The sequence below is a fragment of the Delphinapterus leucas genome, chromosome 2 (assembly GCF_059928025.1).
Source record: "Delphinapterus leucas isolate spDelLeu-1000000601 "Yukka" chromosome 2, BTC_Dleu_Yukka2, whole genome shotgun sequence".
Taxonomy (NCBI): domain Eukaryota; kingdom Metazoa; phylum Chordata; class Mammalia; order Artiodactyla; family Monodontidae; genus Delphinapterus; species Delphinapterus leucas.
The window spans coordinates 19,144,175-19,288,353 of record NC_143130.1 but is presented as its reverse complement, the minus strand read 5'-3'; the positions used below and the strand labels follow the sequence as shown (position 1 = coordinate 19,288,353).

At 43.3% G+C, this 144,179-nt stretch overlaps 1 protein-coding gene and 1 pseudogene across 1 annotated transcript; one reads left to right on the top strand and one right to left on the bottom strand.

Annotated features, from left to right (window-relative positions):
* Positions 1 to 31,426: 31,426 nt before the first annotated feature.
* Positions 31,427 to 134,944, bottom strand: CCDC3 (coiled-coil domain containing 3). The gene is made up of 3 exons (XM_022580325.2): positions 134,279 to 134,944; positions 129,875 to 130,049; positions 31,427 to 33,862 (listed from the first exon to the last, which is right to left on the bottom strand). The coding sequence occupies exons 1-3, from the start codon at positions 134,650 to 134,652 to the stop codon at positions 33,587 to 33,589; spliced, it is 825 nt and encodes a 274-aa protein (XP_022436033.1). The 5' UTR covers positions 134,653 to 134,944; the 3' UTR covers positions 31,427 to 33,586.
* On the top strand, positions 108,595 to 109,726 carry LOC111178010 (large ribosomal subunit protein uL24 pseudogene; annotated as a pseudogene).
* Positions 134,945 to 144,179: the final 9,235 nt, after the last annotated feature.

The following is a 144,179-nucleotide window of genomic DNA, read 5'->3' as shown; positions in this document are numbered from 1 at the left end:
CATGCGTTAATACACGATATTTGTTTTTCTCTTTCTGACTTACTTCACTCTGTATGACAGTCTCTAGGTCCATCCACATCTCAACAAATGACTCAATTTCTTTCCTTTTTATGGCTGAGTAATATTCCATTGTATATATGTACCACATCTTCTTTATCCATTCGTCTGTCAGTGGGCATTTAGGTTGCTTCCATGACCTGGCTATTGTAAATAGTGCTGCAATGAACATTGGGGTGCATGTGTCTTTTTGAATTGTGGTTTTCTCTGGGTATATGCCCAGTAGTGGAATTGCTGGATCATATGGAATACTATTTTTAGTTTTTTAAGGAACCTCCATCCTGTTCTCCATAGTGGCTGTATCGATTTATATTCCCACCAACAGTTCAAGAGCGTTCCCTTTTCTCCACACCCTCTCCAGCATTTGTTGTTTGTAGATTTTCTGATGATGCCCATTCTAACTGGTGTGAGGTGATACCTCATTGTAGTTTTGATTTGCATTTCTCTAATAATTAGTGATGTTGAGGAGCTTTTCATGTGCTTCTTGGCCATCTGTATGTCTTTGGAGAAATGTCTATTTAGGTCTTCTGCCCATTTTTGGATTGGGTTGTTTGTTTCGTTAATATTGAGCTGCATGAGCTGTTTATATATTTTGGAGATTAATCCTATGTCCGTTGATTCGTTTGCAAATATTTTTTCCCATTCTGAGGGTTGTCTTTTTGTCTTGTTTATGGTTTCCTTTGCTGTGCAATAGCTTTTAAGTTTCATTAGGTCCCATTTGTTTATTTTGTTTTTATTTCCATTACTCCAGGAGGTGGATCAAAAACGATCTTGCTGTGATTTATGACAAAGAGTGTTCTTCCTATGTTTTCCTCTAAGAGTTTTATAGTGTCCGGTCTTACATTTAGGTCTCTAATCCACTTTGAGATTATTTTTGTGTATGGTGTTAGGGAGTGTTCTAATTTCATTCTTTTACATGTAGGTGTCTAGTTTTCCCGGCACACTTATTGAAGAGACTGTCTTTTCTCCATTGTATATCTTTGCCTCCTTTGTCATAGATTAGTTGGCCATAGGTATGTGGGTTTATCTCTGGGCTTTCTATCTTGTTCCATTGATCTATGTTTCTGTTTTTTGTGCCAGTACCATATTGTTTTGATTACTGTAGCTTTGTAGTATAGTCTGAAGTCAGGGAGTCTGATTCTTCCAGCTCCGTTTTTTTCCCTCAAGACAGCTTTGGCTATTTGGGGTCCTTTGTGTCTCCATACAAATTTTAAGATGATTTGTTCTAGTTCTGTAAAAAATGCCATTGGTAATTTAATAGGGATTGCACTGAATCTGTAGATTGCTTTTGGTAGTACACTCATTTTCACAATATTGATTCTTCCAATCCAAAAACATGGTATATCTCTCCATCTGTTTGTATCATCTTTAATTTCTTTCATCAGTGTCTTACAGTTTTCTGCATACAGATCTTTTGTCTCCCTAGGTAGGTTTATTCCTAGGTATTTTATTCTTTTTGTTACAGTGGTAAATGGGAGTGTTGCCATAATTTCTCTTTCAGATTTTTCATCATTAGTGTATAGGAATGCAAGAGATTTCTGTGCATTAATTTTGTATCCTGCAACTTTACCAAATTCATTGTTGATTAGCTCTAGTAGTTGTCTGGTGGCATTTTTAGGATTCTCTATGTATAGTGTCATGTCATCTGCAAACAGTGACAGTTTTACTTCTTCTTTTCCAATTTGTATTTCTTTTATTTCCTTTTCTTCTCTGATGCCGTGGCTAGGACTTCCAAAACTATGTTGAATAATAGTGGTGAGAGTGGACATCCTTGTCTCGTTCCTGATCTTAGAGGAAATGCTTTCATTTTTTCACCATTGAGAATGATGTTTGCTGTGGGTTTGTCATCTATGGCCTTTATTATGTTGAGGTAGGTTCCCTCTATGCCTGTTTTCTGTAGAGTTTTTATCATAAATGGGTGTTGAATTTTGTCAAAAGCTTTTCCTGCATCTATTCAGATGATCATATGGTTTTCATTCTTCAATTTATTAATATGGTTTATCACATTGACTATAGCCTATAGTGAAGAATCCTTGCATCCCTGGGATAAATCCCACTTGGTCGTGGTGTATGATCCTTTTAATGTGTTGTTGGATTCTGTTTGCTAATATTTTGTTGAGGATTTTTGCATCTATATTCATCAGTGATATTGGTCTGTAATTTTCTTTTTTTGTAGTCTCTTTGTGTGGTTTTGGTTTCAGGGTGATGGTGGCCTCATAGAATGAGTTTGGGAGTGTTCCTTCCTCCACAATATTTTAGAAGAGTTTGAGAAGGATGGGTGCTAGCTCTTCTCTAAATGTTTGACAGAATTCACCTGTGAAGTCATCTGGTCCTGGACTTTTGTTTGTTGGAAGATTTTTAATCACAGTTTCAATTTCATTACTTGTGATTGTTCTGTTCATATTTTCTGTTTCTTTCTGGTTCTTGGAAGGTTATACCTTTCTAAGAATTTGTCCATTTCTTCCAGTTTGCCCATTTTATTGGCATAGAGTTGCTGGTAGTAGTCTCTTAGGATGCTTTGTATTTCTGCAGTGTCTGTTGTAACTTCTCCTTTTTCATTTCTAATTTTATTGATTTGAGTCCTCTCCCTCTTTTTCTTGATGAGTCTGGCTAATGATTTATCAATTTTGTTTATCTTCTCAAGGAACCAGCTTTTAGTTTTATTGATCTTTGCTATTGTTTTCTTTGTTTCTATTTCATTTATTTCTGCTCTGATCTTTATGATTTCTTTCCTTCTGCTAACTTTGGGTTTTGTTTGTTCTTCTTTCTCTAGTTCCTTTAGGTATAAGGTTAAATTATTTATTTGAGATTTCTCTTGTTTCTTGAGGTAGGCTTGTATAGCTATATACTTCCCTCTTAGAACTGCTTTTGCTGCATCCCATAGGTTTTGGATTGTCATGTTTTCATTGTCATTTGTTTCTAGGTATTTTTAAATTTCCTCTTTGATTTCTTCAGTGATCTCTTGGTTATTTAGTAACGTAGAGTTTAGCCTCCATGTGTTTGCGTTTTTTACGTTTTTTCCCCTGTAATTCATTTCTAATCTCATAGCGTTGTGGTCAGAAGAGATGCTTGATATGATTTCAATTTTCTTAAATTTACTGAGGCTTGATTTGTGATCCAAGATGTGATCTATCCTGGAGAATGTTCCATGCACACCTGAGAAGAAAGTGTAATCTGCTGTTTTTGGATGTAATGTCCTGTAAATATCAATTAAATCTATCTGGTCTATTGTGTCATTTAAAGTTTCTGTTTCCTTATTTATTTTCATTTTGGATGATCTGTCCATTGGTGTAAGTGAGGTGTTAAAAGTCCCCCACTATTATTGTGTTACGGTCGATTTCCTCTTTTATAGCTGTTAGCAGTTGCCTTATGTATTGAGGTGCTCCTATGTTGGGTGCATATATATTTATAATTGTTATATCTTCTTCTTGGATTGATCCCTTGATCATTATGTAGTATCCTTCCTTGTCTCTTGTAACATTCTTTATTTTAAAGTCTGTTTTATCTGAGTATTACTACTCCAGCTTTCTTTTGATTTCCATTTTCATGGAATATCTTTTTCCATCCCCTCACTTTCAGTCTGTATGTGTCCCTAGGTCTGAAGTGGGTCTCTTGTAGACAGCATATATATGGGTCTTGTTTTTGTATCCATTCAGCAAGCCTGTGTCTTTTGGTTGGAGCATTTAATCCATTCACGTTTAAGGTAATTATCGATATGGATGTTCCTATGACCATTTTCTTAATTATTTTGCGTTTGTTTTTATAGGTGCTTTTCTTCTCTTGTGTTTCCCACTTAGAGAAGTTCCTTTAGCATTGTTGTAGAGCTGCTTTGGTGGTGCTGAATTCTCTTAGCTTTTACTTGTCTGTAAAGCTTTTGATTTCTCCATCGAATCTGAATGAGATCCTTGCTGGGTAGAGTAATCTTGGTTGTAGTTTCTTCCCTTTCATTACTTTAAGTATAGCATGCTACTCCCTTCTGGCTTGTAGAGTTTCTGCTGAGAAATCAGCTGTTAACCTTATGGGATTTCCCTTGTATGTTATTTGTCGTTTCTCCCTTGCTACTTTCAATAATTTTTCTTTGTACTTAATTTTTGCCAATTTAATTACTGTGTGTCTCAGTGTGTTTCTCCTTGGGTTTATCCTTTATGGGACTCGCTGCGCTTCCTGGACTTGGGTGGCTATTTCCTTTCCCAAGTTGGGGAAGTTTTCTACTATAATCTCTGCAAATATTTTCTCTGGTCCTTTCCGTCTCTCTTCTCCTTCTGGAACCCCTATAATGCAAATGTTATTGCGGTTAATGTTGTCCCAGAGGTCTGTTAGGCTGTCTTCATTTCTTTTCATTCTTTTTTCTTTATACTGTTCCACAGCAGTTAATTCCACTATTCTGTCTTCTAGGTCACTTATCCATTCTTCTGCCTCAGTCATTCTGCTATTGATTCCTTCTAGTGTAGTTTTCATTTCAGGTATTGTATTGTTCATCTTCATTTGTTTGTTCTTTAATTCTTCTAGGCCTTTGTTAAACATTTCTTGCATCTTCTTGATCTTTGCTTCCATTCTTTTTCTGAGGTCCTGGATCATCTTCACTATCATTTTTCTGAATTCTTTTTCTGGATGGCTGCCTATCTCCACTTCATTTAGTTGTTTTTCTGGGGTTTTATCTTGTTCCTTCATCTGGTCCATAGCCCTCTGCATTTTCATCTTGTCTATCTTTCTGTGAATGTGGTTTTTGTTCCACAGGCTGCAGGATTGTAGTTCTTCTTGTTTCTGCTGTTTGCCCTCTTGTGGATGAGGCTATCTAAGAGGCTTGTGCAGGTTTCCTGATGGGAGGGACTTGTGGTGGGTAGAGCCGACTGTTGCTCTGGTGGGCAGAGCTCAGTAAAATGTTAATCTGCTTGACTGCTGATGGGTGGAACTGGGTTCCCTCCCTGCTGCTTGTTTGGTCTGAGGCAAGCCAACACTGGAGCCTACCTGGGCTCTTTGGTGGGGCTAATGGCAGACTCTGGGAGGGCTCACACCAAGGAGTACTTCCCAGAACTAGTGCTGCCAGTGTCCTTGTCCACATGGTGAGCCACAGCCACCCCCCGCCTCTGCAGGAGACCCTCTAACACTAGCAGGTAGGTCTGGTTCAGTCTCCCCTGGGGTCACTGCTGCTTCCCCTGGGTCCCGATGCACACACTACTTAGTGTGTGCCCTCCAACAGTGGAGTCTCTGTTTCCCCCAGTCCTGCCGAAGTCCTGCAATCAAATCCCACTAGGCTTCAAAGTCTGATTCTCTAGGAATTCCTCCTCCAGTTGCTAGACCCCCAGGTTGGGAAGCCTGACGTGGGGCTCCGAACCTTCACTCCAGTGGGTGGACTTCTGTGGTATGAGTGTTCTCCAGTCTGTGAGTCACCCACCCAGAAGTTATGGGATTAGATTTTGCTGTGATTGTGCCCCTCCTACCATCTCATTGTTGCTTCTCCTTTGTCTTTGGATGTGGGGTATCTTTTTTGGTGAGTTCCAGTGTCTTCCTGTCGATGACTGTCCAGCAGCTACTTGTGATTCTGGTGTTCTCACAAGAGGGAGTGAGAGCATGTCTTTCTACTCCGCCATCTTGGCTTAGGCCCTTTCATTTCGTTTTATTATTTGAGTTTTTTTGAATTGGAATATAGTTGCAGATAGCACTTTCTTGATTAGGTTATGCAAGACTGTAACTTACATCTTACTTGGGGACTTTCCCTATTGCCCTCTTGGCCTGTATGCTTTGATGAAGTAAACAGTCATTCTGGAGCAGCCCATGTGGCAAGACATTGAGGGCAGCCAACAGTCAACTGCCAGCTAGGAACTAAGGGCCTCAGGTCAACAGCCTGCAAGGAACCAGTCTTACCAGTAACCCATGTGAGCTTGGAAATAAGGTTGAGCCTTCAGATAAGACCCCAGCCCTGGCCAGCTGCTCACTTGCATCCTCGTGACAGTCCCTGAAGCAGAGAATCCAGCTAAGCCATGCCCAGACACACCTGACCCATGGAAACTGCGAGATAATAAACAAGTCTTGCTTTGAGGCAATGAAACGTGTATTATCTCACAGTTATTACTAAGTATGTGGTACTTTGTTACACAGCAGTAGATAGCTAACATAGTCTAAACTATTTGCATTTGGATCAGTTTACCAATATTCAGAGGTGCTCCAAGTACCTCAGTGTATATCTTCTTACCCAGGGGGGCTCCCCAAGATAAAGTGTTTATTCTGAAGGTAAACAGCCTATGTTACCCTCAGAGCAGTGACTTCTCAATTCTTCCTGCATATTATCATCATAGGGAAGGTGTTTTGTTTTGCTTTGGCTTGATTTGATGTTTTGCTTTGTTTTTAATGCCTTTGTTGCTGCCCCATTCAGGTAAGAAGGGGGCAGACTGGCAGGCATCCTTTTATTTATAGCTCCCCAGTTGTTCCTAATGGGCTGCCAGGCTTGAGAATCACTAGTTCAGACTCAGATTATATAATTGTCTGGCACTTCTAGAATGGTAGTTCTATCACTGTTTCCAGCACTCAGAAGTTCAGAAATATTGACGTTCACTCCCAGAGTGCCCAGCTACACACTTAAGCAATGTTTTTAATAAAAGAAAAAGGGCATTTCAGTGTCTGGTTTGAATTTTCTCATGTTACTGGACAGGAAGAAATGAAATGCCAGGCCATCCGGTTCATGCCCGGCCATCTGGCAAATGGATATTCATCACTTAGGGACAGAGTGATGCAGCCAACTCATGATCCCTTAGTGGGGAGCAAGATTAACTGGAAAAACACAGATGATCAAAAAGTTTCATTTTGGTTTCTTTGTTCAGCCTCCTCTCTTAGCCTTTAGCAAAAGCTGAAGAAAGCAGTAGAAAAACTCACAGGACCTTACTCCTATGTTAAACCTCTACTTCCAAAGACAACAAGTTCTGTAGACATCAAGGCGGGGGCAGCAGGGTTGAAGGGGCAGGAGAGAAGCAAGGGGCTTTTTAATCCCTTTTCTGGAGAAATAGTGTCTGGATAACCCCAAAATGATTTTGCCACATGGTTATTTTCTTGTGTGTTAGTTGTATGAGGTGGCGAGCAGGTGAAGATGGTGAGAGACATACTCAAGGATGTTTCCTATGGTCCTAGAGTCCAGGATAGTCGGATGCTAGAAAGAGACTGAATCTTCATGCACAGAACAGTTAGCTTTGGATAATGGCAGTTCAGCTGCTGTGGGACATTAACATGGAAGAAACTGTTCTGGAGGTAAAAAGTTTCCTTGAGGCCAGCAGCTGACAGGACCCTGGAACACATGGAGTGATTCCCGTGGTCCCTGTTGTTGGCCAAGGCTGAGCAAGATGTTAGGCCCGGATGTACAGGAAGAGGAGGAAGCCTGGGTGATGAACACAGTCATCCTTTGCTTCTCTTCCTTCATGTCTCCAGTCCTTACCATTCTGGGTACAGGATTCTGTCTTCTTCAACTCTTCATTTTCCCCTCGACAAGCATTCAGTTAGTGTCACTCAGAGATGAAGTTGCCATAAGCCCTGCCCTCAGGGAGCTCACAAATTAGTGAGGGGGACAGAAACAAGAACTAACCAGAAAGAAATGTGGTCAAACCCTAGAATGGGAGTATGCCCCAAATGCTATAGGATCACAGAGGGAGGAGTGATTGATTCCAAATAGGGGGTTGGGGAAGACTTCACAAATCAGGGTTTAGTGCTGCTTAGCTATTATGCAGTGTGCATATAACTAACACTACTGAAATGTATGCTTAAAAATGGCTGAGATGGTAAATGTTACGTGTGTTTTTTACCAACCTTTTAAAAATGATCCTTCCCAAAACTTTCCAGTTGAGATTAGACTGCTTAACCCAAGGTTTCTCAATAGCTACCCACTTCCACACTATAAAATTTTGAAGAATTGCAATAGTTGCTATGGGAATGAGAATCATGACAGGCTTTGAGCAGATTTTGAAACTTGAATAAGATTTTTTGAAATAGAGGAGACAAAGAGAGACCAAGGCAGAAGGCATGGGAGTAGTATAAGCAAAGAGATTGGGCGCTGAGTGAATTGGATCCAGTGTGGCTTAGGATGAGGGCATATAATGAGTGTGGGCAGACAGGAGGAACTGAGATGATGATTTCTTTTTATTGAAGTAAAGTTTATACAATGAAAAGTTCACTATTTTAACCATTGTAAGGTGTATAATTAAATGTTTCTTTAGTATATTCATAATGTGCCAACAACACCACGATCTAATTCCAGAACATTTTTACAACCCCAAAAGAAACTCATTGCCCATTCACCCCAGCCCCTGGCAACCACTGATTTAAGTTCTGCCCTTTTAATCCTCTCCTTCTGGAATTCTCATTATGTGTAAGCTTCGTGGTGCCTTGCAGGCCTCTTAGACTCTGTTCATTTTTCTTCGTTCCTTTTTATTTCTGTTTCTCAGACTGGATAATCTCAATTGAACCATTTTAAGTTCACTTATTATTTATTCCGTCTGTTCAAATCTGCTGTTGAGCCCCTCTAGTGAATTTTTTATTTCAGTTATTGTGCTTTTCAATTCCAGCATTTCCCTTTGGTTCCTTTTTATAATTTATTTATAATTTATTTTTTTGATATTCCCTATTTGGTAAGATATTGTTCTCATGGATTCTATTTTGTTTACTATTTATATCCTTTTGCATTACTTAAGAGGAGAAACTTCAAGGTTTCCTCTTGACCTTCCTTACCATACTAGCCTTAACTGCATGGTTCAGGGATCCAGTGTGGGCATCTGTCAGACACCAAGAATGCCTATTCCAACTACATACTCGGGAGCTGGGGAGAATAATTGCAGAATGGGTTCACAGACCCATGAGACTTACTGTGACATGGATTTGGGCCAGAACACCATTTTCTATGGGACCTCCCCCCACCATAAGCATCCCCTTCGACTGTTAGCTCAGGGATAGCTCAGTGCCACTATCCAGTCCTATAAAGGTTTCAGGATTTTCCTTTCTCTGGTGCACATTTACACTAGTGAGCACCTGTAGACAACTAGGAAGATATATAGCATCCTGTAATGTTACCACAGAGTTTTCTTCAGGGTTTCTGACCACCCTCCCTCCCCTTTAATCAAGGGGTCCTGTGAACTGTCTCAGGTCTTAGAATCAGTTGAAGGACCATGACTAACCCATAAGTAGAGACTCGAGGCAGACCTCCGTTTGATATATATATGTATATGTACACACACACACATACACACATACACAGCAGCGTGATGAGAATAAGGGTCGTAATAATGGGTATTTTATTTCATGTATGTGATAGTGATAGTGTGGTGGTGGCTGAGCTATAAATGAATAATATAAATATGGTAAGTGTTGTTATGATATAAATTAGGTTTGGGATTGTTATACTTGGATTATACCATATAATGACTGTTTTTCATCCTATATGGGCAATTGATGTGTAAGCTATGATTTTCCGTAATTGGGTTTTGTTTAGGCTGCCTCATCCCCCAATTATAAATGATAGTATGGATGTAGACAGTATTAAATTTAGGTTAATATTATAGTACAGATGTAGATAGTATTAAATTTAGGTGAAATTTGATATAATACTGATGGGGTGTAAGTTTTTGTCAAGTTAATAAAATTAAGCCTGCTATTAATGAGATGCCTTGTGTGACTTCAGGTACTCAGAAGTGGAATGGAGATAGTCCTAGTTTTATGATTAGGGCTACTGTTATAATTATTGATGCCATTGGGCTAAAGATTTCTGTAATAGTTCATTGGTTGGAATATAATAGATTAATGATAATAGCTATTATAAGTAATATTGATGTAGTGACTTGTGTCAGAAAGTATTTAGTGGATGCTTCTATGGCTTGTGGATTAAACTTTTTTATTATGATGGAATAATGGCAGGTATATTTCAAATCTGATTCAGATAAGCAATCAGTGGGAGCTGGTTATTACAATTATGGTTCCTGAGATGATGGTTGTTCAGATAATGATAAAGGTGATAGGATTTATTAGCACGGGAAGGATACAAACCAACATTTTCGGGGGATGGGCCAGGTAGCTTATTTAGCTGACCCTACTATAGAATGTAGTGTAATGCGGAAGCATGAAGAATTTTGAATTCTTAAGGGTAGGTTCAATTCCCATGATTCTAGAAATAGGAGGGTTGAAACCTCTATTATTTATTCTATCAAAGTAACTGTTTTATCAGACATATTTCTTATGTGTGGGGTTATGCTTGATGTTACGATATGTGGTGAGACGTGTCGTACGCATAGGGATAGTGTTATAGCCGTAGGAAAGTTTTTCAAAGCAGATGTACAGTATAAGTTGAGTGTATTCGAATCAAGGCTAGGATGTTCGGATTCATAGGAAAGAAATTGTTAATAATAGTGTTTTGATAATAAACTTGGTTGTATATCCTTCTGGTGTGGGGGGGGTTGTGGAATGGCTCCTAGAAAAAGGATTGTTTTGAAAATATTATGATGATGTTGGCATATTCTCCTAAGAAAAATATAGCGAATGGGCCTGCATATTCTACTTTGAAGCCCGAGTTCAGATTCTCCTTCTGTTAGGTCAAAGGGGGCTCGATTAGTTTCTGCTAGAGTAGAGATAAATCATATTATGGCTAGGGGTCCTGATGGGAAGATTCTTCATAAATGAGGGTTGAGAGAGTAAAGGATCCATTTATTATCAATAAAAGGACTGATAGAAGAGTAATCGCTAGTGTTAGTTCATATGAGATTGTGCTACCGCTCATAGAGCTCTGATTAGTGTATATTTTGAATTGGAAGCTCACCTGGATCATAGGATAGTATAGACAGCTAGGCTTGACACAGCTAGTATAAATAATACTCTTTAAGTTGATATTAATGAGGGGGTAAGGTAGAGGGATTCGTATGGTTAGGTCTAAAGTTAGGGCTAGAATGGGTGCTATGATAAATACGGAAATGGAAGATGTAGCTCGTTGTAATGGTTCTTTAATGAATAATTTGATTGCATGGCAATAGGTTGTAATAGGTCATATGGTCCAGTGATATTTGGTCCTTTTCAAAGTTGCATGTAGCCTAGAACTTTTCATTCAATTAATGTGAGGAATGCCACAGCTAGAAGAATAGGGATAATGAATATTAAGGTGTTAATTATAAACATTTTGTTAGGGAGAGGATTTGAACCTCTGGTTATAAAGGTTTAAGTTTTTTGCAGTTATCGGGCTCTGCCACTCTAACAAACCCTGTTCTTGTGTAAGATTTGTATATATTAATTAACTTAAGATTATATCATTAATTGGTTTTAAGATGCTTTTATAAAGTGAGCCTCATTTATCTTTTCATCCTGGGAGAAATATATAATAGAAACCAACCTGTATTACTCCAGTCCGAGATCAGATCACGTAGGACTTTGATCATTGAGCAAATGAACCTTTAATAGTGGTTACACCATTGGGGTGTCTTCATCCAACATCGAGATGGTAAACCTTTTACAACAAATACATCATCGATATGAACTCTAGAATAGGTTTGCACTGTTATACCTAGGGTAACTTGGTCTGTTGGTCAATTTTTGGAACAAAAAGTGATCATATATTTTGACTAGTATGTCTAGACTTTAATCACTCAGAGACTTTTTTGTTCTCCAAGGTCACCCCAACCAAAATTGTCAACCCAGTTAGATAGCCTCATCCACCACAGGGAAGACAGGAGAAACAAGAAGAACTATGATCCTGCAGCCTGTGGAACAAAAACCACATTCACAGAAAGACAAGATGAAAATGCAGAGGGCTATGTACCAGATGAAGGAACAAGATAAAACCCCAGAAAAACAACTAAATGAAGTGGAAATAGGCAGCCATCCAGAAAAAGAATTCAGAATAATGATAGTGAAGATGATCCAGGACCTCGGAAAAACAATGGAGGCAAAGATCAAGAAGATGCAAGAAATGTTTAACAAAGAGCTAGAAGAATTAAGGAACAAACAAATGGAGATGAACAATACAATACCTGAAATGAAAACTACGAGAAGGAATCAATAGCAGAATAACTGAGGCAGAAGAATGGATAAGTGACCTGGAAGATAGAATGGTGTAGTTCACTGCTGCGGACCAGAATAAAGAAAAAAGGATGAAAAGAAATGAAGACAGCCTGAGAGACCTCTGGGACAACATTAAATGGAATAACATTTGCATTATAGGGGTTCCAGAAGGAGAAGAGAGACAGAAAGGACCAGAGAAAATATTTGCAGAGATTATAGTAGAAAACTTCCCCAACTTGGGAAAGGAAATAGCCACCCAAGTCCAGGAAGCGCAGTGAATCCCATACAGGATAAACCCAAGGAGAGACACACTGAGACACATAGTAATCAAATTGGCAAAAATTAAAGATAAAGAAAAATTATTGAAAGCAGCAAGGGATAAACGACAAATAACATACAAGGGAACTCCCATAAGGTTAACACTGATTTCTCAGCAGAAACTCTACAAGCCAGAAGGGAGTAGCATGCTATACTTAAAGTGATGAAAGGGAAGAACCTACAACCAAGATTACTCTACCCAGCAAGGATCTCATTCAGATTTGAAGGTGAAGTCAAAAGCTTTACAGACAAGCAAAAGCTAAGAGAATTCAGCACCACCAAACCAGCTCTACAACAAATGCTAAAGGAACTTCTCTAAGTGGGAAACACAAGAGAAGAAAAGCACCTATAAAAACAAACGCAAAATAATTAAGAAAATGGTCATAGGAACATACATATCGATAATTACCTTAAACGTGAATGGATTAAATGCTCCAACCAAAAGACACAAACTTGCTGAATGGATACAAAAAACAAGACCCATATATATGCTGTCTATAAGAGACCCACTTCAGACCTAGGGACACATACAGACTGAAAGTGAGGGGATGGAAAAAGATATTCCATGAAAATGGAAATCAAAAGAAAGCTGGAGTAGCAATACTCAGATAAAATAGACTTTAAAATAAAGAATGTTACAAGAGACAAGGAAGGATACTACATAATGATCAAGGGATCAATCCAAGAAGAAGATATAACAATTATAAATATATATGCACCCAACATAGGAGCACCTCAATACATAAGGCAACTGCTGACAGCTATAAAAGAGGAAATCGACCATAACACAGTAATAGTGGGGGACGTTAACACCTCACTTACACCAATGGACAGATCATCCAAAATGAAAATAAATAAGGAAACAGAAACTTTAAATGACACAATAGACCAGATAGATTTAATTGATATTTACAGGACATTACATCCAAAAACAGCAGATTACACTTTCTTCTCAGGTGTGCATGGAACATTCTCCAGGATAGATCACATCTTGGATCACAAATCAAGCCTCAGTAAATTTAAGAAAATTGAAATCATATCAAGCATCTCTTCTGACCACAACGCTATGAGATTAGAAATGAATTACAGGGGAAAAAATGTAAAAAATGCAAACACATGTAGGCTTAATACTACATTACTAAATAACCAAGAGATCACTGAAGAAATCAAAGAGGAAATTTAAAAATACCTAGAGACAAATGACAATGAAAACACGACAATGCAAAACCTATGGGATGCAGCAAAAGCAGTTCTAAGAGGGAAGTTTATAGCTATACAACCCTACCTCAAGAAACAAGAAAAATCTCAAATAAATAATCTAACCTTACACCTAAAGGAACTAGAGAATGAAGAACAAACAAAACCCAAAGTTAGCAGAAGGAAAGAAATCATAAAGATCAGAGCAGAAATAAATGAAATAGAAACAAAGAAAATAATAGCAAAGATCAATAAAACTAAAAGCTGGTTCCTTGAGAAGATAAAACTGATAAACCGTTAGCCAGACTCATCAAGGAAAAGAGGGAGAGGACTCAAGTCAATAAAATTAGAAATGAAAAAGGAGAAGTTACAACAGACACCGCAGAAATACAAAGCATCCTAAGAGACTACTACCAGCAACTCTATGCCAATAAAATGGACAACCTGGAAGAAATGGACAAATTCTTAGAAAGGTATAACCTTCCAAGACTGAACCAGGAAGAAATAGAAAATATGAACAGACCAGTCACAAGTAATGAAATTAAAACTGTGATTAAAATTCTTCCAGCAAACAGAAGTCCAGGACCAGATGGCTTCACAGGTGAATTCTATCAAACATTTAGAGAAGAGCTAACACCCATCCTTCTCAAACTCTTCTAAAATATTGTGGAGGAAGGAACACTCCCAAACTCATTCTATGAGGCCACCATCACCCTGAAACCAAAACCAGACAACGATACTACAAAAAAAGAAAATTACAGACCAACATCACTGATGAATATAGATGCAAAAATCCTCAACAAAATACTAGCAAACAGAATCCAACAACACATTAAAAGGGTCATACACCATGGTCAAGTGGAATTTATCCCAGGGATGCAAGGATTCTTCAATATACACAATCAATGTGATACACCATATTAACAAATTGAAGAATAAAAAGCATATGATCATCTCAATAGATGCAGAAAAAGCTTTTGACAAAATTCAACACCCATTTATGATAAAAACTCTACAGAAAGTGGGCATAGAGGGAACCTACCTCAACATAATAAAGGCCATATATGACAAACCCACAGCAAACATCATTCTCAATGGTGAAAAACTGAAAGCATTTCCTCTAAGATCAGGAACGAGACAAGGATGTCCACTCTCACCGCTATTATTCAAGTTTTGGAAGTCCTAGCCTCAGCATTCAGAGAAGAAAAAGAAATAAAAGGAATACAGATTGGAAAAGAAGAAGTAAAACTGTCACTGTTTGCAGATGACATGATACTGTACATAGAGAATCCTAAAAATGCCACCAGAAAACTACTAGAGCTAATCAACAATGAATTTGGTAAAGTTGCAGGATACAAAATTAATGCACAGAAATCTCTTGCATTCCTATACGCTAATGATGAAAAATCTGAAAGGGATATTAAGGAAACACTCCCATTTACCACTGCAACAAAAAGAATAAAATACTTAGGAATAAACCTACCTAGGGAGACAAAAGACCTGTATACAGAAAACTATAAGACACTGATGAAAGAAATTAAACATGATACCAACAGATGGAGAGATATACCATGTTCTTGAATTTGAGGAATCAATATTGTGAAAATGACTATACTACCTAAAGCAATCTACAGATTCAATGCAATCCCTATCAAATTACCAATTGCCATTTTTATGGAACTAGAACAAAAAATCTTAAAATTTGTATGGAGACACAAAAGACCCCAAATAGCCAAAGCAGTCTTGAGGGGAAAAAATGGAGCTGGAGGAAATCAGACTCCCTGACTTCAGACTATACTACAAAGCTACAGTAATCAAGACAATATGGTACTGACACAAAAACAGAAACCTAGGGCTTCCCTGGTGGCGCAGTGGTTGAGAGTCTGCCTGCCGATGCAGGGGACACAGGGTCATGCCCCGGTTGGCGAAGATTCCACATGCCGTGGAGCAGCTGGGCCCGTGAGCCATGGCCGCTGAGCCTGCGCGTCCGGAGCCTGTGCTCCACAGCGGGAGAGGCCACAGCAGTGAGAGGCCCGCGTACCGCAAAAAAAACAGAAACATAGATCAGTGGAACAAGATAGAAAGCCCAGAGGTAAACCCACGCACCTCTGGTCAACTAATCTATGGTAAAGGAGGCAAGGATATACAATGGAGAAAAGACAGTCTCTTCAATAAGTGGTGCTGGGGAAACTGGACAGTTACATGTAAAGGAATGAAATTAGAACACTCCCTAACACCATACAAAAAAATAAACTCAAACTGGATTAGAGACCCAAATGTAAGACCGGACACTATAAAACTCTTAGAGGAACACAAAGGAAGAACACTCTTTGACATAAACCACAGCATGATCTTTTTTGATCCACCTCCTAGAGTAATGGAAATAAAAACAAAAATAAGCAAATGGGACCTAATGAAACTTAAAAGCTTTTGCACAGCAAAGGAAACTACAAACAAGACGAAAAGACAACCCTCAGAATGGGAGAAAATATTTGCAAACAAATCAATGGACAAAGGATTAATCTCCAAAATATATAAACAGCTCATGCAGCTCAATATTAAAAAAACAAACAACCCAATCCAAAGATGGGCAGAAGACCTAAATTGAGATTTCTCCAAAGAAGACATACAGATGGCCAAGAAGCACATGAAAAGCTGCTCAAGATCACTAATTATTAGAGAAATGCAGATCAAAACTACAATGAGGTATCACCTCACACCAGTTAGAATGGGCATCATCAGAAAATCTACAAACAACAAATGCTGGAGCGGGTGAGGAGAAAAGGGAGAAAAGTGCAACTCGCTTGCACTGTTGGTGGGAATGTAAACTGAGACAGCCACTATAGTGAACAGTATGGAGGTTCCTTAAAAAACTAAAAATAGAATTACCATATGATCCAGCAATCCCACTACTGGGCATATACCCAGAGAAAACCACAATTCAAAAAGACACATGCACCCCAATGTTCATTGCAGCACTATTTACAATAGCCAGATCATGGAAGCAATGTAAATGCCCATCGACAGACAAATGGATAAGGAAGATGTGGTACATATATACAATGGAATATTACTCAGCCATAAAAAGGAACGAAATTGGGTCATTTGTTGAGACATGAATGGATCTAGAGACTGTCATACAGAGTGATGTAAGTTAGAAAGAGAAAAAAGTATCAGATATTATCGCATATATGTGGAACCTAGAAAAATGGTACAGATGAACTGGTTTGCAGGGCAGAAATTGAGACACAGATGTAGAGAACAAACATATGGATACCAAGAGGGGAAAGCGGCGGGGGAGGGTGTGTGTGTGATGAATTGGGCAACTGGGATCGATATGCATACACTGATGTGTATAAAATTGATGACTAATAACCTGCTGTAAAAAAAAATGGAAAAAAACTATTTATTAAAAAAAAATTGTCAACCCATGTGAAAATTTTGTTATCTGTTGGGGGTTCGTTAGTTTTTTGGGGCTAATAAAGCTCCAGAAGGCCTTCCTATCGTATTTTGTTATTCCTGCCTCTTCGTGGGAAGGTCAGTTTCACTTATTGAAAGTAAGAGATAGTGAAACCCTTGTGTGGCCATTCATACAAGTCCTTATTTAGAGAACAGATGGTTATGCTACCCTTGCATGGTCAGGATACTGCGGTAGTTTAACAGTTGTCACTGAGCAGGCAGTACCTCTAATACTAGTTATGCTAGAGGTGATGTTTTTGGTAAACAGGCAAGGTTTGTGTTTGCTGAGTTCCTTTTGCTTTTTAAAATCTTTCCTTGAGTGCATGCCTGTGTTAGGTTAACAGTGTACTTAATAAATAATTCAATGTTGAATTGTGTTTATTTGCTGTTAGCTATCAGTAACTGATGTAACCTTATGCGAGGAGAAATGGTTCTTGTTATTTGTGTTAACATTATTGCTTCTATTGGTTATTAGATTATTCCAGTGTAAAACTAGGGGTTGATTTGTTTATTGTTGATATTAAGATAAAGTTATTGTTGAGTTTGAACACTTTTTAATTGGTGGATGATTTTAAGCCAACTATTGTGTTGTTTATTTTTACTCTCTAGATAAGGTTGTGCCCATTTCTATAAACCTGTACCTTTGTAAAAATACCTTAAAATTTATAATTTGGGGTAATTTTTTAAAGTTGAACTAAGATTCTTTTCTTGGACAACCAGCTATCACCAGGCTCATTAGGCTTGTCATCTCTATTTATAAATCTCACTATTTTGCTACATTGATGAGCTTGTTCTAATAAACTGTTCATAAGTAGCTCATTGGTTTCTGGGTATTTAACTTAATTTCTCTTTGTTAAATGTTTACTAGTTAAATCCTTGTGCAACAGGTAAAAGGGTAAACTTTGCTTTTCATTCCCTTATGGTACTTTCTCTGTAGCACCAAAGCTTGTTTTAAATTTCTGTCTTCTATACTTTGAATGTTGAGTGAATGATTTATTTAATTTGCTTGTGGTAGTGTGTGTGTGTGTGTGTACACAACTGATTTTTATATATTGATTTTTGTATCCTACAAATTTATTGTCTATTCTAACATTTTTGGTGTGGTCTTTAGGGTTTTCTATATATAATAGCATGTCATCTGCAAATAGAGACAGTTTTACTTCTTCATTGCTGATTTGGATGCCTTTTATTTCTTGTGTAATTGCCAGGTTAGGATTTCCAGTACTCAGTTGAATAAAAGTGATCAGAGTGGGTGTCCTCGTCTTGTTCTTGATCTTGGAAGATAAGCTTTCAGCTTTTTACTGCTGAGTGTGATCTTGGCTGTGGACTTGTCACACAAGGCTTTTATTATGTTGAGTTTCAGTCACTCTGTATCCACTTCATTGACAGTTTCTATCATGAATGGATGTTCAGTTTTGTCCAGCACTCTTTTTTTTTTTTTTTGCGGTACGCAGGCCTCTCACTGTTGTGGCCTCTCCCATTGCGGAGCACAGGCTCCAGACGCGCAGGCTCAGCGGCCATAGCTCGCGGGCCTAGCCACTCCACGGCATGTGGGATCTTCCCGGACTGGGGCACGAACCCGTGTCCCCTGCATTGGCAGGCGGACTCTCAACCACTGCGCCACCAGGGAAGCCCAGTCCAGTACTCTTTTATGTATTATTGTGATGGTCATATTTATCTTTGATTTTGTTAATGTGGTGTATTACATTGATTTGTGGGTGTTGAACCATGCTTGTATCCCTGAAATAAATCCCACGTGATCATGCTATATGATCCCATTAATGTATTGTTGTATTTGGTTGAATATTGAATATTGTTGATTTTTGAGGATTATTGCATGTATTTTCATCTGAGATATTGGCCTGTAATTTCCTTTTCTTGTAGTGTCCTTGTCTGGTTTTGGTATTAGGGTAATTCTGGCCTAGTAAAATGTGTTTACAAGTATTCTCTGCTTTTCTCTCTCTTTTTTTTTTTTTGGAAGAGTTTGAGAAGAATTTGTATTAGTTCTTCTTAAATGTTTGGAAGAATACACAAGCAAAGCCATCTGGTACTGGACTTTCACTTGTTGGGAGCTTTTTGATTACTTATGCAATCTCCTTGCTAGTAATTGCTTTGTCACATTTTCTATTTCTTCATGATTCAGTCTTGGTAGGTTTTATGTTTGTAAGAATATATGCATTTATTAAAAATTGTCCAATTTGTTGGCATATGATTGTACATAATAGTCTCTTATGATCCTTTGTATTTCTGTGATATCTGTTGTAAATTTCTGTTGTAAAATTTCATCTTTTATTTCTGATTTTATTTATTTGAGTCCTCTCTCTTTTTCTCCTGGTGGGTATAGTTAAAGATATGTTTAATTTTTTTTTACATCTTGAAAGACCAGCTCTTAGTTTCATTGACCTTTTGTCATTTTAGTCTCTGTTTCATTTATTTCTGCTCTGATATTTGATATTTCCTTCCTTCTACTAACTTTGGGCTTACTTTGTTCTTTTTATAATTCCTTCCAGTAGAGAGTTGTTTATTTGAGCTATTTCTTGTTTCTTAATGTAAGCATTTATCACTTGAACATCTCTCCCATAACTGCTTTTGCTGCGCTCCTTAAGTTTTAGTATGTTGTGTTTCCATTTTCATTTGTCTTGTGTTATTTTTTTATTTCTCTTAAAAATTTCTTCTTTGACCCATTGATTGTTCAGTAGTGTATTTTTTAACCAACACATATCTGTGACTTTTCCAGTTTTTTTCTTGTAATTGATTTCTAGTTTCATACCATTATGGTTGGAAAAGATGCCTGATATAATTTCAGTCCTCTTAAATTTGTTGACTTGTTTTGTGACCTAATGTATGGCCTATCCTGAATAATGTTCCATGTACACTTGAGAAGAATGTGTAGTCTGCTGCTATTGGATGGGATGTTCTTAAATGTCTGCCAAGTTTATCTGGTCTACCATGTCAGTTAAGTCCAGTGTTTTCTTTTCTTTTTTAAAGGTTTTTTTCTTTTTCTTTGGATATGGACCATTCTCCAAAGTCTTTATTGAATTTGTGACGACACCACCCCTGTCCCATGCTTTGGCTCTTTGGCTGTGAGTCATGTGGGATCCCAGCTCCCAAACCAGGGATCGAACCCGCACCCTCTACATTGGAAGGTGAAGTCCCAACCACTGGACCACCAGGGAAGTCCCAAGTCCAGTGTTTTCTTATTGATTTTCTCTCTAGATGATCGACCCATTGATGAAAGTAGAGTCAGTAGAAAAATAGTCCCTACTATTATTGTATAGCAGTCTGTTTCTTCCTCTAGGGCTGTAAATATTTGTTTTATATATTTAGGTTCTTCTATGCTGGGTGCATAAATATTTACAAATGTTATATCTTATTGTTGGATTGGCCCCTTTATTGTTACATAATTACCATCTTTGTCTCTTATTGCAACCTTTGTCTTAAGGTCTATTTTATCTAATATAAATATAGCTACCCAAGCCTTTTTTGGGTTTCTGTTTATATGAAAGATCTTTTTTCCATTCCTTCACTTTTACTTTGTGTGTGTTCTTAAAGACAAAGTGAATCTCTTATAAGCAGCATACAGATGGGTCTTGTTTTTTTTTTTTAACATCTTTATTGGCGTATAATTGCTTTACAATAGTGTGTTACTTTCTGCTGTAGAACAAGTGAATCAGCTATATGTATACATATATCCCCATATCCCCTCCCTCTTGCATCTCCCTCCCACCCTCCCTATCCCACCCCTCTAGGGGGTTACACCGCATGGAGTGGATCTCCCTATGCGATGCAGCTGCTTCCCACTAGCTATCTATTTTACATTTGGTAGAGTATATATCTCAATGCTACTCTCTCACTTCGTCCCAGCTTACCCTTCCCCCTCCCCATGTCCTCAAGTCCATTCTCTACGTCTGCATCTTTATTCCTGTCATGCCCCTAGGTTCTTCAGAACCATTTTTTTTAAGATTCCATATATATATGTTAGCATACAGTATTTGTTTTTCTCTTTCTGACTTACATCACTCTGTATGACAGACTCTAGGTCCATCCACCTCACTACAAATAACTCAATTTCCTTTCTTTTTATGGCTGAGTAATATTCCATTCTATATATGTGCCACATCTTCTTTATCCATTCATCTGTCGATGGACACTTAGGTTGCTTCCATGTCCTGGCTATTGTAAATAGTACTGCAATGAATATTGTGGTACATGACTCTCTTTGAATTATGGTTATCTCAAGGTATGCCCAGTAGTGGGATTGCTGGGTCATAAGGTAGTTCTATTTTTAGTTTTTTAAGGATGTATCAACTTACATCCTAACCAACAGAGCAAGAGTGTTCCCTTTTCTCCACACCCTCTCCAGCATTTATTGTTTGTAGGTTTTTTGATGATGGCCATTCTGACCGGTGTGAGATGATACCTCATTGTAGTTTTTGATTTGCATCTCTCTAATGATTAGCAATGTTGAGCATCCTTTCATGTGTTTGTTGGCAATCTGTATATATTCTTTGGAGAAATGTCTATTTAGGTCTTCTGCCCAATTTTGGATTGGATTGTTTGCTTTTTTGATATTGAGCTACATGAGCTACTTGTATATTTTGGAGATTAATACTTTGTCAGTTGCTTCATTTGCAAATATTTTCTGCGGTTCTAAGGGTTGTCTTTTCGTCTTGTTTTTTGGTTTCCTTTGCTGTGCAAAAGCTTTTAAGTTTCATTAGGTCCCGTTTCTCTAAGAGGTGGGTCAAAAAGGATCTTGCTGTGATTTATGTCATAGAGTGTTCTGCCTATATTTTCCTCTAAGAATTTTATAGTATCTGGCCTTACATTTAGGTCTTTAATCCATTTTGAGTTTATTTTTCTTTATAGTGTTAGGGAGTGTTCTAATTTCATTCGTTCACATGTAGCTGTCCAGTTTTCCCAGTACCACTTATTGAAGAGGCTGTCTTTTCTCCATTGTATGTTCTTGCCTCCTTTATCAAAGATACGGTGACCATATGTGCATGGGTTTATCTCTGGGCTTTCTATCCTGTTCCATTGATCTATATTTGTTTTTGTGCCAGTACCATGTTGTCTTGATTACTGTAGCTTTGTAGTATAGTCTGAAGTCAGGGAGCCTGATTCTTCCAGCTCCGTTTTTTGTTCTCAAGATTTCTTTGGCTATTCGGGGTCTTTTGTGTTTCCATACAAATTGTGAAATTTTTTGTTCTACTCCTGTGAAAAATGCCACTAGCAGTTTGATAGGGATTGCATGGAATCTGTAGATTGCTTTGGGTGGTGTAGTCATTTTCACAATGTTGATTCTTACAATCCAAGAACATGGTCTCCATCTGTTTGTATTGTCTTTAATTTCTTTCATCAGTGTCTTATAGTTTTCTGCATACAGGTCTTCTGTCTCCTTAGGTCGGTTTATCCCTAGGTATTTTATCTTTCTCTTGTAATGGTAAATGGAAGTGTTTCCTTAATTTCTCTTTCAGATTTTTCATCATTAGTTTATAGGAATGCAAGAGATTTCTGTGCATTAATTTTGTATCCTGCTACTTTACCAGATTCATTGATTAGCTCTTGTAGTTTTGTGGTAGCGTCTTTAGGATTCTCTATGTTTAGTATCATGTCATCTGCAAACAGTGACAGTTTTACTTCTTCCTTTCCAATTTGGATTCTTTTTATTTCTTTTTCTTCTCCGATTGCTGTGGCTAAAACTTCCAAAACTATGTTGAATAATAGTGGTGAGAGTGGGCAACCTTGTCTTGTTCCTCATCTTAGAGGAAGTGGTTTCCATTTTTCACCATTGAGAACAATGTTGGCTGTGGGTTTGTCATATATGGCCTTTATTATGTTGAGGTAGGTTCCCTCTATGCCTGTTTTCTGTAGAGTTTTTAATCACAAATGGGTGTTGAATTTTGTCGAAAGCGTTTTCTGCATCTATTGAGATTATCATATGGTTTCTATCCTTCAATTTGTTAATATGGTGTATCACATTGATTGATTTGTGTATATTGAAGAATCCTTGCATTACTGGGGCAAATCCCACTTGATCATGGTATATGATCCTTTTAATGTGCTGTTGGATTCTGTTTGCTAGTATTTTGTTGAGGATTTTTGCATCTGTGTTCATCAGTGATTGGCCTGTAGTTTTCTTTTTTTGTGACATCTTCATAGGGTTTTGGTATTAGGGTGATGGTGGCCTCATAGAATGAGTTTGAGAGTGTTCCTCCCTCTGCTATATTTAGGAAGATTTTAAGAAGGATAGGTGTTAGCTCTTCTCTAAATGTTTGATAGAATTGGCCTGTGAAGCCATCTGGTTCCAGGCTTTTGTTTGTTGGAAGACTTTTAATCACAGTCCATTTCAGTGCTTGTGATTGGTCTGTTCATATTTTGTATTTCTTCATGGTTCAGTCTTGGCAGGTTGTACTTTTTTAAGAATTTGTCCATTTCTTCCAGGTTGTCCATTTTATTGGCATATAGTTGCTTGTAGTAGTCTCTTATGGTCGTTTGTATTTCTGCAGTGTCAGTTGTTACTTCTCCTTTTTCGTTTCTAATTCTGTTGATTTGAGTCTTCTCCCTTTTTTTCTTGATGTGTCTGACTAATGGTTTATCAATTTTGTTTATCATCTCAAAGAACCAGCTTCTAGTTTTATTGATCTTTGCAGTTGTTTCCTTCATTTCTTTTTCATTTATTTCTGATCTGATCTTTATGATTTCATTCCTTCTGCTAACTTTGGGGGGGTTTTGTTCTTCTTTCTCTAATTGCTTTAGGTGTAAGGTTAGGTTGTTTAATTGAGATATTTCTTGTTTCTTGAGATAGGATTGTATTGCTATAACTTCCCTCTTAGAACTGCTTTTGCTGTATCCCATAGGTTTTGGGTCATCATGTTTTCATTGTCATTTGTTTCTAGGTATTTTTTGATTTCCTCTTTGATTTCTTCAGTGATCTCTTGGTTATTTAGTGCCATATTGTTTAGCCTCCATGTGTTTGTATTTTTTACAGTTTTTTCCTGTAATTGATATCTAGTCGTATAGCATTGTGGTTGGAAATGATACTTGATACGATTTCAGTTTTCTTAAATTTACCAAGGCTTGATATGTGACCCAAGATATGATCTATCCTGGGTAATGTCCCATGAGCACTTGAGAAGAAAGTGTATTCTGTTGTTTTGGATGGAATGTCCTATAAATATCAATTAAGTCCACCTGGTCTAATGTGTCATTTAAAGCTTGTGTTTCCTTATTTATTTTCTGTTTGGATAATCTGTCCATTGGTGAAAGTGGGGTGTTAAAGTCCCCAACTGTTATTGTGTTACTGTCGATTTCCCCTTTTATGGCTGTTAGCACTTGCCTTATGTATTGAGGTGCCCCTATGTTGGGTGCATAAATATTTACAAGTGTTATATCTTCTTGGATTGATCCCTTGATCATTATGTAGTGTCCTTCTTTGTCTCTTGTAGTAGTCTTTATTTTAAAGTCTATTTTGTCTGACATGAGAATTGCTACTCCACCTTTTGATTTCCATTTTCATGGAATATCTTTTTTCCATCCCCTCACTTTCAGTCTGTATGTGTCCCTAGATCTGAACTGGGTCTCTCGTAGACAGCATATATACAGGTCTTGTTTTTGTATCCATTCAGCCAATCTGTGTCTTTGGTTGGATCATTTATTCCATTTACATTTAAGGTAATTATCGATATGTAAGTTCCTATTACCATTTTCTTAATTGTTTTGGGTTTGTTTTTGTAGGTCTTTTCCTTCTCTTGTGTTTCCTGCCTAGAGAAGTTTCTTTAGCATTTGTTGTAAAGCTAGTTTGTGGTTGCTGAATTCTCTTAACTTTTGCTTGTCTGTAAACATTTTAATTTCTCTGTCAAATCTGAATGAGATCCTTGCTGGGTAGAGTAATCTTGGTTGTAGGTTTTTCCCTTTCATCACTTTAAATATATTGTGCCACTCGCTTCTGGCTTGCAGAGTTTCTGCTGAAAGATCAGCTGTTAATGTTATGGGGGTTCCCTTGTATGTTATTTGTTGCTTTTCCCTTGCTGCTTTTAATATTTTTTCTTTGTATTTAATATTTGATAGTTTGAATAATATGTCTTGGCATATTTCTCCTTAGATTTATCCTGTATGGGACTCTGTGCTTCCTGGACTTGACTATTTCCTTGCCCATGTTAGGGAAGTTTTTGACTATAATTTCCTCAAATATTTTCTCAGATGCTTTCTTTTTCTCTTCTTCTGGGACCCCTAAAATTCAAATGTTGGTGTGTTTAATGTTGTCCTAGAAGTCTCTGAGACTGTCCTCAATTCTTTTCATTCTTTTTTTCTTTATTCTGCTCTGTGATAGTTATTTCCACTATTTTATCTTCCAGGTCACTTCTCCGTTCTTCTGCCTCAGTTATTCTGCTGTTGATTCCTTCTAGAGAAGTTTTCATTTCATTTATTGTGCTGTTCATCATTGTTTGTTTGCTCTTTAGTTCTTCTAGGCCCTTGTTAAATGTTTCTTGTATTTTCTTCATTCTGTTTCCAAAATTTTAGATCATCTTTACTATCACTACTCTGAATTCTTTTTCAGGTAGACTGCCTATTTCCTCTTCATTTGTTTCGTCTGGTGGGTTTTTACCTTGCTCCTTCATCTGCTGCATACTTCTCTATCTTCTCATTTTGTTTAACTTACTGTGTTTGGGGTCTCCTTTGTGCAGGCTGCAGGTTCGTAGTTCCTTTTGTTTTAGGTATCTGTCCCCAGTGGATGAGGTTGGTTCAGTGGCTTGTGTAGGCTTAGTGGTTGAGGGCACTGGTGCCCATGTTCTGGTTGGTGGGGCTGGATCTTGTCTCTCTGGTGGGCAGGGCCACGTCTGATGGTGTGTTTTGAGGTGTTTGTGAACTTAATATGATTTTGGGCAGTCTCTCTGCTAATGAGTGGGGTTGTGTTCCTGTCTTATTCGTTGTTTGGCCTGTGATGTCCAGCACTGGAGCTTGCTGGCTGTTGGGTGGAGCTGGGTGTTAGCATTGAGACGGAGATCTCTGGGGGAGCTCTCGACGGTTTATATTACATGGGGCTGGGAGGTCTCTGGTGGTCCAGTGTCCTAACCTTGCCTCTCCCACCTCAGTGGCTCAGGCCTGACACCAGGCCAGAGCACCAATACCCTGTCAGCCACACAGGTGGAAATACATTTGCTCTTGATTCTTGCATGTTCCTGGCCTGTGAACATTAAGAGACTTGTCTCCTGCAGCTGTTAAGATGAGTAGTTCTCTGCACCTGCCCACCAGAATCTTAAAAGTTTATATAGAGTTTCAGTCGCATATTCAGTGCCGATGGTCTCAACCCTGCCTTACCTCTCAAAGGCTGCATCCTTGGAAAAGCTATGTTTGTTTGTTTTTTAATCCATTCATCCACTGTCAATCTTTTTGTTGGAGAATTTAGTTCACTTACATTTAATGTAGTTATTAATAGATATGGACTTATTGAAATTTTGTTAATTGTTTTCTGGATGTTTTGTAATTCCTCTGTTCCTTTCTTTTCTTGTTCTCTTCCCTTGTGATTTGATGGTTTTTCTGAGTGGTATGCTTAGATTTCTTTATCTTTTGTGTGTTTTCTGTATGGTTTTGCTTTGTGATTACCATGAAGCTTACATAAAACATCTAAGAGTTATAACAGTCTATTTTAAGCTGATGACAACTTAAGTTTGAATGATTCTAAAACTCTACATTTTTACTCTCCCCTCCCAGCACATTTTATGTTTTTGATGTCACATTTGCATCTTTTTATCTTTAGTATCCATTAACAAATTATTGAAGTTATAGTTATTTTTACTATTTTGCCTTTTAACCTTTATACTAGTTATATAAGTGATTAACCCACCACCATTGCAGCATTAGATTATTCTGAATTTGACTACATATTTATCTTTATCAGCAAGATTTATACTTTTATATATGTTTCCTGTTACTAATTAGTGCCCTTTTATTCCAGCTTAAAGAAATCTTTTTAATATTTCTTGTAGGGTTAGTCTATTGGTGCTGAACTCCTTCAGTTTTTGCCTGTCTGGAAAACTCTCTCTCCTTCAGTTCTGATTTGTGTATATAGATTTTGTATCCTGCAACTTTACTAAATTTGTTTATTAGTTCTAAGAGCTTTTTCTGGTGGAGTCTTTAGGGTTTTGTATATATAATATGTTCTCCTTCAATTCTGAAGGACAACTTTGCTGGGTAGGTTATTCTTGGTTGGTAGATTTTTTTCTTTCAGGAGTTTGAATACATATCCCAGTCCCTTCTGGCCTGCAAAGTTTCTGCTAAAATAATCTGATAATTTTGCGTGTGTTCTCTTGTATATAACAAGTTGTCTTTCTCTTGCTGCTTTTAAGATTTTCTCCTTGTCTTTATCTTTTGACAGTTTAATTATAATGTGTCTCAGCGTGAGTCTCTTTGTATTCATCCTTTTTGAAAATCTGGGCTTCCTGGATCTGGATGCCTGTTTCTTCCTCCAGGTTAGGGAAGTTTCAGCCATTATTTCTTTGAATTAGCTTTCTGCCCTTTCTCCTTCTCTTCTTCTGGCACCCCTATAAATGTGTATATTGGTCTGTTTGATAGTGTCCCATAAATCCCTTAAGTTCTCTTCAATCTTTTGTCTTTTGCTCTTGTGATTAGATGAATTCTACTGCCTTATCTCAAGTTTATGGATCTTTATGATTGATCTAGTCTGCTGTTGAAACCCCCTATTGAATTTTTCAGTTCACTTATTATACTCTTCAGCCTTGTGATCTGATTGGTACTTTTTAATATTTTCTATCTCTTTGTTGAAATTCTCACTTTGTTCATGCAAATGATGATGGAGCAAAGATGCTCCTGACCACACTGAGCATCTTTATGTCTGTTAGTTGAAGTCTGTTAGATAACTTACTAACCTCTGTTTTATTAAGATCTGTGTCTGGAGTTTTATCTTGGTCTCTAGTTTGGAATATATTCTTCTGTTTCTTCATTTTCCTTGACTCTTTGTTTGTTTTTGCACATTAGATAAAGCAGTCTCCTCTCCCAGTCTTGCTAGAGTGGTCTTGTGTAGGAGATGAACCTTATCTATCAGGCTGGCTCATGCTCCTGTAACCTTTGTGATTGTCCAAGCCACCTTTTTTGTTCCTAGTACCTCCCAGTAGTTGAAGGTGTGCCAACTTGACAGGGTTCCAAAGGAAATGATCACAGCACCTACGTGAAGGCTGGTTGGTAGCTGGGCCCTCAGGCAGCAGCTGGGAAAGTATGTAGATAGGCATCTTCCAGAAAAAAATGGGAGCTGGGTGTTTTTGCCTACTCCCTCTGCACTGGGCCCAGGTGTATAGCTTTGTGGCCAGGGTGTGCTCTTGAGCCTTTTAAGAACTTCTTTGTTTGCTACATGAATGTAAGTCCTGTTTGCTATCAGAACCAAGCAATTTGGGTGCCTGCCCCTGAGGTGGCAGCCACAAAAGCTGGGGCACAGATATGTATACAAGTTCCTTCCAGGGAGATAACTAGCAACCTGGAGCAGGCTAGAAAAAGAGGGAGGAAGAGGTGTCTTCGGGCTTCCCTGGTCTTCAGAGAGGATCAGGGAATCAGGCCCTAGGTGCATAGTACATTAGAAGGCTGACCCTCAGGCGGAAGCTTTTGAAGTATGCAAAGAGACCCCTTTCAGGGAAAGACTGGGAGACTGGGCATTTCTGTTTGTTCCTTCTATGCTGATCCCTGGGGGGATGGCCAGTTTAAAACTGCCTCTGTTTTCTGTAGTCCTATGGGACTTGTAAATGGAAGCACTGGTGACTGTCAGAGCCAGGTGATCTGGGGACCCATCAGCTACCAGCAGCCACAAAGGCTGGGGTGCAGACTTGTGTACAAGTTTCTTTCAGGGAGATTCTGGCAACTTGGAGCAGGTCAGAGAGAGAGGACAGGGGTGGTGTCCACTGGCTTCCCTGGTCTTTGGGGAGGATGGCAGTCAGACCCTAGATATGGGCTCAATTAGAAGCCTGACCCCCAGGCAGCAGCTTTTAAAGTATCCAAGTAGACCCCATTCAGGGAAAGACTGGGAGGTGAGCCTTTTTTCTCTGCTCCCTCTGCACTGACCCAGAGGTGATGGCTGAAGTGAGTGCTTGTGCCCTTTAACAACTGCTTCTTCTTTTGCTATAGTCTGTGGATCTCATGGACGCAAACCCCATTGGCTTTCAGAGCTAGGTGTATGGAGGCCCACCCCTCGGGTAGGAGTCTTAAAACCTGGGGGTTGTAGATGTGGGGTGCAAGCCCTTCACCCCTCAAGGAGAAGCTGGCATTCGGGGATTTCCTTCCACAAACTGTACAGTCTGTGCCAGGGCTGGGGTTTATGGCAACAGCATGTCTCAGCCTTTCCTACTCATACATAGGAAAGACATAGGTGTTTTCTTGGTCCCTCATTGTATAAGAGGTCCTTAGCCAGTTTGAGTTTCTTTCAGAGGGAGTTGCTCTGTGTGTAGCTGTTCACTAGGTGTGTCCGTTGGAGGAGGGGGCGTCCAGGAGCCTTCTGTGTCACCATCTTTAAACATAGCTTCAATACTTTCTAAACTGTTTTGTTTTTTCCTGGGATGGATAAATCTGAGCATGACTGGAGGATAAGGGCAGGATTCCCCAAAGAAGAAAAGATTTATAATAAAAGAGGGAACATTGGTGGAGCCAGGTTTTGAGAGGAGCGATATGAACTCAGGATAACAGGGCAGGGATTTGACCCTGGATGTGGCCCAGAGGGATGAGCCTTCCTTTGAGTTGGAAGGGAGGAGAGAAGGGGGGTAAACTAGACAGTGTGAGTGACAAGCTAGTATGGATGAAGAACGTCCCCTGCCATATCAGTAAACAAAGGATGTTGCGGCCATCAAGCTAGCAGCCACTGCAGCAGCCCTGACTGTGCACCCTGAGGGGATTCAGGATGGAGAAAAACAGGACACTGGCCCTAGCTAGTTAAGGTGCATATCAAAGGAATGACTTCAATAAGCCCAGACTCTCGCATCTTCCCATACGTAGAAAATTTGTTAACTTGCAATGTCTGTTTTTTTCTTTAACCACCATCTTTCAGTGTTTTATCTGGTTGTGTTTTGCTTTGTTTCTGCAAAAGCTCCCGCGTACCCTGGCTCCTCGCTCACCTCTTCAGAGCGACCTGAGAGGCACCTGCCGGGCTGAAGTCCTGAGTATGTCCACTGAGTAAAATGCAATTCTCAACCTTTAGGTTGTGTTTTTTTTTTTTTTTTTTTTTTTTTTGCGGTACACAGGCCTCTCACTGCTGTGGCCTCTCCCGTTGCAGAGCACAGGCTCTGGACGTGCAGGCTCAGCGGCCATGGCTCACGGGCCCAGCCGCTCCACGGCATGTGGGGTCTTCCCAGACCAGGGCATGAACCCATGTCCCCTGCATCGGCAGGCAGACTCTCAACCACTGCGCCACCGGGGAAGCCCTAGGTTGTGCATTTGTTAATTCGACCCTAGGAAGGTGAGCAAACACATTTCTGATGGACTATATTTTCTTGGTAAATTTGCAGGAACAACCAACTACTGAATGTGAAAGAAAAGGAGGTAGTTCAGAAATAAGGAAAATGGAAAGGAGCTGGAATATTGTATGGCAATTGGACGAGAAAATTACATGGAATCCCACCAGACACTCTTATTTCTGACGTGCATTGGGCCTTTCTGGTGAGTATTTATCACTATAATATAGATGATTATTGTGAGTAATATTATTGAGTACGTGTGGGGTGTCAGGTATCGTGCTATCAAAGCATCTGTATGAGTAATTTCAGGCCTCCTCACAGCCTTTACAGTAGGAGTGATTATCCCCATTCTACAGGTGAGCTCGTGCAAAGAGAAAAGAAGATAGGGTTGGAGGTTTGACTGGCCACCTGTCCTAGTTGTGTACACGGGGCAAGTTAATCTCTTGAAGCCCCAGATTCCTCTTGGAAAATGGCGATCAGAATCACTATTTATGAAATTATTAGGAATATTAAGTGAGATGTGTGTGTGAGGGCCTAAAGCATTCTGGGTACTTAGTTGTTTTTTTTTTAAACCATCATAGAATGTGGGCGTTGCTGAGCCAACAGCTGATCCATAGTTGTTGTGATTGGATTTTGCGTTCTCTCTCCCCAAAGGAAGGTGAGGATTTGCACCACAGAAGCAGGAATCCCTGTTAACTTCTGCTGTCAGGCAGGTACCACAAATGCGTGATGTGTGTTAAAAAAAAAAAAAAAAAAAAAAACCCAAATGGGGGTGGGTGCGATAGTAGCAGAGACAGCGGCCTGAACTGTAGCCCAGTGAAGGTTGACATTCAAACACAGAAACCTCATCCCCACGTGAGGTGTGGCCCACATGCCACCAGTTTGTAACTCCTGGGGACCCTAGTTTAAAGATACTAGATTCTGTCAGCCTCTTGCTTATTATGTGACTTTGGCAAAGTCATTTAGCCTCCTTGAACCGCTGAGTGGAACTAAACCATGGTACACAGCTCAGAGAGAGTGCTACGACAGGTCGGCCAATGTGTGTCAAGTTCTGAGCAATTCTTGGGTTTTTCTTGCATGAACAATTCCTACTAATACAATGAGTGGGTGGCGAGGGCTGCCGTAAGATGACAACGTAGCAGATAATGGGGACCTGGGAGTTCCTGTTGGCACAGATCCTAATGTACTTTTGAAGACATTGATTAATGAAGCTGCATGTCCCTTGTGAGGTGAGGTCAGGATAACACTGCTTGTCTGCAGGTGTGTTGAGAGATGGGAACCCGGGGAGAGACACGGTTAGCCTCATCCCAGCGGGGAAAGCAGAGGAGGCTTCAGCTCAGTCTCCTAAATGCCTCAGGTGTGACCCACAGATGCTTCCCCCCGAGGATCTAAATGGCCTTTTCAGGCCAAAGCTGGAAATCCTGCAGGACCCCTGCTCCAAAAGATACACGCATTGCTTTACTGCTGTGGCTGAACTACTGGCTCACGTTTATTGAAAAGGCAGAACATAATACATCCGAAGAGATCCAGCTTCCACAGTTCTACAAACGCTGGCTGTAAATCACCGTTAGGCTTGTCATTCCCTTGGGTGGCAGCAAAACTGCAGTAATGAAACGTCCCTGGGAAGAATAAACCACAAGACGCGCCTTCTATTGTACCAGACCATGAAGATTACAGCTGATAAAGTGCTGGCAGAAGCTTAGCGGTAAAGACCCCTTGAGCAAAAGTCCCCATGCTGTGCAGTCCAGGGTGTTGGCTTCTCCTCTGAGGCCATCGCCTACCATCAAGACCCAAGTGTCACAAGGCTCATGCCCCAGGCGCGCTGCCAGAGCAAAGAGCAAGAAGGACATGGTTTTTCTAAAGGCAGGGGATGGAAATCTGACCCTAACTGCCATTTCCAATGGAGAGGACGGCATTGTCGGGCCCTCCTGAATCTGGGGTGGTAAAGGGGCAGCTTCTACCTACAACAGCAGGGAAGGGACACGGGTTGGTTTGGAGAACCATCAGAAGATAACCAAGGGATGGGCACTTCTTAGTCACAGAGCTGGGACGCGATCACACGTGGCTAAGTGAAGGGCTCGAGTGTTAGGTATTGTGAATATCTTTTACTTGCAATACTCTCTCTAGAGGTTTCTTCCCAAAGAAGGTGAAGCGATTGTACAGAGGATCTAATGCAGTGAGAAGCGGGCTGATGTGCAAACACTACTCCCAGGGTCTGTCTGGACAGTCCAGGTGGGTGCAAAGCATTTGCATAAAGAAGCCGAGATCGGAATGCCCTCAACAAGCCCTTTTGGGAGCAGAGCAACGAGGCAAGGTCCCCAGACCCCAGTAGGTAAGGAGGTGTCTTTGCACAACAGAAATGCACAACATATTGGGTCAGCTCCCCTCGAATTCAGAGAAGTTGGAAGTAATCACTGAGCAAACAGTAAGTCAGAATTTAGTAGGGGCTGAGATACTGCTCGAGCTCCTCCAGCTTAGAAATGTGCTTTCATCAAACAGGACAGGACCATAAAGGCAATTCCCCTTTAGATTAAAGTGGCCCATGGGAAACCTCTGTAACTCTGGATAGCTGAGGTTGGAAATCAGGTATAATTCTGCTTACTTAATTACCTGCCACCTCTAGCTCCACTCCCTGACTTGTGATGAGCTCCGTAAGTCTTAACGACACCAGAAGACTCCACGACCTATCATTCCTTCAAACCAGTGGTTGTCCTGCTGCTGAGAGCTGGGACCACACTCCCTTTCTTCGGAAATGGAGGCTGAACCCCTTGAGTTCTGTACCTCTAGAGATTCTAAAATGTTCTTTCCCTAATAAGTGCACTTTTTCCAAGCTGCTCCTGGAAGCCAGGGACAGGCCCCAGGCAAGCATATGGCGCTGCCGGCATCAGAGCACTGGGTCTGGGACAAGGGAAGGGCAGGAGGCCGGCAGCCAAGGAGATAGGAGACTTGCCCTGTCAACCAACTAGACGCTACCAAATGCACCATCATCTACAAGAGTTCTTGAGCTATGTGCACGTCTAAACCCAGTGTCCTTTTCCACTCCCCGTGAGAGGCCTCAGCGGGTACCAGGTGAGGCCAAGGCTCCATCCCTGCTACCCCCGCAGGTAGGCGGCGCCCGCGGGCTCGCGGCCCAGCGCGTTGATGTGCGGGAGCGCGCCTGCCGCGGCCGCCAGCTTCTCGCTCAGCTTCTGGTTCAGCAGCTCCAGGTGGCGGCCATTCTTCCGCGCCTGCCGCAGGGACCTCTTGACCTTCTTCACCCGGTCCCGCAGCTGCTTGTTCCGCTTCTCTAGGGTGGCCACCTTCTGCTGCAGCTTCTTGACGTGGTCCTCCTCCTCAAACAGGGCCTTCTGCACCGAGGAACACATGAGCTGGGGAGAAAACACCAGGAGACGCAGGTGAGTTTCAGAAAACCTCCCCAGGTAAGCTTCCTGGTGCTGCCAGCCCGGCAACACAGACCCCGATGTCACCAATGGCCCCCAACCCGGGATAAGGACAGTCCTCATGCCCCCTTCTTGTTTTCACCCTGTGGACCTCAAATGCAGAGCCCCCCTCTCTTGCTTTCTGTGTTTGGGTACCCTAGATTATTTTGTTTTCAAAAGATACTCCATGGTTTTGTCTTCTTACGTGCCTACCGATTTGCATCCTATTGAGTCCCTGTTGGAGCAGGTCACTCTTCACTTTTTGCTCTCATTCAGCAGTTTCGCCTGTTCAATTCTAATCTGACTCTAGAACATTTTACAGTAAAGCCCAAGCTTGAGGATCACCCACTTGGAAGCGAAACTGGATCCACAGAGGGCCTTCAGCGTATTTCCACGAAAGGGCTTTGCCTGTGCTGAGGTGCAAATACCCTCATTCTGGAAACATTTCTAGTCATCGTGGGATGGGCTGGAAGTGAGTGTCTCTTTTGAAAAACTTAGTTTTTGTTTCTTACCTAAGCCCCCTTGGTTTCTTACAGAAAAAAAAGACATTCTAAATATGTCACTCTAGCAAGAAGGACAGAGCTCTGGTGACCCAAGAAGTAAGAGAACAAAACCCGAAACAGAAAGATGCACAGAGAATATGAATAGTCTACAGGAAAGGTAACATACAAATATCTCTTAATCTCTTATATGAAAAACTTAATAAATGCAAAATAGATCCACAATGGATTGCTTTTCTTTTAACAAAATGAAATTTTGATTTTACCCTTTGGTAAAATCAGAATCAGCATTTGGGGAAACAGGCATTCTCTTGTAGGCATTCTCATATACTGCGGGTAGAGTGTAAACTTCTATAAAGAACAATCTGTCAAAATGAAAATTGCATATACCCTTTGATCTAGTCATTCTGATAGAAACACTCCCATATGTGCAAATGTATATTTATATATTATATATAATAATATAATTGTATTTTATTTATACACACACACACATAAAACAACTATAAGAAGGTTGAGGAATGACATTAGCATCATGGCCATATGAGACATCCCTCTTCCCGCCCCCAACAAAAATGGCATCATGAACAAAAGTGACTTTAAGAGAACTGTGGGATCCACCAAGGGACCCAGGAGGAGTCTTGCCCACGCATTGCATCTACGCATGCCTGTCTTTCTGATTGCTTGCCTGTCTCTAGTATTCTGTTGTGTCCACAGAACATATTTTTCCCTGTATATGCAAATTGTATGTTTATAAGTAAAAATGTTAATACATTAAATGATTATTCATTTTAAAGCATAAGAAAAAAAGACGAACATCAGTCCTGGCTGTGGACCCTTCAGTGGTCCGTGAGCTTCCTCCAGCCCCTCTCAGGCAAAGAACCTCAACAGATATTTCTCAAAGGAGATATACAAATGGCCAACGAGTATATGAGAAGGTGCTAGACATCACCAGTCATCAGGAAAATACAAATCAAAACCACAGTGAGGAGCAGGCAAGCAAAGGAACCTGTTGTTTGTTCTCACTGCCCCCCACCCCTGCTCTGCTGCAGCAGGGGTCCCAATAAAGCCCTGACTGAACTTGGCCTCTGATCAATTAACCCTAGTTGGTAACATATTTTGTGGTGCCCAACGTGGGGCTTGTCCCTTCTAGGGGAGAGGATCTGGGCACCTCCGGGACCACCGAACGCAGCTTCCCCGTGGGTGACAAGCGGCCACCTGAACCTCTTGTTTCAGCATCACCTCGTTTGGTAAGTCTGCCTTTCTGGCCCCCGAGGGGCCTCAGTACCCTCATTCAGGCAACGCTTCTCCCCTCCCCTTTGTCCCTCACCATTTTCCCTTTCCCTCTCCTGAAATCTCTCTACTTCTCTCTCTGTCCTCTCCTCCTTCTGTCCTTCCAAGAGAGTGGATGTCAGGCAAGCTACAGCTCCCTCTGGCTGGCAATGGCTCACCGTGACGGGTGACAAGCAGAGGTGGGAGAGGCTCCCATCACACCTTGCAGACCTTGGTCCAGCGGGCTCTCCCTGACTGGAGATTTATGAGAGCGATAGACGTTCAAACCTCATATCGTGTAGTGGGCTGTAAGTCTGATCGTCCCCATATTCTCACCTTTATTTTCCTGCCGCCAAGAGAAGTCCCATTGGGAACGAGCTGAAGCGGCAGATTTCTATATACTGGTGCATGCGTGGGTGAGAGTCCCACCGGTGGGTCGGGGACCCACAGACGACATACAACTGGCTGGTTTCCGGGCTTGATCACCCCGGATGGGCAGTGGACAGGGTGCTCCCTCCTTCACTGGCCCTTTCTGGAAGCAGGCAGATTGGTACCTGAATAGACAGCCGCAGGGGGCGGGCTGAAAAGGCAATCTGTCTCTTTCTCATTTTCAGTCTTTTCTGTCCCTCCTCCCTTTACCTCTCCCTTGGTCCTTACCCCTACCCTCCCATCCCCTTAATCCTGAAAACTTCTTGTTTGTGTCTTTAAGTTTTGCGATTGGTATCTTTGTGATGTAGTTTTTGTCTGTCCAGCTGTTCCTGGAAGTCACTGCCGACATTGTGAGCACATACAAACACAGCCCGCATTGCCTGAGACTCCAGCCTTGGGTTACTTAGTGGGATTTCAAAGAACAAAAAGAAAAGACAGGAGCTTGCATCTCCCTCTCCTCTGCACTTGCAATGTCGCTATTCTGCCTGAGCTCAGGGGGCTTGCATCTCTCTCCTCTGCCTTTGCAATGTAAGTCTTCTGCCTGGGCTCTCAGGAACCACCTGATTCATCTGTAGTCCCCCAGACTGAGGGGGGAAAAAAAGGCCATTTTAAATTCAAGCGGGAAAACTATGAGATCTCTGCTTCTACAGAAATTAACTTGTCTAGCTTAAGCTATGGGTTTAATTAATACAGACCCATCTTTAGAGTCATCAACATAAAGTACAATACTTTCATTGTATCTAGGGTTACTGGAAGTCAATAAGTGTACATTGTTCCTGTTATAAAAATCTGTCAACAGGGACAATAACCTGATATGATTAAATTTTTAAGTAAATGTAACTGGGATAAGAACTTTTTGCTAAACTACATCGGAATAATTATGTTTTGGAAACATCCATCTAAAACAGTCTCTCCCATTTTTGGTGAATTTGAAGCTAAAGTAATTAAGATAGGAATTAATTGTATATGTAGGCCATTTCAAATAAGATAAACTATTGGAACATTAATTGCTAAACAGGTCTAAATTTACCTACTTTTGTCTTCTTGTGAGAGAGAAATTAAGCTGTTTGGTGCCACCTTGAGATGTTCGCTACCAATTTGTGGAATGCTAATGTGAAAGACAGTTCATGGTGGCTTAAGGGAAGTAGGATGCGTTAAGAAAAGAAGGTACGAGGAATGGGAATATATTTTGTTGAAAGGAAAAAGGATGACTTTGTCCTAGAGCTGGCTGTTTCTGAATGGGGAAAGAATAAGGGACAAAGTATGGCTACACAAAGTATGGCTACAGAAAGTTGCAGGTTTGCGGAAGAGGAACATTAGGAACTTTGGTCAGGATTTTCTAAGGTTGGATTAAATTTAATTAGGTAAATGGATTTTATTAAGAGTAGGTTGATGCAAGACTGGGCTTGGTTTCTCTCTCTCATAAAAAAAGTTTTCCCGGGATCAGGTTCAAAGTCAGCCCCCACCTTTCCCCCCTTTGGGAAGTAGCGATGGCAACAGAGGGATTATTAGAGTGCACAGCCCCTTCTCAATGGGAGACTTAGGAAACCCATAAGGCAGGTTCTCAGAGAACCCTGACAAGTTTAGGGATGAATTTATCAGGCTGGGATTGACATTCTCTCTCACCTGGCAGGACAGCATGGATTGTTCTGGCCCACTGTTGCACCCCAGATGAAAAGGAGCACATACTGAGAAAGCCCAGGGAACACGCAGATGGCCTACTGGCCACCAGTCCACATGGCCAAGTTTATCAGGTAGGTGGGACGCAATCCCAGAACATGACCCATGCTGGGACTGTGAAGATTGTGTAGGCCAAGCTAGGATGAGACATTAGGGATGAGACATTAGATTACATGTCTGTCAGAAAGAATGAAAAGGTGTATGGTGAAGCCAGTAAATTACAATAAGGTCTGAGAGGTTACACAGGAAAAAGGTGAGAGCCCAGCAGGCTTCCTGAGCCGGGTGACAGAGGCATTCAGGAAGGACACCTATACAGACCCTGAGTCCGCAGAAGGGAGTATGCATTTTATCACCAAGGCTATTCCTGATATCTGGAGACAGTTCCAGAAGCTTGCGGCTGGGCCCCAAGCCCTGCTGTCAACCCTGAGGAGGCCTTCAAGGTCTGTAACAACCGAGACTTAACAGAAGAGGCCAATGAGGATAAGAGGCTAATAAAGAAAACGCAGCCTCTGGCCGCTCTGATCCACCCACCACCTCCAGGGGACCCTGGAGGGCCGAGAAGGCTGGACAGACCACCAAGAAGCCCCTTGGACCCAAACCAGTGTGCCTTTTGTCAGAAAGGGGGCACTGGGAGGCGGAATGTCCTGGGCACCCTCCTGTGGGATGCCCGAGCGCCTCCCCGGCTCCAGATCCATCCTCGTGACTGCAGCAGAGCCTCGGGTCACCCTCGATGTGGCAGGTAGGAGAACTGAATTTCTTGTAGACGCTGGAGCCGCCTGCTCTGACTTGGCCAGCTGGCCCCCTCTCCAGCCATGACTGTGCTGTGATGGGAGTCGATGGACAGCCAAAGGAAAGGCGATTTACCATCCCCTCTTGCCTGTGGAATCGGGTCCATTATTATTATTCACTCCTTTTTGTACATGACAGAATGCCCTGTCCCTTTCCTCGGGAGAGATATGCTAAATAAGTTAGGAGCTAGTATATTCTTAGGTCAGGGTGAATCCAAGAAGGTAATCCGAACGGAGAATGCATCTGTTAAAATCCCAGATGACCCACCTGTTGGGCATCAAAATATGCCCCAAGACATCCCCCAAGAAATTACAGAACAGGTAGATCCTGCAGTTTGGGATACCTCGGTGCCAGGAAGGGCAAAACGTGTTCCCCCAATAAAAATAAAGTTAAGGCCTGGGGAAAAATACCCCTGGAAGACACAATATCTTTTAAAGCCTGAGGCCCTGAGGGGAATCCAACCGCTGCTCAGCAGATTCCTGAAACACGGACTCATTAGGCCCTGCCAATCCCCTTGCAGCACCCCGAACCTCCCCGTACAGAAGCCTAACGGGGAGTGTCGGTTTGTGCAAAACTTACGAGCATTAATGAGAGCTTTGCAATTAGGGAAGGATAAGAAATTAAATATTTTCACTGACTCTAAATATGGGTTCCACGTGCTACATGCTCATGTTGCCAGATGGAAAGAAAGAGGAATGTTAACCACTAGAAGTGTTCCCCCATAAAACATAAAGATTTGATTCTGGTCTGTTAGAAGGAGTGTAGCTTCCTACCCAGGTAGCAGTAATGCACTGCAGGGGCCATCAGAGGGATGGATCTTTTGTGATCTTTTGCGAGCCAAGGGAACAGCAAAGCTGATCAAATTGCAAAACAGGCAGCTCAGTTGCAGGAGCCTGAACAAGTTAAGGCTCTAGTGATTGGCCCCCCCTGAAACTCCCTAGCCTTCACCAGTTCTCCCCCCCAGGAATAAGAAAATGCTGAGAAATGGAGCTCTGAGAAGGGAAGCACAGGCTGGCATCAAAAGGAGGATGTTTCTAATCCCTGAAGCCCAACAATGGAGACTCACCAAGAGCTTACAGGACGCCACCCACTACGGGAGGGATGCACTATGGGACTTGAGGCAAAAGGCTTTTTCAGGAAAGGGGCTTGAAAGAACAATAAAACAAGGAACGCTTGCCACGCCTGTAATAACCCACAGGCCCATCCAATCCCCCCTTCGTCACTCAGGCCAATTCAATGCCGAGGGACATACCCGCGGGAAGCCTGGCAGTTAGATTTCACCCAAATGCCCCCACGATCAGGATATAAATATCTTATGGTGTTTGTTGATACTTTCACAGGATGGGTTAAAGCCTTCCCCACCCGACCTGAGAACGCCCCGCAAGTCTGTAAGTCCCTTTTAAAAGAAAGAATTCCTCGGTTTGGACTTCCAAAGTCCCTGCAGAGCGATAACGGGCCCTCTTTTTATAGCCAAAATCACACAGCAGCTCACAACAGCCCTAGGGCTAGACTACAAGCTACACACCTCTTGGCACCCCCAGTCTTCAGGGAAGGTAGAGAAAATGAACCATCCTTTAAAGAAAACCTTAGCAAAGCTCTGCCCAGAGACTCGTGCACCCTGGACCAACCTGCCTCTTATTGCACTCCTCAGGGTCCCTGTAGCCCTCAGGAGTGGTCTGAAACTTAGTCCCCTTGAAATGACCTACGGGAGGCCTTTTCTTACTACTGACATTCTACTGGATGAGGAAGTGAACCAGACCCTGAGATATATTATTCTAGGACAAGTTCAGAAAGCAATCCAGGATTATGCCTACAAGGCACTGCCAGCTCCCACTAAAAATACAGAGGAAGGAGCAGTTCCTTCACAAATAAACCCCGGGGACCCAAGTTCTTCTCAACATCTGGAAAGAGAGCTCCCCCAAAGACCAACTACTGCCAACTATTACTCTAAAGTAATTTAAACCACCCCCACTGCTGTCAAACTGCAAGGGGTATCTGTTGGGTACATCTGTCCAGACTAAAGCTTTTACTTCCAGAAACCCCACGGGTCACAACAGAAGAACAATGCACCTGTGAGCTAGCGGAAGATCTGAGATGCCTATTCCAAAGACAGGTACCATCAACGGGTAAGTAAAATGATGTAGTGAGTTGGCTCCTATTTGAAGCCTTAATGGGACTTGGGACCTCTCTTGTTTCCTTGGCTGATGTGGTTCTTGACAATCGTCTGGCCCTTGAGTACCTTCTGACAGAGCAAGGCAGACTTTGTGCGGTAACTAATACTTCCCGCTGCACTTGGATCAATGCAACAGGACAGGTAAAAGTTAATATTAAGGAAATATAAGCTCAGGCAGAGTGGCTTCATAATTTTGGCAGGGGTGATATCGCCTTCCTTGTCTGGTGGTCAACAGTCAAGGAAGCCCAAAGTTAACCTGGTTCCTTCCCTTTCTAGGCCCTTTAATGGCAATTGTTGTTCTTCTCCTTTTTAGCCTTTGTTTTGTTTAACCTTTTGGTTAACTTTGTGTCTTTTAGGCTCCAACAGTTTGAAGTAAGGCTCATGATGGCTCAAGAAATTCAGCCCATTCCAGCGGAAAGTGGCCCAGGTCCCTACAGGTCCTTGGAACAGTCAGGTCCTTCTCCTCTAGGGGAGGCTAGGGTCTTTCAGAAGAAGAGACCTTCAGCCTCTTACCCCTTAATAAATGTGTAGAGTCTCTTAGGGGGGAATGAGACAGGCTGGGACCTGGGACCCTATACTGCAGTGCTGCAATGCTTGCACCTGGACATACCTCTCCTCAAGCAACAAATTAAAAGAAACTGTATGGGACTAAAAATTACTGCGTGCATGCTCAGTTGGGGCAAATTCTAGACAAAAGATACAAAGAGACCAAAAACACCCAACTGCCATTTTGAGGAGCCTGGAGCAAAAGCAGGGCACTGCGCATGCCCCCGGCACACAACACCACCTAAGGGGTGGGCAAGACACCTAAGCCACCCCTTCGGCCCAGCCCTCACCCCATATAAGGAACAAGCTCGCCCCCTCTCAGGGCGTGGGCAAGCAAGGGAACCTGTTGTTTGTTCTCACTCCCGCCTGCTGCCTCAGCAGGGGCCCCAATAAAGCCTTGCCTGAAAAAACAAACAAAACCCACAATGAGGTGTCACTCACACCTGTCATCAAAAAGACAAGAAATACGGTTCCAGTTCAAGATGGCGACATAAGAGGATTCTGAGCTCACCTCCCACCACGGACACACCAAATCTATAGCTACATACCAGGCAACCGAGAAAAAAAACGCACACTGAAGCAGGTAGGAGAGGCTGAGACAATCTCATCATAAACCCGGTGCAGCGACCTGCAATCAAGAGGGAACTGACGACTGAGCTTATCCCTGAGGAGCAAAGGGGTTGAACCCCACATCTGGCACCCCAACTTTTAAGACCTGCACCTGAGAGACAAGCCCCCAAAACTTCCAGGTTTGAAAGCCACCAGGGCTTGCCTCCCTGAGACCCACAGGCTATGAGTGATCTGAGAACAGTTCTTAAAGGGCTCACACAGACTCACCTGGCTACCCAGCACCAAGGCCCAGTGCAGAGGCAGCCGACTGAAAAGCACCCGATTCGCTTATCTGAAAGCTTTGGCCTGAGGGGCAGGCTTCTCACTGAACACACAACCACAGGCCAACTGAAATACTCGACAGAGACTATGGCCTCTTTTTGAATTATGGTTTTCTCAGGGTATATGCCCAGTAGTGGGATTGCTGGAAGTCATGTACCAAAATGTTCATTGCAGCTCTATTTACAATAGCCCGGAGATGGAAACAACCTAAGTGCCCATCATCGGATGAATGGATAAAGATGATGTGGCACATATATACAATGGAATATTACTCAACCATAAAAAGAAACGAAACTGAGCTATTTGTAATGAGGTGGATAGACCTAGAGTCTGTCATACAGAGTGAAGTAAGTCAGAAAGAGAAAGACAAATACCATATGCTAACACATATATGGAATTTAAGAAAAAGTCATGAAGAACCTAGGGGTAAGACAGAAATAAAGACACAGACCTACTAGAGAACGGACTTGAGGATATGGGGAGGGGGAAGGGTAAGCTGTGACAAAGCGAGAGAGTGACACGGACATATATACACTACCAAACATAAGGTAGATAGCAAGTGGGAAGCGGCCACATAGCACAGGGAGATCAGCTCGGTGCTTTGTGACTGCCTGGAGGGGTGGGATAGGGAGGGTGGGAGACGCAAGAGGGAAGAGATATGGTAACATATGTATATGTATAGCTGATTCACTTTGTTATAAAGCAGAAACTAACACCATTGTAAAGCAATTATACTCCAATAAAGATGTTAAAAAAAAAAGACTATGGCCTTCGGGAGCCATTGTCATGCTTTCCCTCTGCTCCATCTTAGGTTGTGGTGCCTCCAAGAAAGGGGCTTATGTGCACATCTGACACCCTAGCTTTTGTGTCTGTCACCCAGAGAACACATCCCTTGATACCGTGGCTCTGGTGGCCAGCGGGGCTTGTGTTCATGGGTTCATCAGGATGGTAGCAAACAAAGAAATAGTTCTTAACTGGCTATTACCACAGGGTTCAAGGCAGAGGGAGCAGACAGAAATACCCATCTCCCAGTCTTCTCCTAAAAGAGATATTTGCAAACTGTAAAAGCTTCTACATGAGGGCTTGGCTTCCAATCAGCCTGAATCTAGGTGCTGACTGAAATCCTCCCCTGACAGGTCTTGGCACACCCTCAACTACTGCAAGCCACTAAGAATAAAGTAGGCTTCTTGGACAATCAATCACAAAGGTTTGAGAGATATCCAAGAGCTAGGGCAGAGTTGAACGATAAGGTTCATCTCCTACACAAAGCCACTCCTTCAAGACTGGGAGAGGTAGTTGTTTCATCTAACGCATATAAGCCATAGATTGTCAAGGAAAAATGAAGAAACAGAGGAATATTTCCAAAGGAAAGAATAAGATAAAACCTCAGAAAAAGACCTTAATGAAATGGAGATGAGTAATTTACCTGATAAAGAGCTCAAAAGAATGGTGATAAAGATGCTCACAGAGCTTAGGAGAAAAATGCATGCATAAAATGAGAATTTCAACAGAGATCAAAAATATAAGAAAGTACCAAATAGAAGTGACAGAGCTGAAGAATACAATAACTGAAAAATACAGTAGAGGTGTTCAACAGCAGACCAGATGAAACAGAAAAAAAGGATCACTGAACTCAAAGACAGGGCAGTGGAACTCATCCAATCAGAACAGCAAAAAGAAAAGAGAATGAAGAAGAGTGAAGACAGCCTAACGAGACAACATCAAGCAAAAGGGGTCCCTAAAGAGGAAGAGAGAAAGGGGCAGAAAACTTAATTGAAGACATAATGGCTGAAACCTTCCCTAACCTAGATCCAGATCCAGGAAACCCAGAGAGTATTAAATAAGATGAACCCAAAGAGACCCACACCAAGATACACTGTAATTCAAGTATCAACAGTTAAAGACAAGGAGAGAATCTTAAAAGCAACAAGAGAAAAAGAACCTATGTACGAGGGGAACCTACAAGACTATCAGCAGGTTTTTCAGCAGAAACTTTGCAGGTCAGAGGGAGTGGCGTGATATACAGATATAAAGAGCTGAAAGAAAAAAAAACTGCCAACTAAGAATACTCTACCCTGGAAAACTGTCCTTCAGAACTGAAGGAGAGAGAAAGAATTTTCTAGACAACGAAAAGCAAAAGAATTTCATCACCACTAGACCAGCCTTACAAGAAATGTTAAAGGGAGTTATTCAAGCTGAATAGAGAAGGTGCTAATTAGTAACAAGAAAACGTTACAAAGTAGGCATCTCACTGGTAAAGGTAAATATATAGTAAAATTCAGAATAATCTAATGTCATAAAGGCAGTGGGTTAATCACTTGTAAAGCCAGTATGAAGGTTAAAAGATAAAAGTAGAAAAATAACTATATAATTTGTTAGTGGATACACAAGATAAAAAGATGTATTTGTGACATCAAAAGCATTGGAAAATAAGTTATTAAAATGGACTGTTACAAGTTGTTTTACATAAACCTCATGGTAACTACAAAGCAAAAACCTATAGTAGATAAACAAAATATAAAGAGAAAGGACTCTACCACTACAGAAAATCATCAAACAAACAACAAAGAGCAAGAGAAGAGAAAGGAACAGAGGAACTACATAACAACCAGAAAGAAATTAACAAAATGGTAATAAGTACATACCTATAAGTAATTACATTAAATGTAAATGGACTATCTCCAATCAAAAGACAGAGTGGCAGGACTTCCCTGGTGGTACAGTGATTAAGAATCTGCCTGCCAATGCAGGGGACATGGGTTCGAGCCCTGGTCCAGGAAGATCCCACATGCCGCGGAGCAACTAAGACCATGTGCCGCAACTACTGAAGCCTGCGTGCCACAACTACTGAAGCCCGCACGCCTAGAGCCCGTGCTCCACAACAAGAGAAGCCACCACAATGAGAAGCCCATGCACCACAAGGAAGAGTAGCCCCTGCTCGCTGCAGCTAGGAAAAGCCCGCGTGCAGCAACGAAGACCCAATGCAGCCAAAAATAAATAAATAAGTAAATAAATAAAGACAGAGTGGCTGAATGGATATAAAATATGACCCATCTACATGCTGCCTAAAAGAGACTCACTTCAGCTTTAAGGACACACAGAGACTGAGAGTAAAGGAATGGAAACGATATTCCATGCAGATGGAAACCAAAAGCAACCTGGGGTAGCTGTACTTATACTGTAAGACAAACTATAATAAGAAACAAAGGTCATTAATATAATGATAAAGGGATCAATTCATCAAGAGGATATGGCATTTGTAAATACTTATGCACTCAACATAGGAGCATCTAGATACATAAAGCAAATATTAACAGACCTAAAGGGAGAAATAGACAGCAATACAATAATAGTAGGGGACTTCAGTATCCCCCATCAATAATAAATCATACAGACAGAAAAATAAGGAAACACTGGACTTCAACTACATGTTAGACCAGATAGACATTTACAGAACATTCAATCTAAAAGCAACAGAACACAGATTCTTCTCATACGCACAGGAAACATTCTCCAGGATAGATAATATGTTCGGTTCCAAAACAAGTCTTAATAAATTAGAATGCTGAGATCTTATCAAGCAGCTTTTCTGACCACAATGGTATAAAAGTAGAAATCAATTATAGAATAAAACTGGAAGATTCAAAAATATGTGGAGATTAAACATGCTCCTGAACAACAAATGGTCAAAAGAGAAAATCAAGAAATAAAACATACCATAACTTGCGGGATGCAACAACGTCAGTTGTAAGAGGGAAGTTCAGAGTGATAAATGCCTACACGATAAAACAACAAAGATCTCAAATAAACAACCTGAATTTACACCTCAAGGACCTAGAAAAAGAAAAAATAAAGCCCAAATTTAGTAGAAGGACTAAAAGCTGGTTTTCTGAAAAAATAGTAATCTTCAGCTAGATTCAGTGAAGAAAAGAGCCATAAATAAAATCAGAAATGAAAGGAGGTATTACACCTATTTACAGCAGATCATAAGAGACTATGAACAATTATACACCACCAAACTGGACAATTTGAAGAAATGGATAAATTCCTAGAAACATACAACCTACCCACACTAAATCATAAAATAAATAGGAAATCTGAACAGACCAAATACTAGTAAAGAGATTGAATCAGTAATCAAAAACTTCCCAAGTACTAGTAAAGAGATTGAATCAGTAATCAAAAACTTCCCAAGAAACAGAAGTTCAGGACCATATGGCTTCAGTGGTCTTTCTTTCTTCATTTAAAGAAAAATTAATAGCAATCCTTCTCAAACTCTTCCAAAAAATAGAAGAGAGAACACTTCCAAACTCATTTTACAAGGCCAGTATTACCTTAATACCAAAACCAGACAAGGACACCACAGAAATCACAAGCCAGTATCCCTGATGAATACAGATGCAAAGACCCTCAACAAAACATTAACCAACTCTTTTCAACAATATATTAATAGAACCATATACCATAATCAAGTCGCATTTATTCCAGGGGTGCAAAGATGGTTCAGCACCTGCAAATCCGTTAATGTGCTACACCACGTTAATAAGATGAAGGATAAAAATACTATCGATAAATGCAGAAAAGGCATTTGACAAAATTCAACATCCATTTATGATAGAAACTTTGGTGGGGGATTAGGCCTCGAGGGCAGAGCTCTCATGAATGGGATTAACGTCCTTATAAAGGAGGCCTGAGAGCTCCCTTGCCCCCTCTGCCACGTGAAGATACAAGAAGAAGTCTGTGACCTGCAAGAGGGCCCTCACCTGTCCACGCTGGCTCCCTGACCTTGGACTTCCAGCCTCTAGAACCTTGAGAAAAAAATTTCTGTTGTTTATAAGTCCCCCAGTAGGTGGAATTTTGTTATGGCAGCCCAAACAGACTAAGACCCCCTGGTACATAGTAAATGTCCACTAAACGTTGGTCATTATTATGGTATAGAGTTCAATCTCTTAAAACCCTTAAGACCTTTGTGACTGGACCCAGCCTGCAACTCCAGTCTTACTTATCATCCTTCTGTTCACACACTTTATGCCCAAAGCAACCTGGCTTTAGTTGTTCCCCAGTATGTCTTGTTCTTTCCCATCTCGGCCTCTGCGTGCTCTTCCTTCCTCCGGGAGGGCTGGTCGACCCCAGCTCTGTCTGGCAATCCTAGAACCATTCTGCAGGTCCACCCCCACGACACTTTCCATAGGTGTCTCTCCAATTATACATAACGTTTCCTACTCCCTCATCTCCATAGCACGCAGAGCCATTCATACAGCACACACCAAGCACCACACAGCCCCGGGGGTACGTGCACTACCCTCGTCACATCGCGAACTGCCGAAGGCCTATTTCACCATGGTCTTTGTAGCCTTGTTGCCCTGGCCATTTTAGGCATACACTAAAACATCGGAATCAAGTTATGTGTTCCAAAAATATCTGTCATTTAACAAAGAGCTTTTGCCACTGTTAAGGGGGTTGCGGGGAGGGAACATGTGCCACACTGCACTCTTCTGGCCAAAATGAGCCCCTCGAAGAGAAGGTGCCACAGGAGACTCTAGAGAACTCATTATTTATACAGTGTATGACCAGATATCATCTATATAACTTCCTGACAGTTTAATATGGCCACGTACTAGGCTCAGCACTTTATATCCACTCTCACTAAGTCACGATCATTCTCTAAGTTATGACGGATCCTTGAACCAAGAACAAGATAAAAGAATCCAAGCAAAGTCTATTAAAAGAAGAGGACTGGGTTTTGGGGGGGGGACTGACATGTACACACTGCTGTATTTAAAATGCATAACCAACAAGGACCTACTGTATAGCACAGGGAGCTCTGCTCGATATTATGTAACAACCTAAATGGGAAAAGAATTTGAAAAAGAATAGATACATGTATATGTATAACCGAATCACTTTGCTGTACACCTGAAACTAACCCAACATTGTTAATCAACTATACTCCAATATAAAATGGAAAGTTAAAAAAGAGGACTGGGTTTTAATATGGCTGGCTGTTCATTTTGAAAGGACAGAGTCCAATAGTGGGTTGGAACATAACATCAAAGAGAAGGCTGAGTTACATTTTATGACGTTCTTCACACGCTGCATTTTAAAATAATAAATGAGAGCGAACATGGTGGGATGCAACAAGCTCTGTGCTCTTGGTGGAACGTTAGTGCACATCTAAGACACCAACACTCTTCGTAGGCATCCCTCAGACCCAAGGCCCAGCTGTTCCCTACTCTAGGGAGCTAGAGCAAGAGGAAGACCACCTTGACAATGGCCTGAGGAAACCAAGATGAAGCAAAGGGACAGCCAGAAAGTGTGTCTGTGGGGGTTGGGGGTGGGGGGGTAGTTATTAAAATGGGATGAATGGGATGACTGGAGTTCCTTGGTGAATATGTCACTCTCAATCCCTTAGCCTCTCTTTGACATGGGTAGGGTTTGGGCTAGAGCAGAAAGACATAGAAGGACTCTTGTCCAATGTCACCAATAGCAAAGCTGTGACCCAGGACCCCTTACCAAGTAGAAGGTCTTTATCTTTGTGGAAAGTGGGCTCTGCCTGCAAATAGGAAGGGCTTCGGCCCTAGGAATAAGAGGCTAACCCCATAAAATGATGAAGCCATTGTCACAAGTGTCTCAAGCAGGCCTCCTGAATCCTGGCCTTCACCTCTTGAGAAGCATGAATTTCTACACAACACCTGTGCTTTCAAATATATGTTTCTTTAAGAAACTATCCTTTCTCTGAAATGCTTTCCAAATGAAATCAATCTCTTTAGAAACTGCTTTTAAAATATACATATAAAAGGTCAACACACTTGCTCATTTAATTTTGTGTGCTTTACAAGAGGCTGAGAAGAGGAGGGGGAAAGGCCAGACCAAGAGGAAACACGTATTGCCACGTGCTCTTTGAAGAAGAACCAAAGAGAAGCAAATGATCATTTGGGGCAACTGCCAAGCAACTGGTTGCTAATGGGCAGCCCCATCCTCAGGACCACATCACACCAGCTCTGACTGGCTACAGAGGAGAAAGCCCTTGCCTGTCAGATGTCTAAGCCCCCAGCATCCACCTGTGGCTGAGTCGCTTTTCTCTAGAAAGCTCCAGTGCTTCAGGGTGGATGAGAAGGCTGTCATAGGGGAGCCTGCCCTTTTATTCTCAGACAAAAGGTAGGCTGGGATACCCATTCTTTACCTTCTTTTTAAAGTAACGTCTTTTTAAACTATAAAAAGCGACATATTTTATTGTACAAAACCTTTTTCCAATTGAGACCAAAAAAAGATCATCTGTAATTCTGTTGCACTGAGATAGCCACTGCTGACATTTTAATACATCTCTTCCTAGGACTGTTTCTATTGGTATACATAAATATTTAAACGAAGTTGGACTCATGCCATTATTAGACTTTCTGATGTGATTTTTTTCCCTTTGCTATTTTATCATGATTATTTTCTGGACACTTGTACACTTCCATGGAGCACTTCAGTGGAAGCTGGGGGAGGGGGAGCCAGGTGGTTCTGCCCAGCTGCCGTGAACTGAAAAACTCATCACTAGTTGTTCATCTTCCTCCATCCTTATAACCACAGGCCAACAGGGAAGGATGCCAAGATGGGCGTTTTTGCATCTGTGGGGCTGAATGATCTTAGGGCGGCCTTTCGGGTGGTCACCAGCCTCCAATGACAGGACAAACCCATGAGAGTTTCTCACCTGTGCTCTACCTGAAACCTTCCCGTGTGTTCTCTGCCATCCCCAGGAATCTCAGGTGCTGTGGGAAAGTTTCGCAATCAAGATCTTGAAGGGTTAAGGAATTGAAGCCATGTTACCATACAGAATCCATATACAATACAGAATCACCTCTAAATGATTAAAGAAATCATTTCTAAATGGTTTCCACCTCCATATGTTCGTTCATTCCAGCAAGAAGCATTTATTATACCATGCCTGGTACTGTACGGTGCGGAAAGTTCTCCCTGAGTTACTCCGCAATATACCACTAAACTCTGTATCTACGTAACAAAAAGACAGTGCATTAAAAATTACTATTTCATGGCAGCAGACATACCAAAGGCTCCCTGAGAGGATTCTTGCCTTCACAGCTGCTTTCAATTTAAATAACCCTATACAGACAAAACAAAATGTACTTTCTGAAACGTTGAAAATGAGGCAAGTCCCAAAGCGGTAACACTGACCAACAGCTTGCCTTTTTAACACTTTGCTCCTGTTCTTGAGATTCAAAACAGAGAAAGGAAAAAAAAAAGGAGAGAATTAAAATCTAGAACAGAGGCCAGCAAACTGTGGGCTTGTGGACCCGATCCGGCCCACCACCTGTTTTTGCTAATAAAGTTTTATTGGAACACTGACACGTTCCTTTGTTTACATATGGTCTGTGGCTCCTTTCCCACTACAATGGCACAGTAGTTGCAACAGAGACTGTGTGGTCCAAAAAGTCTAAAATGTTTAGTACCTGGCCCCTTGTAGGAGAAAATTCTGGAACCCTCATCTTGAGAGACGCTCAAGGCAAACGGAGATGCAAAGGCAACAGCTGACAACTGGATGAGTTTGGAGGGAAAACAGCCAATAAAGAATGGAAGAGGGCAAAGGATGGAAAAAGCATCGGGTCCCAGAGTTTGCCAAGACCCTCACTGCCCACCCTTCACCCTTTTCACACCACTTTCGAGCACTGATGTGCAATCACTGCTTCAGGCTGCCAGGTCGCAGCTCAAGTTCTCAGTGATTCTTGTCAAGGAGCCTTTGACTCTCAACAGACTGCTGCCAATTTCAAACCTCCAGATGGAAGTTCACAAAAGAGCTCTTTCCAAAATGGTTATCCCACTGTTTCTAAAATGCTTCTCCAGCGACACTGGAAATATATGCTTTCTGGAAGCTACCCATGTGCACTGCCCAGGAGCAGCCAGTCTCAGGGTGAGAGGCACTCTGAAGTGGGTCGCTGGTCACACAATTTTTCAGTTCTGAAAAGCTTACACTGCATGGTGCCTTCTGACCCAGTCAAGGCCAGAGGCCAAGACTCCTTCATTCTGCGTGTGATGCAGGAACTCCTGGAGGGTTGATGGTGAGCCCAGAGGCCTCAACCCAAGTTCTTGCCAGTTCTCTCTCACCCTATCTCTTCGTTCCACCATTGTTTTAAACCTCTTAGAGACAGAGGAATGAGGAGGCGAGCAGCAGAGTCAAGTCAAAGCAGAATGGTTTTCTAAATGATTCGACAGCAACAGTTTGGATGACACCCAGCACTACCGAGAAAACTCCCAAGCCACAGAAGTGACAACAGCGTACTTCTGCGGACTCTCTGGAGAAACAACCTGAGGTTCCTATGACTGTATTTGACTTGGCATCTGGTCCTTCCTGTGCTCCACCCAAAGTCAAAAGAGTTGTCTCCCTGTGCCAGGAACCCAGCAGAAGCGAGAGCAGATGCCCCAGACAGGCTGTGGCTGAAGGCAAGGGGCATGGAGAATGGGCAAGTGGAGGTGGAAGCAGGCAGGCAGGGGTTCAGGGGACAGAGCTGGGGCAGCAGCACCCTTCCCACTGGGCAGTACTGGCTCAAGGGCTCCCCCAACCCTCCCTTCCTGCTCCCTTCCCCCGACTCTCCCCAGACAAGCCAAGGCTGTCTGGCCTCCTGGGTAGGAGCCTGGGCTTCAGAACCAGGCAAAACTGGGATTGCATCCTGGCTGCTCCTTCACGTATGGCAGGGCCTCCTCACCTGCATCAATGAAACTGCCTTAGTTCACTCTCCTTTTTTTTTTTTTGCGGTACACGGGCCTCTCACTGTTGTGGCCTCTGCCGTTGCGGAGCACAGGTTCCGGACGCGCAGGCTCAGCGGCCATGGCTCACGGGCCCAGCCGCTCCGCAGCATGTGGGATCTTCCCGGACCGGGGTATGAACCCGCGTCCCCTGCATCGGCAGGTGGACTCTCAACCACTGCGCCACCAGGGAAGCCCTCACTCTCCTCATTTACACAACGGGGGTAATAATGCCTCCACTATCCACTTGCTTTGAAGATTAAAATCAGAGAACAGATGTAAAAGCATCTGACATAGCACCTGACATACAGTAAACATACAATAAATGAATCTTTATGACTGTTCCTCACCTGAACTTGAGCTTTCCTGATTGAACTACTCCTTCATAACCACACTGGGCTCCCTCAAATATCTATGCCTTTGCATGTGTAGTTCCTTCTGCTTAGAAAATCTCCACCAACTACCCCCCACATCCTTATCCAACTGACAAAATTCTACTTATTCTCCAAGCCTGGGTTCAAGGGTCACCTCCCCTATGAAGCCTTCCCTGATTCCTCCAGAAAGAGCCATGTAATCTTTCCCCAATTCTACTGTCAAGTTTATCACACTGTGAGTCTGACTCTCTCCTGGACAGTCAAAGCCCCTCAAATGCAAGGGTTCCATCTTTTCATCTTTGAACCCAGTACCTGGCATGGAATAAAGCACTTAACAAAGGAAGGGATGCAGGTTGAAATAAAAACAAGTTCAGTGACTTAAAAATGAGCAACAGGGCTTCCCTGGTGGCGCAGCAGTTGAGAGTCCGCCTGCCGATGCAGGGGACATGAGTTCGTGCCCCGGTCCAGGAGGATCCCACATGCCGCGGAGCGGCTGGGCCCGTGAGCCATGGCCGCTGAGACTGCACGTCTGGAGCCTGTGCCCCGCAATGGGAGAGGCCACAGCAGTGAGAGGCCCGCGTACCGCAAAAAAAAAAAAAAAAAAAAAAAAAAAGCAACAAACGGAGAAGCAGGAGCCACCTTTGGAAAGTAGGTGCTGGCTTCATTGTGATCCTTGTGAAGTCCTATCCCAAGTCTGTTCTGACTCCCTGTTCTGGTAAGATCAGGAACTGGCTTTAATGATCCCTGAAGTTAATGCATTTTCTTTTCTGATTCTCTCCCAGGCCCAGCTGACTAGGTTATTTTGTGTATCCTACACCAAATCCTTAACAGCTGCAGGACATAATGGAGGTGAAAAAAGACTGAATTTTCACGGGGAGATGCTGGGTTACAGGAAGCCCAGGTAAATTCAGGACACAGATCACGTTTCAGAAAGACTCCAGAGATGGCGGAAGAAGAGGACAGGGTCTTCAAAGGCCAGGGCTTAACTCTTGAATCGACCATGATTAAAATCAGGAGAGACTGCGCCGCCTTGGGTCCATTCTTCACTATCACAGAAAGGGAAGTTTACCGATTAAGTTCAGTTACAGAGAGATAAAGGTAAATCTTCAGATAAATGCACTAGAAAGCACTGCCAAGGTGAGGTCTACATAACGATCATCTCATGATGCTCGCATGGGGACAAAAGGGGTTTTTTTGGTCAAATAAAGTTCAAAAATTCTGCATATTATGTCTCCCTCTTTGATACGATACACATTAACCTATCAACCGTACACGTTGGTCCTGCATTAAACCAACCTCCATGTTTTACACCCATTCTCATTTGACTATGGCAGAGCCCTCCAACAGGCAACAAGAACTGATTTCACGTGTTGGGGGGAATGTCCATCTTCTTAGGCCTGGAGGCAGCCAGTCCACTCAGCTATGAGCAGCCTGCTACACTGTCCTCAGGGCTTTTTTTTTTTATCAATGTCCATTACAAAAATCCTTTACTGTTATGGTTGGAAAAGGCATCATGGGTCTAGGAGCTCAGTAACTTTTAAAATAAATTTTGAAGATAATTAATGATATTTTAATTACCACTCATACATAAATGAATAAATGTCCCCATTGCATCCCACTACACACACTCTCTCTATATATATACCTATATAGAGATATAGACATATATCTTTATAAAGAAAGAATATTAATCACTCAATTGTATGCATGTGGACCTTGCTGATGGGAACTGAACTTGTTCCATTCTGTGACACTTCGATCTAGGTTCTAAGCTTCTCGCGGGGGAAATCTGTATCTCCCCAGGGAGTTTTGTAAACATCATTTTCCACTGTCCATGATGGGAGGATGACTGGGAAGCACTAGGTCACGGAAGACTGATTCCAACCCCCAAGGCTTTTCTAGACCTACCAAAGGAGGTAAAACTGAAACCACAGATCCTCGCGTGAGAAGGCTGCTAGCGGCTCTTATTCAGTTCCGAGCACTTTCCATGGTGCAAGGGAGAAAAGACTCCCGGGTAAGGTGGAAAGGAGCGTGTGATTTTTTTAGGTTCCCAGAAATTCATTCCAGACAATGGGCATCACAGTAGAAGGATGGGCACCTCCATCTAGTCCCAATCCTGCCACTGATGAGTTGGTGACTTTGGCAAGTCATGATCCTCCCTGAATCTCAGTTATAGTCTCAAAGACATCTTCCGATGCCTCTGAATGTTTGGTCCAAGCCTCCTTGGGCATTTAGTCCCCAGTTGTCCAGTTCTGGCCAGGGCTGAACTCCCAGTTGTCCAGTCCTGGCCAGGGCTGAACTCTGGCCGGGTTCTCTCCCATGAAAACAGTAGGAGGAAAACAGACCCACAGTAGACTTGCCAATGCAGGAGTTCCCTTGGGAGGCATGGGTGCTATTCATGGTCACTGGGATCTCAGGATTTTATTTAAAGATCTGACCACTGGCCTTCTGATGTGCGTGCTCAGCTTTCATGGCATCTCGGGCTATGGGAGAGGAAGAATGAAAGGGCCTGATGGTGTGGGCACCTCCAAACCCAGCAGTCGACAGACGTGCGACTACTGGCGATGGGGGCCAAGTTCATTCCTGCCCCAGCCCTGGGTGTGCAGACGACTGCTGAGTGGGGCTCACAGAGCCACTGACTGGCTCCTTAAGCTCCAGGCCTCGGGTCACTGCTGCTGCCCAAGGGAACAGCAGGCCAAGGTGAAGCTTCCCCCTCGCCCTGTGGACCTCTGAACTCAGTCCAAGGTGACCTAAAGGCAGCCCCTCTGATCTCAAGGCATCCGGGTAAGGTTGCTGAGAGTAGGAAGGTTGAACCATGGATCACGGGGGTCCCACCAAGGAGGGGAAGCCTAGAGAAGAAACTGGCCCAGAGGCAAGCCAGCCTGCTCTGCCCCTGCTCTCTCTCCAAAGGCATCACTGGCCTGACCCATCTGGGTCCAAGGCTCATTTCCCTGGGGCCTTTCACACTCACAGGTTTCAAACATTCAGTATTGTCTCCAGCCCTTCTGAAAAGGGCAGCTAAGGACCAGGCTCTACTTTTCCTCCTGATGTGTGGTGTATTTTCCTGGCATCATCAGTACTGGCTGAAAAACCCAAAGGGTTCCTGCCACCAGCCCAGCCCAACTGGGAGATGCGACAAAGATTTATAAGCTGTGAGCATGCTCCTATTTACTTCCCAGAGACTGATGACTGGTCCACGGCCACATCCAGGGTCTGACTCAGTCCAAAGTCTGTTTGCTGGGGAGAGTTTTTCAAACCCAGATACAGGATTTTCTGCTACTGAATCAAGACAGATAGACCCGGAGCCACCTCTCCTTAGAGGAGAAAGAGCTGGGGGTGGGATTCAGTGAGAGCTAGCTTCAAACTTAACTCAGGCTACGCAGCTATTTTTTCTTCTTTCAGAAAGTGGAGATACAGATAATGGTGAGACTGTGCATGGCGGTATTTGGGAAGCTGTCCATCCACTAAATGTTGACCATTATAATCACATACAGGCTCGGTCCATAACCTCATGTTCCAGAATCAGTTCTCAGCTAATATTTTAATAGGTAAAAATATTATTGGAAAATCCTTAAACCACAGATGACAAACAGATACTCAAGCACAGTGATGTGTTTCTGCCAACTTTCAAGGGCGTCCTTCCTGCCTTGGTATCTGGCACAGTCCCTGCAAACTTGAAAGCTTCAATAACATGGTCAGGGCAAATTTTACATGTGAAAGGCATTAGGTTACAGAATCCTACCCACTGCATGGTTATGGCCAGATTCTATGACAAATGAAAAGGGAATATTAGCTCTGAGAAGAAAATTTAAATATGCCTTAATTATTGTCCCATTATACAAACAACCAGTTATTCCTAGCCACCTCTTTAACAATTTGCTGTTCCACCTTCCTGAAATGCTGTTCCATGACTCTGCACATCAGGCTCATTGTCGTCCTTCTGGTTCCTGTGTCACCACCTCAGATGTCTTTCCTTACCACCTTGTACGTAGCCTCCCCTAATGACTGCCTCAGCAACCTGCTCGTGCCCCTAATAGCATGATCAGTTGACTAAATAATGATTAATTATCTCTTTCTTCCATTACACTATAAAACAGGGACTCTGTCTCTCATTTTTACTGCTATTACCCTAGTGCAGTTATTACCCTAATACAGTGCCTGGCATACAGTAAGTGCTCAAAAGAGTTTTGACTGAAATAACGAATTATAAAGCTATTACATGCTAATTATTTTTAAAATTGGAAACTACCTCAAAACAGAAAAAACAAAGTCACCACTCAAAAATGACTTATTTTACTGGCATCACTTTTTTTTAACCTAGTTATAAACTACACTGTATTTTCAATTTTGAATTTGGCTTTCTCAAGCTTTCATTTCATAAAAACCTTACAATCTGAGAGTTTCACTATTCTGATGGCTGAATCTATTTCATTATAAGATTACGCTTTAATTTACTTAGATATATTCCTTTGGTTGGGCACACAGGCTGTTTCTAAACATTGTACTATTTTAAATATTGTTCAAGAAAATAACACGCCACATTTTTCTTTATCAGGATTATTTCTTTAGGGCTGACACTTGAAAGTGAAACTCTTAGGTTATTAGACCGGAAGTAATGAACATTTCTAAGAATTTTGCTCTGTGTTGCCAAATTGTTTTCTAAGAGTATTATACTGATTTAAGGTTTAATTTTTCATATTTCTTTCTTTGATTTACCTAGAATCTATTTGGGTATATGGTATGATGTGAGTACATAAATACATTTTTTTTCCAAAAAGCAAATCAATTATTCTCCCACATTTTATTAAATACTCCTCCCTTAACTGGGGGGGGTGGGGTGTGTGTGATGAATTGGGAGACTGGGATTGACATATATACACTAATATGTATAAAATAGATAACTAATAAGAACCTGCTGTATAAAAAATAAAATAAAATCCAAAATAAATAAATAAATACTCCTCCCTTTCCACAGATTATATTACCTCCTTCCTCAGGATTCTAACTTATACTAAGGTCTGATTGGACCTACTTCAACCTGTTTAGCTGTGCGTTAGTACATCAGTGTCATGGGGCTTTTATGGTATATCATGTGATAGGATATTCCTCTTCTTTTTCAAAAAGTCCTTGGCCAAACTTTTAAAATCCAGATGGATTCTATAAGGATCTTAAAATACGGTATGAACCCATAGAGCTCTATACATATTTTGAGTGTGTCAAAAACTACAGACTAATATTTATTACCTAACTTTAAAAACTGCTTCAAAGTATATGCTTTTCTGATCTGTCTCCCTGCCCATTATTTTTTCTTAAATACACCCTTGATTCATCTGTCTTATTCCTACTCAGGGAATAAAGCCATGAAAGTTTTATGTTTTGTTCTGGATTTAACCTATAAAAGTTATATGTTCTCCTCTTCTCATTACCCATCTAGAAAAATACGCACAGATGTTCCTAATGGGAATAAAGAAGGACGGTCACAGCAGAATTATTAATAAGATTGAAAAAGTAGCAACAACTTTCATGCCCGTCAGTAAGGGAAGGGCTAAATAAACTACAGCCTGTCCACCCAATGAAATACTATGCGAAATTAAAGGGATGAAAACGGAAAAAATCTCCGACATGTATTATCAAGCGGTAACCTTCCCCCAGTTGTAGACCCATTCATATAGTATTATACCACTTACGAAAAAAAAAAAAAAGCCCACCAAACTATATTTTAGGATCCACATGTATGCATGTAAAACCCTGGTCTGAGGTCTGGAAGGATCTTGACTGTTAATAAGGTTGCCTCCGGGGAGGGGCCTGGGACTCAGAGTTGTAAAGGAAGCTGTGCTTTTATCTGTAGCGCATACATTTTTATACAAATACCGTATGCATGCGTGTTTCACTTGCGCAATTAGAAATGAGTACGTGTTTTTAAAGTCATACGCTTGGAAGGGATGATCAGCTCTTAGGTGCATTTCTCCTGCACACGCCTTGGTGCCATGAGGTTCCTTCCGTAGGTGCTCAGCACGACTTAGCCCCAGGGAGCACCCAGAACCTCAGCCCCCAGGGATCCCCACTCAGCAGGAATCACAAAAGACTCTGCAGTTGCCATTTTAGGTAAAAAAAAAGCCACTCTCGGGCAAGGGTCGGGGGAGCTTGACGAGGATTAGACTAGCAGCCACGGTGACACTTCCCAACCACAGTCATAATGGAGCAGGTGCTAAGCATGTAACCGGCTGGCGACATCACACACGACCCATCGGATCCGGTGCACGGCTGTGGAAGGGGGCTGTTATTTACTTGATGCACCAAGATCCCCACACTTGGGACTTTATCACCCCTAGATTCTGGCGTTGGAGAAAGAATAATAACTACCATTTATCAAGGCATCCACGTGCCAGGCACCGTACCACCCGTTTTGGACACATTCTCGTATTAAATTCTGACATTTGACCCACAAGGTAGGTTGAACTATTTGTCCCATTTTAGAGATTAGAAACACGAAGCTCAGACAGCGGAAGCAACTTGCCTAAAGCCCCATGGTACGTGATGGAACTTGAACTTGGAATCAGACCATCTCTCTTCAAAGGCTGTGTGCCCTTTGCTCTTAAGCTCTGTGACAGAGGTCTTCAAATAAGGAGATTTCATCTGCAAACCAATAGCTCAAGTGGAGGTTTCTAGGGGCCTGGCTCTCCTCCCTGGCCCTTGGCAGTGCACACAAGGCCATTCCCCTCCCACCACCTTCCACCTACTCCCCACTCCTCCGCCCGCGCCCCCCCCGCCCCCCAAAAAACCAGGCGCAAACTAAACATGACAATATTTGCCTGTGACACAGTGGTTTCAGTTACCAAAAGAGAAAACTGGAAACAAGCGTTCCAGCCGCCCGCCTCCTCACCTGCGTCCGTAACCCCACTTGCGAGCAGTCTGGATACGCAATCTAAAATGAATTAAGGAGGCAACTTTAGTGAAGAAGGACATGAGCTCAGCTTTTATTTATTTGGCTGTGTTGGGTCTTTGTTTCTGCGCGACAGCTTTCTCTAGTTGAAGCGAGCGGGGGCCACTCTTCTTCGCGGTGCGTGGGCCTCTCACTGTCGCGGCCTCTCTTGTTGCGGAGCACAGGCTCCAGACGCGCAGGCTCAGTAGTTGTGGCTCACGGGCCTAGTTGCTCCGCGGCATGTAGGATCCTCCCAGACCAGGGCTCGAACCCGTGTTCCCTGCATTGGCAGGTGGATTCTCAACCACTGTCCACCAGGGAAGACCCATGCTCAGCTTTTAAAAACTCACAGTTAATGAACATCAAATTCCACTCTAGTCCCTGAGAAGGTGACCTTTTGACTCATAAACTTTGTACATCCTGTGGCCAGAGCTGGAATCCTGTCCCAAAGGCTGGGCGTGTGCATCTGCTGTGAGGTCTGCCCAGAGGCCCAGGATGGGCGGCCAGCTCCCCACTCACCCCCTCCCTGAGCTGGAAGCCAGGAAGCCCCGCCCACTGATAGACTTGACTGACTGGGAAAAAGCCAGGCCTTATGCTTTTTTCTCTTTTTATCTATCTATCTATCTATCTATCTACCTATCTATCTATTTTATTTTTAGCTGCGTTGGGTCTTCGTTGCGGTGCGCGGGCTTCTCACTGCGGTGGCTTCTCTTGTTGCGGAGCATGGACTCCAGGCACGCGGGCTTCAACAGTTGTGGCACGCGGGCTCAGTACTTGTGGTGCGCTGGCTTAGTTGCTCCGTGGCATGTGGGATCTTCCCGAACCAGGGCTTGACCCCGTGTCTTCTGCCTTGGCAGGCGGATTCTTAACCACTGCGCCACCAGGGAAGTCCCTCTTTTTTTCAAATCATTTTTTTTTTTATTGTGGTAACAAACACAGAACACCATTAATGCATCTATGTTTACATGCACGGTTCCATGGCATCAAGTGCATTCCCACAGCTGTGCAGTCCCCCCTGCCATCTGTCTCCAGGCCTCACCTCTGGGCTCCCTAAGCGTTTCCACCCCACCCTACCTTCCCCTGTCATCTGCTCTGCTTCGGCCCTTACAAACTGTCCTCCACTTCTCCAGATGGTCCTTTGCTTTCTACAGCAGTGCCATTCTGGGGAATAAAGCCCGCACCGCAAGCAGCCCACACGGCACAGGCTCCCCAGCAGCCCCGCTCTGATGGCCTCCGGGGCCTCCTTCCAGACCCGGGCTGGACCTCACTGCCCAGAAGGCTCAGGATCTGCCCCCTGAGCGGATCCCCGAGCCTCCCCCTTGGACCGCCCTGCATCCACCCGCTCCTCCCTCCAGGCTTCTCCGTGTCAGGAGATGCTTTGGAACCCGGGTTACAACCTGGCACCTCCTTGGGCAGCTAGGTGACCCTGGGCAGGTGGCCGAACCTCAAGGAGACAAAACGCCCCTCTACAAAATAGAGCCCCTGTATCTAACTACTACAATGGATGTGAGGACTAAAAAAGAGTCTTGTCAAGGGCCCAGGATGTGGAAAGCTCTGTTAGATGCTAACGACAGGCTCCTTCTATAAGATGATACTGACTCCTACTGGTTCCTGCTTCAGCTCCCTCTGCCTCTCCATCACCCTCCTCCTCACTTCCCTCTTCCCGCAACACCCCTGTCCGCCCACTCCTCGCTCTCTGCCTTGGGTGGGAACCCAGAAAGTTGATGTTATCCCAGCATGCGGTGGGCTCCCTGCTGTCCGAATCCCAAGGAGCTTCTGTTTCTAACCTCTTCCCTTGGCTGAGTCTGGCAGAAAAAAAAAATGCCCACTTAGATGTCACATCTCATAGGAGGGAAGGTACAGAAAGAGACAATTCCCCAAATGCCAATTTACAGCCTGGAAAGGGAGCCCAGAGCCTTCTGGGCTCGGAAAACATATGCCCTTGCTCTGATGCTTGCCAAATGTTCGATATACAAACATAGGACATCCTTTCCTTCCCTTCCCCCTCTGTGAGCGAGATAAAGACAATCCCTTGATAGATTTGAAGAATAAATTACTTATTTCTAAAAGTCACCGGGGGAAAGAGACCATCTGGATGCTCTGAAAGCCTTAAACACAGGAAAGAAACCAAGTAGACAAAACCAGATTGGAATGGGCTTCTGCAGACACCCCCTGGGCCTGTCTGTAACTTTAATCTCCTAGAAGAGAAAGTAACATGATTGTTCCCCTGCAACCCCCTGCTTAGGAAATACATGCCAGGGCGCTTGTATTACATCACTTCTCTGCCCAGAAACCTTCAAAGGCAACCAGAGCCCATCAGGAGGTGGTCCTCACTTGGCTTCCCTATTTGACATCATTACTCTTTTCACAAGCACTAAATTACAGGCACCCTGAACTAGTCTTGCTGTTTCCCAAACATACCCCAACCATCACTTGTAGAGTCTTTATTACCGACGCGTTCTCCACCTGGCATGTCTCCCCACCCCCACCCACTTAAAAGGCACCCTTCTCCAAGGCCAGCCTCTGATGCCACCTTCACAAAGCCTTTCCTGGGTCCCTCGACTGCATGTAATCCACCCCCTTTGGCCTCCCATGGCGCCTGGAACCCCCCTTTTTGCATTTATCTTGCGGAGGCAGGAAATTAAAACCCATTATGTGATATCTTATCATAAGGTACATAGACAGGTTCACCCCAGGGATACATCATGGTCAAGTACATACTTGTCTTCACCTCTGCGCTTGATGATGAATCTTTGGAGGCAACACCTGTGTCTGCCCCCTGGTCTCCATCACTCAGCACCCCTGCTCCATGCCTGGAACTTTCCGGGTACTCAGTAAACATTAGTCTATTAAGCTTTACAAGTTGATAACACTTCTCTAAGCATACAGCCTGTGGACACAACCTCCACTGCCATGTGGGTCTTTGCAAATGTTTATAAGGAGCCTGAACTCAGCAGTGCACATATCCCCATGGAACAGCTGTACTTTGCAGTGAAACCAAGGGAAAGTGGAATTCCCTCCCTTTGATAGATTGATGACACACTAGGTCTGGTCTGAGATTCATCTATGAGCTCAGTTCTGTACCTTGAAGGAGACTGGTTTCAGATGCTACAGAATTATCATCCCCTCAATTTCCACTTGAAGCATCTGGTATGATTAGCTTAGGCTATGCAAATTTCCAGGTGAAGCTCTTGAGTTTTTAGAGCCCTTCCCAATCTCCCGGAAAGCCGTAAAGCAAAAAGCTTAACATTCCCTATTTCCGATTCTGTCTTGAAACCACCTTCCCACACAGTGTGGCTTAAGACACAAAAATCATTGCATTAGGCTGCAGACTTGCGAGCACGAACGAGCTCGTTAGGTTCTTCTGACCTGTTTCAGGAAATCCTACACTTGTGGGTTGAAGTAGAAATCCTAGAATGCCTTCTGAACTGAAAATTCATTACCAAAAGGGAACTTATAACTGTGTTGCCATGGCAGCCAACCTGTCACGTTTCACTCAGCCTAAGAATATCTAAACCCTGATGGTTCTGAGAACAGGCTAAGTGGAACGGCCAGGGGCAATCTCCACAGGGACCTGGGGTAAGACCCATTTTCCTGGTCTTAACCCACTGTGCCTCTCTGTGGATCTCTAAATGCCCTGACTTCCTCTGAGTGTCACTGTGGGGATCCAGGCTATAGCTCCTGCTTCTCCATCACGTTCTGTATGTACACATGTGTGAATGTGAGACTCCCCAGAAAACACGGTCAATGTGGGTCTCCGGAGTGTGAGGCACCATGGAGAACAGTGCGAGAGAACAAAGAGAAGCTAGAGATTTTCAAGGGAGACTAGCAGTTCCCCAAGGTGGGAACCGGATGTGACGTGGCGAGCAGCCCCTGGGGATCACTGAGCCCAGGTGGAGGGGATGCAGTAAGCCTGAAGTTCTAGAAGCTTCTGTGTGCTGAAGGAGAGGGCACCACCCATAACTGTTCGGGGGGAAGGCAGATTTGGGAGGCAGAGATGGTCCGAATGAAACACAGGGTCCCAGGAGAGCCCAACTGGGGAGCAACAGACCTCGGTCAGACCAGTGGGTCTCCATCAGGAAGCAGGTAGGTGGGAAGGGGATTCCAGAGAGGGGGATAGGCAGCAAGGCCTGAAGGGATGCCTCGAGGTGCTGAGAAATCCCGCCAGTGGGAGTGCTGTTGAGGTCACCAAACTAGGGTGTCCTCTTTGCCTCACTGGCTCACATTCAGTAGGTTACTACTGATCCTAGTCAAAAAGTCATACAGATCACCTTTCCCCTCCTTAAAATCCCTGGTGGCCCACTATTAATCAAGAATAATTTCAAAATTCAGAGCCGCTGAATCACGTTTCGAGGTCCTGCAGGCAACCTCTCACCCAATGAAGGCAAACACTTCTGACAAGTGGCCACTGGGGAAAGACACTCTGACCACACCTGGCATCCAGCTCACTTTTTTTTTTCTAGCACAACTACCTATCCCAAAGGTAAACATACTTACATACCTTATAGCAAAATATAATATAAATGGTTTCAATTCTTGCTTCTGGAGTCACGCAGAATAAAACCATTTCCTCTTCTCCAAGGTAGCATGCCAAAGGTTTGTACTATACAGAATCATGCCTTCTTTAAGTTCTCTCCATCCCAGGGTAAATATCGCCAGCTCCCTGGACCATTTCTCACATTACATTTTTCAAGACTCCCTCATGGTCTAAACTCTATATCTCAAGAAACCCTCCAATCGATCCATCCATCCACCCATCCATCCATTCTACCTAATGTGGTGTCCAGAGCTGAACACTGTGCTTAAGGGATGGTCTGATCAGGGCTGTTAAAGCCCAAACCTTATGTATGAGGCAAGAAGGAGCAGGGAGGGATAGAGTTGTAACTCCCATACAGCCAGCTCACTAAGGTGGGATAGGCCTGAGGAGGCCTTACCGGGCTGTAGAGGGAGAATCTGCAGATGTAGTGGGGTATTTGAGGTGCTGTGCCCAAGAGAGAGGTTGGGCAGGAGTAGAGAAGGACAGCTGGGCACCCAGTGATAAATCTGGAGTGCTGGACAGTGTTCCAGTCCTGGGTGGGGTCTATGACACTGGGTAGGGTGGAAACGGGTGGACAGTCAGGAGTAGAAGCCAAAACAACAATCAATACCAATCCTTGCTATGGACTGGGGAGCACAGGTGGAGTGTGAAGACAGCTGTAAATTAGTGATAATAGGCTGGTCTCTGCTCCATACACCGGGCTGTGTGCAACAGGTAGTGATCATCAAATTCTGAGCCTAAGAAACTGACATAACCCTAAGATCCACTGGATGGGGTACCAAAGCCATGTACTTAAAGCCATTAATGTATTTCTCATATATGCCAAGAACTGTGGCTAAATGGAAAAGGATGGCAGGCAACAGTAGCCTTAGCTATGAGGTCCAATGAAAGGACGGCAGGACAGACATGATGCCCTGGCTCCAGGATGCCTCATTCATGATGTATTGGAATTGTGATCCAGCAGCACTCTTTTCAAGATTGTGATGTGAATGATCATACAGAGAGGGCCTACTTTCTTTGCTCTGCATTCTGTTTTTCTATTAAGGTGGAAACAAAGATCGAATAACAGGTAAGACATAGAAAATGATAAATAGCAAGATGGTACACTTAAACTCAACCATTAAATATGGTTGGACTAAACACTAATTAAAAGGACAGAGATGATCTAACTGGATAGAAAAGCAAGACCCACTACATGCTACTTATAAGAAATGGACTTTAAATACACAGACACAGATATATCATGGAAACATGCAGCACAAGAAAGCTGGTGTGGCTACACTGATATCAGGCGAAGTAGACTTCAGCACATGGAGTCTATTACTCGAGATAACAGAGGACACTTCATCAAGGGTCAACTCATCATGAAAACATTATGATTATATATATTTTACCCCTAAGAACAAAAAATGTAGGAAGTAAACTCAGGGAATATTTCTTTAATGCTGTGAGCATTAAAAAGATAAATAAGATACAGTCACTGCCCCCAAACAACTTCCATCTTGTAAATAAACAAGTATTTAAAGATTTTCAGAGTACAGCAGGAATTCTGTCCTCTGACCACCATTCCATCCCTGGAGCAGCAACTGGGAAGTCAGTCCTTTTTGTGTAGCAAGTTCTGATGTGGCAAAAGGCTCTTGTTCTACTGAAGACATGTCTAGTCCCCCAACATCCAAAGTGAGGGGACAGAAAGGTCTCTATCACAGGACTGCTGGCGAGACCAGCTCTGCAGACACCTGGTTGACCTCAAGTGGAGATGTATGTGATGATTAACTTTATGTGTCAACTTGACCAAGCTAAGGGATGCCCAGAGAGCTGGTAAATCATTTCTGGGTGTGACTTTGCGGGTGTTTCTGGAAGAGATTAGCATTTAGTTCGTAGACTGAGTAAAGAAGATCCCCCTCCCCAATGTGGGTGGGCATCATCCAATCCCTTGAATAGAACAGTAAGGTGGAGGAAGGGTGAATTCTCACTCTGCTTGAGCTGGAACATGTGTCTTCTCCTGTCCCCAGATATCAGCACTCCTGGTTCTTAGGCCTTCAGACTCAGGGCAAGACTTACACCATTGGACCCCTGGTTCTCTGGCCTTTGGGTTGGGACTGGAACCATACCACTGTCTTTCCTGGACCTCCAGCTTGCAGATGGCAGATGGTATGAGCCAATCCCTCATAAGAAGTCTTTCTGTTTTCCTACATTTATCCTCTTGGTTCTGTTTCTCTGACTGATACAGTGAAGATCCAGGTCATCTCGGGCCATCAGACTAAAAGATGACATCTATTGGAGTATAATTGGTTTACAATGGTGTGCTAGTTTCTGCTTTATAACAAAGTGAATCAGCTCTACGTATACATATATCCCCATATCTTCTCCCTCTTGTGTCTCCGTCCCACCCTCCCTGTCCCACCCCTGTAGGTGGTCACAAAGCACTGAGCTGATCTCCCTGTGCTATGTTTCATTATGTTTAAAATGAAAGTCCTGATGCCAGTCTGATAGAATTGGGGATTGCATCATGCATGAAGATGTATACGGAAGGTCTTTGCTATACAAAAGCTATACAAAAATGCTATACAAAAGGTCTTTGCTATACAAAAGCTATACAAAAATGCTATACAAAAGCAAGCTAAGAAGTCAAAGTGGGACGGGGTACAGTCCTATCCTGCAGGGCACAATAACAGAAAACCTAGGATGAGAAAGAATTTTCTGGGCTTGCTTTAGCCACTGAAATTTCTTTTTGTAGTAAGTAGATGAAAGGTGAAGGGTATTATAAGGTAGTCCGCAAACATAAAGTGGGAAAGACGTGACGATTAACAGCTATGGACTGTTTTAAAGTAAAAGTACTGTTTACACGTCTATATGTTATAATGGGAGATGCTAACTTGGGAGCAAGTTACGATGATGATTTTTTTAAAATTAACGTATTTATTTTTGGCTGCGTTGAGTCTTCGTTGCTGCCCACGGGCTTGCTCTAGCTGCGGTGAGCGGGGGCTACTCCTCGTTGTGGTGCACAGGCTTCTCATTGCGGTGGCTTCTCTTGTTGCGGAGCACGGGCTGTAGGCGTGCAGGCTTCAGTAGTTGCAGCACGCGGGCTCAGTAGTTGTGGCATGTGGGCCCTAGAGCACGTGGGCTTCAGTAGTTGCGTCACGCAGGCCCTAGGGCGCAGGCTCAGGAGTTGTGGCGCATGGGCTTAGTCGCTCTGCGGGATATGGGATCTTCCCGGACCAGGGCTCGAACCCGTGTCCCCTGCATTGGCAGGTGGATTCTTAACCACTGCGCCCCCAGGGAAGCTCCAGTGATGATTTTCTTCATTCATTTTTTTCCTTTCGTAATTGCACAGTTGGAACAGAATTCCAGATGTCATCAAGCTCATGCCCCGGGCAGAACCTCAGCCAAATCACTTTCATCAAATAGGTCTCTAATCCTTTTGAAAAAGCTTCCCAGGAGAAGAGACTGTGAAGTTTCTCTGTGAATGGTTTAACATTTTTCACTTTCTTTTCTAATCAGTGATAATGGGTCACCGATTTGCAATGTGCCCTCAGAAAGCATACGTGTCACAAAAGCAATCTGCAGACATTTAGCCCAGCGGTGAGTATACTTAGATATTATTTTGAGGGAAAGTATTACCCAGTTTCTAGTGGCAAATATTGTGAGCAATGGAAAATGTTCTCTTCCCACGACTGGGATGAGAGTTCCCTTCAGTGTGTGAATGTTTCTCTGTATTATTGGTAAGAGGTCAATCTGACACTGAGGGGACGGGATGCCGTTTTGATATGTGAGGTAGGGTTGTCCTCCTGTGCAACTGACAACGGCCACAGCAGACAGTGGCTGCTACTATTGGGTTAACAGCTGAGACCACATTCTAGAGCAATTGTTCTCAAATGGGGTTGGGGGGATTTTACCTCCCAGGGGACATTTGACAGCGTTTGTAGACATTTTGCTTGTCGTGACTTAGGAGATAACACTACTGCCATCAGTGGACAGAGGGGGCAGGGATGCTGCCAAACATCTCACAACTGCCAGGACAGGCCCCCTCAACAGAGAAGTATCCATCCCGAAATGTCAACAGTGCTGTGGTTGAGAAAGCCCGTTCTAGAAGGAGACCTGGAGCACAGAGCAAAGGAGGGGCTTGTAAGGATGGGGCTTCAGTGGGAACTCCAATGACTTGTGTCTGTCTCAGGCTCTGGTCCAGACCTGACTCTACACAGTGAGGGGCACAAATGCATTTAAAGCTCTGACAAGTGTGCTGTGTTCACAAACCTTTATGAGTGAGGTCCACGCATGAGTACAACAATTATCAACTTTTTTAGGCAGACATGGTGGAATGGGAAAAGCCAGAAGTCCTAAACTGTCTGCATTTCAAGAATTGGGTCCTATGTGTATGTTTCGTCTATGGGGGTTCTTACTCAGGGGTTCCCACCCGCCAAAGGTCTGTGAGTAGAATTCAGAGGCTCTGTGGATTTGGGTGGGAAAATATTACATGTTTATTTTCACTAATTTCTAACTGAAACATAGCATTTTGCTCTATTCTGAATTCAGTCAACAAGCCACAGCAGTATTAGCAACACCTGACGTTCTGTCACTGGTGGAAATCAGACACCTTCATCTCACCTTATATCTCAATAAATTACTGATGCTCATCATTACTTTGAAATTATAAATGTTATGAGACTTGCAGCTAGTTCTTATTCTATAGTGTGTCAACAATAGAGCATGTGTATTTCGATGTCACAAATTTGTTTTTTTATATTCTGATAACTTACGTACATAAAACTGGCTGCCTTTGTAACCCTGGGCATCTTATTTTCTGCCTTTAAAAATATTACTCTGAAAAGGGGTCCATAAGCTTCACCAGACTGTCATAGAGCTCTACGGCACAGAAAAAGTTTAAGAATCCCTCTTGGTGATACAGTGAACAGACTTGTGGTTGCCAAGTGAGAGGAGGGGTAGGGAGGAAAGGAATGGGAGTTTGGGATTAGCAGAGGCAAACTACTGTATATAGGATGGATAAACAACGAGGTCCTACTGTATAGCAGAGGGAACTATATTCAATATCCTGCAACAAACCATAATGGAAAAGAATATGAAAAAGAATATCTATCTATCTATATAACTGAGTCACTTTGCTGTATGGAAGAAATTAATACGACATTGTAAATCAACTATACTTCAATGAAATGTAAAACAAAGAAGACTCCCCCTTGGATAGGGACAGACTATGACTCAGAATAAGCCCATTCACAAATTGTTACCACGGCTAAAGGAAAGCTGATGGTCTGTGGAAAGCACGTTCATTGGCCTGGCTCTGATGGAAGGCCAACCTGGGCCCTTTGGACAGTGGTCACAACCTGGGGCCTTGGCCTGCTGGAGGTCCATGCAACTCCACACCAGGGCTCCACTTGGACCCTTGAAGGCAAACAGTCCACCCAGGTCTGTCATCACCCAAAACGTTGGCCCCTTCCATCTCCCACCGGCCCTGCTCCAACTTCCTCTGTGCTGTTCGCTTTGATCCAGGCTCTGCCCACACCCTCCTCCCTCCCAAGTCGCTGGAACTCTGCAGTGTAGAAAACCAAGCCTCAAACATCTTCATCTCACGGGGAGAATCCTCCTTCCGTCTGCCTGCCTGGTTGAAGCCTCGCTCTTCCCCAAGAACACAGCTTCCCAGTCCCTCAGGCTGCAGGGTTGGGAGGAGGGGTTCGCTTTTTCCTCCAACAATGGCATTTCCAAACTATTCCTCCTCCACTCACATATAATAACCCTGGAGCTTTCGGACTCAGGCCATCTGATTGTATCACAATCTCCACCTCTTCATTTGTCATCCACTGGTCTTCTAATCACCAGCCTACACTCATGAATGCTTTTAGCTCAGACTTCTCTCCCATCAGGAATCACATGGATAATGTACCCTTGAGCTTGCCTCCAGTGACCTTCATCCACACCAGGCTTTAGCCACTTTCTCCTACGGATGTCTCCAGTAGTGAGTCATCACCTGGAACCACCCCACCCTTAACATTCTGCACCCATTATGCACCACAACTTCCTAGAGGCAGTATAAGTACAATGTGGAAAGCTTAGGCTTTGATGCTAGACTATCTGGGTTCAAATTCCAGTTCTGTACTAGTGGGGAGACTTTGGACAAGTTACTTAATCTCTCCATGCTTGTAAAATGTGAAAAATAATAGTCCTTTCTCATACGGTTGCTGTGAGAGTTAAATGGCTTAATTTGCACCAAGAATCTAGAATGATGCCTGGCACACATACAGAGCTATTTATACACCGGCTTCCACTATCACCCTTCCAGATTGCTCATGCCATCACTTCCTTTGTTGGTCCTTGACTTCCTGAGGTTTCTCATCTCCTGACCTCTCCATTTTCTCCAAAAGTATCCATTTACTCTTGTCTTCACCTCCTTCCCTATCCAGCCACCCTCTCTCCCATGGTTGCTTCATAAATATTTGCTTAATGGAGGAATTAATCAATGATCCATAACTTCAACTATGTTCTCGTCCATACCCTCAGCCCCGCTGCCTTCTTGTCCTTTTAATAAACACCCCAACAATACACCAGCCCCAGATCTAACCAAAGATCTAACTTCTCCCCTCCTACCCCCCAGACGTTGACTGCTTCCACTACAAATTTAGCATCTCCAGCTTCAACTCTGCCCAGTTCTTCCTTTATGTGTCTCAAGTCAACTCTCTTTGCTATCGCTCACAACAGTGATTCCAGCCTTCAGTGCTCCCTCAAAGCCCTCTTCTCCCACCACCCCTTTCTTCACTCCTGGCAGATAACTCCTTCCTGCTTTATAGAGAAATAAAGACTTCCGTGCGTGCGTGCACACACGCTCACGTGTGTATGAGAGAGAAAGGAAGAAATGAAGTGGGGCAGAAGAAAGGTTCCTCAACTTTCTTCCCCATTCCTTAAACATATCTGCATCTTCTAATCTCCCGTTCCAGGAGAAAAGCTGCCCTTCTTTGGAGTCAAAGCTAAATTCCTACTCCAGTGCTCAACTTCCATCCAACCCATCCAACTGTAGCTTTTAAGCTGCCTGAGAAGGAAGCTTTATATTTTATAATGAAGATCACTACTAGGTAATAAATGGTAGAAATGGATCAATCCTGTCCAGATATCAGCTGGCCTCTAAGAATAAATTAGACACTCTGGGAAGGTCAGCTTTCTCACACGGGGCCATACAGAGACATACTGGAGATACCAACCAAATCATGAGAATTACCTAAAAGAACTATGAAATCAAAGCCTGAGCAATCCCATTAAGAGTGACCCAAATCAGTAACTTTTTACAGCCAATGACTTAATACAAATCTTAACTAATTGGTAAACCCAAAGAACTTCCTGAAAACAAAGACTGTTAGGTACCAGCAGAGTTTGGCAAAGTGAGATTGCAGGCCTTTAAAGACAGGCTAGACCTGGCTCAGATGGATCAAATGCCCATTCAGGGCCTTCCCCGTCTCCAAGTTTACTTCTGTGTTAACATTATCAGACCTAAATATCTGAAAACAGGCTGGTTTTTTCCGACAAAGCAGAGAACCCTGATGGCAGCTGTTCTACAGAGAAAAGAAAATAGCTTAAAATACATCAGACTATTTCAGTTAAAGAAGCAATGACACAAAAAGAAAAAATAAGGCATCTGGAAAAAGAGTAATTGAAAGAATTTTTTCCCCTTAAGCCAAGCCCCAGTATACTGTTTCTCCTGGGAATGAAATTTTACAGTTGGGAAACATGATGTGGGGATAACTGCTACATTTCAAATATATTACTGGTGCACAGAAGGCTGCAATGAAATGGTCAGCAAGGATTTCAAAATTGTATAACCCTTTGAGAGTTACACTAATAAGATCCATGTTATGAACGAGCTTAGATGTCTGCAGAAGTCACCTTTGGGTCAGGGTGGTTCCCTATTCGAAGGGATGAGAATCGGATGTGGCTTAAGGAAGGAAGGTAATATACATACATGATGGAGGAAAGGGCCACCTTCAGCCCACATCCCTTCCTTCTCTCTCTCTCCACTTGCAGGACTTTTCCTAGAATAGCAGGTCTCTCTCTTCAACCCTAATTTGAAGGTCATTGTTGGACAGGATTTGCCCTTCTTAGACCCTAGGTCCGATGCCTTAAATCACTGGGAGCACTAAATAAATATCTGGTGACCAACTGAAGAACTCAAGTCCTTGTCCTTAGGCCCGTTCATATATATCTTGTGACATTATGAGAATACCTGGGAAGCTGTGGGGCTGTGAGCAGACTGTGACATCACATTTGATTTTTAGGGCCCCTGGAAGACTCTTTTGGTTATTTAAATAGCAGAAGAGCCAAACACCACTGCCAACGGTCCCTCGATATGGGTTCTCTCTTTTCCTCAGTAACAGAATCCTACGAGAACTGTGTAACCGGGCACTGGGTTGCCCAGGTGAGAAACCAAGGTTCCCAGCCTGCCTTGAGCCAACTGCAGCCATGTGAACAAGTTCTGACCACGGAATATGAGTAGAAGTGGTAGGTAGAGTAGTATAATGTACAACTTCTAGGAAGTGCTTCATAAAGGTAAAAGCATGTCCTTCTCTTACCCTTTTTTCCTTCCTGCTGGCTGGACTGCAGATGTGATGGCTGGAGCTGGAATGGACATTTTGGGCCATGAGTTGAAGTTAGTCACAGAAGCCATGCACAGGGGAGTAACCAGATGGAAGGACCAGACCCCAGGGCACTCCATTCCAGTGTGGCCTGCCTACCTGACTTTCACATGAGTGAGAAACAAACCTCTACCTAAGCCTCTTGGGTTTTCTGATCCTTGACCTGAAACTAACCCTAGGAATGCATACTGGTTTATATAACACGGCAGGACTGGGCTAGTTGCCATGCTCACTGGGAAAGAAGGTGTAAAACAGACTCATGCTGCTAACTCCGTGGAAGTAATAACCTGGCAGGACTCTTTGAGGAGGTCACATCAGATTCTTGGACAAAGGCTCTTCCTTTAATACCAATATATCTGGGTTTTCTGACCAGGGGAACCATGGACTTCTCTGGCTGTATATCACTATGAGTGCAGCGTGTCAAGCAGTCAGGTGCTGACGTTAGGCTGAGGTTGTATACACGTGGTGACTGTGCAGGCCCATCGGAACGGCGGGACATCCAGTGGAATGGACATCCATTGGAATGGCTGGGCATCGCACTGTACCTGTTTCTGAGCACGCTTTAGGGGCACACACCTGTGCTCTCTCCTGGCTACTGCTACCCCTCACCCCTCATGCACCATCACGGCCTGCGCTCCCCTGGCTGTCTCCTCTCCAGGGCAGCCCCCTTCCCGCATCCACCATTCTCCTTACGACACAGATCCAGCCCCACCCCCTCCTGGAAGCTGGTCCTTTCTTCCTCCAGCTCTTACCTGCACACTGACTAACCCAAGGGCTCCCCCTGACAGGTCAGGGCTCAAAACATACGTATTGAATGAATAAATAAACTAAATATGTTCAGTAAGGCCTCAGGCCTGAGAGTTCAAGCTAACAGGAAACTCTCTCCAAAGCACTCCCCAGAAGCCAGAAAGCAGTGCATATTTAAAAGAAAGAGAATCAGCCTGAGTCACCACTAGGCTGCTCTGTCCATAGGATTGTTTCACTTGAAAAAAAGAGGGAAAACTGCCTCCTGGAATGCTAAGCAAGACTCTATGGCGCCCGAGATCAGCTTCAGAGCAAACAGAATGAGGTGAATTGTTCTCTATTAAAATAAACAACATGGGGGGCTGCCCGGGGGGCTGCCCTGGTGGCACAGTGGATAAGAATCTGCCTGCCAATGCAGGAGACACAGGTTCGAGCCCTGGTCCAGGAAGATCCCACATGCCGCAGAGCAACTAAGCCCGTGCGCCACAACTACTGAGCCTGTGCTCTAGAGCCCACGAGCCACAACTACTGAATCCCACGCACCTAGAGGCCGTGCTCTTCAACAAGAGAAGCCACCGCAATGAGAAGCCCGCATGCCGCAACGAAGAGTAGCCCCCGCTCGCTGCAACTAGAGAAAGCCCGAGCGCAGCAATGAAGACCCAACGCAGCCAAAAATAAATAAATAAATAATTTAAAAATAATAGTAAAATAAACAACATGAAATGCTTTAACACGCTGGGGTTGGTGAACCTCAGAGAAACATGCATTTGATTGTCATTTTCTCCCCTTATCCTGGATTTTCTGGCTAAATCTCCTGTACGCCATTAGAAAAGAGAAGAAAAAATTTCTCAACTTCCCACCTCATCGCCCACATCTGAAACCCTTAGAAGAAACCACACACCCCAAGCAGAGCCACCTGCACAAGTTCAGACCCGCAGTCCTGCCCAGGGAAGATGTCGGCCATGATCGTTTTTTCACAGCTGACAGCGAGATCCTCTATAAGGAAGGTTCTGACTCCATTTAATGCCCAGCTGGAGTAATTATGACCAGGCAGCCTGGGTCACCTCAGGAGGGGCAAGACATGCAGGGGGCATGTATGGCTGGGCTTCCTCGGTAACACAAAGACTGAGTGATCTACGGCTCAGTTTGTGCACAGTTGCTTGGATATCAAAGGCCAAGGAGGAGCTGAAACAATCCATCAACAAGTACTTAGTGAGAATTGGGAGAAATAAAGACAGTTGAAAACCCTGCGTCAGCCAGCAAGGAATGTTCACCTTGACACACTGATTCTTAGCCTGGCGGCCATGACCCAGTCACGGTGGGTTGTGAAATCAATTTAGCGGGTCTCTACCTACATTTGTAAATAAATCAGGACAGAATAGAAAGTATCAGGGCAACACTTTCATAACTTTGTGAAACTTCTGTTTTGGTTCTAAAATGTTCTTTGTGGGAGCTCCAGCCAAAAATGTGTGGGAGCCACTGCCTGAATAGATGATGAATAGTTCACGTTCTTGTGGGAACTCCTCTTTTATGTCTCGTGCACTCGCCTTCCGTGGAATTCGACCCCATCTGCACAACCCCCAATATCGTTCTTCCAGTGTGTTCAAAGATGGCCACAATTATACCCTTTAATCAGATAATGGATGCAGGTGCAAAATAGAAAATGACTTCCAGTGGCCACTCAGAGGACACGGCCAAAATGGCTGTGGCCAAATCACGTAAGAACAAAAGGCAGGCTTGTGTGGTCCTCCCCAAACCTCCTATGTAGCCAGCCAAACAATGAACGGCTGCAAGTAGCTAGTGGGCGCCAGCTAGAGCAATTCGCTGCTCCGTCCTCAGTCCCGGAAACAGTCCCTGGCACAAAGTTGGCCCTCAATAAATATTAGTTGAATGAATAACTCAATGAAGGAATGAATTAGGACAATCCCCAAAGCTCAAAAGTCATGATGTAGTGACATGGACATTTACCTAACCCTGCAAAGAAATCATGTTTCACTGAGGTGCAATAAAGATACTCAGCTAGACTTAGAGAACTGAGTTAGAACCAAGATTATTTAACTCCAGCTTGAAATGCTCTGATGGCATCATTTGGACTGAACACTAACCTGGCCTGGGGCATCACTTCATACCCGAGCTCCCTCCTAGCTTTCTAGCTACAGATTCTTCTTCGCTCTCAGCCCATCTTGAAACTTCTTCTTTAGCAATAATGAACTAATTGAAATTCTCCGTCTCATGGGACTGTTTTATGATTTGGTGCCATTGCATGTTCAGTGTCCTTTGCCTGAAATGCTAGTTGTCTTTGAGAGCCCAGCCAAATCGTCCCATCCTCCTTTAAGTCCCAGGTCAGGTATGATCTCCTCAAAGCCTGCCCTGATCACGTGCCCTTAACCCCAGCCTCTGCAGAGTAAACCAAGCTCTCATCCACGCTACCTCTGTACTGCAGACAAATCCCGTACAATCGTTGTTTGGCTAATATCCTGTTGCAACTTACCTGGTTAGGTGTTTTACTCCCGGACTGGATTTTGAGCTCCCTGAGGTCTACAGCGGCTCTTATTCAGTAAGTGTTTAATGGAGGTATAAATGAATACATGAATGAATGAGTAAACCAGTCAGTCCTCCTGGACCCCTCTTGCCCACCTTCAGCCCATCTCATCCTACCCTCATAAATTAAGAGAAAATTAAAAAGATGAAAATATGTACGTGCAAATAAAATACTGATATGGCCCGAAGCAAAAGAAAAATAGGAAGTCAACGGCTAATGGTGTTTTCACAGGTAGACCACGGAGAAGTCACTGGTCCGTGACTCTCGCACCACCTGCTTGAACGTGGGCAGGGAACATTCTCTCCCGAGCCCCGCTGCTCACTCGCTGAGGGACAAGCTGAGAGCGTGGCTCGCTCAGGTTTAACCCTGTGGAATGGTGACTTAGGAAGAGCCTGGGGGGCTCGTGGGCACTCAGCCCAGGGAACGCGGACCCCGAGAGAAAGGACCTCTCACGTGGGAAGAAGAAAACAAGGGAAGTCATGAAAGGGTCCAGGGCAGGGGACGACAATCATTTTTGATAAAAGGCCAGTGAATAGGTATTTGGGGCTTTGTGAGCCACACGGCCTGGGACAACACTCATCCAGGCCATTGTAGCCCAGAAGCAACCACACACAATCCCTAACACCGACCAAGGCTGTGAGCCACTAAAACTTTATTTATACACACTGAAATTAGAATTTCGTACAATTCTCATGTCGCAAAATATATATTTTTTACATTTAAAAATGTGAAAACCATACTTAGCTCAGGAGCCATACAAAAACAGGCAGTGGGCCGGAGGTGACCAGCTAACCAGATATGGCCTGAGGGCCGAAGTTTGCCGAGCTCTGGCCTAGTGTGGAGAAATCATGCTAGGTAATAACGTCTGAAAATCTTCACTCAGAAAACAAACACTGCTATGTATATGTATAACTGAATCACTTTGCTGTACACCTGAAACTAACACAATATTATAAATCAACTATATTCTAATATAAAATAAAAATTAAATTAAAAAAAGAAAAAGAAAACAAATACTGTCGTAGTTTAACCCAGAATGCCCATGATCTGACCTATGCCAAATTATCAGTATTTCCAGAATTTCTATATTTTAAGTCCAAACAAACATGATGCTCATAAAAGACTTCATCCAACTCAAATGTTTTTGATTTTGAATGAGCTTATGCTTCCTTTTATGACACAGATTATTGAATGGGGTACTTAATATATATTTGCCCCATTAGAATCCAACACTCCAAAAAAATGAATATAATCCATGAAAGCAAATAAGGGACCCAGGCAATCACAATGCATGTGTCACCTGGGAGACTCCCAGGAGAGCCCTGCAGACATCCATCGCCTCTGCCTTCCCGTCTTTAGCGTGTGGACCAGCCCACCTAGGCATCACCAGCTGTCACTCACAGCCCAGCACTTCACGCAGTCACCACACACTGCCCACAGCAGCAACCTGTCCTTCGAGTGTTTTCGGTGACTCATCATCTATTTTTTAAGCGTTTAGAATAAGTGTATTTTTGTTCAGCTGGTATACCAAATGGAGTTACATGTTCCCAAAATTGTTTACTTTCACGTCCCTAAAGAGTCACTGTAAGATTTCGTTCAATACTAAGCTCTCCTAATTCAAATAAAATATAACTTTTCAAGGACACCTCTGTTAGGCAACCTGTAGAATTTCACTTAAGAAAATCTTACTACCCGCCCTCTGATTGGGATTCCACACCCCCCGCCCCCAATCCTACTCCATCCATCACTTCATTCCTGTCTGAAAACACCGCCTTTCTGAGGCAAAGCCCAGTTATTTCTAAGCCTGTCCACGGTTATTACAGGGCAGGATGTTGGGAGTGAAGAGAGGGAGAAAAGTTTCAAAGGAGACCCTGTGGATCATCTGGTTTGTAACCAAGATGCAGATTCAATAACTTCATCCTTGTTTCTGTGACTTGTGACCACTACATGTTGCTGTTCTGCCAGACCCCCACAATCAGAAAGAAAACTTCCTCATCCACCATTCTATGCCTCTCAAGATATCCTGAGCTATTCGTAAAACTCAGTATTATACTCTTCAGGCCAAGTTTCCTCCATCGAGCCTGTCTATGGAGCAGGAATATGGTTAAGATGGACATTAATGGGCCCTCCACCCAGCACAGCTGGGGAGTCAGCACCCAGACCCAGCGGCAGACCCAAAAGCCACTCCTCACCCCCTTCTTCCTGCCCATGGAACCCTGATTTTATTCACCTTCCTCCTGGTTCCAGGCTCAGAGAAAAGGGCTTTCCCACCTCCAGGAGATGTATCTTGATGAGTCTAAGGTTACACTCTACACTAATAGGGGAAATTACACTTCTTTTGCCACAGTATAAGCCTGGAGCTTCCGGTGGATTGATTATCACAGGCCAAGAACACAATTCTGGCCAAGAAAATGACAAAGACCTCTTCTTGACGAAGCTTTAGTCAAGTTCCTCGGAGTCTTCTTCTCCACCAGGCCTCAACCTTGTGCTGAAAGGACTATGACCCTCGGCACAAACGATCTTACCCACTGCACCCCACTAAGGGGCTCAAACAAACTCACATGGCTTCGAGCAGCCTGTGGTCATGTCCCTGGGTTGAACCAGTGCCCTGTGAGTTCCCACCAGAAAAAAACCTCAAAGCTGCCAAATCAATTTACCATTTGTTCCAGCCAACAGCCTGATAAGCCCCTGACTCCCTTTTCTTAAAGCATTTATTTAAAAACAAAACGAAAAACCTTACAATTGTAAATCCTTCTTCTGTCCCTTTGAGATGTATATGTATCTCGTATAACCAAGGAGTGTCTTTCTCAAGGACCTGAGAGCCATTCCTTTCAAATGTAATCGTCAGGAAACATAGCACACACACCCCCCCCCCACACACACACCCCCCACACACACACCCCCCCACACACACCCCCCACCACACACACACCCCCACACACACACACCCACACACACACCCCCCACACACACACCCACACACACACACACCCCCACACACACACACCATCCCAGGTCTTCCGGGCTCTATGGGAGGCAGGAGCCTAACTTCTATTAGCACCAGTTAGTAAACCCACATGGCCTCATCACACTGACTAACCACCGTGCTTTTTGTGATTTTTCTACCTCTCTGTCTGTGCTTGAGCCTCTGCTCATTCTCCTCTTAAAACTCACAGCCACCTCTACCCGGATCAGAGTTAAGCCCAGCTCTCCACATCCTCAAGTCTCTTTCTCCTACTACCACAGTACTGCGTGAAATCTGTCTTTACCGCATTTACCTAGTGTCAGGCTCTGTCTTCCTTTACCAGAAGCATAAGGAAAGCCTGCTAAAGGGCTGCTACAACTCTTTCTTTCTGATCAAAAACAAAATGAAACCAAACCAAATGAAACAAAAACAAACAAACAAAAAACCCCCAACCATCCGAGACTATGAAGGAATTTGGAGAAAAATTTCCATTTGGGATAAAGCAGCTGTGTGAGGAGGTGATTCCTAAGGCTACAACCTTGCACCACAAGGGGACAAATTCAAAGGCCAGGCTGAGAGCCACAGGTGCCAAGACCCTGACAGCCTGAGCCTCCAATGACACTAGATACCAACCCTGGACCTGCACGGCCCTGGGCTTCTTGTTATAGGAGACTGATAAACACCCTAGCATTTAGACTGCTTTGGATACAACCCTGAAGTCAAACACATCCTAACTGATTCAATCCACAGGGTGAAGAGCTGCCCAGAGGGTGCGGCAGAAACACAGCAGTGCCCAAAGAGCAACGGTGATCATGACAATTACAGGTAACACAAATGCAACCCAAAACTCCCGTAGGGAAAAAGGAGTCTTTGGTCTATGAAACTGACAAGTCCAAGGCTCACTCTAGGTTCTGGCAGAGCTGGACTCAGGTATGCTGACGATGCCATCAGGAGGCTTTCCTGTCTCCTCTGCTCTGCTCTCCCCGGCATCAACCTCATCCTCAGGAGCTTCACCCCACGTCGTGGGGAAGATGCCAACAGCATCAGGTGTACATTCTTCCTATCGGTAACCCCAAAGGGAACGGGGAGCCTTTGTCCTTACAGTTCCCGCAAAAGTCTCATAAGCCTGGCTTAGGTGTCTGCCCATTTCTTAAACACTGACCATGGCCAGGGGAGATGAAATCTACTGGACCAGGCCTAGATCACAGGGATGCAATCAGTTCAATGAGAAAGGGTGGCCACAGGAAAGTCAGGATGCCACTGCCAAAAGCGAGAGTCAGGCCGAAGCAGCAGAGAGCCAAAAATGACAGGACTGAAAGTTAAACCTTAGACTCTGATCTGCCCGGCTAGCTTAGTCGGCAGAGCATAAGACTCTTAAATCTTAGACTCTGATAACTACCCTACAACTGCCCTAATTCACTGTAACCTGGGAAGGGCTACCACTGCCATCTCACCCACATTAGTAGTAGTAGTATACAGGCTACAAAGAGTAGGACCATGCCTTATTATTCCTTAGCACAGTGCCTGGCTTGTAATAGACACTCAGATACTAGTTACCCAAGTGTCTATCATTTGCATATACAGGGGTCAGGGTGAGCCAAGGACCAGCCCATAGGAAACCATCTTTATGGACTTAGTATCTCCTCCACTCAAAAAATAGGATGTCAGGGCTTCCCTGGTGGCGCAGTGGTTGAGAGTCCGCCTGCCGATGCAGGGGCCGCGGAGCGGCTGGGCCCGTGAGCCATGGCCTCTGAGCCTGTGCGTCCGGAGCCTGTGCTCCGCAACAGGAGAGGCCACAACAGTGAGAGGCCTGCGTACCGCAAAAAACAAAAAAACAAAAAAAAGCCCCACAAAAAATAGGATGTCAGAGCTGAAAGACACCTTCTAAATCATCTAGTCCAAACCCCTAGGATTACAGTCCAAAAACCTGACCCTCAGACAGGGTTTAGTGGTGTGGCCTAGATCTCAAGGCTGGTCAGGGTCAAGGTCAGGGCTGGGGCCTCTTGCCAGCCTGGTGTTTACCACTGCACCACATAGTACCCAAAACACTTACAGGTGAGTCTTCAGGAAAATTAAAATGTTCCCTCCTTTCTTAAGGGTTTTCTCAGCATAACTGTACTGTCCTGGAGAGGGCAAAGCAATGAAAATAACAGACATAAGATTTCTTAATATCTGTTGTGTTTTTATCCTCCAGTTCCACAGACCTTTGGGATTCCTGTATTGTTTTTTTAGTGTTTCATTTGCGTGTGGGTGGAAAGAGCGGGGTGGGGGTGGGGGGGAAGAGCCAGAAGAAAGAAAGATCACTGGGAGCGAGAAAGATGTGTCTGGGTCCTGGTACAGCAGAGGATGGAAATTCCCTAACCTTAGGTTCAAGACTTGTCTGCTTATTGGCCCGGAGAAGGCAGCTGCCAGGCGCGGGAGATTTATGTGACATTCCAGCCCTGATCTCTGTGGAAGAAACAGGCCAAAGCCCACAATACTCAGTGTACATCTGGTGCTTTTGTATTGAGCTCAACATCTTTTCCACCACAATGGCAAACTATGCAGAGTGGAAACACAGGGTGGGCGGGGGGAGCTGCGCAGTGGGGAGAGGCGAGAATTGTGGGAGATGACGCCGAGGGCCCTGAAGGGGGCAAGGCTGCACAACCCTCCCTACACCCAAGGGCGTGGAGAAGGCCACACCTTTCCAGAGTAACTGTGCTGCCCGAACTCCGCCCGCCACATCCCAAGCTTGGGATTTCTGCCCTGACACCCAGAAGCAGCCCTGCTGACCAAACCAATCAGGATGGAAAATGGAAAGTTTTCTATGGGGTATAAAGCTCTGTGCAGAAACGCGGGAGAGATCTTAGTGGTCTTCAGACTTGGTCTGCTTAGAATGTGACATCTCAGTGGAAGAAAAGTAGGCAGGAGGGGAACAGAAGTGCCTAGCAGCAGGGAAGAGCCCACAAATACCACCACCACACCCTCGGCAATATGGATGCCCCCTAAGGTGCTGGCAGAGAGCGCCACCATCCTGAAACAGCTCTGCGGTAAGCATGGGCTTGGGATCCCCTACACCCAGGCCCTGGCCCAGACTCTGCCCTCACCAGCTCGGTGGTTTCAACAAGCGGCTTCAGCCCACCCTGTCTCAGTGTCCACGTCTATGACAGGAGAGTCCTAAGAGTACACACGTCGCAGGGCTGTTGTGAAAACCTAGTGTCGCCAGAGCCTGCCGAGTGACTGTCACCCACTTTATCTACTGTTCCCAAAAATGAGTTAGGAAAGGAAACGGCAGATGCATCGACTCCTTGCTGAAGACCAGTATTTCCTTCAAAGCAAAGAAGAACCATAAGGCCAAAGAGCATGAAACATGCAGAGAGGGAAGACGCTTCCATCAGTCTTAAATTATCCGAGCTACAGTCTATGTAGCAAATCTATTCATAGAAATGGTCCTTGTGAATGTCGGGAAAGGCGTTGGCATACATAATTGGGGTGTTTTTTCTGTTGCTTCTTCCTCAAGGCTCTGGGACTACCGTACACCTGTAGCCTAGCTCCCCGCTCCGTGTTTGCTCTAAAGCCTGGAGCAGCTCAGGACAAAGGAGGGCTTTGCATTAGGAAGTTAATGGAAGCACCTAGGCTCAGAGTGCTGGGGACGCACAAAGGATCTGCCACTCCCAAGAAATCAGCTGAAATCAGTACCGTTTCCATTTCAACGTTGGTGATCCAGGTTTGCACTAAAGACCTCCTTAGGAGGCTTCCAAATAGTTACTTGCGGTCTCAACTTCAAAAATACTCCCGCCATGTAGAGGAAGACCCTCTGACCCCTCTTTGAGGGCATGAGCGTAAGGAAACAGCTTCTGAGAAAGAAATGACTATTTGGATTTGTGGATGCTAAGTGTCAGACCAGACAGACTGACAAACATCAGACTTCAGGAGGTTGACGATAAATAATGGAACGTAGCTTTCCGAGATTCAAAGTCAAATTTGATAAAAGACCAAGAAGAAAGGAAACAGAAACTGCTGTTTTCACACCAGAGTAAGAGCTCCAAAATTTCTCCCTGCCTTCTTTGGCTTCCCTGAAGTGGAAGGATTTGATATGACAGGTTGTACTGTCAGATGGACACCTACCCTTTTAAAGAGATTTGCTTTGGATCTAAGAAAAATACCGAACCATCAGCAAACCCCCCCAAATCTCTTCCAGCTGTAAGAATGAAATGATGCATTAACATGAGTGAGCTTTCCCATTTAGAACTGGTTCTTCCTTTCTTCTTCTAAAGACCTGTAGCTTTGCAGTTGTCACCTGTTACATCTAAAATGCCATATCAAGTGGCCAGCACAAAAGCCTCAGTCCCAAATGACATAAACCATCGTCAGATAGAACAGGGAGTTTCTTAAGTCACACAGTGTGAAAATGAACTCCAGAATCATTTGGGATACGCAGAATAAATTTTTTCTTGAGTAATGTATCAAACATGGACTAGGAAGAATATTTTTAGTTCTAGTTAAAAGCTTCAAGAAGCCAAGATTTTTCTTTTCCTTTTTCTTGGCTAGAATTGCCATAGCTTTTATATGTTTCTTACAAGTGTATGTGTATGCTTTTCATAAATTTACACACAGATACACAACACACTATTTTCCAACTCCATTCTCCCATCAAGAGTAATGGAATCTAAGCTTTTTATTTGGTTAAGAGACCTCCAGCTATGTTAAGAATACTTCTGCAGTTAAATACCACTTTCAACTAGTGAAAGAAAATAGCTGTGGGAAAGAGGAGACTTCTGAGACTGGAATTCATTAACACATTGGACAATAGTGTTTTTCCTTTATTTAGAAAGCTGCTCTAACTCCTCCCAAGATAAAGACGATGACCATATAGGCCAAGGGCTCACTCTGTCTCCTCTTTGGCTCTGAGCACCAACTAGATTTCCTTTCTTGTTTACCTTCGGCTCTCTCTTCGTTTACCTCTAACAAAACAATACCATTCATAATGCTACTTTTTATTGGTATGGCACTCAGACTCATCAAATTCATATATTCAGCGCAATAAGCAAACACACACATAGTGGTGCCCATGTCCTAAGCAATGTTCGAAGAGTTTTGTATGTGCTTCACTCATTAAACCACGTTACGTCAACATTCCTCACAATAATCTTACAGGCTTCATGGTGATGGCTACCCAAATCCTTCCTCCCTTCCCGTTAAATCCCAACTTTGTTAAAGTTCCACCCTTTTTCACATGGCCATTACTTCAGGAGGGTGTCCTAGGGGGTGGGTCCTTACTGGTCTAAGTTAAGTGGCCCACTGGGTACAGGTATGTGACACACTTCTGGCCAAAGACACACGAGAGAAAGTCTGCCGGGTTGTGGGGAGGGGGAAGTTCATGAGGATAATTTTTTTGTTCTTAATAAAAGCTACACAGGAAGAGAGAATGCCTCCCTCTTTTGCATCTTGCTGGGCCTGGAGTTGATGCCTTGAACTGCTGCAGCCTTCTTGCAACCATGAGGAAAGCTAGCCTGAGGACAAAGGCACCACAGAGAGAATGCCAAGCCAAGAGTCACCCAGAGGGGTCCGAGAGCCCCGACTATACTGTTTCTGTAGCTGCCATAGCTTTTGATTTCTTGCCTCATGTGATGAGACATTTCCTCATTGTTTTATTATTCTATAAAGTATTTAATCTAGTATTAATTTTTTATTATTATTTTAAAATTTATTTATTTTTGGCTGCATTGGGTCTCCATTGCTGCATGCAGGCTTTCTCTAGGGCTACTCTTCGTTGCCGTATGTGGGCTTCTCATTGCAGTGGCTTCTCCTGTTGTAGAGCACAGGCTCTAGGCACGTGGGCTTCAGTAGTTGTGGCACGTGGGCTCAGTAGTTGTGGCTCGTGGGCTCTAGAGCGCAGGCTCAGTAGTTGTGGCACACGGGCTTAGTTGTTCCGCGGCACGTGGGATCTTCCCGGACCAGGGATTGAACCCATGTCCCCTGCATTGGCAGGCGGATTCTTAAGCACTGTGCCACCAGGGAAGTCCCTTCCTCATTGTTTTAAATTAGCTGAGTCCAGAGTTCTCTCTTACTTGTAGCCAAAGGCATCCTTAATTGTAAATTAAGAGATGAAGAAAGAAATAAAGAGTAAGAGGGCAAGTGACTTACCTAAAATCAAACTGCTAGTAAATGTCCTGAGAACATGCAGGCACTAAGGGACTATGGTTTATACACAAAACCTAAGAAAAAGGGCTAAAAGACTTCCAAATATCAATGCTTTATAAATTATATGTACATATACTTTCATAATCACACACACACACACACACACAGTCTCTCTCTCTCCCACACACAAGCACATCACAACTAATCTTGAAATTATGGTTAGCAAGTTCATTAACTAGAGCTCAATATATATCTCTGACTCCTATCCCCAAAGATTATTAGATTTTGATGTTGTGTGAGAAAGAGATTATAGGTGTAAGTCACTGAAAGTGTCATAGGCACACGAGAAGGCAAATATATTCTCTTTTTAGTAAACTCCAATGGTTTTGACTCTTAACAGTTTATCTTAGTAAAATCAAGGGATCAGCCACCATAGTCTAAGAATATAAACCAGGCAGTGATCTGTTGCTCATTGTTAATGCTTCTTTTGTCCCGTGATCCTGAGTCACTGACTCCTGGATGCTAGCTGTGTGGGGATTTCGGCTAGAAGGAGGCATCATGCAAAAGAGAGCCCAACGCTGGCTCTCCCCAAGGAGAAAGCTTCATTACTACAGATGCCATAGAATGACACATGGAAAAGGCAGACTCCACACAAGCGGCACTCGGCATAGAATTCACCCTGGATGATAAACCATTGAGTTCTATGAAGCAAATTAAGAGTTCATTCTTGGGCTTCCCTGCTGGCGCAGTGGTTGAGAGTCCGCCTGCCGATGCAGGGGACGCGGGTTCGTGCCCCGGTCCGGGAGGATCCCGCGTGCCGCAGAGCGGCTGGGCCCGTGAGCCGTGGCCGCTGGGCCTGCGCGTCCGGAGCCTGTGCTCCGCAGCGGGGTAGGCCACAGCGGTGAGAGGCCCAAGTACCGGGAAAAAAAAAAAAAAAAAAGAGTTCATTCTTAGTGACTGCCCATCAATAAGAGTCTCCGGCACAGAAAGCGAACTCTCCACCCAGGCATCAGACTTCCAGGTCCCTTGTAAGCCTTTCCCCAGAGGCTCCTAAGGCGATGTCTCAATAAATCTGTCATGGTCTGTGAACAAGAAGCCTCTGGGAGTGAGGTAAAAAAGCGCTAATGAATTCAAAGCCCACAGCATTAGTTCTGGGCCGAGTTACTTCTAAATGGTAGTATCTGTTGGGAGGAGTCTCCTTCCCTGCTGTCTAGTTTCTCTGTAGAGGGTCCTTCAGTGGAAGTACGTTCCTGATCTATCCAGGGCTCCTCACTCACGCCCCCCCAGGGGCGGGGAGTGAATTCTGATTGGTTTATTTGAGAACGGAAACTGCGCCTGCCTCTCCTGGTCCCACCCTCTCCCCTTACCCTTTCGGGAACTAGTTGACCACAGGGGGCTCCCTGTCCAGTCTTCTTATCAAAGCTGAAAACAGTAGAGCATCACAGCCCACAGACACAGGCTGTGGTTTTCCAGAGCCATCTGTGCCTGACTGGGTGGACGAGTCCATCGAATCCTAAACTGGGGAGACAGCCCTCTCACCTGCAGGTAGGATCACTTTTTCCTACACCATCTTGATCCGTTAAAGAAAAAGCAATCTTCAACTCAATCTAGAACATGGGTGACGAAGCTGGTGGCTCTTTATGGAGCACACTCCGACCCCAACAGTTTCCAAAAGGCTTCACCACCCTTGACTGTGTGTGTATAGTGCCTCATGGCATTAGAAGCACTCTCCCATATCCTCTCTCTTTGGGCCTTTTCAACAAACCGGGGAGGAAGACAGCGTTTATCATCCCAAGTGGCCTCCAGTGTGGAAACTGGGACTCACAAATTTTAAGTGATCTGTCCAGAGTCCACAGCTCTGCACAATGTCCCAGATCGCTAGCTCCAGGCTTCTGTTCTTTGCGGAATACCTTTCCCTCCCAGCTTCCTCCAAGGCTCTAAGAATCCATGAGCTACGTGACTGAGCTGTGATGGGGCAGGACGTAGGCCAGGCCTCTCTCCACCTCCCCCGACATGGCAGTCCTGCCTTTTAAAGGCTGCTTCAGTACAACACCATTTATTGATTTTGGTTCTGTTTAATAGAGAGCTTAATTTACAGGAAGCCCCAACTTTAAATTTTTCCTCGCTTCAGAGGCTTCGACCAGGCACAGAAGATAATTAGATGAATTCTTCTGTTATTTCAGTGACCTATTTTTCATTCTGACAAAGAGCGTGTCTCTCCCCAGATTAGAGACTCTTAAAAAGTTCTTTAAAAGCCACTCCACAAACTAATAAACTAAGCAAATAGAAAGCACTTTGCAAAGGCAGGCGTGTCATCAAACTGTCTCCTTCTCAGGGTCTACACCCTAAAGTGGGAGCCTGTCTGCTTACAGGTGCAGTGTCAAGGCAGGTAATCACTCTAACACATACATCTGCAAAGTTGTAGTATTCTGAAGGGAAGAAAAGTCCTTGACTGTCATGATGTGGAATCAGACCCCGAGCCCGTCAACTGCCCTCGGAAGCCTCCCTCCCTCCCTCTCTGTCCCGGAGGGACTCACAGACTACATTTACACGATGCAGCAAAACTCTGCCTCACTGAAGCTGGCAGGAGAGGAGCCTTGGTTGTCAGCCGAACCAAGGCCTGAGCGGAAAACACAAGTGGCTGTTACCCTTCCTCCCATGACCAAGGACGTTTTCTTGCCTTAACTGGTCCTGCACAGTGAACACAAGTGACTCTCTGAGGACCTCAGGTCTCCCACTCAGAGCACAACTTCTCAATGTCGACCATGGTAGGCAGCGATGTGGATGAGCAGGAATGTGCACGCTGCAGTCCTAAAGGAACCTCTTTCTTGCCAAATCCAGCATCTTTCCGCCCCTTGAACTTCAGCCCTTGGCACCGCTGCCCTCCTGGTTGTCTCTGTGAGAGGGTCCCACCACACTGCAGTCTCCTGCTCTCCCACCCACATTCCTCATGGCTGGTTGTCTGTCCGCCGGTCTGAGTCTTGTCCCTCTGTCCTCCCTCAACTGCAGCCAAGCCCCAAGGCGTGGTTCTCAGCCTCAGTTCTCTCCTGTCTCCTCCGAGGTGGCCTCATTCTGCCTTGTGGCTGCAACCATCACCTCCCAGGCCAGGCACATCAACTTCTCTCTGCCTCTCATCCCACTGCCTACAGGATAATAACCCTCTCACTGTCATCCACAACCCAGACCACCCCCTACCCAAGCAAGGGCTCCAATGCAACCTCTCCCCCAACTTTGCTTGTGGTTTTGCTTTTGTTGTTCTATTTTTGTCATGATACTCGCAGTCAAGCAGGCTTCACCTCCAAGAATGCACAGCATCCTTGGACCTCATTGGCACCTCACCCCCAATTTCTAAAGCCGGCCAGAGGCAAGCATCCCCTTATCTCAGCCACAGGTCCAGGCCATACAGTTGGTTTCTGCCATGTTTCCAGTCTGGCATCCTGGGTTTCCTGCTGGACCAGACCTCCTACCCTAAGGCACATCCCATTCTAAGCTGGAGTCCTGATATGTTCCTAGTTCCTGCCAAGTCGCCATCCACCAGGGCTGGGGGACAAGCATGCTCCACAGCCACCTGGAGACACTCTAGATCACATTCCAGATGCCTCTAAAAATGAGGAATTCCAGTATGGAGGTTCCTTAAAAAACTAAAAATAGAACTACCATATGATCCAGCAATCCCACTCCTGGGCATATATCTGGAGAAAACCATAATCCGAAAGGATACATGCACCCCAAAGTTCACTGCAGCACTATTCACAATAGCCAAGACATGGAAGCAACCTAAGAGTCCACTGATGGAGGAGTGGATAAAGAAGATGTGGTACATATATACAATGGAATATTAGTCATTAAAAGGAATGAAATAATGCCACTTGCAGCAACATGGACAGACCTAGAGATTATCATACTAAGTGAAGTAAGGTCAGACAGAGAAAGACAAATATCATATAATATCACTCATATGTGGAATCTAATTTTTTAAAAAATTAAACAAATGAACTTACTTACAAAAGAGAAATAGATTTACAGATACCAAAAACAAACTTATGGTTACCAAAGGGGAAACGTGGAAGGGAGAGATAAATCAGGAGCTTGGGATGAACAAACACACACTACTATATATAAGACAGGTAACCAACAAGGACCTAACTATACAGTGCAGGCAACTCTACTCAATATTCTGTAATAACCTATATGGGAAAAGAATCTAAAAATGAATGAATATATGTATATGTATAACTGAATCACTTTGCTCTACACCTGAAACTAACACAACATCATAAATTAACTATACTGCAATAAAATTAAAATTTTTTACAAAATAAAAATGAGGAATTCCAGAAGACAGCTTGGTTTGGGGTAAACAGCACAGCAGAGGGAAGTAGGGTGGTATAGTAGAAAGACTCCCAACTTTGGGTGTGGACAGGCCTGGGTTTGAATCCCACCAACTCACCAACTGTGACTAGGCAGCCTTATCCTCTAAGCCTGGTCCCTTCACTGTGAGGTGGGGACACCACCACCTGGTTTTTGGAATTGTCATGAGGAATAAAGAAGTTCAGAAGAACAATGACAGGAGCTACCATTTATGGAGTCTTCAGGGGAAGGAGACCAGATGAGACCAGCCCTTAGGGCTGCAAGAAACAGAACATTCACACTCCATCTTGCGAGAGCACCAGAATCACAACTAACTGCTAAACAGTCATGACAGGAAGACACTGGATCTCACCAAAAAAGATACCCCACATCCAAAGACAAAGGAGAAGACACAATGAGACAGTAGGAGGGGCACAATCACAATAAAATCAAATCCCATAACTGCTGGGTGGGTGACTCACAAACTGGAGAACACTCATACCACAGAAGTCCACCCATTGGAGTGAAGGTTCTGAGCCCCACGTCAGGCTTCCCAACCTGGGCGTCCAGCAACTGGAGGAGGAATTCCTAGAAAATCAGACTTTGAAGGCTAGCGAGATTTGATTGCAGGACTTCGACAGGACTGGGGGAAACAGAGACTCCACTCTTGGAGGGCACACACAAGGTACTGTGCACATCAGGACCCAGGGGAAGGAGCAGTGACCCCATAGGAGACTGAACCAGACCTACCTGCTAGCGTTAGAGGGTCTCCTGCAGAGGCGGGGGATGGCTGTGGCTCACCATGGGGACAAAGACACTGGAAGCAGAAGTTTGGGAAATACTCCTTGGCGTGAGCTCTCCCAGAGTCCGCTATTAGCCCCACCAAAGAGCCAGGGTAGGCTCCAGTGTTAGGTCGCCTCAGGCCAAACAACCAATAGGGAGGGAACCCAGCCCCACCCATCAGCAGTCAAGCGGGTTAAAGTTTTACTGAGCTCTGCCCACCAGAGGAACAGCCAGCTCTACCCACCACCAGTCCCTCCCATCAGGAAACTTGCACAAGCCTCTCAGATAGCCTCATCCACCAAAGGGCAGACAGCAGAAGCAAGAAGAACTACAATCCTGCAGCCTGTGGAACAAAACAAAAGACACAGGCTCACTGAATGGATACGAAAACAAGACCCATATATATGCTGTCTACAAGAGCCCCACTTCAGACCTAGGGACACATACAGACTGAAAGTGAGGGGATGGAAAAAGAGACCATGCAAATGGAAATCAAAAGAAAGCTGGAGTAGCAATACTCATATCAGATAAAATAGACTTTAAAATAGAGAATGTTACAAGAGACAAGGAAGGACACTACATAATGATCAAGGGATCAATCCAAGAAGAAGATATAACAATTATAAATATATAGGTACCCAACAGAGGAACACCTCAATACATAAGGCAACTGCTAACAGCTATAAAAGAGGAAATCAACAGTAACACAATAATAGTGGGGGACTTTAACACCTCACTTACACCAATGGACAGATCACCCAAAATGAAAATAAATAAGGAAACAGAAACTTTAAATGACACAATAGACCAGATAGATTTAATTGATATTTATAGGACATTCCATCCAAAAACAGCAGATTACACTTTCTTCTCAGGTGTGCATGGAACATTCTCCAGGATAGATCACATCTTGGATCACAAATCAAGCCTCAGTAAATTTAAGAAAACTGAAATCATATCAAGCATCTTTTCTGACCACAATGCTATGAGATTAGAAATCAATTACAGGGAAAAAAACGTAAAAAACACACACACGGAGGCTAAACCATACATTACTAAGTAACCAAGAGATCACTGAAGAAATCAAAGAGGAAATCAAAAAATACCTAGACACAGATTACAATGAAAACACAACGATCCAAAACCTATGGGATGCAGCAAAAGCAGTTCTAAGAGGGAAGTTTATAGCAATACAAGCCTACCTCAAGAAACAAAAAAAATCTCAAATAAATAATCTAACCTTACACCTAAAGGAACTAGAGAAAGAAGAACAAACGAAACCCAAAGTTAGTAGAAGTAAAGAAATCATAAAGATCAGAGCAGAAATAAATGAAATAGAAACAAAGAAAACAATAGCAAAGATCAATAAACTAAAAGCTGGTTCTTTGAGAAGATAAACAAAATTGACAAACCATTAGCCAGACTCATCAAAAAAAAGAGGGAGAGGACTCAAGTCAATAAAATTAGAAATGAAAAAGAAGTTACAACAGACACCACAGAAATACAAAGCATCCTAAGAGACTACTACCTGCAACTCTATGCCAATAAAATGGACAACCTGGAAGAAATGGACAAATTCTTAGAAAGGTATAACCTTCCAAAACTGAACCAGGAAGAATTAGAAAATATCAACAGGCCAATCACAAGTAATGAAATTGAAACTGTGATTAAAAATCTTCCAACAAAAAATAGTCCAGGACCAGATGGCTTCACAGGTGAATTCTAACAAACATTTAGAGAAGAGCTAACACCCATCCTTCTCAAACTCTTCCAAAGAATTGCAGAGGAAGCAACACTCCCAAACTCATTCTATGAGGCCACCATCACCCTGATACCAAAACCAGACAAAGATACGACAAAAAAAGAAAATTACAGACCAATATCACTGATGAATATAGATGCAAAAATCCTCAACAAAATACTAGCAAACAGAATCCAACAGCACATTAAAAGGATCATACACCACGATCAAGTGGGATTTATCCCAGGGATGCGAGGATTCTTCAGTATACACATATCAATGTGCTATACTATATTAACAAATTGAAGAATAAAAACCATATGATCATCTCAATAGATGCAGAAAAAGCTTTTGACAAAATTCAACACCCATTTACGATAAAAACTCTACAGAAAGTGGGCACAGAGGGAACCTACCTCAACATAATAAAGGCCATATATGACAAACCCACAGCAAACATCATTCTCAATGGTGAAAAACTGAAAGCATTTCCTCTAATATCAGGAACAAGACAAGGATGCCCACTCTCACCGCTATTATTCAACATAGTTCTGGAAGTCCTAGCTACAGCAATCAGAGAAGAAAAAGAAACAAAAGGAATACAAAATGGAAAAGAAGAAGTAAAACTGTCACTGTTTGCAGATGACATGACACTATACATAGAGAATCCTAAAGATGCCACCAGAAAACTACTAGAGCTAATCAATGAATTGGGTAAAGTTGCAGGATACAAAATTAATGCACAGAAATCTCTTGCATTCCTATACACTAATGATGAAAAATCTGAAAGAGAAATTAAGGAAACACTCCCATTTACCACTGCAACAAAAAGAATAAAATACCTAGGAATAAACCTACCTAGGGAGACAAAAGATCTGTATGCAGACAACTATAAGACACTGATGAAAGAAATTAAGGATGATACAAACAGATGGAGAGATATACCATGTTCTTGGATTGGAAGAATCAATAATGTGAAAATGACTATACTACCCAAAGCAATCTACAGATTCAACGCAATCCCTATCAAATTACCAATGGCATTTTTTTTACAGAACTAGAACAAAAAATCTTAAAATTTGTATGGAGACACAAAAGACCCCAAATAGCCAAAGCAGTCTTGAGGGAAAAAAACAGAGCTGGAGGAATCAGACTCCCTGACTGCAGGCTATACTACAAAGCTACAGTAATCAAGAGAATATAGTACTGGCCCCAAAACAGAAATATAGATCAATGGAACAGGATAGAAAGCCCAGAGATAAACCCACACGCCTATGGTCAACTAATCTATGACAAAGGAGGCAAGCATATACAATGGAGAAAAGACAGTCTCTTCAATAAGTGGTGCTGGGAAAACTGGACAGCTACATGTAAAAGAATGAAATTAGAACACTCCCTAACACCATATACAAAAATAAACTCAAAATGGATTAGAGACCCAAATGTAAGACCGGACACTATAAATCTCTTAGAGGAAAACGTAGGAAGAACACTCTTTGACATAAATCACAGAAAGATCTTTTTTGATCCACCTCCTAGAGTAATGGAAATAAAAACAAAAATAAGCAAATGGGACCTAATGAAACTTAAAAGCTTTTGCACAGCAAAGGAAACTACAAACAAGATGAAAAGACAACCCTCAGAATGGGAGAAAATATTTGCAAACAAATCAATGGACAAAGGATTAATCTCCAAAATATGTAAACAGCTCATGCAGCTCAATGTTAAAAAAACAAACAACCCAATCCAAAAATGGGCAGAAGACCTAAACAGACATTTCTCCAAAGAAGACATACAGATGGCCAAGAAGCACATGAAAAGCTGCTCAACATCACTAATTATTAGAGAAATGCAAATCAAAACTACTACCATATGATCCAGCAATCCCACTACTGGGCATATACCCTGAGAAAACCACAATTCAAAAAGACACATGCACCCCAATATTCTTGCAGCACTATTTACAATAGCCAGGTCATGGAAGCAACCTAAATGCCCATAGACAAATGAATGGATAAATAAGATATGGTACATATATACAATGGAATATTACTCAGCCATATTAAGGAATGAAATTTGGTCATTTATAGAGACATGGATGCATCTAGCGACTGTCATACAGAGTGAAGGAAGTCAGAAAGCGAAAGACAAATTATCTCATATTAACGCATATATGTGGAACCTAGAAAAATGATACAGATTAACCGGTTTGCAGGGCAGAAATTGAGACACAGATGTAGAGAACAAACGTATGGACACCAAGGGGGAAAGCGGCGGGGGAGGGGGCGTGGTGGTGGTGTGATGAACTGGGAGATTGGGATTGACATATATATACTAATATTTATAAAATGGATAACTAATAAGAACCTGCTGTATAAAAAATAAAATTAAATTAAATTAAAAAGAAAGAAAAAGAACATCCTAGCACAGTGCAAGTCCCTCTGCCAGGTGTGAGTCCTGATACAGGGCCACTACAGCTGCCCACCCTGATACAGGGCCACTACAGCTGCCCACCCTATGGGGTAAGTCTCCAGGATAAAGGGAAGAAGGAGGAGGCCCTGGAGAGAGTCCAACCAAGGTGGGAGGCCTGAGCGATGGAAGAAGGCAGGGAGGCAACCTGGCCTCACGTCTGAGTCCTTGGGGGAAGCTGCCGGCTGTCACCTGTGTAGACCAGCACTGTCCACCTCTGGGAAGGGTTGGGGGAGACAACCAATATGGAAGTCTCCTCCAAGAGGTCAGAGGTCGAGATTATTTGCTGGGTTCCCAGTGCCACCAGAAGGCCATTGCTGTCTCCGAGTCAGTGAGAAGGGGTAAGTTTCCCTCTCGCTCATGCACGTTACCCAATTCCCACTGCACTTAGGGCTTCCAGGTAAACCCAACCCCAGTCCCACACCCCCAAGGCCTCTTGCATATAACCCTAGCTTTTCTCCCGGGAGCATGATGTAGTTTTAAACAAAAGTCACTACACCAGACATTTGGGGACCTGAATTATTTTCCTACCTGCTAACAACCTCTGTGACTTTGCGTTGGTCACTTACCCACCCCCTGCCACGTTCTCATCTGTAATGACATCTGTGGTTGTGAAAATGACATGAGAAATAAAAGCATTCCCAAACTAGGCAGCACTAGAGAAAGGTCCAAGATGATCTTTGGAAAGGTCAAAGACATAGACAGTAGCCCCTTTAATGGTAGGAGATTTAAGGGGCGATGGACAGCGTCCCAAATCTGAGATACCTAGGCCTCCATAAGGAAACACATTGGATAGGAAATACCTGCTGGGTACAGTGAGAAAAGCCTCATCCCATGCAGAAACCATGGCCAGGTTTTCAAACTTCCTGTCTGGACTTTCCATTTATGAGACAGGCTGCTTTCAGAACCCGGCCAAGCCAGCGTGTTCCATACGTCATCAACAGAGCACAGGAACAGGGCAGTTCGGTGCAGGCCAGAGGTCTCCACTGCCACCAAAATGATGATCCTGCTGGCAGGGACTGGCCACATGCCTCTCCTCCTGTTTTCCTCTCAAAGTGTGTTTTTATAGCTGTTATCTTTATCAGCAGAGGGGATGGAACTGCCTGATGGTAGATTGATATATTGAAGTGATAGCAATTATACAGAATTTGGAAATCATGCATGTGGCTATTTTATCCACCTCAACTCGGCCTCAGAATACCCTGCAGAAGGGGAGGGAGGGGTGGGATGGAAAGGGAATTACGGCCCAGACAGAACACGAGGTACTGGGAAGCAGAGGGCACGGGGCTGAAGGCTGAGTGAGCTCTGACTATGAGTCACAGTGGAGCTGGGAGCCGAGCTCAGTCAGGAGACCCAAGGTGCGCTGGACCCCCAGGCCAACAGGACACCCCCGTCTTTCTAGGAGAAAGGGGACGTGGGTGAGTGGATCAAGAAGAGGCCCGGTGTTTCCCAGTGATGTCATCTGCAACCTTAATCCCAGAAAAGGAATCAGGAGGGTGTTTTATGAGAGTCCTCCGTGCAGCCCAGAGAGGCCCCACGGTCTGCTCACTTCCTCTCTGTCCAGAGGCCCATCCTTCAAGGTCGGATGAGGACACTCTCTCGCCAGCTCCTACAATGGTAGGAACCAACCTTACTCAGAGCAAGACCTGATTTCTGCCAGGCGCAAGGGAAGAAAACAGGGCTGACTCAACCCATCCGAATGGAAGTGGGTGGGAGGAGGCGGGTAGGATGAACCCAGCTTCTCAAGACAGTCCCGACAATCCCCTGCCCTTCCTGGAAACTTCTTGGAACCCAAATCAAAGGCAGGAGACGGAAAGAGAGGCTGGAGGTGTAGGAGGAGAAGATGGAAGACAGAATAATCACAGTAAGAACAAGAGAACCAATATTTATCGGGGCTTTACTCTAAGGGTATTAAGTATATTAACATGAGCTAATACATTTAACTCCTAACGACCCTGTGAAGTCAAGTCTATTATTATCCTATTTTTTTTCATGAGGAAACTGATCCCACAGCTGATACTGTTCACTTTCATGCCAGGTGTTTGAAAAATGTCCCCAAGGCCTTTAAGACACGAGTTAACTGTCACTCCGAGTAGCCAAGCAGAAAAGGGCAGCATGGCTGGGAATCGCCGTTCCACGTGGCGAAACAGGAGTGTGGCATCCTGTTGTCGAGAGCTTTTGGGAGAGTGTAGGGAAGAGAAACAGACGCAGCTCTCGGAGCGCTTGACACTGACCCACCAGCAGAGGCACCCGCCTTTCTGAGCAGCTGGGTCCTTGCTGCCGGCTCCACGGTGGGCTTCCATCCCCACTAGGTCACTGCCTAACTGCAGGGAGGCGGGGCTCTGTGAAGCTTCGTCCTTTCAACATCTTGAATTCTTCAGTGGGTCTTATTTGAATCGCATCCAGGGATGAAGGTGGATGGCCAGATCTGGATCTCTGGAGCTCCAATAATGTGTTCTCCCACTTTAACAGTTACCATTTTTTGAACACCTACTGTGTGTCAGAGACGTGTAGTAGCTAGGGTTTTATATACATTATCTCCTGAAATCTTAACCTCTTCAAGGTAAGTAATGCCTACCCTGTACATTGTGCCATGACAAATGAAGAATCTGAGACCACCCTCCTGCCACCACCTCCACAATAAAGGGATTCCCAAAGGTCAAATGTCCAGTGAGGCCAGGAGTCAAGTCCATGCCTGACTGAGTTCATGTTATCATGTGGGCTTCTCTGGCCTTCATTATTAGGTTTAAATTGTTTTAACACCATGGACTTCGACCCTGCCATCTACACCCTCTTCCCAAGCCCCTGACCCAGCAGGGAGCAGAGGCATCTCTCCCTCGTAAATGTCCTCCACCACACACACACACACACACACACGCACGCATGCACGCACACACACACTCACACACTCTCTCTCTCTCTCTCTGTCTGTCTCTCTCTCTCTTTCTGTCTCTCCCTCACCCTCTCTCTCTCTCTCCCGGCCTCCCACGCCCTCCTTTTGGGCCTAGCCCCCAGCCCAAGTTCTGAACAGACAGGAACCTTCCCATGTTCTACTCAATTCCAACCCCACCTACTGCACACAGGTCAGCCTTGTAAGAGAAGAACTTGAATTTCAGCAGCCTTTCACGAGAAAGGCTGCAAGTAAAAAAAATCCACCGAGCCAATTCACCCCTAGTTGTTTTTCCAAGTAGAAGAGAGATGGGCAAATCAATACTCAACAACCCCTCCCATGGTCTACAGCACTCAAGTCTCTCTTTGTGCACAAGGCCAGGCCTGCAGCCAAGGGCTCTCAACAAGCAGCTGTCCACCTGCTGAGTATTGGGGGACAAGTCCTGCTAATAGTCCTTCTGTTGCCAGCACCCTCAGTCACACAAGGGATGCCCCTGGCAAGTGACAAGAAATGGACACACTGTGCATGTAACCAGCAACTCTTACAGACAGCCTCGAAGCATTTCACTCTTATCAACCTTTAACCTTGTTGGCAAGGGTGGTAGTTATCCCAACCCCAGTTTGCAGGTGCTAACCTTCATTTCCCCAGGTTTCAATGAATTGAGTCAGGCTAGAAATTCAGGACACAGCACAGTCACGGGACCCTGGGCCCCAAGACGCACCCTTCCACATTGCATCCTACTGACTTAAAGACAGGAGGTGAGAATCCCTGTGGGGGTAAGATGGCTGTTATTCGCATCTCAGCCTCCAGGTCTCCCCAGATGGGGTCCAGACAGTGGAGCAAGGCCACCTCAACCAGCCACAAGCCCGGGCTTGGTGAGAAGCATGTCTCTGGAGACCAAGGTCTCTGCCCCATTTCCCTCAGATGGATGAGTAGAAAGATGAGCAGTAGCAGTAGTGTAAGTGAGGGACGGGTGGTCAGCAGAAGCTCCTGGACCAGCATAAATGAAAGGAAGTGGTGTTTCTGGAGCTGGTACTTGAGCATTCATTCTTCCATTCGCTGAGCAATTTCTGTGTGTTAAGCTACAAGGATGATGAAGACATGGTCCCTACCCTCAGAGTAGCGGGTATAATGGAGAAGCATAGGGATGGGGAACAGGGGTAGCCAAGAATTCTAAGTGAATTCCACCACATAAGATTGAATTGTCAGGACACGAATCCACAACCACAAAGAAATGTATGTTATAGAATTTATTTTTCTACATCTGATCCTAAACCTGCTTCTAACTTACGGTCTTATGATGTAAGCAGATAAAAACAGATGCATGCACCTCTACACATGCCCTGTCCCATATGCAAAATAATGTAATTCTCACTGAAAATCCAGTAAGACTAGCGGGGAGGGAGGGATGAATTGGCAGAGCACGAGGGAATCTCAGGGCGGCGAAACTACCCTATATGACACTCTAATGGTGCACACATGTCATTATGCATCTGTACAAACACGTAGTATGTACAACACCAAGAGTGAACCCGAAAGTAAACCATGGACTCTGGGCGATTATGATGTATCAATGTAGGTTCGTCAATTGCAACAAATGTACCATCTGGAGAAGGATGTTGATAGTGGGGAAGGCCATGCATGTGTTGAGGCAGCGGGTGTATGGGAAATCTTTCTATCGTCCCCTCAATTTTGCTGTGAACCTGAGAGTACTCTAAAAAATAAAGTATTTTTAAAAAAGTTCGATAAGACGACCACCAGGTCATAATATAGACGGGTATTTAGTCCAGTCTGGCTGCTAAAACAAAGTACTATAGACTGGGTGACTTGCACATAACAGAAATTTACTTCTCACAGTTCTAGAGGCTAAGAAGTCCATCAAGACATTGGCAGATTCGGTGTCAGGTGAGTGCAGCTTCCTGGTCCATAAGCAGCCATCTTCTTCGCTATGCCCTCACATGGAGGGACAGGGAGCTCACTGAGGTCTCTTCTATAAGGGCACTAATCCCATTCATAAGGCTCCACCCTCATGACCTAATCACCTCCCAATCCCATCGCATTGGGGGTTGGGGTTTCAAGATATGAATGGGGGGAAGGGCACATAAACATTCAGTCTGTGGCAACAAGAGCCCTGGGCAGCCAGCCAGCCTACCCACCCTGAGCCCTCTCTCTGCTCACAGCCTTCTCCATGGCAGCAACAAAAATGAGACATTATGCAGTATGCCAGGCATTTTGAGCCTCCATGGCCACCCTCTAGGGTCCAAGATTTAAAGAGACGTCCATTTGGAAGCCCAGATTTCTCAGTCTGCAAGCTCTGCCTTCACACACCATCCTGAGAAGTTCAGTGGGCCAAAATGCAAACCATTTGGGGATTTGCCAAATTACAGAGCTCCATTCAGCAGCTAGCCACTTCTTAATCTGTGCCAGGGTCTTTGCATACATAGCTCATTTAAATCTTAAAATAGCCCTGTGCAAAGAGATCATTATCCCAGTTTTACAGATAAAGCAGCAGAGACTCAGAGAGGTTGAACGTCTTACCCACAGTCACAGAATGAGTTTGGAGCAGTACCAGGATTCAGCCCCCAGGTCTCCCCAGGGCAACACTCAAAATGGTATCCACCACTTTTTAGTGTCCAGAGGAGAGTAAGCAGTGCCTTTGACATATTTCCTTGGTGTCCCTAAATGCCTGTAGATAACCAGCGTTGATGAAGCCTTTCAAGGGAAAAGAGCAAACCTGCCACCCCTGCAGAGTTAGTAAGCTCATTGCAATGCTGACAATGACAGCATCTCAAGCTAATCTCCTTGGATAGGTCTCTCCAGAAAGCATTCAGTTCCAGCCATGAGAGCAACATGTTTGCAACATGAATTGACTAAAGGGAGAAGAAATGCCCTTCACTTAAGGGTTTCAATTAATTAGTGTTTCTCATAACAAAATCCAAGCCCTCAAAGGGCCTTTCCAATAAGGCCTTGTAAATGGTTTTCTAACCCTAGGAAAGACTTACTGCTGACTCCTTCAGGCTTATTAATATTTCATCATTAACAGATACATATTAAGTTCCTATTGTTCATGAAAAGAATTGGATTTAAAAGAGAGGATTTCTTCTCATTAGTAGCTTATGACCTTATTACAGACAGATAAAAACTTACAAAAGACACGTCAGGGGACTTCCCTGGTGGCGCAGTGGTTAAGAATCTGCCTGCCAACGCAGGGGACACGGGTTTGAGCCCTGGTCTGGGAAGATCCCACATGCCGCTGAGCAACTAAGCCCGTGCGCCACAACTACTGAGCTTGCGCTCTAGAGCCCACGAGCCACAAATACTGGGCCCTCGTGCCACAACAACTGAAGCCCGCATGCCTAGAGCCCGTGCTCCGCAACAAGAGAAGCCACCGCAATGAGAAACCTGCACACCGCAACGAAGAGTAGCCCCGCTCGCCGCAATTAGAGAAAGCTTGTGAGCAGCAACGAAGACCCAATGCAGCCAAAAAATAAATTAAATTAATAAATTAATAATAATAATAAAAAAGACACGTCTGGAATAAAGCAGGTTTAATCTTCCTTAGGAACAACTGGACAGAGGAATGAACTCAGGCCCGGGCTTGTTCATGGTTGATGTCTGGATGGTATCAACTGTGTGGTTTGAGTGACCCAATGTATCGTCTAGAAAAGAAAAGCTATTTTCCCACTCTTGCTTGAGTGCCCTGTTCCACTCATTTTTTTTTCAACTGAAGTATAGTTGATTTATAACATTACATTAGTTGCAGGTTTACAGCATAGTGATTTAATATTTTTATAGAGTATACTCCATTTAAAGTTATTATAAAATATTGGCTATATTCCCTGTGCTGAACATTACATCCTTGTATCTTTTTATTTTATACATCCTTATTGGAGTATAATTGCTTCACAATACTCTGTTAGTTTCTGTTGTCCAACAAAGTGAATCAGCCATATGCACACATATATCCCCATTTCCCCTTCTTCTTGTGTCTCCCTCCCACCCTCCCTATCCCACCCCTCTAGGTCTCCGCAAAGCACCGAGCTGATCTCCCTGTGCTATGGGGCTGCTTCCCACTAGCTATGTATTTTACATTTGGTAGTGTATATATGTCAATGCTACTCACTTTGTCCCAGCTTCCCCTTTCCCCCCACCCCGTGTCCTCAGTTTCATTCTCTATATCTGTGTCCTTATCCTGCCCTGCCACTAGGTTCATCAGTGCCATTTTTTTTAGATTCCATATATATGCATTAGCCTACAGTATTTGTTTTTCCCTTTCTGACTTATTTCACTCTGTATGACATACTCTAAGTCCATCCACCTCACCACAAATAACTCAGTTTCGTTCCTTTTTATGGCTGAATAATATTCCATTGTATATATGTGCCACGTCTTCTTTATCCATTCATCTGTTGATGGACACTTAGTTTGCTTCCATGCCCTGGCTATTGTAAATAGAGCTGCAATGAACACTGTGGTACATGACTCTTTTTGAATTATGGTTTTCTCAGGGTATATGCCCAGTAGTGGGATTGCTGGGTCATATGGTAGTTCTGTTTTTAGTTTTTTAAATATCCTTGTATCTTATTTTATACCTAGTAGTTTATACCTCTTAATCCCCTTCCACTATCATGTCCCTCCCCACTCCCCTTGACTCATTTTTTTTTTAAGAATTAAAGGATCTAAAGCTTTAAAATGTAAATGTTTACGGAAAGCAATAAATAATGCCACTAATCTCTCTTACCACTTTACCCTGAATTAGTCTATGAGATCAGCTTTAACTGTCTAGCAGAGCCTTGGGGTTACACAACACAGGCAGGCAAAGGACAGGTGGGGCAGAAGAAATCTCTGGGGTCTGGAGAATGGAACTCTAAGAAAGAGATAAGGTGGGAGCCATGGGCACAAGGCAGGCGGCCAATGGGGGTCTTCAGGGAGAACCCAGAGATGAAAACAAAAAGACAAACAGCACATAGAGACTAACCTGGTCTCCAGACGCAACTACGACCATTTCCCAGAAAACTGAGAAACCAACCCTTCTCTCTGGCCACAGAATAAGGAAATGAAAAAAAGGGCCCTTTTCTCAAAGCAAACAAATAGAAATGATTTAGAAAGCACCTACAGGGCTGCCACCTGACACTGTGCAAAAATGTACTTCCTTTACTTTTTATGTATGTATGTATGTATTTATGCACACATGCATTGGTTTATTATATTCCTTTGACCTGTATTTATGACCATTTTGCTTTACTACAAAGCTACGACAGAGGCTACACACTTTTGGAACCCTATGCTAGCTTCTACTAATATTTTAATAGTTTTAGTGTTGAAATTACAGTTACCGTATTTAAAATCAAAACAGCATCACTTGGCCACATGATAAGAGCTGTAGCTGTGGGGTGGGTCTTTGTTTTCCTATAAAATTCTTCCGCGATGTTGCATTAAGGGGTTGACTAGATGACTCTTCAGCTCCCTTCTAGCACCAACATTCTTCTCCTTGTCTCTGTGCAGAGTAAATGGACTGGCCTTGAGTGCACCCCGGGGACAGAACAGGCTGGCAGCATCTGGGTTTGCCTAGGCCCCCAGGGGAAGCATGGCTCTGCCAGGTGTCACAGCTAATTTAACTAAAAGAAAGATGAAAACCAGCCATGGGAACTGAAGCCTGACAGCATTCCCTGAGGGTCTGGTGAGTGAGAACCAGAGAAGTATGGAGGAGACTAGAGGAATCTCCTCTGGCCCAAGACTCCCAGGCAATGTTTGCTCTAACCACTGAGATCCATCCCCAGAAATGTCCCCAGCTGTGTGCAAAACCACAGTGCCTGGTGAGGAAGGTGAGAGCTGAAGCTGCTAGTCAACTCCTGGGATAGGATCAGAAGCAAATGGCCTACTGGGAGAAGGGGGTGTGGGGAAGAAAAAAGGATAAAGGCAAAGATACGTTTTCCGGTCTGCATGAGCTAATATCTCCATAGGGAGAGCTCAGATGGTGGCAGATTTTTTGTTTCCAAGACAAGAAGGGGATAAATGATCATCCTGTCTTATTTAAGACCACAGCTTGATGGCCAGAGATCTCTCTTCCAAATTTCTCATGCTGCTTTGTAAAGGACAAGGACAGTCAACACATTCAGCCTCCGTGTCCACATGGGAACAATGAAACACCGAGAAAGAATTTAATGAAGAAAGCAACTGCAGTAGACTTTGGGAATAGACGTCAGAACGTCCATTTCCTAGCCTGCAAGACTCTCAGAATGCTTTATTTCCTTTCCTCCTAGTACCAGAGCACATTTCTATAGCAACTCCCAGAGAACTGGGTGCCTCATGGGGCCAGGTGGAGGTTGGCTTAAAGATCCTCTTCTTTGGGGGCACAGAAGACCCTTAACAAGAACTAGATCCCTTGTTGGATCCTCCCCTTTCAATTTCAGGATATATGTGCTGAGGTACTCTGGAATGATTTGGGGATTTAAAGGGTGAACATTATGCAAGAAAAGAAATTAAAAATTAATGAAGAAATGAGGTCACTCAGTGAAGCTTCTTCAACAAACCAGGATGAGAAGCTTCTCCTGCTCACTTCTGACTTTTTGGCGAAGACACATAACTGCCATCTGTGAGGCGGTCCACAGGATGAGAGCATGGATTATTCACAAAGCTCTGAGTTTAGTTACCAAGTTCTATACCACTATGACCTACTGTTATCCATTTTGCAGATGGAGAAACTGAGTCATGGTGAGATCACATGGTTATTAATGAGATAAAAATGAGCGCTGGCCTAGCATGGATCCAAATCTACAGCTTGGCAGCTCTATTCACAACAATCAAGACATGGAAACAACCTACATGTCCGTCAACAGATGAATGGATAAAGAAGATGTGGTGTATATATACAACGGAATATTACTCAGCCATAAAAAAAGAATGAAGTAATGCCATTTACCACAACATGGACAGACCAAGAGATTATCATACTAAGTGAAGTAAGTCAGAAAGAGAAAGACAAATACCATATGATATCACTTATATGTGGAATCTAAAATATGACACAAATGGGGGATTCTCTGGCAATCCAGTGGTTAGGACTCTGCACGCTCACTGCCGAGGGCCCAGGTTCAAACCCTGGCCGGGGAACTAAGGTCCCACAGGCCATGCAGCATGGCCAAAAAATAATAATAATAAAAAAATAAAATATGACACAAATGAACTTATCTATGAAACAGAAACAGATTCACAGACATAGAGAACAGACTTGTGGTTGCCAAGGGCGGGGGTGGAGAGATGGATTGGGAGTTTGGGGTTAGCAGATGCCAACTATTACTCATAGAATGGATAGACAACAAGGTCCTACTGTACAACACAGGGAACTATATTCAATATCCTGGGATCAACCATAATAGAAAAGAATAAGAAAAAGAATGTATATATATATGCATAACTGAATCACTTTACTGTACAGGAGAAATTAACACAACACTGTAAATCAGCTATACTTCAATAAAATTTTTTAAAAATCTACAGCTATGGTCACATACTACAACACGGATGAACCTTGAGGACACTATGCTAAGTGAAACAAGGCAGTCACAGAATGACAAATAATGCATGATTCCACTCATTTAAGGTATCTAAAGTAGTCAATATCACAGAAGCAAAAAGCAGAATGGTAGTTGCCAGTGGCAGGGATATGTGGGGAATGGGAGTTACTATTCAATGGGTCTAGAGTTTCAGTTTGTGCAAAATGACAAAGTCTTAGAAATCTGCTTACAACATGTGTATAGTTAATATTTGCACTGTACACTTAATAGTTGAGGGTAGATTCCATGTTATGTGTTTTTAATCACAATTTAAAAGATCTATAGCTATGAGCAGCTTAACAGCTGTGTCTCATCCATCCTAGTGCTGCTGCAAAGAAGAGTTTGAAGACATATATACTATAAAGGAAAATGTCTACAGCCATAGCTCTAGTAAGAGGAAATGACAAACATGGGCAAAAGATATGAATAGACATTTCACCAAAGAGGCCATACAGATGGTAAACCTGCAGATGAAAAGATGACCAACATTGGCAGTCATTAGGGAAATAGAAATTTAAACTACAGTGACAAGACAGACCACAGAATGGGAGAAACTATTTGCAAATCATATACCTAATAAGGGTCTAGTATCTAAAATATGTAAGGAACTGTTACAACTCAACAATAAAAAGACAACCCAATTGAAAACTGGGCAAAAGCTTGAACAGACATTTCTCCAAAGAAGCTACGCAAATGGCCAATAAACACACGAGAAGATGCTCAAATCATAACTCGTCAGGGAAATGAAAAATCAAAACCACAATGAAAGACCACTTCACTTCCAGCGGGATGGCTAGAATCAATAAGACAGATAATAACAAGTGTTGACAAAGATGTAGGGAAACTGGAACCCTCATACACTGCTGGTGAGAAGGTAAAATGGTGCAGCTGCTTTGGAAATCCGTTTGGCAGTTCCTCAAAAGGCTAAACATAGAATTACCATATGACCCAGCAATTCAACTCTTAGGAAAATACCCAAAAGAAAACACACATACATACATACAAAAACTTGTACAAAAACGTTGTTAGAAATATTATTCATAACAGGCAAAAGTGGAAACAACCCAAATGTCCATCAACTGATGGATAAACAAAATGTGGTAATCATACGATAGAATATTATTCAGCCATACAAAGGAATGAAGTGCTGACTCACATTACAACATGGATGAACCCCCGAAACATTATGCTTAGTGAAAGAAGCCAGTCACAAAGGGCCACATATTATAAGATTTCATTTCTGTGGGCAAATCCATAGAGACAGAGGATAGTGGTTGCCGGGGGCTGGGAAGAGGGCTGAATTGGGAGTGACTGGTAATGGGTACCTGTCACTCTTGTGGGAGGGTTGAAAATGCTTTGGAAATACAGATAATAATGATAGTTGCACCTACCTGAGAATATACTAAAAACCACTGAACTATATACTTTAAAAGGGTGAGTTTTATGGTGTGTGAATTACATCTAAAAAAAAATTTGAACACAATGAGAACACACCTATCAGAATGGATAAAATAAAGAATACTGATAATAGCAAACAGTAATGATGCAAAAAACTGGATCACTCGTACATTGCTGGTGGGAATGTAAATGATTCAGCCACTTTGGAAAACAGTTTGCAAGTTTCCTTTAAAATGACAAATGGGCTCATCAGGTGACCCGGCATAGGACGCTCTTGGCCATTTACTGTAGAGAAATGAAAACTTTTTTTTTTTTTTAAGTGGCATGCCCTTTTTTTAAAATTTATTATTTATTTTTGGCTGCACTGGGTCTTCGTTGCTGCACACGGGCTTTCTCTAGTTGAGGCAAGGAGGGGTTACTCTTCCTTGCGGTGCTCGGGCTTCTCATTGCGGTGGCTTCTTTCATCGCGGAGCATGGGCTCTAGGCGCACAGGCTTCAGTAGTTGTGGCATGCAGGCTCAGTAGTTGTAGCTCGCGGGCTCTAGAGCACAAGCTCAGTAGTTGTGGGGCATGGGCCTAGTGGCTCCACGGCATGTGGGATCTTCCCGGACCAGGGCTCGAACCCGTGTCCCCTGCATTGGCAGGCGGATTCTTAACCACTGTGTCACCAGGGAAGTCACCTTTTTTTTTTTTTTATTTTTGGCTGCACTGAGTCTTCGTTGCTGCGCGCAGGCTTTTCACTGTGGTGGCTTCTCTTGTTGTGGAGCATGGGCTCTAGGTGCGCAGGCTTCAGTAGTTGTGGCGCACGGGCTTAGTTGCTCTGTGGCATGTGGGATCTGTCCGGACCGGGGCTCGAACCCGTGGCCCCTGCATTGGCAGGTGGATTCTTAACCACTGCGCCACCAGGGAAGTCCAAGAAATGACAACTTCTGTCCACTCAAAAACCTATGCATGAATGTTCAGAGCAGTTTTCATTATAGCTGATAACTCAAAACCAACAATGTCCTTCAGTGAGTGAATAGTTAACCAAATGATGGTCTACCATACCATGAAGTATTACTCAGCAATAAAAAGAAAAACAACTTTGGATGAACCTCAGAGAAGTTATGCTGAGAGAAAGAAGATAATCTCAGAAAGTTCCTTAAACTATATGGTTCCACTGATATAACACTTGAAATAACAAAATTCTGGAGATAGAGAACAGATGAGTGGCCGCCAGGGTTTGGGAATGGACAATGGAGAAGTTGTAGCTATAAGGAGTACCACGAGGGAGCGCGAGGTGATGGGACGGTTCTGTATCTTGACTGTGCTGATAGCAACAGGAAGCTACACACACACAAACAAGTGCATTATGTATAACTGGTGACTCAGCTCTGTGCATTTTACCAGTGTCATTACCCGGTTTTCCTATTGCACTAGTTATACAACATGTTCAACTGGGAAGAATGGGTGAGGGGTACCAAAGACTTCTCTCCATTTCTTTGCAACAGCCAGCGAATCTATATTTATTCCAAAATAAGAAGTGTGTGGGGTTTTTCAAGTAACTACATAGGGTATTAGTCAATGCTTAAAAGTAATGACTGTGTTTCAATAAAGCTCAGAATTGAAGGCAGGAGTCAAGAAGAAACGACAGCCTGCACAGTACAGCCACAAACCATCACCTCTACAACATGTCAGAGGAATCCTCCTTTTAGTGTGAACTGCGTATACCTGATAACAAGTCAAGGACTTCTGGAGCAGACCCACTAACTTGTGTGTCCTCACTTGTCCTCTAATCCCCCGCGTGCAGCTCTGCTATCCTAACCTACCCTCATCCTCATCTCTGGGCTTCCATTCATGCTCTCTCCTGTCTGAATTCATCTTCTCTCCACTTATCCAAACCCTTCCCACTGGGTCATAAGGCCCTGCAGCAGTATCCATCTTTCCACATGGGTTAACTGTATCTCTCTAACTAGATGCCCGAGTTCAGACACCAGGTCATCTTCCTCTACCATATCCTCCATAACACACCATACAATGCTGAGAATGTAAGGAGTATCAAAGATCCCTGTTGATGGAATAAAGGCCTGCCCGCCTCAAGATCTTTTATTCTCACTCTTGCAAGCTAGGTGATGGAGAACGGGTACACACAGGGGCATGAAAGCCAAGACAACGTTTCACACGTAATTGTAACTGTGTACTTTTAAAATCATCATCTCAGTTGCTTTTTTTTTTTTTTTTTTTTGCGGTACGCGGGCCTCTCACTGTTGTGGCCTCTCCCGTTGCAGAGCACAGGCTCCGGGACGCACGGGCTCAGCAGCCATGGCTCACGGACCCAGCCGGTCTGCGGCATGTGGGATCTTCCCAGGCCGGGGCACGAACCCGCGTCCCCTGCATCAGCAGGCGGACTCTCAACCACTGCGCCACCAGGGAAGCCCCTCAGTTGCTTTTTATTACAGGGCTATGAATGATGCATAGGAGGTATAATCTGATCCATTTTACGGATAAGGAAACTTAGTTCAGAGTGGCTAAGTGATATAGAAAATCACAATTGGTACTGAGTCAGGGTTAGAAACCAAGACTCATCCTAAAACCTTAACGAGATGCAAATTGCCACTTTAAACTTTGTTTTTAAAAATTACTGCTCTCTTCCCTTTTGCGGCCATTGCTGAAGCACGAGCGGCTAAAATGAAGTGCAATCCCTTTGTGACTTCTGACCCAAGCGAGAAGAGGAAAAGGCATTTCAATGCGCCTTCCCACATTCGCAGGAAGATTATGTCTTCCCCTGTTTCTAAAGAGCTGAGACAGAGGTACAATGTCCGATCCATGCCCATCCGAAAGAATGATGAAGTTCATGTTGTACAAGGGCACTACAGAGGGCAGCAAATTGCCAAAGTAGTCCAGGTTTACAGGAATAAATATGTCATCTACGTTGAACGAGTGCACTGGGAGAACGCTAACAGCACGACTGTCCCTGTGGGCATTCACCCCAGCAAGGTGGTTATCACCAGACTAAAACTGAACAAAGACCGCAAAAAGATCCTCAAACGTAAAGCCAAATCTCACCAAGTAGGAAAGGAAAAGGGCAAATATAAGGAAGAAACAATTGAGAAGATGCAGGAATAAAGTAATCTTGAATACAACTTTCATTAAAAACTGTTAAAAATGAAAAGAAGGGCAAATTATTAGTAAATTAAGATGCAAATATTCCCAAAATGAAGTGTAACTTTTGCAACCCAAAATATGGTACTTAGCCAACACCTTGGGGTGGCTGGGGCCCTATATGAAGAGGAAAAAGGAAAAGCCTTAAAAAGTGGGGATAGAAGAGCAGACTGTGATCAGGGAACAATTGGAGGAACACAGGAAAAGCCCCACTTCCAAACATATCCTGAATCCAGCCATTCCTCTCCAGCACCACTGCTGTCCCCTAGACCCTGCCTCCATCACTCAGAGCACATCACTCCACTCAACAGCTCCCCGAAGCATAAAGATCTAAACTTGACCTTGCTTAGAAAGCTCTAATTGGTCCGGGTCCTGCTCACCTCTCTAAACTCATCTCATTCCATTCGTCCCTACCAACAATGCTCCCTTCGCACCTTTCCATCCCTCAAGCATGCCTAGCAGGGTCTTGCACAGCAGCACTGGCTTCTTCTCCTGCCTGGAATGCTTTGCCACCTGACCTTTGTACAGCTTGCCCTTGTCATTCAGACTTCAGTGTAGGTGTCGCCCCCTCAGCCTAAAGTAGTTGCTAATTCCTCTTCGTCATTTACCACCCTCTTTTAATTCTTTGCCAAACATCATTAACTGACATGTTTCTTATTGACTGATGTATTGATTGATGTATTGATTGTCTCTCCCTCATCCCACTACAGTGTAAGCTCTAGGAGGGCAGGGAACTCTTTTCTCTTTTTTTCTTTTGTAATCCCAGTGCCTGACATATAGCAGGTATTCAATAAATATGTGTACAGTGAAGGTCTGAATAAATGAATGAATGAAAAAGACCACCACCCTACCTCCTTCACAGTTCTGGTTCTACCTGGCCAATGAATGACCTATTAATGGCAATCTAAAAGCTACTAACATTCAACTAGAGGATAAGTAAATAGCATGACCCTTGATATCACAAAAAGTACTTTGAAAACAGTAAACCGCTGACCCTTGAACAACACGGGGGTTAATCCACGTATAACATAGTTGGCCCTGTGCATCCTCAGACTCAACTAACCATGGACCGTGTAGTACTGTATTTACTATTGAAGAATATCTGCATATAAATGGACCCATGCAGTTCAAACCTGTGTCGTTCAAGGGTCAACTGTATTACAGATCATCTTACAAGGTCCAGATCAAGCCCCCTCTCTTCTCTGAAATCTTCCTGGGATACTCAAGGCCCCATTGATCCCCCCTTTCTCTGACTTCCTAAAGCTTTTACTGCCTACACCACTCATGTGATACTTTACAACCCTCTTCTTTTTTTTTTTTTTTTGCGGTACGCGGGCCTCTCACTGTTGTGGCCTCTCCCGTTGTGGAGCACAGGCTCTGGACGCGCAGGCTCAGCGGCCATGGCTCACGGGCCCAGTCGCTCCGCGGCATGTAGGATCTTCCTGGACCGGGGCACGAACCCGTGTCCCCTGCATCGGCAGGCGGACTCTCAACCACTGCACCACCAGGGAAGCCCTACAACCCTCTTCTGTATTTTGGTACCCATGCCTACCATGTGAGGGAACCATGCTAGGTCCTGGGAATACAACAACCAGTAAAAAGGAGTTTATATCCCGGTTGGGGGACATGAATAGTAAGCCAGTATTTTCATAAACCATTGTATTTGTGATAAGTGTCACACACACACACACAAAAAAGTGTGCACTAACGGCATAATCAAAGGACAAAACCAGACCAGCTGCATAAAGGAAGGATAGCAAGTAGGAAGTGCGTCAGGGAAGTACCAGTCTATGAGAAGAAAATCTTTCAGCTTTGGGAGGCAGGAGACCAGGGAACAGGCAGGATGGAGAACATAAATAGCGTGAACTTGAAGGCGGGAGACCCTGATCCCACTTCCGGCGCCATCACTGTCCACCCACATTCCTCAGTTTGTCTGAGTTTCAATTGACTCGACTGTGATAAGAACAGAATCACGTTCAGTGTTTACAGAACCCTCAGAGAAATAAAATATAACCACTTCGTTTTCCAGAGATGAAATTATTTAATTTCAATGAACAAGATACCTATTGAGCATATATTAATTACGTGTTAAGCATAAAGATCCATCAAAGTAAATGGATTTGCCCAAGATTAACATTAGTTAGTGGGCACAGGCCATATTAGAATCCACATCTGCTGAATCCCAGGCCCTGAATCCTTCTCATAGGTACCCACCACCCTCCACAATCTGGTCTATGCAACTCCTACTACTCTCACTGCTAGAAGCCCATTCCAAGCTGAGATGCCGACACCATTCCAAGCTCCATGTTGACTCCAGGCCTTCTGAAATTCTGGGCCCCTTTGTGTGGTCACACATCCCCCTTTCCCAGCTCCGAATGTGAAATGTCCCCCATCCACACTCAGCTCAGGTAACACCTCCTAGTTTGCCATTCACCTAGCTGGTCTAGAGCAGTGGTTCTCCAAGTCTGCAGATTCCTGGGGGATCCAGAGATCCTTTCAGGGGAGCCCATGAAATCAAAACTATTTTCAGAACAATACTAAGATGTCTTGTTCACTGTGCTGACATTTGCACTGTTGGTGCAACAGCAAAGGTGAGTAAAACTGCTGGCACCTAGTGCAAATCAAGGCAGCAGACCAAATGACACTAAGAGGCATTATATTTTTCAGTGTCTTGTGTGGGCAGAAAAGAAAAAGGCAGTTTAAGAATGTCCTTGATGATGGGACTTCCCTGGCGGTCCAGTGGTTAAGACTTCGCCTTTCAATGCAGGGGAAGATTTGATCCCTGGTCTCAGAGCCAAGATGCCACATGCCTCAGGGCCAAAAAACCAAAACATAAAACAGGGCTTCCCTCGTGGCGCGGTGGTTGAGAGTCCGCCTGCCGATGCAGGGGACGTGGGTTCATGCCCCGGTCTGGGAGGATCCCACATGCCGCAGAGCAGTTGGGCCTGTGAGCCGAGGCTGCTGGGCCTGTGTGTCCGGAGCCTGTGCTCCGCAGTGGGAGAGGCCACGGCAGTGAGAGGCCCACGTACCACAAAAACAAACAAACAAACAAAAAAAACCATAAAACAGAAGCAATATTGTAACAAATTCAATAAAGACTTTAAAAATGGTCCACATCAGAAAGTCTTAAAAAAAAAAAGAACGTCCTTGATGAAGCAGTAAAAACCATTAATTAAATCCTGGCCCTTGAGTACACACGTTTTTAATATTCTGAAGAAATTCAGAAGCACAGAAAGCACTTCTGCTGCTTATCAAAGTACAGTGGTTGTCTCAAGGAAGAGTACTTAGGTGACTGAGTTCTGAATTGAACTAGTGGCTTTCTTGGTGAAAGACTATTTTTACTTGAAAGGATGAATGACAGAAAAACTATGGTTTTGAGTATTTGATAGACATTTTCTTGAAAATGAATAAAGTAAGCCTCTCACTTCAAGGAAAACTAGCAGTATTTGCTGCCACTGATAAAATTTGAGCTTTCAAGCAAAAATTAGAATTTCAGAAAACTTGCCGCTGCATGCTTGACATTTTTCCATTGCTTCAAGACTTTCCTGATGAGATCAATGGTGATACTGATGAAAAGGGTTTTTTAATATTGTATAATTAAAAGTCTCAATGTTTTCAACATCTGTATAACTCTGAACGAGTATTTTTCACATGGTCAATTCATCATGTTACAAAAATCATGCATGGATTAAAAAATCCATTCAAAGCGCAAGAAAGACTATTGGATTTTCATGTAGGAATACAAAAAGTTCATTGATAAGGTTTCTGATTCTGCACGGTAACTAACTTTTAAGAAACTATCACTTTTTGAGTTTTGATGAGGTATCAAAGAAGACTAAATACAGAAAAAGTACTTAACTTACACTTAACAAGTCACAAATACTTGTTAAACTGACGTTATACTCCTCCATCCCTAAGGGATATCTTTGTTCTTGAACAAATAGTGTGGTAAACTAGACTGCCTAAGCAAAGTTCCAGGGACATTTTAAATCAAATACTTCTAGGGCTTTATGGAAGATATGGATGAACTGAATTATGATTTTCTTGACCCATTTGGGCTCGAATTTCACTTTAAAAACTACAGATCCAGAGAGTGGCATGGACATATATACACTACCAAACGTAAAATCGATAGCTAGTGGGAAGCAGCCGCATAGCACAGGGAGATCAGCTCGGTGCTTTGTGACCACCTAGAGGGGTGGGATAGGGAGGGTGGGAGGGAGGGAGACGCAAGAGGGAAGAGATATGGGAACATATGTATATGTATAACTGATTCACTTTGTTATAAAGCAGAAACTAAGACACCATTGTAAAGCAATTATACTCCAATAAAGACGTTAAAAAAAAAAAAAAGACAGATCCTCTTTCCCATTCCTATTTGCTTTTGATCATCAAGAAATAAATACTGTTCTTTCCCCCCCTGCAGTATGTCCTATGCAAGATTGACCAGATGTTCTTGATGGGCCCAGTCAAATAGGAACATCAACTTCCAGTGGCAGTCAAGATGAAGGAAACTGCATGTAGCCTATGAGTCCTACTGATGTTAAAATCTCTGCACATAATACACAAAGCAACTACCTGAAGACTCTGAAAACTAAACAACTAGAGGCTATGGGACCTGAATCAAAGGGAGCAGAATCATTGAAGTATGCAGCAATAACTCTAGGAGAAATCTCCTATTTCCATCTAGAACATCAAGTAAAGGAGCCCCAGTGTACTACACAGTAAGGGGGAAGTCCCTGGTTTTCTTCTCTTTTTCTTTTCTTTCCTCACCCGGCCTTGCACTACACCAACCCCAGTCTCAGATCTGCATTGCCGCGGTGGCACAAGAAAAACAGACACCCTAAAGAGTCCTATCTATTAAAGAAATTGAATGAGTAGTTTAAAACCCTCCAACAAAAGAAGACTCCAGGCACGGATTATTTACTGATAAACTTTACGAAACTCTCATGGACTGAATTGTGTCCCTCCAAAATTCATATGTTGAAGCCCTAACCCCAGTACCTCAGAATGTGACTGTATTTGGAGACAGGGCCTTTAAAGCAGTCATTAGGTTAAAATGAGCCTGTTAGGGTGGGCCCTAATCCAACCTGACTGGTGTCCTTATAAGAAGGGGAGATTAGGACAAATGGAGAGCCACTAAGGATGTTGACACACAGAGCGGGGACCCTGTGAATAGGCAGCAAGAGGGAGGCCATGTGCAAGCCACAGACACCTCAGAGGAACCCAACCCTGCCAGCACACGGATCTTGGAATGCTGGCCTCCAGAAGTGAGAGAGAATAAATTTCCGTTATTTAAGCCACCCATTATGTGGTATATTGTTTTCCATAGAAAGCTAATATACAAACATTTAATGGAAAAAAATACCAATTCTACACAATCTCATCCAAAAAACAGAAGAGGAAAGAATACTTCCCAACTCATTTTGTGAGGCCAATATTATCCTGATGCCCCCTTTTTTATTAGAAGAAAACTACAGGCCAATATTCCTCATGAACATACATGTATAAAATCCTCAACAAAATATTAGCAGATTAAATCCATCAATATATAAAAAATGGGATTTATCATGAGAATATAAGGGTGGTTCAAAAGTTAAAGACAAAGAGAGTTTTGAAAGCAGCAAGAGAAAAGCAACTAGTCACATAGAAGGGAACCCCATACCCACTCCAATGAGACTATCAGAGGACTTTTCATCATAAATCTTGCCAGGCAAAAGGAGTGGAATGATATATATATTTAAAATATTGAAAGAAAAAGAATTGCCAACCAAGAACACTATTCTGTCAAAATCGTCCTTCAAAAACAAAGGGGAAAAAAAGGGGCGGGGGGGGGGGGGACAAAGGGAATGTAATTGATATAGCCACTGTGGAGAACAGTATGGAGGTTCCCTAAAAAAAGAACTACCATACGACCCAGCAATCCCACTATTGGGCATATACCCTGAGAAAACCATAATTCAAAAGGTCACATGTACCCCAATGTTCATTGCAGCACTATTTACAATAGCCAGGACATAGAAACAACCTAAATATCCAACGACAGATGAATGGATAAAGAAGATGTGGTATATATATACAATGGAATATTACTCAGCCATAAAAAGGAATGAAATTGGGTCATTTGTAGAGATGTGGATGGACTTAGAGACTGTCAATCAGAGTGAAGTAAGCCAGAAAGAGAAAAACAAATATCGTACATTAACACATATATGTGGAATCTAGAAAAGTGGTAGAGATGAACCAATTTGCAGGGCAAGAACAGAGACACAGACGTACAGAACGGACATGTGGACACAGTGGGAGAAGGGGAGGGTGAGACGAACTGAAAGATTAGGATTGACATATATACACTATGCATAAAACAGAGAGCTAGTGGGAACAAGCTATAAAGCACAGGAAGCTCAGCTCGGCACTCTATGACAAGCTAACTGGGTGGGATGGGGGGAGTGGGAGGGAGGTCCAAGAGGGAGGGGATATAGGTATACTTATAGCTGATTCACTTCCTTGTACAGCAGAAACTAACACAACATTGTAAAGCAATTATACTCCAATAAAAAAACAAAGGAGAGATAAAGACTTCCTCAAAGGCTAAGAAACTTTACCACCTGCTTTATAAGACATGCTAAAGGTAGTTCAAGTTGAAATGAAAGACACTAATTAGAAATATGAGAGCGTAAGAAAGTGTGAAACTAGTTGATAAAGGTAAATATAGAGACAAAAACAATATTATATTACTATATACTATAAAAGACAAAAGTATTAGAAACAACTAAAACTGAATGTTAACAAATATATAAAGGTCAAAGTAAACTGTGACATCAAGAATATATAATGTGGTGGGGAGGAGAGGGAAAAGACAAGATTTCTTGTATGCAAGTGAAGTAAAGTCGTTGTCAGCTTAAAACAGAATGTCATAACTATCCGATACATGATATATTACTTAAGCCCTTAGTAACCACAAAGAAAATATGTATAGAAGTTATACAAAAGAAAAAAGAAAGACATTTCCACTAAGATCAGGAACAAGACAAGGTTGCCCACTCTCACCACTATTATTCAACATAGTTTTGGAAGTTTGCCACAGCAATCGGAGAAGAAAAAGAAATAAAAGGAATCCAAATCAGAAAAGAAGAAGTAAAACTGTCACTGTTTGCAGATGACATGATACTATACATAGAGAATCCTAAAGATGCTACCAGAAAACTACTGAAGCTAATCAATGAATCTCGTAAAGTAGCAGGATACAAAATTAATGCACAGAAATCCTTTGCATTCCTATACACTAATGATGAAAGATCTGAAAGAAAAATTAAGGAAAGGCTCCCATTTATCACTGCAACAAAAGGAATAAAATACCCAGGAATAAACCTACCTAAGGAGACAAAAGACCTGTATGCAGAAAACTATAAGAAACTGAGGAAAGAAATTAAAGATGATACAAACAGATGGAGAGATATACCATGTTCTTGAACTGGAAGAATCAACAGTGTGAAAATGACTATACTACCAAAAGCAATCTACAGATTCAATGCAATCTCTATCAAACTACCAATGGCATTTTTCACAGAACTAGAACAAAAAGACTGCACAATGTGTATGGAAACACAAAAGACCCCGAATAGCCAAAGCAATCTTCAGAAAGAAAAAACAGAGCTGGAGGAATCAGGTTCTCTGACTTCAGACTAGACTACAAAGCTACAGTAATCAAGACAGTATGGTACTGGTACAAAAACAGAAATATAGATCAATGGAACAGGATAGAAAACTCAGAGATAAACCCACACACATATGGTCACCTTATCTTTGATAAAAGAGGCAAGGATATAATGGAGAAAAGACAGCCTCTTCAATAAGTGGTGTTGGGAAAACTGGACAGCTACATGTAAAAGAATGAAATTAGAACACTCCCTAACACCATATACAAAAGAAAACTCAAAATGGATTAAAGACCTAAATGTAAGGCCAGACACTCTAAAACTCTTAGAGGAAGACATAGGCAGAACACTCTATGACATAAATCACAGGAAGACCTTTTTTTTTTTTTTGCGTTACGCGGGCCTCTCACTATTGTGGCCTCTCCCGTTGCGGAGCACAGGCTCCGGACGCGCAGGCTCAGCGGCCATGGCTCACGGGCCCAGCCGCTCCGCAGCATGTGGGATCTTCCCGGACTGGGGCACGAACCCGTGTCCCCTGCATCGGCAGGCGGATTCTCAACCACTGCACCACCAGGGAAGCCCGCAAGGCCCTTTTTGACTCACCTCTTAGAGGAATGGAAATAAAAAGAAAAATAAACAAATGGGACCTAATGAAACTTAAAAGCTTTTGCACAGCAAAGTAAACCATAAGCAAGACCAAAAGACAACCCTCAGAATGCGAGAAAATATTTGCAAATGAAGCAACTGACAAAGGATTAATCTCCAAAATGTACAAGCAGCTCATGCAGCTCAATATCAAAAAAACAAACAAACAATCCAAAAATGGGCAGAAGGCCTAAACAGACATTTCTCCAAAGAAGATATACAGATTGGCAACAAACACATGAAAGGATGCTCAACATCACTAATCATTAGAGAAATGCAAACCAAAACTACAATGAGGTATCACCTCACACGGGTCAGAATGGCCATCATCAAAAAGTCTACAAACAGTAAATGCTGGAGAGAGTGTGGAGAAAAGGGAACCTTCTTGCACTGTTGGTGGGAATGTAGACTGATACAGCCACTATGGAGAACAGTATGGAGGTTCCTCAAAAAACTAAAAATGGAACTACCATACAACCCAGCAATCCCACTACTGGGCATATACCCCGAGAAAACCATAATTCAAAAAGAGCCATGTACTACAATGTTCACTGCAGCTCTATTTACAGTAGCCAAGACATGGAAGCAACCTAAGTGTCCATCGACAGATGAATGGATAAAGAAGACGTGGCACATATATACAATGGAATATTACTCAGCCATGAAAGGAAATAAAATTGAGTTATTTGTAGTGAGGTGCATGGACCTAGAGACTGTCATACAGAGTGAAGCAAGTCAGAAAGAGAAAAACAAATAACGTATGCTAACACATATATATGGAATCTAAAAAAAAAAAAAAAAAAAAAGGTTCTGAAGAACCTAGGGGCAGGACAGGAATAAAGACGCAGACATAGAGAATGGACCTGAGGATACAGGGTGAGGAAGGGTAAACTGGGATGCAGTGAGAGAGTGGCATTCACATATATACACTACCAAATGTAAAACAGATAGCTAGTGGGAAGCAGCCACATAGCACCGGGAGATCAGCTCGGTGCTTTGTGTCCACCTAGAGGGGTGGGATAGGGAGGGTAGGAGGGAGACGCAAGAGGGAGGAGATATGGGGATGTATATGTGTAGCTGATTCACTTTGTTATACAGCAGAAACTAACACACCATTGTAAAGCAATTATACTCCAATAAAGATGTTAAAAAAAAAGACAAAGGAATCAAAACCTATCCATACAAAATAAAACACAGCACAAAACATTGAAGATAGCAAGAGAGAAAAACATGGGAAAAGGAACTATAAGACAAACAAAAAATAGTGAACAAAATGCCAATAGTAAATCCTTATCAATAATCACTTTAAATGTAAATGGACTAAACTCCCCAATAAGAAGACATGGGATAGCCGAATACATACAAAAATTAAGATATAATTGTATTGGGACTTCTCTGGTGGCGCAGTGGTTGAGAATCTGCCTGCCAGTGCAGGGGATACGGGTTCAAGCCCTGTTCCAGGAAGATCCCAATGCTGCAGACAACTAAGCCCGTGTGCCACAACTACTGAGCCTGTGCTCTAGCTCTCGCAAGCCACAACTACAGAGCCCTCACACCACAACTACTGAAGCCCGTGCACCTAGATCCCATGCTCCGCAACAAGAGAAGCCATCGCAATGAGAAGCCCACGCACCTCAACGAAGAGTAACCCCCGCTCGCCGCAATGAGAGAAAGCCTGCACGCAGCAATGAAGACCCAACACAGCCAAAAATAAATAAATAAAATAAATTTATTTTTAAGAAAAGAAACAATTGTATTGTATCTAGAAGAAACTCACTTTAGATTCAAAGGCACACTGACTGAAGGTGAAGGAATGGAAAAGGATATTCCATGTGAAAGATAACCAAAAGAAAGTAGGAGTGACTATCCTAATATCAGACAAAGTAGGTTTTAAAAACTGTCTCTAGAGATAAAGGTCAGTACATAATCATAAAGTGGTCAGTTCAATAGGAAGATATAATAATTGTAAATATATATGCACTCAATGTGAGAACACCTAAGTATATAAAATATTGACAAATCCAAAGGAGAAAGTGATAGAATACAATAATAGTAGAAGACTTCAGTATCCCACTTTCATAATGGAGGTAACATTTAGATGCAGAATCAATTAAGAGTGGACTTGAACAACAGTATAGACCAAAAGGACCTAAGAGACATATAGAAAACTTTTCACCCAACAGCAGGAGAGTACACGTTCTTTTCAAGCGCACACAGATATGCTCCAGGATATATCACATGTTACACCACATGTTAAGTAACAAACAAGTCTTAACAAATTTAAAAAGATTAAAAGTATACCAAGAATCTTTTCTGAACACAATGGAATAATCAATAATAGAAGGAAAAGAGGGAAATTCACAAATACACCGAAATTAAACACACACTTGAATAACCAATGGATCAAAAGGGAATTTTTTTAAATCTTGAAACAAATGAAAATGAAAACACAACATACCAAAACTTATGGGATGCAGTAAAAGCAGTACTAAGAGAAAAGTTTATAGTGATAAATGCCTATATTATAAAAGAAGATCTCTAATAAAGAACCTAAATTTACACCTCAAGGAACTACAGAAGAACTAAACCCAAAGTTATCAGAGGAAGAAAATAATAAAGAACAGAGAAGAAATAAATCAAATAGAGACTAGAAAATAACAGAAAAGAACTAAAAGTTGTTTTTGAAAGAAATAAATAAAATCAATAAACCCTTACCTAAACTAAGAAGGAAAGAGAGGAGACTGAAATAAATACAGAAATGAAAGCAACATTACAGTAGATACCTCAGAAGTAAGAATGATCATTAGGGACTATTTATGAACAATTATGTGAACAAATTGGAAAACCTAAAAGAAATAGATAAATTCTGAGAAACATACAACCTGTCAATACTGAAACAAGAAGAAACAGAAAAATTAAACACACCAGTAACAAATAAGGAGATTCAAACAGTAATAAAAAGACTCCCAAAAGCAAAGAGCCTAGGACCAAATGGATTCAAAGCTGAATTCTACCAACATTCAAAGAAGAATTAACACCAATCCTTCTTAAGCTCGTCCAAAAAATAGGAGAGGGAATACTTCCAAACTCATTTTATGACAGCAGCCTCACCTTATATCATAGCTAGACAAAGACACTGCAAGAACAGAAAACTACTGACCGATATCTCTGATGCACATAGATGCAAAAATCTTCAATAAAATACTAGCACACTGAAATCAACAATGTATCAAAAAGTTTATACACCACAACCAAATGATATTTATCCCTGGGATGGAAGGTTGGTTTAACATATGCAAATCAAGGTAATACAGCACATTAACAAAATGAACAATTTGAAACACATGATCATCTCAGTAAGCAGAAAAAGCACTTGACAAAGTTCAACACCCATTCATGACAAAAACTCTCAATAAAATAAGTATAAAAGAAATTTCTGCAACGCAATAAAGGCCATTTATGAAAAGCCCATGGCTAACATCATAATCAATGGGGAAAATGGAAAGCTTTTCCTACTCTTGCCAATTCTATTAAACATAATGCTGGAAGTACCAGCAAGAAAAGACACAAAAGGCATCTAAATTGAAACAAAGGAAGTAAAATTATCTCTGTTTGCAGATGTCATGATTCTATATGTAGAAAACCCTGAAGGCTCCACACACAAAAAAATTAGAATATATGAATCCAGTAAAGTTGCAGGATACAAAATCAACATATGCCAAAAGAACCAGCTGTATTTCTTTACACCAACAACAATCTATCTGAAAAGGAAATGAGGAAAACAATCCTATATATGATAGCACCAAAAAGAACAAAATACCTAGGAATAAATTTAACCAAGGAAGTGAAAGATCTATGCACTGAAAACTTTATAAGATTGATGAGAGAAAGACAAAAAATCAATAGAGAGGTATCCCATATTCATGGATTGGAAGAATTAATATTGCTAAAATGCCCATATTACCCAAAGTGTTGTAGAGATTCAAAGCCATCATTATCAAAATTTCAATGGCATTTTTCACAGAAATGGAAAAAACAATTCTAAAATGTGTGTAGAACTACAAAAGATCTTGAATAGTCAAAGCCATCTTGAAAAAAGAACAAAGCTGGAGGCATCATGGTTGCTGATTTCAAATCATATTACAAAGCTATAGTAATTAAAACAGTATGATACAGGCATAAAAACAGACCAGTGGAATAGAACTGAGAGCCCAGAAAGAAATCCACACATGTACAGTCAACTAGTCTTCAGGAAAGATGCCAAGGACACACAAGGGGGAAGAATAGTTTCTTTAATACATTGTGGGGCTTCCCTGGTGGTGCAGTGGTTAAGAATCTGCCTGCCAATGCAGGAGACATGGGTTCAAGCCCTGGTTCAGGAAGATTGCATGTGCTGCGGAGCAACTAAGCCCGTGCACCATAACTACTGAGCCTGCACTCTAGAGCCTGCGAACCACAACTACTGAGCCCATGCACCACAACTACTAAAGCCCACGTGCCTAGAGCCTGTGCTCCGCAACAAGAGAAGCCACCATAATGAAAAGCCCGCGCACCACAATGAAGAGTAGCCCCCGCTCGCCTCAACTAGAGAGGGCCCGCGTGCCACAACGAAGACCCAGTGTAGCCAAAAATAAACAAATAAGTTTATTTTAAAAAGATACATTGTGTTGGGAAAACTGGATTCACATGCAGATGAATGAAATTGGACCCTTATCTCACACCATATACAAAAATTAACTCAAAATAAAGACTTAAAGGTAAGACCTGAAACTAGAAAAAAAATCTTCTTGACATTGGTGTGGGCCATAATTTTCTAGATAGGACCCCAAAAGCACAGGCAACAAAAGCAAAAATTGATAAATTGGATTGCATCAAAATAAAAAGCTTCTAAAAAAAAAATAAATAAAATAAAATAAAATAAAAAGCTTCTGTACAACAAAGGAATCAATAAAATGAAAGGGCAACCTATGGATTGGGAGAAAATAATTTGCAAACCATCTATCTGGTGCAAAATATACAAGGAACTCATAGAAGTAAATAGCAAACAACCTGATTTAAAAATGGATGAAGGAATTGAACAGACATACAAATGGCCAACTAATCATCAGGGAAATGCAAACCAAAGCCATAATGGGATATCACCTCGTGCCTGTCACGATGGCTAGTGTCCAAAAAATGAAAGATAACATGTGTGAGCAAGAATATGGAGAAAAGGGAACACTTGTACACTGTTGGTGGGACGGTAAATTGATGCAGTCATTATGGGCAACAGACCAAATGGAGGGTCCTCAAAAAATGAAAAATAGAACTACCATCCAGCAAACTCTCTTCTGAGTATATACACAAAGAAAATGAAATCAGTACCTTTAAGAAATCAGTACCATGTCCATTGAATCATTAATCACAATAGCCAAGACATGGAAACAACCTGTGTCCATCAGCAAGTGCATGAAGATAAATGTGGTATATACACATAAAATGGAATGTTATTCAGCCATGAGAAAGAAGGAAATCCTGCCATTTGTGACAATACAGATGGACCTTGAGAGCATCACGTTTAGTGAGATAAGTCAGAAAAAGACAAATACTGTTTGGTCTCACTTATGTGTAGAATTTTTTTTTAAACCCACAATGAGATAGCACCACACACCTATTAGAATATCCTTTTTTTTTTTTTTTAACTGACAATACCTAGTACTGATGAGAATGCAGAACAACTGGAAATCTCATACAGGGCTAATGCAAATGCAAAATGGTACACTCACTCCGGAAAATGGTTTCACATTTTCTGATAAATTTAAACATACACTTACCTTATGGTCCAGCAAACCCATCCAAGGTATTTATCCAAGAGAAACAAAAATTTATTTTCACACAGAAACCATACATCTCTATTTAGAACAGCTCCAGTAGCCTAAAACTGGAAACAACCTAAGTATCTCTAACTGCTGAATGGATAAATAAAACTGTGGTACAGCCCTATAGCAAAATATTCCTAAGCAATAAAAAAGGAGTGAACTACAGATACATAAAACATAGACAAATCTCAAGTGCTAAATAAAAGAAGCCAAGTTAAAAAAAAAAAAAAGCAACATACATGATTCTATTCACATGACACCCTGGAAAATGCAAAACTAGTTGGAGAAGCAACCAGAGGTTCCCAGGAGTTGAGGTTGGGGAAGGGTCTGACTATATGGCAGCAGCTCAGGGGAGGGTTTTGGCAATGATAGAACTCTTCTATATTGTGGTTGTAGTTGTGATTATATTTGACATGTGTATCTGTCAAAACATAACAGTACATGAAAAAGAGTGACTTCTGCTACATGTGGATTTTAAATATTAATTTAGAAAATAGAAATAGAGAAGGAGAAAGAGGAGGCCTCTGCTTACTAAGGCCTCAGAGCTCCCTGAATGAGAGATAATACATTCAACAAATGTGTAAGACACCATAAAAACATACCAAATATACAATAGTGAATAAAACAGATATCCCTGCCCTCGAGTAGTTTAGTCTACTTGGGAAGACAGCATCTGATGGCTAGGCAAACAGGGACCAAGAGGCTTTGAACAGGATGGCTGCCATCTTTATTTATTTATTTTGGATGGCTGCCATCCTTAAATACAACGGCCGCCCCCCCACCCCCACCCAGCTGTTCTGCCGCCTTCGCCTGCAGCCTCATCTGTATTCAACCCTCCACAGCCAAACGTCCTGAAGGCGTTGCCCACTCCCACTATCTCCATATCCTCTTGTCCCACTCTCTCCTCACACCCCACAACCTAGATTCTCCTCCCTCCCTCTATGGAACTGTCCTCATCTCTGCCACCGAAGTCGAGTGGTTACTTGACTTCATCTTACTTGACTTCTCAACAGCTTTTGGTTCTGTCGATCACTTATCCTTCCGGAGACATTCTGTGCCGTTGACTCTCCTAGTTTTCCTCGTACCGGTCTGACCGCTCCTTCTCCACCAGTGTTAGCATTCTACACCACTCAGTCCTGCCCTAGGGCTTCTACTCTTACTCTAAGCCCTCTCCCAGGGAAGTCTCATCCGTGTCCAGTTTCAGCTGACACCTAGTTATCGATCAGACACAAAGGTATATCTTCTACTCAGAGCTCTTCTCAAAGCTCCAAAGTTACAGACACAACCACCCACTCAAGATCTCACATGGATGGCTCAAGGGCACCTCAACTCAACATGTCCAACCCTAGACTCATGAATTCCCTACCACACCTGTCCTATCCCCATTTATCAGTGTTAGTCCTGGCATGCAGGCAGCCAGGAACACAGGAGTTATCTTTGACCCTCCCACCTCTTGTACCACCCAAATCCAAACCGTCATGAACATCTACTGATTTTATTTCCTAAATCTCTCTCAAGTTTGCCTACATCGCTCCATCCCCATTGCCTCCACCCTGGTCCAACATCTATCTGGTAGCTTTCTAACAACCACTACCTGTTCTTACCATATCACCTGGATCCCCTCCAATCCAGTTCCCTACTCCTGCCACTTTGGGTGGGTTTTTTTGGTGTGTGTGTGTGTGTGTGTGTGTGTGTGTGAATTTGTTCCCATCACCCCTTGCTTTCAAAACATCAAGGGTTTCCCATTACTGTAGAACAAAGCCCAATCCTCATCAGGATCTATCAATCCCTGCATGGTCTGACCCCACCTACTGCTCTGGCCTCATTCTTCTCACTCACTCCCTTTCCTCCAGCCACAGGAGCTTTCTTTGGTTTCCTCAAAGGCACCATGGACCCTGCTACCACAGAGCCTTTGCACAGATTCTTCTCCCTCTCTGGATTGCTCTCATTTCCCAGTTACCCCAACATTAACTAAGATACCTCCTCATCCATCAGATTTTAGTCTCATCATCAATTCAGCGGAAAAGGCTTTCTTTACCCCTAAGTCTAGATCAGACACCCTGATTATTTCCTTTCTTTTCCTTGGAGCATTGATTTCCATTTTAAATTATAAAGTCATTAACGTGGTCTTTTGATTGTGTCCACCATCAACACTAAGACTATAAACTTCATGAGATCAGGAACTTTCTATTTTGCTCAACACTGAAACTCTAGTATCTAACACAGCAGCTGCCTCACGGTAGGCACTCAATAAATATTTGCTAAAGTTTGGACTTGGGACTTCCCTGGTGGTCCAATGGTAAAGAATCTGCCTTACAGTGGAGGGGACGCAGGTTCAATCCCTGGTCAGGGAACTAAGATCCCACGTGCCACGGAGCAACTAAGCCCGAATGCCATAACTACTGAGCTCGTGTGCCTCAACTAGAGCCCACGTGCTGCAAACTAGAGAGCCCACGCACTCTGGAACCTTTGCGCCACAACTACAGAGCCCACACGCCCTGGAGCCCGCGCGCCACAACAAAAGATCCCGCCTGCCTCAACGGAGATCCCACATGCCGCAACTAAGACCGGATGCAGCCAAAAATATATAAAATAAAATAAGTAAATAATAGATCTCAAAAAAAAAAAGATTGGACTCAACAGTCCCACAAAATGAGGTATGTATAATGTTACACATGTCCGCGCTCTATGTAATATCAATGAACTGGAAACAGCGTAACTACCTATCGACAGGGGACTTGATTAAATATATACAGTGAGGCATTCATACAATGGAATACTATGCCGCAATTTAAAGCAACTTACATGCATTGACATGGAAAGATTTTAAAGATCGGCTTACGAATAAAGCAGGGCACAGCAAAGTGTGTATAGTGCAGCGCCACTGGTGGCAAAGACGACAATAAATCATGTTTGAATTGTTTGTTGGATGAGAATACTCATCGAACGTTTACAAGAAACTGTTAACAGTGGTTACTTGTTTGGAGGGTAGGGGGGAACTGGGTGGATGGGTGTCAGAGGTGGGAGAAAAAAACTCTACTGACTACCATTTTGTACTTTTAGATTTGGGAATCCACATGAACATGGTTTATAATTCAGTAAACGATTGTTTTTGAAGTGCTCCCTGGCTGGAACCCAGTAAGTTCTATTGAATGAATGAGAGCACACATGACAGCTTCCCCATCACTGTTCCCATCTCCAACACATATCCCTGTCGCCACTGCTGCCACCACTCTGCCACTGCCCTGGGAAGAAGCAGGAAGCTTTTTTAAAGCTACATATCCTTTAAATTTTAAAGCCCTACTTTCGAATTACCAATTTACAGTCATCACTCTTTATACTTGACAAAGTGCTTTCAAAACATGTGCTCTAATTAGGTCCTTATAACAACCTGAGACAGTTTATATGTTTTTAGCCCCATTTTATAGATGAGAAAACTGAGGTTGTGAGAAATTAAGGGTCCTGCCTAAGGTCACGCCTCTGGAAATGGCTGAGCCAATCTCAATCTCCTGATGAAAAGTCGACGTTCCTTCTGATGCAGCTTGGAGGATGACAACTCCCCCACCATCCTTCCTGACTCCAAAATGGGAAAAAAGAAAGATGGCAGCAGGTCTTTCACAGATTCTACTTCATTCCCATGACATTCTAGAACAGTGTGGATCCGTCTGGGTGTTGGTCCTAGGGGACAGGACTTGCTGAGAGGGGAAAACAGACAACTTCTGTTTTGATTGTTACACTCACCCAGCAGGGAAGAAAAGAAGGAAAATCTTCTTGGCTGGTGTGGAGAGAACCCTGCCAGAAAATGGGATGGATGCTCTAACTTGCCAAAGACATCCCCCGCGGTCCCATTAACACCACAATACTGCACCAGAGAGACACTAAACAGGAGCAAGATTGTGTTTCTACCGTCTGAGGCATGGGTGGAACGTTTGAGGATGGAACTAGCGAATGGGAGGATTTGGCTGCTGAGGATGAGCTGCGGGTCACCCTGGGTGCGCATCACACAAAGTTTCCCTACATAAGATTTTCCTCTGGTTCCATTTCTTAACCTCCAGATGGACCCTAGAGTCCCAGATTCATGTGATGCTCCGAGTGAGTGAGAGCTAGGAGAGAAAAGAATGAGATGTGCCCTTCACGACCAGAGCCTAGATCCACCGTTCAAGCTGACTGGGGGCGTAGAGAAGAGCAGCAGCAACAGTGGAAAGGACAAGAACTCAGTGTTCCTCCAGGATTTATCATCATCTAAGATACGGCACATAATTCAAGAAAGCCACATTAACGTGTGACATCCAAGGCCATTCATAAAGGTCTCAGAACAAATGAAGGATTCATGTGTTCCGATTAGCAAGAGTCTAACTGGAGTAAAAAGGTGACCTGCACAGCTCCTCTGATCCCTCCTAAGACCGAGAACCCACCACCTTAGGAAAAACATAGCTTCTGATGTAATAGGATGTATTTATCCTGCATAGGAGAGAAAATAGCATGCTCACCTTCAGACAGAAAAGGCAGAGAATTTTTAGCCTTTTTTGGAAGAAAGGAGCAAGTAATTGTCAATAACTCTTCATCTAACTCTCAGATCTTCAATTCACAGCTACTTTAGTCACTCCAGAGGCCATAAAACTTTCTCAAGGAGTGTCATAAAATGTAAATGCTAACAACATTTACCAGAAAGCCAACTTAGTTTTAGTTTAAACCTAAATTCTCAAATGAACTAGCTAATTTAATTTAGCTCTAATGTGGTACATTTCAAAATGGACCACGGATAAAAATGGAGAGCGCCAAGGTGTTGAAAAGTACAAGGTCCATAAACGCCTTCAGCTACACAGCAGCTCAGCAATCTGGAACAATTAATTTTCCTCCCCAGAAGCTTCTGACTCTTAGAGCAAATGCACACGCCCACCCTTTGTTGTCTAAGAGACCAGGGTGATGAAAGGGAAAAGGAATTCTCCCCAAGATCAACATCTGACCACCAGAAATAGGACTGCCTTCACACTGAAACAATTCTCCATGGTCCTATTGTTCTACTTTTTTCTAATGATGGAAAAATCTAATTCCAGGGAAATGCTAATAGCTTCATTATGTGACCACAGAGCTAATCAGTTATATAGCTAGAGAGTTTGGGGGCTAAGCTATAAGGTATTTTTGGAACAACATCTGATCTCTTGAAATAAATCTATTGTTACCAAGGATTTAGTAGTGTAAGCAAAACTCCCACAGGATGGAGACCCAAAGGACCGAGACTACAAGGATTTCATTCGGAACATGCTAAGGACTGACCCAGGCTAGGGATTCTCAGGCTGATCCTTGGTAGGTCCAGTTCAATGCAGGGTGGGTGCCGGCACGGATGAAGAGCAGAAAAACAAACTAACAAACAGGTGCTTGGAACCATGTTGGGAGCAAAATATAAGACAAGCACTCAGAAAATTCTGGCAAACCATGGAGGAAGGGTCAGAGGAGTCTAGATCTCTGTCAGTAGAGTAGGCCTAAGGAAGGAACCCTTGGTCCTGTTAAGGAAGTAAGAATCAACATTTTTCCTTAGTTGGATGCACCTGCCCATCATGAGAACAGTTTTTGGGCAAAGAACATGAAGAAAGCCTCCAGGTGCCAGGGAGCCCTGGGCAGAAGGTAAGGAGGTTTGGGCAAACAAGGCCGCTCCCCTGGGCCAATCCACCAGACAAGAGAAAGTCACATCCCCCAAGGCCACCCCAGATAGAAGAAAAGAAGGAAGCCACCTAACATGTGCAAATTTACCCATAAAAAAAGTCCTTGTTTCAGGGGACACCCACATACCCACATCAGAACTCTCTCCAGGGGTCTGTCACATGGTCCTAAAAACATCTCAGATGGGAGACTGGGAGCCATAGGCCACCACCTCCCCTGACCTGGTCCCACAATCACCACAGGTCTATTGTGGCAATGCCACTGCTCTGGGAAAGTGACAATCCTCAAAATGTCCCCACAACTCTGGCAACCGCCTCAGATTGAAAGATCCCTTTTATACTTTCACGCCCAAAACTACCCGACCCTTACATTCCACAATTACCTTGGTCACACTGTACCTCTACGTCTTAGCAACTATAGATAAGAATCATAGAAGTGTTAGCTATGATAATTATTTAATTCCATTTCCTTAAGGGCTTTTTCTTTCCTCTTAGAAAATTCCTTAGAGCCCTATGCTATCAATAATAATGATAATAATAGTGGTAGTAGTCATAATAGCTCGCGTGTATTGAGCACTTACTGTGCTAAGTACTATGCTAAGGGCTTTACACATTTCCATTTCCTGCCTAGTTAAATCATGTCCCATCAGCCCTACGGGGTAGCTGCTACTATTGTTTCCATTTTACAGAAGCGGAAACTGAGGCACAGTGTGTCAACCTTCATCCCATCTTGATCCCTCACTTTGTGAGGAACCCCACGCCAAACAGTAAAGCCTCAGAAATCCAAAGTTTATGAGCAGTGTTTGTTAACTGCTGGCAGAGAAGGGAGGAAAATACTCTTTGGTTTGGGTTTTTGGAAGAGGACTCTTGACTCCCTTGGTCACAAAATGCACACAAGATGTAGCTCTTCTATTATTTTGCTGTAGCTCAGGGTACAGCCAATTCTTACCCTAGTGTCTTCCTGGACCTCCCAGTCACTGGAGAAAGTTGCCAGTTGCTGCCCTTGGGAACAGTTTGAAAACTGGAAAAGGCTGGAAAACATCCTTCTGTTCTCTTGAGTGTCTGGAAAGATGGCATCTTGGAAATTGACTCCATGAGGCAAGAGGTTATAATTTTCATCCATCCTAATGGAAAAAAGGAAAAAAGCAGAGCTGTAGACTGGATCCATATGGGGTGTACCATCCTGAATCAAGAGTCAACAGAAGACTGTGACAGTATTGCCAATTTTATGACAATGGCTTTTTTTTAATTAAAGTATTGTTGATTTACAATGTTGTGCTAATTTCTGCTGTATAGCAAAGTGACTCAGTTATACACGTATATGTACTTTTAAAAATATTCTTTTCCATTATGGTTTATCCCAGGAGACTGGATATAGTTCCCTGTGCTATACAGTAGGACCATGTTGTTTATCCATTCTAAGTGTAATAGTTTGCATCTACTAACCCCAAACACTCAGTCCATCCCTCTCCCTTCCCCCCGTCCTCCTGGGCAACAAGAAGTCTATTCTCTTTATCTGTGACTCTGTTTCTGGTTTGTGGACAGATTCACTTGTCCCATATTTTAGATTCCACATGTAAGTGATATCATATGGTATTTGTCTTTCTCTTTCTGACTTACTTCAATTAGTATGATAATCTCTAGTTACACTCATGTTGCTGCAAATAGCATTATTTCATTCTTTTTTACGGCTGAGTAGTATTCCATTGTATATACACCACATCTTCTTTACTCATTCATCTGTCGATGGACATTTAGGTTGTTTCTACATCTTGGCTATTGTGAATAGCGCTGCTATGAACATTGGGGTGCATGTATCTTTTTGAATTATAGTCTTGTCCGTGTATATGCCCAGGAGTGGGATTGCTGGATCACACGGTAGGTCTATTTTTAGTTTTCTGAGGAACCTTCATACTGTTTTTCATAGTGGCTGTACCAACTTACATTCCCACCAACAGTGTAGGAGGGTTCCCTTTTCTCCACACCTTCTCCAGCATTTGTTATTTGTAGACATTTTAATGATGGCCATTCTGACCGGCACGAGGTGGTACCTCATTGTAGTTTTGATTTGCTTTTCTCTAATAATTAGTGACGCTCAGCATCTTTTCATGTGCCTACTGACCATCTGCATGTCTCCTTTGGAGAAATGTCTGTTAAGGTCTTCTGCCCATTTTTTTGATTGGGTTGGTTTTTGTTGAGTTGTATGAGCTGTTTTTAGATTTTGGAGATTAAGCCCTTGTCTGTCACATCATTTACAAATATTTTCTCCTATTCCATAGGTTGTCTTTTCTTTTCTTTTTTTTAATGGTTTCTTTTGCTGTGCAAAAGCTTGATTTTGATTAGGTCCCATTTGTTTATATTTGTTTTTATTTCTATTGCCTTGGGAAACTGACCTAAGAAAACATTGGCACGGTTTATGTCAGAGAATGTTTTGCCTATGCTCTCTTCTAATTTTATGGTGTCATGTCTTATGTTTGAGAAAGTCTCATAAAGGCACGAAGTCTCTAAGCCATTTTGAGTTTATTTTTGTGCATGGTGAGTGTATGTTCTAACTTCACTGATTTAGATGCAGCTGCCAATTATACGACAATGTCTTACATGGCTCTCATTAGAGGAGTGACTTTGTTTCTCTGCCTCACATCACATGAGTCTATTCTTAAAGGTTTTCAAAAAACGTAAGTTGGGGAATGGGGGAGTGTGCACATGTGTCTGTCTATTTGTGTCTCCCAAGTGGCCTTCCTTCTCAGAGTGTTTCTTGGTGAAAGGAAAGCCAGTTGTAATGAGCCGGGATTCAAGTCCTACCATTGCTACTTATCTCCTGTCTGACACAAAGTGAATTTCTTAAATTCTCTAAGCTTCAATTTACAGTCTATAAAAAGAGGGTGACAACAGCGCCTTATTATTTAATGGTGGTGTGAGGATTGTATTTTAAAAAGTAAGTAAAGCATCTGGTACAGGGTGAGGACAGTATGAAAGTTAGTTAACATTTTTACAGAGCCTCACGTAAAGTACCTGCTGGCAAGATAAAGTCAAGAAAAGGAAAAGGAGAGATGGGAGTTACCCTTCAGCCCAAAGGGGGCATTTAGAGGTCACCAGGGAGCCTGCACTGCCACTTTCTCCTGTGACACTGACCAGAATCTGTTCTCTTCTCAGTGGGTCCCAGAATAACAGAAGAGGAATGATTTGTATGCGGTTGTTAACACACATCAGGGCAACACAGCCCTGAGAAATAGAAATCTGTCAGACTACCATTTGACTCTGTATTTCTGCCCTAACGTTTTATAAACATGTCAGAGCAAAAGACAAAAGAGTTGGCTGACCACCGCAGAGCCAGCAGACAAAACCGTATTTCATTATAAAATCGGAAAAGAAAATAATGTCTTTTCAAGTACTCCAGCTATTTTTTTTTTTTGCGGTACGTGGGCCTCTCACTGCTGTGGCCTCTCCCGTTGCGGAGCACAGGCTCCGGACGCGCAGGCTCAGCGGCCATGGCTCACGGGCCCAGCCGCTCCGCGGCATGTGGGATCTTCCCAGACGGGGGCACGAAGCTGTGTCCCCTGCATCGGCAGGCGGACTCTCAACCACTGTGCCACCAGGGAAGCCCCAGCTCTTTTTTCTTGGGAAAATAAAGTTTTATTGTTGAATAGTTTTATAGCTGGGTTCCCAGTGTTTTCCCTAAATAAAGGCATGAAAAAAATCTATGTGAAGTTTCTCTGTATCAAGGAGATACTGTCTCACTCCTTGCTGACTTCATTTAGAAACTGTACTTCTCAAGCAATTAAAAAAAACTCAGCTTAATCTAGCTAAACCACCCAAGCCAACACAAAGCACACCATGTATTCTAAACTTAGATATTCTGGCTTCAATATGGAAAACATGTGTTGACATGAGCTTACTGACGGCCCTCTGTGGAACTTACTGTTTTCTTTCTCAGTGACATGAAATCTCGAGAGCTAAAAGTGAGTCTGCAGGCCAAGGTCATGGTCATTCCATATATCCTTACTGCTACTCCAGGGGCTGGGAAGACTGGATCTTCTGGATCCCCTGAAGATCAAGATAGCGAGTGAATCCACGGCCCATCACAGCCGTGGATTCACTCGCCATCTTGATAGATACAGAACCTCAAAATGGAATCTAACGTATCAGTCTTCTCCTTCAACTGGAGATAACCAATGCATTTAGGGTTCCACCTGCTGTTTTTTATTTCAAACTTCAGTTGAACCCATCGTCTGAATTCTTATCCACACGCATTTCATCGTGACCACAAGACCAACTTTCATGGAACTGCACGAGATTCCAGGAATCTCCAATCAGACAGGGCGTCCTACCTAATTCACCTCTGTATCTTCAAAGCCCTGTGACACCCCGCCCCGAGCCCTTACCGCCCCCCAAGTCCCTCCTCCATAAACCTTTGCTATTTCGAAGAGCCTGGCATTGAGGTCTGCTGGCAGCTGATATGAGCTAACACGAGTGAAACAAGAGGACAACAGCTGGGTTGCATTCCACACCATTCCCATCTTGGCATTTAAGCAGGTGCGCAGAATAGAGCAACTATTCGTTCCCCATCTAACCTGAACCAGGTGTTTTGCATGAGTTACTGTGTTTTAGTCTCAACCAGCCTTGTTTCTCACATTATGAAGGTGAGGCTATTGAGGTTCTGGGCAAGGTCAGTAACTTGCTCAAAATCATAGGGAGAGCAGAACCAGAATTCCAGCAACAGTCTGATTTCAAAGGGGTTTTGTTTTGACCACCGCCCAGCCCAAACTACTCCCACCGAATCCAGTTTAAAATATAGGGTCCCACCTATATTAGAGTTCCACCTAAATTAGGGTTCCACCTGTTCTTTATTTCAAACTTGAGTCGAAGCCATCACCTGAATTCTTATCCACAAGCATTTCATCTGGACCACAAACCAACTTTCATGGAACTCAATCAGAGAGGGCTCCTGCCTGATTTACCTTTATATCCTCAAAGCACTGTGACCAGAGTCTCCCCGCCCACCCACCGGAGCCCCCCCCCCACCCCGCCGCATAAACCTTTGCTCCTGGAATAGGCTGACTACTTGTTGCTGGAAACCACTTAGAGCTTTTGCCTGAAACACTCCCCCGTCCTTTAAGCGCAGGAATCATCCCTCTTTTGCCAAGTCTTAGCCAGAGGTACCCAGGATGTTGCAGACACGTCGGGAGGAGCAGGAAAGAGTCGAGTATGGGAAGGAGCCCAAGGCATCATCTAACATCGCACGCACGGCCAGGATCCCGTGGGAAGTACTGATCCGGCACCGAATAAAGGTGACCTCGGTTGGTCACACGCAGATGGCCGAGGGGGTGGTGTGGGCGGGAGGTGGCGGGCTCACCTGAGGAAGAAGAAATAGGAGTAATCCTGGACCACGGTGTGGGAGTGACAGGAGAAGTAGCCCAAGCCGGTGAGGTTGAGCCTGGAGCCCGCAGGCACCTCGAGCATGCTGCCCCACGCCTGGTCGCACAGCATCTCGATCTCGGCCGAGTAGAAGAGCCCCGCCTCGCCGGCCTCGTACTGCCAGGGCAGGTAGTTGTACAGGCCGTGCACCTCTTGGTGCAGCGCCAGCACCTTGGCGTACACGATGATCTCGGCCAGCTCGGCGCGGCAGCCCTCGCTCAGGGGTCTCCACTCCGAGGGCAGCTGGCAGCTGCGGGAGGTCCCCAGCCAGCCGGCCAGGCAGAGCGCGGCGAGCAGCAGCGGGCGCAGCATGCCGGCGGCGGGGCGAGCGGCGGGACCGGCCTGGTGGGCGCTGCGCCCGAGGCTCACTAGCCGGGGCGCATGGCGGGGAGGCCCGGGGCGGAGCTGGGGCGCCGGTGGCGTCGGGGAGCCCGGAGCGGCCGGCCCACGGCGCCGCCCCGCCGGCCGGGAAGCGCAGCCCTGTACGCTCGGCGCGCCGCTCCCTCCGCCGCCAGAATCAGCCGGCTGGCCCTAGCCCGTGACGCTTTAAAAAGGGCGCGGGGAGGGCCGACCGCCGCCTCCTCCTGCCCCCAGCGGCTGGGGCGTGGACGGCGGCGGGAGGGGCGGAGGCGGGACGCGGGCCAAGGGCGCGCGAAGCTCGGGAGACGCGGTGCACTGGACCCGTAGCCCCGGGCCAGGCGCCGTGTTTGGGGAGCGCCGGGCTCCGCGGAAAAGCCAGTGCTGGGAGCGGCGGCCCAGACCTCTTGCAGCGCCCCGCGGACCGACTGGTCGAAGCTTTCCAGGCGCAAAGCCTGTTCCAGATGTGGCGTCCTTAGAATGATCGCTGTCAATTGCCATGATTAGGCTGTATACGTTTTTGCATTTTCTGTAGTTCATTTAGAGTCAAAAACATAGAAATCTAACTTTACCATCGCAGAGGTCAACTAGGAAATTCAATGTGATATAACAAACTTTTCTGGATTCATTCATTCATTCTCTCTCCCCACCCCCCCTTATTTTTTTATTATTATTATTTTATTTTATTTTTTTGCGGTACGCGGGCCTCTCACTGTTGTAGCCTCTCCCGTTGCGGAGCACAGGCTCCGGACGCGCAGGCTCAGCGGCCATGGCTCACGGGCCCAGCCGCTCCGCGGCATGTGGGATCTTCCCGGACCGGGGCTCGAACCCGTGTCCCCTGCATCGGCAGGCGGACTCTCAACCACTGCGCCACCAGGGAAGCCCCCCCCCCTTATTTTTTTAATAATGCTCTTAGGAAAGCCTTAAAGATTTGAAAAGCCAAAGCCAGACTGCTCTGATTTTCCTACAGTTACATGATTTCATGTTTTACATAATTCCTCCATTCAGATTCTGAATACCCTTCACCTGAGAAATAAATTCAGCAGTAAACTGCAAACAGCTTTTCAGAAGTCAATGAGTGGCTGTGAGGAGACCCAAACTCCACAGTTAAATTTTTATTCCTAAACTCAGCTGTTCCTTTTATCTCCAAATTGCCTTAATTGTTCCTAATGTAGTAAGAAGAAAAAAGAGGATATTTATAAATATGTAATATTTTATATAGGCAATACATATACATAATATCATGCATATAATATACATATATGCATATGTCATACATATTATATATTTATAATAAATTTATAAGCAAAACTGCCTTAAAATGGCAGGCTCTTTGTTCTGCGAGCATATTAACCAGGGTATCTGCACGTGTAAATCTTAGAATCCAGCTGAATTCTTCTCTGTACTGAAGGGAAGAGTTCTTAGGGAATTCTGGAAGGAAAGGTAAAGAGAAAAGAGTGGAGAGACGCAGGAGAGAAAATTCCAAGGCTGGGCCTCACCTCCCATGATCCCCAAATCTTCTTACTGTGATCCCTGAATCTTCGGTTAAGACAACTAAATTCGTCAGTGCTTCTTGTGACGGAAGGTTTTGAAAGGCAACTCTGGGGCACAGATCCAGCCAGTGTGGGACAAGGAAAGGGGAGGAAGAGTGTGTGAAAAGGGCAGCCTCAGGGAACCAGAAGACATCTTAGGGAGGGCTTTGGCATCCCAAGAAGTGGAATGACCAGGACTCCAGCCAGCACTGCCCAGCTCCTGAGAGAATGGAAGGCTCCAGCCAACATTGGGTCACACTAATCCAGAATCTGATCAGTGACTCAATGGACCAAATTCTTATTCCTACAAAATCATCTGTGATGGGCCTAAAAGAAGAAAGAAATCAGAGTAAGAGCTCCTCACAGATAATAACTAACCCCTGCATAGCTAGTAGTCAGCCTGAGGCCTCAATTAATTTTGTAGAAAAAGTAGTTATATTGAGGGAAGCAAGTGGACAGTAGTCCCGATGGTATATGACTCCTCACGGCGACCCCCCCCATGGTAGGTACCAGACTTTCCCAATGGTATGGAGGATGGCATCACATGTTGTACATTAGGACTTCTCATTTGTCTCTCACTGAAAATGTGAGTTAAAACATTTCATAGTCACTGTCTTAGTCTGATCAGGCTGCCATAGCAAAATACCATAGCCTGAGGGGCTTAAATGACACACATTTATTTCTCACAGTTCTGGAGGCTGGAAGTCCAAGATCAAGGTGTCAGCAGGATTGGTTTCTGGTGTGGTTGCTCTTCCAGGCTAGTATACGGCCGCCTCCCCTCTGCGTCCTCACACGGCCTTCCTTCTGTGTACCTGCAGAGGGAGAGAGACCTCTGGTGTCTCGTCCGTCCTCCTCTTGTAAGGACACCAGTCCTATCAGATTAGATCACCACCCTTGTGAACTCATTTAACCTTAATTACTTCCCTAAAGGTCCTATCTCCAAATACAGTCTCATTGGTGGTTAAGGCTTTAAGATATGAATGTAGGGCAGGGAGGAGGGGGCAGGAACAGGGGACACAATTCAATCCATAAGTTATTTAGCAGGTGTTCTGCAGGTTTGCTAGAGAAAAAGAGAGAGAGGATATAAAAGGGTTTATATTCCTGGCAAGCCGACCTAGAGGAAGCATTGCCAAATTATAATATTAACAACTGCTAACATTTATTCATCGCTTACTATGGGCCAAGCACCATTGTAAGGACTTTGCATATTGTAATGCTCCAAACAACACTTTGAAGTAGGTACTGCTTATATAGAACAGATAACTAATAAGAACCTACTGAATAGCACAGGGAACTCTATTCACTACTCTGTAATGACCTATATGGGAAAAGAATCTAAAGAAGAGTGGATAGATGTGTACATATAACTGCCTCACTTTGCTGTACAGCAGAAACAAACACAACATTGTAAGTCAGCTATACTCCAATTTTAAAAAATTAATTTAAGAAAAAGCAGGTACTGCTATCATCCTCATTTTAGAGACAAGGGACTTAAGAACAGAGAGGTTAATTGACTTACTAAGATCACAGAGCTAGAAAGGGACTAAGCCAGGATTCAAACCCCAGCATCAAATTCCAGAGTCCATGCACTTAACTACAGCATTAAAATATGGACGAAACAAGCAATGTTTTAAAGGCATGAGTGGGCCCTTTATCAAGAAGTAAGTACAGTATATGAACAATAATAGCCTTTGCAGAATCACCAGTGATGGTTAAATGAGGGTGTAATTGGACTAACGTTAATTTTGTTTTAACCAGCAGCCCTGCTCTATAAGTTATTAAGTTTATTTTAAGTTAGTGCTATAACTTATGCAGACAAGAGAATAAGCAAGTTTTTCTTTTTAATTGTATCTTCAAGTGCTTCAGAGGCCTGGAAAACATTTGTCCATTTCTACAGACCTTAAAATCCTGACTCTTCTTTCCATTCAGATGAACAAATAAATAAAAATCAGTATGCACGGCTGATGTCTCTCTTGTTGTATAAACTTGACAGAATAAAAACTCTTCCAATACTTCCCAGAATGTATTTTCCACACACGAGGGCCTTTGAGAGGTTGTCCTTCTCCTGGATTCTTCACAGACACATCAGTCACGCTTTTCTTCTCTGTAAAGTCTGGCAGAGGGCCTCGCTGATTGGGGTTCTTCACCTGGAGCCCTGGGTGTGAGCGTCCCCTGGTGAGCAGCTCCTCTTTGGGGACTAAGAACTCCAAACAAGCAGAGCTCAAGGTAGTCGGGATGGGAAGCAAAAACTCTATGACTGAATCTATGGGTTCAGTGGCAAACAAGCCACTTCCACCCCTGGATTCCAAGACCCGTATATTCTGGCTATGGGGGAGATAGCACCATATATGTTCTCTGTTTCAAACGTGTACAATATCCTTCACAGCATTTACAATATCCTTTAAGATAGCACCCCATCCTTTCAGGATGTTGACTCCCACCTGACACAGGAACTGAGTCTTCGTAAGCCATTACATTGTACCAGTAAGCTTTCAAACTTTGCTCAGTTGCTTCTAGGTGATGTAGTACATGGTTAGACCAGTTAATTCCATGGCCAAGAGCCCACTGCTGCATTCGCTTTGCTGTGAGAGAAGAGATGCTATGGAAGTCCTTGATCAGAAGCAATGCTACGGAAAGTACCATGACGGTGAATAAGGTGTTCTTTGGTCCATAGATAGTGCTCCTGGCAGAAGCATCGTGGGGCAGGGAAGGCGCATCCACACCTAGAATGTATCTACTCCAGTGAGGACAAGTCTCTGCTCCCTCCAAGATGGAAGAGGTCCAGTGTAGTCAACCTGCCACCAGGGCATCAGTATTGATCTCTGGTGCTGACATAGTAAGCCCTCAGCATTGGTGTTAGCAGGGTCAGCCTTAGTAAGGTAAGTTCAGAAACACAAAGTGAGCAAATACTGTTGGAAAAATCGCACAGATAGACTTGCTCAACACAGGGTTGCCACAAACCTTCAGTTTGCAAAAAGACATAATATCTGTAAAGCACAGTAAAGGGAAGCATAATGAAACGATATATGCCTGTATCCTAAATATATATAAATGTAGATATATCCTAACATATATATTATATATTCTAATATATGTACATATATCTCGTATTGGTGATACATATAATATATATATTCATCTGTTTTTCTGGTGATGCCTAACACGTATGCAATCAAACCAGTATCAACTGCTCAAGAGTTGGTATCCATCTGTACTGCTGGCCATCTCTCAGTCTGGACATTGTGTACAAGTAAGTATGTTGCTCAGAGTTCTACCCACGGGAATGTTTTCCCTCACCAGCATCCTTCAGCATCAACCCTGAGTGGCAGGCACTGAGTGATACTAGCATACAAGACAGAACAATCTGTAAACCAGGCTTATAGTTGATTCTATAGGTGGGTCCAGGTAGCACATTCAAATGTGATATATACAGTTGACTCCTGAACAACAGGGGTTTGAACTACATTGAGCTTGAGTTTGAGTCCTCTTATAAGGGGATTTTTTTCGATGAATATGTATTATGTTTTGTGGGACCTATCTCCCACCTTCTAATTTACAGACACATTACTAAGGCCTCTAAAGTATCTGCTACTTTATGAACATCAACTCTAATCATCAAAATGTCATCAGTGAGCTTGGAGTATGATGTTTTGTGGAATGTCAAGATAATCAAGATCTGTCCAGAATAATATGACAGAAAGTAGAATTGGTATAGCCCGGAGGCAAGACTGTGAAAGTGCACTGTTAGCCCTGACAAGTAAAAGCAAACTGTTTCTGGTGGCCTTTACAACTTGGTATAGAGAAAAGGGCATACACCAGGTCAGTAGCTGCAAAGCAAGTGCTCAAGAACATGTCAATTTGCTCCCGGAAAGATACTACATCTGGGGCAGCAGGTGGAGTTTTAGTCACCACTTCATTAAGTTTATAGTAGGCATCACTCATTCTTCAAGATCAGTGTGACTTTTGCACAGGTCAAACTGGTGAGTTCAATGGAGATGTGATAAGTGTCATGTTTTGTGCAGCTTTCAGCCTATAGATAACTAGTATTGTGGCTGGACCAGCCCTTGTGGTTCTTATTATAATTGTAAGATACCCTCAGCAATAACTAATAGGAAACTTTGAAAAAAAAAGAAAATTTTATTACTTTCAAGTCCTAGAAATTACATGGTACCCATAGGGTCATACAGCAAAGTCACAGGTAGAGAAAGAGAGCACAGACCTGGAGTTCTGTTATCTAACTATCTATCTATTTATATTTATCTATTTATTTAGCTAGCTGCGCCAGGTCTTGGTTGTGGCACACGGGGTCTTCGTTGCAGCATGTAGGATCCAGTTCCCTGACCAGGGATGGAACCTGGGCCCCCTGCATTGGGAGCGTGGAGTCTTACCCACTGGACCACCAGGAAGTCCCTGGAGTTCTGCTTTTATTGGGGTTGAGGGTGGGCTGCCTAGGATTTTGCAGGCTCACTATTTATTGGTGAGTTTAAAATGTAAGAGCAGGACTAATAAGAACCTGCTGTATAAAAAAATGCGTAAAATAAAATTCAAAAATTCAAAATAAATAAGTAAAATGTAAGAGCAGGAACCTAAAGCACAAGAAGAGGAAAACCAGGAGCCTAGATGGTCAGTTATCGAAATCAACCAAGATCTCTAACAAAGGAGCTGCTGGGTTGGAGTAGGGACAGCCTGGCTTTTTATCTAGTCTTGTGGCTGGCACTGTGTTTATTCAAGATAGCTGACTTTGAAGAGGATGCCTTGGCAATCAAAGCTTAAATCAGGCACTTGCACTATGAAAACTAAACAAACAAAAAACTGTCAGGGGGCTTCCCTGGTGGCGCAATGGTTGAGAGTCTGCCTGCCGATGCAGGGGACACGGGTTCGTGCCCCGGTCTGGGAAGATCCCACATGCCGCGGAGCGGCTGGGCCCATGGCCATGGCCACTGAGCCTGCGTGTCCGGAGCCTGTGCTCCGCAGCGGGAGAGGCCACAACAGTGAGACGCCCGCGTACCGCAAAAAAAAAAAAAAAACTGTCAGGGCCTACACTACATATCATCATCCAGACTTCTTTCAAGTCTCTGATGGCAACATTAATTTTTGCACTCCTCCCAGGGATGCAGTACTGTTTCTGATTTACTCTCTTGATATGAATGGAAACCCTAGGGGTGTCTACTTAGCCCTTCCTACCATAGTTGCCATCACCCATGGGTCAGAGACCAAATGTGGGGATTCTGCCCCTTGTCAACCATGTCTATTCCAATGACACCTTCAGCAACTGGGGAAATAACCACTAGCTGAGTCCCTGGACTCCCTAAAGTTAACAAATGAACAAAGACTCCAGCAGCTACAATTCAGAGCCATCCTACCTGAATTAGGTTCAGAACGTTCTTTCACTTTTGCCTGTTATTTTAATATTGTACATATGGAATAGCCCCAGAAAGGCTGACCAGAGACCAACAAGTTAAAAATAAAGGACGTTCTTCCCATTATATCATATTTCCCAGTTGTACGGTGTCTTTCTTGGAGGCTGTCAATGTGCTATGTAAATATTAACTCATTCTTCCTTCTGGTTCCCTTGGAAGGCAGGAAGCCAATGTTATTTCATAGATAAAGAAGCTGGAGTCCCAAGGGGTTAAAAGCCTTGCCTGGGATCACATAACTACAGGAGCTGGGGGTGCTGGGAATGGGGCTTGGGGTCAGGAATCCCTGCCGGGTGTCCCCTCACTCCCAAATAGGGCCTTCTTCTTAAGAGACAACTTTGTGTGTTAAAACTCTGTGGGAATCTTGTTCTATAAAAGGAATGTTATGGGATGCTGAGATGTGACATACATTATTCTTCCCCACATTCATGCAGAGTACATTTTCAGGAGGCAGGTTTAGGACATGTAGGTATTGTCTATAATATTGATAGTTCCAATTCATCCAATTTGGGGACTAATATTTAGCCTAAAAGACCCTTTCAGTGCTGAATCCATGACAATTCTGTCAAGAGAAGATAAAAATAAGGAGGCTTAACTCTTGACAGACATCTTAATCTATGCCATTTTATGCGTTTGCATTCAGAAAAAGAATGAGCTAAGTTTGGGGTTGACGAGCACCCCGTAGGAATGCATGGCTCTCTGTTAGGTTTTAAGAACCATGCTTACTTCCTCACTCTACTGTCACAATGAAGACTTGGCCAGACCCCTTTTCACAGTTGGCAAAACAGAAACAGAGAGACTAGCTGATTTCTCAAGTAATTGAGCTGAGGCTGTAAGAATTCCTGTTGTAATTTTAAGTACATCAAACCAAATTCCCAACATCCTTTTGTGTAAGTTTTTAGATGCTAAACGGAAATATGAGGCATGGATTGAGCATCTTGACACTCTGACTTCATCAATCGACACGTACGTTTCAACAAATAACTTTCAACATTTACGTTTCAACTACCATGTGTCAGGCACTATTCTAGGCCCTGGGGATACAGCAGTGAATAAAACAGAGACCCCGTCCCTCTTGGGGGGTACATCCACCAAAAGTCAAATTGATGCCATTGATAAGCTGGGGAGAGAAAGGCTTGCCGCTGAAGACATAGCCTTTCCCTGGGAAAGAATGGCTTGAAAACCTCGTTCAACATCCTCTGAAACAACTTCATTTAAATGTCCAAGTAACTGACCAGGTTAAAATTCAGCACTCTGGGTCTCAGATAAGCCTCTGAGAAGCCAAGTTCCCCTTTCTATTTCAGAGCATAACCAACCCTCAGACTGCGAGCAAGGTGGGTTTCATTGACATTAGTGTCACATCATTTCCTTTCACATCAGTGTCCTTGGAAGGAAATGAAAACAATAAGCCACAGTTGAGGAAGAGGAGTGGAGAGAGGGTATCTGTGTGATTATCCTAAAGCCGCTCTGACTTTCCCTGAGATGTGGTTCTTTCCCACAGGAAGTGAAGTCTCGCGGGGAGGTGGTAGAAACCATGGTGGGTGGAGTGGAACAAAGTTCTTAAAAGGGAAGAGCCCTCCTGCTGAAGAGAAGACACACAGCTGGGCCCACTCAACAGACCGTAAATTCACAAACTGTGCGTCCTGGACCAATTTTCACCTCTCGGCACTTGCCTGTTAGCTCAGCTTGTCAGTTCCTGCTCCAGGAATGTATAAAACTGATAGAATAGCATGCATGGGAAATTTTATTTAGACCCAAACATATAAACCACTGGGTGTTTTCAATTTGCTGGTTCTATGTTTTTGCCAGCTGCATAGAAGAGTTCAAATCCTGTTGAAAAGCTTGCTGGAGAAACAGGCTTTTATTCCAGAGGAAGGATCTCATAGGATTTTGGCTTGGTGGGACATTGTGATGACCACTGAGAAATGAATAGAAAGTTTGGATTTCAGGTAATTCTTACGTTTACTGTGAAAGCACTGCATTAAAAGGGTGAATACATATGGCTCTGAAACATACATAAAAATAGATTGCAGCCCTTTTTCTGGCATCAGGAAGAAGTCCAACGGATTCATTTATAGCAAAACCCCAAAGGCATCACTATTAGAGTCTTTTTTTTCCCTAAGTGATTTTTCTCACTTGCATTCTGCATTTATCAACCTTTCTATCTGTGCTCTTATTGCAAAGGCACAATGTGATCAGTATTTCAGCAACTTCTACCCCTAAGGTAAAGTACTTTGCAGAAGAATATCTCTGCCTTTTCCGAGTTTTCCATTACTGATTTTGTTCCATTTAAAAATATTATGACTTACTGCCAGTAACCCCACTTTATACATTATAGCCTTTAAAAATAAGTTTTCCAAACCTGTGTTAATAATGTGAGCACTACATGTAGTGACTAGCAGTGAGCAGGCACTACTGAGTTACATGAATGAACGAATATATATGTTCTATATCTATAAATGTACAACTTCAGCTGAAAGATAATCCAACACTAAAACTATTTATTCAATTTAAATGTTCCCTTATCATGTAT

Bases quoted from the DNA above. Each gene is read 5' to 3' on its own strand.
- CCDC3 (XM_022580325.2), bottom strand. From the start codon at position 134,652: ATGCTGCGCCCGCTGCTGCTCGCCGCGCTCTGCCTGGCCGGCTGGCTG. The intron at 130,050-134,278 runs GTGAGCCCGCCA...TTTTTCCATTAG, and splicing joins TCCTATTTCTTCTTCCTCAG to GATGGATGAAAATTATAACC. The intron at 33,863-129,874 runs GTAAGAATTGGC...TTTTCTCCCCAG, and splicing joins AGGTCCAGGAAGACACTAGG to CTCATGTGTTCCTCGGTGCA.